The 144,179-nt window shown below is 35.0% G+C and overlaps 1 long non-coding RNA gene across 1 annotated transcript; it reads left to right on the forward strand.

Moving 5' to 3' along the window:
• The first annotated feature begins 31,651 nt into the window (after positions 1–31,651).
• Positions 31,652–63,760, forward strand: LOC117064452. The gene is made up of 5 exons (XR_004429467.1): positions 31,652–31,850; positions 36,353–36,513; positions 49,170–49,273; positions 53,500–53,604; positions 63,677–63,760. It is a non-coding gene; the product is annotated as an uncharacterized LOC117064452 (long non-coding RNA).
• The last annotated feature ends 80,419 nt before the right edge of the window (positions 63,761–144,179 follow it).

The following is a 144,179-nucleotide window of genomic DNA, read 5'->3' on the forward strand; positions in this document are numbered from 1 at the left end:
TTGAAGTTCCTTTATAGTCCGTGACATCTCCTTCTTTAACAACTTCAAACCTTCAGCAGGATGTTCAGCTCTGTAGAGAAGGGATCCAGTAGGTCACCTATACCAAAGAAATTAGAAGTCAGGAGACAAATGAAGGTTAAATTTGTCCTCACTCGTTGCAGTTTGTTTTTATACCTCTCTTTTCCAGGTGTAACATAAGATTAAAATATAACAATTTACATAAACTGCTGAACTACTTCTCAAAAACGTGTGGCCTATCGCCTGTTATAAACCATTTATGTACTCTACAATCACAGGTGACTTTAGACTGTCTCTTTATTAGATGTCAGCTATGTCTCAAAACACTACTGCAAAGTGCATCTTTCTATATTTCAGGAAATACACACACACACACACACACACACACGCACGCGCGCGCGCGCGCATGCTCCAAATTTCAGGAGGACTGTAATGATTCTTTCTGGTGATTTTCTTTGAAGCCCCATTGACAAAATCTGTAAGATTGGTATATTTTTCTTTATTTTTGAGATTGAGTCTTGCTCTGTTGCCCAGGCTGGAGTGCAGTGGCGCGATCTCCGTTCACTGTAACCTCTGCTTCCCAGGTTGAAGCAATTCTCCTGCTTCAGCCTCCTGAGTAGCTGGGATTACAGGTGCATGCCACCACATCCAGTTAATTTTTGTATTTTTAGTAGAGATGATGTTTTACCATGTTGGTCACGCTGGTCTTAAACTCCTGACCTCAAGTGATCCACCCATCTCGGTCTCCCAAAGTGCTGTGATCACAGGCAGGAGCCACCACACCTGGCTGGTGGTATCTTATTAGGGATGGTCAAATACATATATATATTTTTAATTTGAAGCTGCTAATGTCTACTTTGAAATTTCTGATAATTCACTCGGAGAATTTTTTTCTGAAAACTCACTTGGAGATTTTTTCTCATCTTGATGCCATTTTCAAAGCTAATATTTCAGCATCTCTTAGTGTAAAAGAAATTGTTCAACATTTTGGATAAATTAACTCCATTAATCAACTCTGATCCTTCCATTAAGCAAAAATTGACATTTCAGTTTACACAGAACATAAGTGTTATTCTTGTTTGCTTCTCAGACCACGTGACTACATACCTATATTCTGTTGTAATTTGCTACACTGCTTTCATGAAATTGGTAAAGCATAGGGGAAGTGTATTTTCCTGAATCCCGAAGTAAATCTATGGTAAAAATACAGAAAGTCGTTTTTTCTTTCTTGTCTAAGATTATTCAGGAACTAATATTGGAGTCAGGATGGAAATGTCTCCCTCACTGATGTTCAATTTCATGTTCGTGTTATCATGGACTAGTTCCTTCAAAGGACCACAGAGGGATTCAGTCAGGCTCTGATCAGAATTCAAAAACAGGGCCTAGCCTTTAAATTGTGGAGGAACATTTGATCCAGCCGTGTAGCCTGTTATAACTAAATAGTTTTGACCTCCAAACTGTTAAAACACATGTCTATTTATTTTGCATTAATTGCTCAAACAAAGCATGACTTATTCTTCCCACCTTCACCTCAAAGTATAGTGTAACATAGTTACTAAGTATGTCAAAATTTCTCCTAGCTTATGATTCTTCCAAAACAGAACACCTCGAACACAGTAGGTATCCTACATCACACTGGCTCTCTACATTAGCATCGACTTGGGCCTCGGTCACTTACCTCAGAAACTGCATGAATAAACAGAAACAAGGCTAACTATTTTTATATATTTTTGCTTCTCAGACAAATACTACATATTACCCAGACAAGTTATCTCTAAAATGGAATAGTTTATCATCCCAGGCAGGAAATTGAGGAGCCAGGTTATTAAATTTATATTAAAGTAAAACTGTAAGCTAATAACTCTGATTAAATTTGATGCAAAAATTCTAGCAGCTACTAAATCATTATTGCTATTGTTAAATAAATTGCTATTTATTTATTTATTTATTGGATGGAGTCTCTCTCTCTTGCCCAGGCTGGAGTGAAGTGGTGTGATCTTGGCTCACCACAACCTCCGCCTACCGGGTTCAAGCAATTCACCTGCCTCAGCCTCCCAAGTAGCTGGGAATAAGGTGCAGGCCACCATACCCTGCCAACTTTTGTATTTTTAGTAGAGCCAGGGTTTCACTGTGTTGTTCAGGCTGGTTTCAAACTCCTGACCTTGTGATCCGCCTACCTCGACCTCCCAAAGTGCTGGGATGACAGGCATGAGCCTCTGCGCCTGGCAATTGCTATTATTGTTAATAAAATATGAACAAATCAAATTCAACAACATTTAAAAGAATTATACAACCTAATCCAGTGGGATTTATTTCTGGAATAGAGGGTTGGTTTAAAATATGGAAATAAATAAATGAAATACAAGACAATAACAGAAAGAGAAAAATACATTATGATCTCAGATTCAAAAAACTATGACAAATTTCAACAACATTTTCTGATTAAAAATTCTCAACAAAATGGGCATAGAAGGAAGTTTCCTAAACACAGTAAAGGCCAATTATGTGTTTCACTATTTTGGTCAGGCTGGTCTTGAACTTCTGACCTCGTGATCTGGGTGCCTTGGCCTCCCAAAGTGCTGGGATTATAGATATGAGCCACCTAGCCTGGCAATTACTATTGTTATTAATAAAATACAAGCAAACCAAATTCAATAACATTTACAAGAATTACGTAACCTAGTCAAGTGGGATTTATTACTGGAATGCAGGGTTGGTTTTAAAATATGCAAATAAATAAATGAGATATATGACATTAACCGAAAGAGAAAAATACATTGTGTTCTCAGATTCAGAGAAACATCGACAAATTTCAGCAACACTTTCTGATTAAAAATTCTCAACAAAATGGGCATACAAGGACATTTCCTAAAAAAATGAAGGCCGATTATAGAAAGCTCACAGATAACATCTTAATAAATGGGGAAAAGCTACAGTTTTTCCTCTTAGATCCAGTAAAAAGCAAAAATGCCTACTCTTCATCACTTCTGCCTAACATAGTACTGGAAGTACTAGCAAAAGCAATCAAACAATTTTAAAAAATCAATGCCATCCAAATCAGAAAAGAAGCAAAATTATCCTTGTTGCAGATAACGTGAACTTATATGTAGAGACTACTAAGTCCCCATAAAAAAATAGAGCTATTGGGCAGATCACCTGAGGTCAAGAGTTCAAGACTAGTCTGGCCAACATGGTGAAACCCCATCTCTACTAAAAATACAAAAAATTAGCTGAGTGTGGTGGCACGCATCTATGATCCCATCTACTCAGGAGGCTGAAGCAGGAGAATCACTTGAACCCAGGAGGCAGAGATTGCAGTGAGCAGAGATCAAGCCACTGTACTCCAGCTTAGGTAACAAGAGCAAAACTCCATCTCAAAAAAAAAAAAAAAAAAAAAAAAGCTAATAAATGAACTCAGCAGAGTAGCATAATCCAAAGTCAACATACAAAAATCAGTTGCATTTCTTTAAACCAATATGATCTATCTAAAAGAGAACTCAAGAAAACACTCCTGTTTATAATAGCATCAAAAATAAACAGTACTTATAATTTTTTAACATTTGAAATTGATACATAAAACTATTCATATTTATGAGGTACATGTGATATTTGATACATGCCCACACTATATAATGATAAAATCATGGTGTTTGGGATATCCATCACCTGAAGAGTTTATTATTTCTTTTGCTTAGGAATATTTCAAATCTTCTTCTATGAAATATAGTAAATTATGATTAACTATAGTCACTCTATTGTACTATCAAACACTATAACTTATTTCTTCAATTTAACTGTATTTTTGTACCCATTATTCAATCTCTCTTCCTCTTTCTGCTTCCCAGTCTCTGGTAACTATCATTCTATCTCCTCCTTTATAAGATCAACTTTGTTAACACCTTCATATAAGTGAGAATATGCAATATGTTTCTTTCTGTAACTGTCTTATTTTACTTAATATAATGAGCTCCAGATTTATCCGTTGCTACAAGTGACAGGATTTTTTTTTCTTTCTTTACAACTGAGTAGTATTTCATTGTATATATATACACCACATTTTCTTTATTTATTCACTGGTGGACATTTAGGTTTATTCTATAGCTTGGATATTGTGAAAAGTGCTGCAATAAACATGGAGGTACAAGTATACCTCTGATATATTGATTTTCTTTCCTTTGGGTAAATACCCAGTAGCAAAATTGATGGATTGAATGATGGTTCTGCTTTCAGTTTTTGAGAAGCTTTCATGGTGTTTTCTATCATGGCTGTACTAATTTACACTCTCCCTAACAATGCTTGAAGTCTCTTTCTGTCCTCATCTCCACCAGCATTCATTATTTTCTGCCTTTTTGATAGCCATTCTAACTGTAGTAAGATGATATCTCATTGTGGTTTGACAGTCATTTCCATGATGATTTGTTATGTTGAGTATTTTTATATACCTTTTAGACATTTGTATTTTTTCTTTTGAGAAATGTTTATTCAGATTTCTTGCCCACTTTTTAGCAGAAACGTTTGATTTTTTGCAACTGAGTAGTTTGAGTTCCTTATATGTTCTGGATTTTAGTACTTTGACAGATAGTTTGCAAATATGTTCTCCAGTCCTCCAGGCTGTATCTTCATTCTGTCTGTTTCCTTTGCTGTGAAGAATTTTTAGTCTAATATTGTTCCATTTATCTATTTTTGTTTTTGTTGCTTGTTCTTTTGAAGTCACAGCCATAAAATTATTGCCTAGACTAATGTCCTGAAGTATTCTCTCTCTCTTTTCTTTCAGTAGGTATATAGTCTCTGGTCTTTTGATTAAATATTTAATTCATTTTGAGTTTGTATTTGTATATATTGAGAGATAGATGTCTAGTTTTATTATTCTGCATATGAATATTCAGTTTCACTGAAACAATTTAGTGAAGAGGGGGACTTTGCCCCAATGTATGTTCTTGGCATCTTTGTCAAAAATCATTTGGCCGTAAACATGTGGATTTATTTCTGGATTTTCTATTCTGTTCAATTAGTGTATATGTCTGTTTATATGCCAATATCATATTTTAGTTATTATAGCTTTATAGTATAATTTAAAGTCAGGTAATATGATGCCTCCAGATTTGTTCTTTTTTAATTATTTATTTGGCTATTTGAGGACTTCTCTGGTTTCATATAAATTTTGGGATTCAAGAATTATACCTTTGAAGAATAGGATTGGTGTTTTGATAGGGATTTCATTGATTCTGCAGATTATTTGGGGCCCTATGATTATTATAACAATATTAATTCTTCCAATCCATGAACATGGAATATCTTTCCATTTGTTTTTGTCCTCTTCAGTTTCTTTTGTCCGTGTTTTGTAGCTTTTCCTGTAGAGAACTTTCACATTCTTGGTTAAGTTTATTTCTAGATATTTTATTTCATTTGCATCTTTGCAGTTAGGATTGTATTTTTTTCTTTGTTTTTTGTTTTGTTTTTGCTTTTGAGACAGGATCTTGCTCTATCACTCAGGCTAGAGTTCAGTGGTGCAATTACAACTCACTGTAGCCTCAGCCTCCTGGGCTCAAGCAATCCTACCACTTCAGTCTCCCAAGTAGCTGGGTCCACAGGCATGCATCACCACACCTCACTATTTTTAAAATTTTTTTGTAGAAATAGGGTCTCAGTATGTAGCCCAGGCTAGGATTGCTTTCCTGATTTCTCTTTCAGCTAGTTCTTAATTGCTGTATAGAAGTGCTGCTGATTTTTGTATGTTAATTTTGTATCCTACTACGTTACTGAATTTTTCATCAGATCTGAGAGTTTTTCAGTAGAGCCTTTAGGTTTTCCTATATATAAGATCATGCTATCTACAAAGAGAAACAATTTGACTTCCACATTTCAAATTTGGATATACTTTCTTTCTCCTGCCTGATTGCTCTGGCTAGGATTGCCATTATGTTAAATAAGAGTGATGAAAGTGGGCGATATTGTCAGATGTTCCAGTTTTAGAAGAAAGGCTTTGAGCATTTCCCTATTCAGTATCCTATTAGCTGTAGGTTTGTCATGTATAGCCTTTATCATGTTGAAGTGTGTTCCTTCTGTGCCTAATTTGTTGAGAGTTTCTATAATGAAAAAATGTTATTTTGACCGGGTGCAGTGGCTCACGCCTATAATCCCAACATTTGGGAGGCCGAGGGGGCGGATCACTTGAGATCAGGAGTTCGAGACCAGCCTGGACAACATGGTGAAACCCAGTCTCTGCTGAAAATAAATACAAAACTTAGCCATGTTTGGTGGTGAGCACCTGTAATCCCAGCTACTTGGGAAGCTGAAAGAAGAATTGCTTGAACCTGGGAGGCAGAGGTTGCAGTGAGCCGTGATGGCGCCACTGCGCTCCAGCCTAGGAGACAGAGCAAGAGTCTGTCTCAAAAATAAATAAATGAACAAATAAAAGTTATTTTGGATCAAATGCTTTTTATGCAGTGAGATATCATTTAGTTTTTGTTCCTCATTCAGCAGATGGTATGTATCATATTTATTAATTTTCATATGTTGAACCTTTTCTTGCATCCCTGGGATAAATCACACTTATTCATGGTGTATTATCATTTTGATATATTGTATTTGGTTTGCTACTATTTGATTGGGAATTTTTGCATCTCTGTTCATCAGGGATATAGGTCCACAGTGTTTTTTTGTTGTTGTTGTGTTTTTGTCTGGTCTTGGAGAATTAGTTAGAAAAAAATTTTCTTCTCATCAATTATTTGGAATAGTTTGAGATGAATTGGTATTAGTTTTCCTTTGTAAGTTTGTAGAATTCAGAAGTAAAGCCATCTGATCCTGGGCTTTTCTTTTTGGAAGAATTATTATTGCTGATTCAATCTCATTACTGGTTATTGATCTGTTCAGAATTTTATCTTCTCCTGGGTTAATCTTGGTTGACTCACTCTAGAAACTTACCTGTTACCTCAAAGTGTTACAATTTTTAGCATGTATTTTTCATCCTTTGTGTTTCTGTGTTATAAGATGGAATGTCTCCTTTCTCATTTCTAATTTTATCTATTTAAGTTTTCTCTATTTTTTCTTGTTATATAGCTGGTATTTATTTATTTACCATTTCGCAGAGTCAACTTTTATTTCATTTTTGGGGGGAGTATTTTTATAGTATCTATTTTGCTTAGGTCTGCTCTGTTCTTTTTCTTTTACTAATTTTGGGCATATTTTGTTCTTGTTTTTCTAGTTCCACTAGGTGCAACCTTACGTTGTTGATTTTAAATCCTCCTACTATTTTGATACAGACATTTATTGCTTGATATGGTTTGGCTATGTGTCCCCATCCAAATCTCATCTCAAATAGTAATTCCCATGTCAATCCCCACGTGTTGAGGGAGGGATCTGATGGGAGGTGACTGGATCATGGCGGCAGTTTCCCCCACGCTCTTCTCATGATGATGAGCGAGTTCTAACAAGATCTGATGGTTTTATAAGGGTTTTTTCATCCTTTTGCATGTTGTCTTTGACTTTTGAGAGTTTGACTATAATGTGCCTTGAAGAAGAACTTTTTGGACTTAATCTCTTTGAGATTATTTCAGATTCCTTTATATGGAAGCCTATATCTCTTGCAAGACTTGGAAAATTTTCTATTATGTTGTTAAATAGATTTTTCTCTGCTTTTTCCCATATCTTTTATTTCTGGTGAGGTCATTTTAAATGATTCAAATATTTGGTCATTTTTTGGTTTCCCACATATCACACAGGCTTGCTTTCTTTCTCTCTCTCTCTCTCTCCTTCCCTCTCTCTCCCTTCCTTCCTTCCTTCCTTCCTTCCTTCCTTCCTTCCTTCCTTCCTTCCTTCCTTCCTTTCTTTCTTTCTCTCTCTCTCTCTCTCTCTCCTCTCTCTCTCTCTCTCTCTCTCTCTCTCTCTCTCTTTCTTTCTTTCTTCCTTTCATGGAGTTTTGCTCTTTTGCCCAGGCTGGAGTACAATGTCACAATCTTGGCTCACCACAATCTCTGCCTCCTAGGTTCAAGCATTTCTCCTGCCTTCAAGCGATTATCCTGCCTTCAAGTGATTCTCCTGCCTCAGCCTCCCAAGTAGCTGGGATTACGGGCATGCATCACCACGCCCGGCTAATTTTGTATTTTGTATTTTTTTTTTTTTTTTTGAGACAGAGTCTCACTCTGTTGCCCAGACTGGAGTGCAGTGGCACAATCTCGGCTGACTTCAACCTCTGCCTCCCAGGTTCACACCATTCTCCTGTCACAGCCTCCCAAGTAGCTGAGACTACAGGCACCCGCCATCATGCCTGGATAATTTTTTGCATTTTTGGTAGAGATGTGGTTTCTCCCTATTGGCCAGGCTTGTCTCAAACTCCTGACCTCAGGAGATCCACCCACCTCAGCCTCCCAAAGTGCTGGGATTACAGGCATGAACCACTATGCCCGGCCTTTCATTTTTATTTATCTTTTTCCACTTCGTCTTACTAGGTTGTATTAAAAGACCTATCATCAATTTTAAAACTCTTTCCTCCCCTTAATTTACTCTATTATTGAAGCTCTTGATTTAGTTTTTTACTTCATTCATTAAATTTTTCTGTTCTAGGGTTTTCTATTTGGTTCTTTGTTATATCTATCTTTTTGTTGAATTTATCTTTCAGATCATGAATTGTTTTCCTGATTTCTTTGCATTGTTTGTCTGTGTCCTCTTATATTTTACTAAGTTTCTTCACTATCATTATTTTGTATTCTTTTTCAAGCATAGCATAAATTTCTTTATTGTCAAAATCTGTTACTGGATAATAATTTTGTTCCTTGGAGGTGTTGTGTTTCCTTACTTTCGTTGTTTCTGTGTCCTAATGATTATTTCTGCATATCTGGTGTGATAGTTTTTTGTTACAATTGTATGGATTGGCTTTCACAGGGAAATACTTTTTCTATAGACATATCTATAGTGTTGCTTGAGTAGGGCACTTTGGCTTTTGTTCTGGGTGAGTACAGTAGTGTAATCTCTATATGATTTCTTTGGCTATATTCAGCATCAGTCATCCCTGTAAATTCCTCATTCGCTTAAGCTGCAGTTGTTAGTGGAAGCTATGAGAAGGCTTTGCTGGAGATGAGAATGTCAGGTGGGCCAGACCTCAGGTACTTGTGTTGGAGGTAGCAGGCCAGATGTGTCAGTCCTTGGGCCCCTAGAGTGCATGTGTGTGCATCAGCGGTGGCAGGAAAGGCTGGTAAATCTCCAGGCCCCTTAATGACACATGTGGGCATTACCAGTGGAGGCTATATGTGAGACAGAATGATTTTCTGGTTTCTCAATTGTATTTATAGGTACTTGCTGTGGTGAGTGGAGTCCATTGATCCCCAGGCCCCAGAACAGCATGTTCAGACACTGGCAATGGTGGCAACAAGTGTGGTGGGCCTGTTGTTGAGCCTTCCATGGAGCACACAGGCACTAGTGGCATTGCCCAAGAATGGTCACTCCTCAGGTTGCTGGATGACACATGAAGGAGCTGGCATTGGCGTGGTGGAGAAACTGGTCTTTCCTCAGGCCCTTCAATGGTGTGAACTTGCTGTGGCAGACAAAGTGGATTGATCCCCAGGGCCCCAGATGTTGCACCTAGGCACTAGTGACAGTGCTGGTGAGTGGGATCACCAGCAGGCCAGAGTCTGGGATGGTACCCCAGCAGGCCAGAGTCAAGGTCCCCTGAAAGCCTGTTCAAATGTATGGTGGCCCTCTTTCTGGAGGATGTGGGATTACTATCAATTGAAGCAGCTCCAGATGGGTGGCTCTCAGGTTTTGGGGAGTGCATGCTTTACACATATTTTTCCTGCACTGCACTACCAGCTCCCCAGTGTATAGAACACTACGTGGACTAGAGCATTAGGGACCCAGCCATACTACTGGGTCCAACTGGCATCATGATGCTGTAGCCCTCTGGGTGATTATGGAGGTGTATTAGTGGGGCTCCAGAGATGTGGAGATACAGGGACTGTCAGGCCCCACGGCATGATGTAGTCTTGTGAGAACTGGACTCTCAAATGGCAGCTGCTTGGGTCTTGGGGGTGTATGGGACTCTAACTCTGGAACAATATCATTGCATGGACTCCAGTCAGCTTCCTATACTAGTGTCAGAGCTGGCAAAAATCATGGGGCTCTCTTGTCAGTAGAATTACAGAAGTCTTTTATCATAATATGGACTTCCAGGGATCTCTCACTTACGTTTTCCCCACAACGAGGAGTTTCTCATCTCCAAACCCATTCCAGCTAGGCTAGCTGCTTTGTGTCCCTCTCTATCCGTACCTCAGAGTTTACTTGTCACTTCCCTGCTGCATTTCAGTGTTGTCTCTTACATGTTATATTGATATGTGATTATGTATTTGCTGTTTCGGTCCTTCTTTATGCAGGAGGAAAGTCGCAGATACTTCTATGTGGCCATCTTGAAACCCCATATTAGGACTATGTTTAACCGAAGAGGTGAAATATCTGCATACTGAAAGTAATACAAATTAATGGAATTGACATTGTAAATAAATGGGAAGTTTCTAGCATTCACAGATAGGAAAAATTAATGTTATCAAAATTTCCATAACTCTAAGGAATATACAAATTCAGTGTGATATGGCTTGGTTCTGCGTCCCCACCCAACTCTTACCATGAATTGTAATCCCCATAATTCCCACATGCCAAGGGTGGGAACAGATGGAGAAAATTGAATCAGGGGAGTGGTTTCCCCTATGTTGTTTTCATGATAATGAGTGACTTTCATGAGATCTGATGGTTTTATAAGCATCTGGTCTATCCCCTACTTGCACTCATTCCCTCTCCTGCCACCCTGTGAAGAGGTGCTTTCTGCCATTATTGCAAGTTTCCTGAGGCTTCCTCGGCCATATGGAACTGTGAGTTGATTAAACTTCTTTTCTTTATAACTTACCCAGTCTCAGGTATTTATTTATAGCAGTGTGAGAACAGACTCATACACAATGCAATCTCTATTTAAATTCCAAGAGCATTTTTTATTAGAAAGAGAAAAAAAATCTTAAAATTTGTTTGGAACCACAAAATACCCTGAATACAAAAAGCAGTCTTAAGCAAGAAAAACAATGTCAAGTGGGCCAGACCTCAGGTACTTGTGTTGGTGGTAGCAGGCCAGATGTGTCAGCCCTTTGGCCCCCAGAGTGCATATGTGTGCATCAGCCATGGCAGGAAAGGCTGGTAAATCCCCAGGCCCCTTAATGATACATGTAGGGATTGCTGGTGGAGGCTATGTGTGAGACAGAATGGTTTTCAGGCTTCTCAATTGTGTTTATAGGCACTGGCTGTAGTGAGTGGAGTCCATTGATCCCCAGGCCCCAGAACAGCATGTTCAAACACTGACAATGGTGGCAACAAGGGTGGTGGGCCCGTTGTCGAGCCTTCCATCTTAGGCTCGGAGGTAACATACTTCATGATATCAAACTGTATTACAAAGGTAGAGTTTTCAAAACAATATAGTACTGACACAAAAACAGACATGTAGACCAATGGAACAGGATGGAGAGCCCAGCAATAAACACAAACACATATAATCAACTAATTTTCAACAAGACTATCAAGAGGACACAATGGAGAAAGGGCAGCCTCTTCAATGAATGGTGCTGGGAAAACTGGATCCACATGCAAAAGAATAAAATGAGGTTCTAACACCACACACAGCAACAGAGAATGGATTAAGAAACTATACATAAAAGCTGGAAACATTAATCTTCCAGAAGAAAATACGAAGAGAAAGGTCCTTCATAAATATTAGCCCTGAAATTGATTTTCTGAATATCACACTAAAAGCTCAGGCAATAAATGCAAAAATAAACGAGTGGGAGTACATCAAACTTAAACACCTCTGCACAACAAAGGAAACAGTTAACAAAGTGAAAGTCAGCCTACAGACTGAAATGAAATATTTGCAAACAATATATCTGATAAGATGTTTTAATAAATAAGAAACTAACACATATGAATAGCAAAAAAAAAACAAAAAAAAACAAACAAACAGGTAATACATTAGCAAATTACCTACATAGACTTCTTTTTCAAAGAACACATAATGGTGGCCAATATATGTGTCAATTTTTTTGACCTCACTAATTTTCAGAAAAATGCAAATCAAAACCACAATGTGATACTATCCTATACTTGTTAGGATAGCTATTATCAAAAGGATGAGAGGTGATAAGTGTTGGTAAGGGTGTGAAGAAAAGGGAGACCCTGCACATAGGAACTTTTGAGGGGAATGTAAATTGATATAACCAGTAAAGAAAACAATACAGAAGTTACTGAAGAAATTAAAAATATAAATACCATATAACTGAGCAATTCCATTTCTAAGTATATATCCAAAGGAAATAAAATCCCTGTCAACGAGATACATGCACTCCCATATTTATCGCAACATTATTCACAAGAGCCAAGATATGAATGCAACCTAAGTGTCCATCAATGAATGAATAGACAAATAAACTAAGGAACACACGTGCACGCACGCACACACACACACACACACACACAGGCTTAGAAATGAAGGAGGAGATATTGACATTTGTGGAAACATGGATGAAGCTGGAGCACATAATCCAGACACAGAAAGGAAAATACTGCATGATCTCATTGATATGTGGAAGCTGAATACATAGAAACAGAGAGTAGAGCAGTGGTTACTAAGGGTGAGATGGGGATGAAATGGAGAGAAGTAAGTCAAAGGTACAAAGTTGCAGTTATGCAGGATGAATAAGTCTACAGAAATAATGTCACAATGAAGACTATACAGCAGTTAATACTACTGTACATGGGAAATTTGCTAAGAGAATAAATTTTAGGTGCTCTTACTGAAAAAATGGGTAACTACGAAAGGTGATATACCATGTCTTTAGTTTCAGCATTGTACTAAAGATTGCATGGTAATTTCTTATGTTTTTTTTTTTTTTTTTTTTTTTTTTGCTTTTTTTCTCTTGTCTGTCTCCTCAGCTTGATCATAAGTTTGAAGAGAAGAAGAAACGTGTATATTTTTCTCAATATTCTTTCTCTGTGCTTTGAATTATGTCTCAAAGGTGAAGTGTATACAAGAAAACATCTGTGAAGTTAATGCACGACACCTTACCTTCCGATTTCTGGTTTTACTTTACGAATAGATTTTTCATGAAGTCGTGAATACATTTAACATGGAATTCCAGTTTGTTTCACCAGAAAAAATTGCAAACGCTTTAATTTTGCTTTATACTTTCACTTACCACAGAACCTTTGGGATCTGTGTATATTTTTTGACCAGGGGAACTTTGGAATCATTTTCTGGATACAACTTTTTAAGGACTGAATTATACCGGATTACTAATATGTACCAGTTGTACTTTTTTTTTTTTTTTTTTTGGCAGAGTCTTGCTCTGTCCCGCAGGCTGGAGTGCAGTGGAGCAATCTCGGCTCACTGCAAGCTCTGCCTCCTGGGTTCACACAATTCTCCTGCCTCAGCCTCCTGAATAGCTGGGACTGCAGGAGCCCGCCAACATGCCCGGCTAATTTTTTTTTTGTATTTTTAGTAGAGGCGGGGTTTCACCATGTTCGCCAGGATGGTTTTGATCTTCTGACCTCGTGATCCACCCGTCTTGGCCTCCCAAAGTGCTGGGATTACAGGCGTGAGCCACCATGCCTGGCCAGTTGTATTCTTATAAGAAAGAGAAAGATAATGATTTACATCAATTACAGAAGAAGACATAAAACATTCAGTGAGTCTTTTCTAGATCAAGCAATGCTTCCAAAGACTGTTCTATTTCATGTCAGAAGTAGTGACATTTTGACTCAAGCAGTCTTTTAGCATTGGCCATGCCTCAAAACCAAAAAGAGCAGTAATCTCTGTTATCCAAGGAGAATATCTGAGGTTTACAATTAGTGCATAGAGACATAACAAAATTACATAATATTTAAAATTGATTTGGAAAAAATTCTTTTGGTAAACATGTGATCTCTAGAATTCATAATAAAAGTTGAAGATTGAAGAAGGAGGTATTGAAATAAATAACACACAGATCTCCTACCTATCAAGTTTTAGTTTACTAAATAAGAAAATGGAATAAAGTAGTCTCTATGAATAGGTTAAGAAAATAAGTTGGCCAGGTGTGGTGGATCATGCTATAAAATCATAAATTTGGGAGGCTGAAGCAGGGGCATCACTTGAAGTCAGGAGTTCCAGACAAGCCTGGTAACATAACAAGGCCCCAGTCATTCATATATCTATATAAATATATTAAGTATATATAAAACTAGACAGACATGGGGTTCATGCTTGCAGTCCCAACTACTCGGGGGGCTGAAACAGGGAAATTGCTTGAACCCAGGATTTCTAGGTGGTAGTGAGCTATCATCATTCCACTGCACTCTAGTCTGTGCAAAAGAGGAAGACTTTGTCTCTATTAAAAAAAGAAAAAAAAACTATTTGGTAATACCAAATTACTAAATTGGGGGAAATAACCTAATTAAAAGACCAAAGAAGGGTCTCTTCTCCAAATCTTAATGTCTTTGCCTTTAATTTTATGCTTGCTTAGCATTCTGTTCAGTCAAACGGACTATCAAAGGCTGTGTCATCTACTAAATCTTTCTTTTTCTTATCCAACACATTATGGTTATCCACAGTGTCCCAGGTACCTAACAAGGTGATGGTAATAAAGTGATGAAATAAAAAAAGAAATACACATACACACACACACACACACACAAACACTTAGTGTCTACCCTTAGAAACTTACATTTCCCTGGGGGAGGTATCATAAAGCAAATAAATAGAAAAGAACAAAGAATTACCATATTGAAGATAGTAAAGTAAGATCAATGAGGCCATAAGGTTATGGGGCAGCATGAGTGTTCTGAATTCAAGTTCGGTAAGTAAGCTGGGTTTAAGATGTTTTTGTTTTTTAAATTTGCACTGGGATTATTTTATAAAATATTTGAAAGGCATATTAGAAGAAGCAATGTTTTCAATAAAAATTTACTTTCATACCAAATCATAATTTCTGAAAATGTTTATAATATATAGTAAGCTTTTTAAAATATATATTATCACCTTCCTGAATTAAATAGATTCAAGTATCAATAGAATATAATTTTTATACAATGATTCAATAGATACAATTAGAAATTACTTATGAAATTATATACACGAATCTACTGAGAAGAATTAATTTATCAGGTCATAGAGGAATTCACTTTCTGAGTGTAAAGAAACAAAAGACTATTTCATTCTTATCTGAATGGAGCCATCAAAATGTATTATAGTCAAATTATTAATCTCCTACATCTATAAATATTTATATGTTGAATAAACATTTCAACGTATAAATTGGCAAGTAAATAATTAGAAAAAAATTCTGTTTAGAAAAGATAAAAGTTTTGTTTCCCCAAGAAGGAAAATATATACCCTAAAAACTTTTGCAGCAAATCTGTCCATTTTCACTTTTTCACCTCATTTTCATCTTATCAAGTCATATTTGTAAAACACAAATTCCAGTATTCATCTAAAAAGACTTTGCTAATATGTCAGACCTAAATATCTAAGAGTTCTGATTATTTTCCTTGTGCCAGCCAGCTTTCTCTTTTGTAAGCATTTGTGGGAATTATTTAAAAAGACAAAATTTCATGTATATGTCATTTCAAATATCCATCAGTATAAAATATTTAACTAGCATTTTGAAAAATATTAAGATGATATAATTAATTATTATTGTTTTATTTGATGAAGCAGAAAAATGAAGAAGATTAAGGAAACATTCCATAAATAAGTTGAAACTATTATAAAGGGGAAACATGCATGCTTAATCAACCATTATAAGTAGTTTGGAAGCAGATAGTAGAGATATGTAAACAAAAGCTAAAGAAAAACATTCTATAAAAATTTATAGAACATTCAGTATACCTTTAATACCAACAAAATATTTAAATTTTTAAAATATGTAATTATTCAAATAACATGATATTTGGACATTCACTATTTATTAAATTCCAAAATACCATTTTAAAAAACATACTCCGAGACTGAACTACTCATTACTTCAGAAGATATGAAAGTGTGAAAAGTAAGAACGTTCCAATATAATCAGTTCCAAAGTATTTTAAACTAGTTTAGACAAAAAAAAAAAGCAATATTGTGATATAAATATAGAAACACAGTTGACACACAAGTGAAATCAAATTTCACATTATTTTATTTTCAATAACAGCAATGCCACTCACAATTTTCAGCACAGAGTTATTCTCTGCCAAAACGTTTATTTGCTTTTATGGACAGCCTAAATGTGATCGTGTTCACATTACCTCAAAACAACTTCTGCTGAGAAAGACAGGTGAAATGTTTTTCTGGTCAGAGTTGGAATTTTTAGACCACTAGTAATAACAGAAATCAGAGAAGCAAACCTCTAACTTAATGTTTTGAATATATGATTAATTTTGAAAAATAAGCTGCTTTAACTTATGTTATTCTTATATCAGACAAGTCAGTGTATAGCTCAATAGAACATGGAAAAGATATTTGAATTCATTTAAAAACAGTTATTTTGTATCTTCTAATAGCTTGTACAAAATCAAAAGTGCTTCAACACATCTAAATGAGGACATATAGAAAAATTTAGCAATCATTGAGAGCAATTGTTTCTTTTTATTTTGTGTGTGTACAAATGGAAACGAAGTATTTTTACATGGGAATCTATTTTCTATTAAAATGTACTAGATTTATTATATCATTATTCCTACAGTAGAATCATATGATTTCATCTGAATCAGCTCGTATGGCATTGTACAACTGTATATGATAATCAATTTGATTTTTGGTGTTGGGAGGACAAGAACATAGCAATTCAACGCAGATTGCACATGATAAATTTAGCAATCTGACAATTTGTGTACTAGGTAGTACAAATAGTTCGGCCAATTTTCAAGGCTATGTCCAATTTGCAGTTGGTATACAGACATGATATAAAGCTTATTGACTGCATGCTTCTCTTACGGCTTTGCATGTAAGCAGAGTGAGATGCTGTGCCTGTGGAGAGATGTGAGAAGCTTTGCTGTATCATTTCTAATGAGAACACAATTGCAGCAATGGTTCATCGTCATGACAACAACCTGATGCTTCCTTCCAAGAATCAATACTAATTCATTGAGTCTATTTCTTTTCTGTTGGAGTTTTACAGTAGTGTAGGGAAAGGTCATGTGGCACTAAGTGATATCATGTTATTTCTATTGCAACTACTGAAAGTTCCTCTGTAATATTTCTCCTTTTTACACAACTAATAGCTAATGTGAGAAATATGAGAAAAAAAAAACTAGAGAATTCTGATAAACTCCAAATATCATCAATATGAATCTATCAGTGCCATGAGAAACATTAGGCAACTGGCTATAGAATTATACCCTTGGAGTCAAGCTAGGATGATTTAGACTAGTTCCAAGGTTTGTTTTCTCTGAAGCTCATTAGATACCAATTTGTCATTTTTCGCATGCCTCTGAAAAAGAGGTGCTTACTAGCAAATAACATTGTTATGTCTTTTGACAAAATTAAAAGAGATTTGTATTGTGTGACAGATTTTTCCAAAATTGTGAAATTATCAACCATGAATTGCTTATTTTATCTCTAGTTATGAACATAATTTTAGATATCATAAAAATGATCTAGTCTAATGTAGGCACATCTTTTCCTTTCCTGAGCACGTACTCTCTCTAGTGTAAAAATCTACAGAAATAATAAAAAAATGTTTTTCATACCATCATACATAGATTATAGTTGAAAAGCATCGGTTCATATATGACATTACAAAAAATATGAAAAATAAAATCTTGACATCACAGGTGATAAAACCAGAGACAACAGGCATTAGAAATTTTAGTGTTGTTTTTATTTACATAGAAATGTTAAAACTGATACAAATATAACTTCAATGTAAAATCAATCAAGTTTTTTTCAACCTAATGCATTGATGCCTGAATATAATAAGAAAAATTAATCCTTTTAAACTCTAATCTCTACAATAAAACTGTAAGATAGGTTTTACTTTTATGATTTTTTTATATCCTAAAACGAAATTTATTGTTTGTTTCAGATTTATTTCTTTGTGAAAGAAATGGTAAAAGAGAGTAAGAAATTTAAAAAGTATATTGGAAAGTAATACTGAAGGAAATTGGCAAGACACAGGAATGTCCCCCAATGTAGACTTGATGGTTTCTGCCAGTCCCCTAAAATTTCTGAAGCAAAGTCTTTCCTTGGGTAAAATGATTAAACGATTGAACATGTGACTTGTGCAGTCATTGTCTGAGGACCCCTCAAGAATGCTGGACAGATGTTAACACTATTAACAGTTACAGTGCCTTTGGTCAAGGTCTGTCCCTAGAAAACATGTCAACTAGCCAAACTTCTTACAGCTATCCAGCAAATATGTTTTTGAAAGAAGTTCTGTCTCTATATGGGTTATTTTATTTCATTATATTTTATTTTGTATCACAGCCAGTTCTAAGCACTAATCACATTTTCTTGTTTCTCTGTTTCACTTTTACTTGATTTCATTTGAAGGAAAAACTGGACACTTGCTATTAATGTCACTTTGTCTTTTCAAGCAAAATCTACTTTGTTAAATCATCCAATAAAAAAAAAAATCTTCCACAATAAAGAAAACTAAAAGCTACTTCACAAAGGTTGTGCATTGAACATTAATGTGTAAATTATGATTATTTTATTCTATTTACTTCAGTATGCATTTTTAATAATTGATACATTATTTAGAGAAAGTCAGACATAGAAACTCTACATTTAAACTCAAAATTCAGAAGTTTAATATTTTGGAAAATTTACCTGAAAAAGTAATACTTTATCAGAAAACCCACTAGTTCTAGGCATTTAGAGATGGAATTTAAGATACAAAATTACAAAAGATGGCCTTTTTATTAGGCTTTTTTGATGAAAATCTGAATCCTGATTTTTTTAGTTCAATAAGGACCTTCTCAGAAAACAAATCAAAGAAAAGAGGTACTTGAGTTTAGACAATGAATATGGTAATCTCAGAGAGAAGAGACATACTATCACAGCATTTTTAATGTCTTCTCATACTGAAAATAACCAAAAGAAGACAGGACATTTAAGTTTTGTCAAATAATATATTGAAAGTAATTGATACTTAAAAAAAAAAAAAACTTTTTACTTGAGTGTTATTCTATTTTGAAATAGATAACTTTAAAAATATTTAATTCCTTTAAACCAATTATTTATAGCGTTTATATTTGTTTCTAAGTTAGCGAATATTTTCTAATATCTAGGACTCTCAAAGTCCATTTTGATTCTATGTATCTAAGTAAAACAGTATTTCCTCAACTAATAGATAATTTCCAGCATGACAGAAATTTGTATTTTACCATTCTAAATCCCTAGTTATTTGAATAGCATCCATGATATAATAGACATTTAATAAACATTTAAGTTTATTAATACATTTATGAATTTAACTTTATATTTTAACACAATGCTATTTTTCTCAGAATGATTGTAGGGACTGGCTAACAACTCAGAATAAATATAAATAGTATGGAAATCTATATAAGTTGGATTAAAATATTCAGTCTTTATCATTTAATTAGTGAATAGTGAGACTGTGCTAAGTTGTAACAAAGTACTCCTAAGTGTCAGTACCTTAACCCAGTAAAGGTTTATTGCTTACTTGTTATATTCCAATACAGGACAAATAATTCCTCTCCAATTAATGATGTAAAGTCCATGCTCCTTATTGTGCTGCCATTATTGTCACCACTTGGACTCCAAGTTCCCTATCACATGAATGACAATAGAGAATGTATGTGAATACTATTTAGTGACCAAGTCTGCAAAATGTAGGTATCCATCTGCCCATATCCTTTTGGCTAAAATTCACTGATGTTGTTCTACCTAACTGCAAGAAAGATGGAAAATCTAATTAAAGTGTGTGTTCAAAAAAAGGATAAAAAAAAAAAAACTTTTTGAAGATTAGTAGTCATTGCCACAGATGTATGCTTCTCCTGGGTATTGCAGAGTTTTTACTGTTTAAATTATGGATAAATGTACTTTGTTGATTATCTTTTCAATATCCCTGGCAAACTTAACTAGAAAAATCAAATACTACTCCAGAAGTTTTAGTTACATTTTTATTTTGTTGTGTTTCTTTTTCCTAACAAGAGTCATTATCCTAACAGACCAAAAATATAATAGCCACATCCATAGAGTTCAGTAGAATACAATTGCATTACTTTATTTTGAAGGATTTAAGAAGCAGTGGTTGCCTCTGGAAGACAAGAATTGCTAGAGGAAAACATAAAGGGAACTTTCTAGGGTGATGAAAATGCTAAAAATAAAAAGATAAAAGAAAAAAAGAAAGGAATCATAGCCTTAAATGTTTACAAAAGTGAATAAAATAATTGATTAAAAACTACAACAAAACTTTCATTTCTGACTACTATAGATTAGATTTAGAAGACAGATATTTCCACTGAGGACAACTATGAAAGCTGAATACAATTTTAAAAATAAACACTATTTTCTTTAAAAAAAAAAAAAAAAAGGCATTGAAGAGACACTACGGCAGCTAAAACTTGAGACACCGAGAACCCAGGGTGGAAAAAATTTGAGAGGAGAGAAGGCTATATATCACACTGAAAGCAGCAGCTGAGACACTAAAATCCTAAGCAGAAACACTGGCAGACTCACTATGCTGATGACACGAAAATTGCAACTTGGGTGAAGGCAAAGAGGAGATGCCTTAATAAACACTGGGTTTCAGTTGAGTCTTCTGAAATGTTATATCTGAGAGTAAAGCAAAGAGGAGATAGATCAGTCCTCATGAAGCTGAAACTCAGACTCGAAATATCACATATTCTAACTGGATATAGATGACTTTCACCTAATCAACTACTTCAGCTCTTTAATTTTTTCCTTCTTAATGTTTTAGTTCATTTTTGTGTCGCTCTAAAGAATATCTGAGGATGGGCAATTTACAAAGCAAAGAGGCTTATTTGGCTCACAATTCAGCAGGCTATACCAGAAGCATGACACAGGCATCTACTCAGCTTTTGATGATGGCTTCCTGCTGCTTCTACTCATGGCAGAAGGTGATGGGGAGCCAGCTTGTAAACATGACAGGGCAAGAGCGAGGAATAGAGGAGGAGGCATCAAGCTCCTTCCAACAAACAGTTCTCACAGAAACTAAAAATGAAAACTCACTCTCAAAAATGCCACTAAGATATTCATGTAGCATCTCCCCCCAGACTCAAATGCCTCCTACGAGAGCCCACCTCCAACACTAGGAATAAAATATCAACATGAGACTTGATGGGACCAAACAAACCATCTTCAAACCACGGCATTTAACATAAAGTCCAGTTTAAAAATAAAATAAAATGTCAGTAAGATGGGACAGAAAGACAAAACAAACACAAAAGACACCTACAAAATTAACTGACGATATAAACAGAGTATCAATGAATCCCTATTTTGGAGCTGAAGACAGACAAGCTACAATAGCTCATTAATAGATGAAAGAAAATAGAAGATAAAAAATTTTCCCAGAAAAATTGATTATACAAATAAGTATCAAATTAAAATTCTGGGAACATTGAATCTTAAAACACTAAAATGGTTTTAATAGGTGAATAGTTGCCTAAAAGTTGGATTGATCATGTGAAAATTAAATATCAATAGGTATTAGTCAATTAGAAGTAGAGAGAAAAGACACATGAACGACAAGTGGATTACATGTGAACCACACTTGAAGTACATGTGAACAACATAAGAAACATGAGACATGGTGTATTGTTCTGATAAATGTATACCTGGAATCACAGAAGGAAAGCAGAGAGAGGAGAGGGGTGTAACAATATTTGATCAGAGTTATAATAATACAAAACTCAAGTGGGACAAACACACATAACACCACAGCTTTTTACATGAGCTGTCACACAAGACCAGATTGTGAAATAATATGTGAATTAGAGATTTTACATATAATTGAGTATAAACTTTGGTCAGATAGCTCTTTCCCATGTTGGATATGAACTTTCTACTCAGAATAATACAGGATGTCTGTGAGTGCAGCTTCTGGGATCATCTCATCTGATACGGAGGACATTTATGTAATAAAGCATTTATATTCTAATCAGCAGAATTTTTTTAATATCTTATGTGATACCATGAAGGAAACCATGTCTCATATATCCTGGACTTATATAATTCATTTTATATCCCTGATGCTCTTAAAGTCATTCATCGCCCATTTATCTAAAAATACAGTTGATGTGTGTGTGTGTGTGTGTGAGTGTGTATGTATGCATGTACCCTGACAGTTATTTTAGGATTCCACTTTATTATTCTTTCTTACTGAAATGTCTGTTTTGTTAATAAGTTTTAAAATTATTTTAAGTAGACATTTTCAAAAATTATGCTCTGATATTGATAATGTTAAAAACAATAAAATATAGAAGGATGAAATACTTTATTGTTTCTTATTGGAAGCAAAATATAAATAAATACAGAGGTTAATTGACATATTGATCAATAGACAAACAAATGACCAAGTTATAAAGCTTTTTAATTAAATGTAACATTGAGAAGTTGAAATGTTTTCATGATTTCAAAGAAACAATGACTTTTAAAAAATAATGCAAAATTTGTCCTTTTTTGGTCAATGTTTACTAGTAAATTATGGCTTAGTTCATTACATAAAGTTTTATCTTTTTACTTCTGAAATGAACTTGTTGGGGTCTGCGTGTTTCCTAAACAAAGGAATGAGCACACAAGACAACACAAGACAAGACAAACATGGCGGCCGCCCCGAATGGCATGCTCTGCTTTATTTTATACAGTCTTTTGTGGAATGTTGCCAAGTCACAAGACACATTATTGTTTTTCTGACCTTTCCCTGACTTTCTGGATTTTCAAGATGTTTACACATAAACAAGCCCCCAGGGTCCCCTGTTTGCAGCTGGCTCCTATCTGGAATGCCCTGCTTCGTTTGCAAGAGCAGGACTTATCAGGAATGCCCTGCTTCATTTGCAAGAGCAGGACTTATCGGGAATGTCTCGTTTGCGAGCACGTAGTCCTCCACATGAACTTTATTTTATAAAACCACACAATTGAATTTTTTACTGAAAATTATATATATTTTGCCTGGGATATTGATCTGTAATTTTCACTTGTGTGTGTGTGTGCCTGTGTGTTGTGTGTATGTACCACCTTTGGTTTAGTTGACACTACTCTTCCTTTAAAACAAATTCCTTTGTAACTTCCATTTATTGGAGGTTTAAGATAATTCACTTGCTAAACTCTGTTTTTTGAATTTTTAAAAAGTTGAGTATGATGATATTATTTTTTCAATACACTATTTTACTTGTTTTATCTACCCTTTTTTTATACATTAATTTGAAAATTTCCATCACAAGAAAACAGTAAGATTTTACAATGCATTGGCATAAAATAGGGCACAATGATCTTTTAGAATGCCTTAGTTTTTAAAAGCTTTTTTTTGGACAATAAGATTTTTGAAATATGCATATAACTAAAAATTGTGCTTATAAGCACAATTCAGAAAAAATCTCCTTTCATGTTTTCTTTCTGACCTATAATGTGAATTAATTCCTGAAATAAATATATGTCATTCTTAAAATTTAAAAATAGATAAAATATAAAAATGACATATAATGATATGTATACATACATCATTGCGTGTGTGTGTATGTGTGTGTGTGTGTGTGTGTGTGTGCGTGTGTGTGTAAAATCCCTGGCCAGATAGCACAATATCTCAAGAAAAAGAATTTAATTATCAAGTGGAAGAAAAATGTTGTCATTTGTAGATTGATGATATAGTTTTCCACAAAAACCCAAAACAAATTAGTACTTAAAATGTCATAATGTTGCTAGAGATATACACAAATCATGTCTTATATTTACTAAACAACCAATTGGAAATTGCAATTTTGTTTATAAGTTTTAATAGAGTAATAAAAAGTTTAAGGAACATATAAATATATCTAATACATATTATAAAAGCCATTTGTTAAAAACTATAAAATTTATTGAGGATAAATAGCAATTATTTCAGAGGTAAAGTGTTTATGTAAATTGTAACATACCATAACAATTTCAGTACACCTAATTATATCTATGTATTCAATACAATTTTAATAAATGCCTTTAATGTATTTTTACTCTTGAAACTTACAAGTTGATTGAAGCATTTATACAGAATATTAAAGGAGCTGCCCTTATCAAGATATATTGATAGAATAAGGTAGATGGGGACTTAATCTATAAGATTTATGATTTAGTTTTACAATAAAGCTAGAATAATTAAAATAATGTGATATTGGCACAGTGATAGACCTGCCAATCAATCATAACTGAGAGTCTATGGGTTCACATATTTAGAGAAACTTAGTAATAGCAAGTAACTGAAATAGCAGAACAAATCAATGAGGACAGGAAGGTTTTGTAAAAGTAAGTTCTGTCATAACTGCTTATTGTAGATTCAACACTTCTCAGAGCAGGATGATTCCATGGAAAGCATTTTTGTATGTCCAAAATTTGTCATGACACATCTAACAAGGCTTATCATTACTTTGTACAACATGCTTTTGTACATCTGAGTTTATCTGTTTATCATCAGAGCTTTTCACTAACTGAGAGCAAAGCAATGCTTGTGCCTGAAGCATATCATCCTTTCTTGTAACGTGTCCTCAGGCTTTATATACAATGTTTCAACATTATTTGAGTAATGTATTTCTTTCAAGGAGACATCAGAGAGAATAGTTTAGTGGTTTGTAGTGTGATACTTGACTTTCTCTCATTCAACTTTATAAGTGTTTTTGTACTGTGACTTGCTGTTACACTTTGTGAAATATGTATATATTTCAAAGCTTGTCAACAGAGCAGCAAGATTTGGCTTTCAGAGAGCTAACACGATATAGTAGAATTATTATTATATAGTTATAATTATTTTGAAATTAATACAAATCTAGTTTTAAATTTCAGCTGTCCTTATTTTATGATGTAGGCATGCCACTTGATGTTTTTCAGTCTCAGCTTCTTGTTAGTAAAATGCAATAATAATATTATATTAGAGGGAACAATTTTAAAGAGACAAATTTTAAATAAATGGCTAACGTAGACCTTCACAATAAATTACCTTCTCTAAATTCTTCACGATATGAGGAAGAAAAGAACATTGTTTGATATAAAGGTTAATACTGTAATTTTTCTTTATCCATTCATTCTCTAACATAATTTTTGACTTTTTCAGTCAATAGCTAATCAAGACCAAACAACAACCAATCATAATTAACAACCAGTTACATTATCTATACCAATATTTTTTAAGTTAATATTATCATTTTTTTCTTACTAATCTTCCAAAATAACTAATATAGACTCATTAATTTCAGAGGATTTGGCACTGAGAAGTCAAGCCAGCTGGGATTCTGGGTGGGGTGGGGACTCGGAGAACTTTGCTGTCTAGCTAGAGGATTGTAAATGCACCAATCAGCATTCTGTAAAAATGAACCAATCAGCACTCTGTAAAATGAACCAATCAGCAGGACATGGGCCGGACCAAATAAGGGAATAAAAGCTGGTCACCCAAGTCAGTAGCAGCAACCCGCTGAGGTCCCTTTCCATGCTCTGGAAGCTCTGTTCTTTTGCTCTTAACAGTAAATCTTGGTGTTGGTCACTCTTTCGGTCTATGCCACCTTTAAGAGCTGTAACACTCACTGTGAAGCTCCGCAGATTCATTCTTGAAGTCAGCAAGACCAAGAACTCACCAGGAGGAAAAAACAACCCCAGACACTTCTTGGCGATCACAAAGGGACTATTACCAAGCATTGAGTACCACTGTACCCGTTTCGCTTGCTATTCTGTCCTATTTTTCCTTAGAATTTGGGGGCTAAATAGCAGGCACCTGTCAGCAAATTAAAAGCAACTATTGTGGCCACCAGACTAAAGACATTAGTGTCAGGCTTTCTGGGAAAGGGCTCTCTAACAACTCATGACTCTTTGGAGTTGGGAGCTTTGGTTTGCCTGGAACCAGCTTCCACTTTTCCTATACTTCTGGTCTGAGCCAAGGGTCGACAGAGAAATATCAATCCCTTGACATTGAAGTGGTTGCAGAGCTTACTCTGGTGGGTTGAGATTGGGTATTTTCATTTTTTCTTACTTTCCTCTTTAATTTTTTTCATAAGCCTCCTCATTTCAGTCTGACCTATTTTTTCCTTACTTTCTTATTGCCTATAAATAAACAAAAAACAATTACTTTTTCTGGGGATAATTTTATTATTGTCAAAGTTCTTTCAGCACAGTTTCCTTGCCTTAGTTCCAAACCTAATCTTGTGTCATTTTTCTCTACACTCTTCCTTTTATATTATTGTCTATGAGATTTTGTTTATTTACTCTCACCCCTTGATACTTTTCTATTTTTTATTATTATTCTTTCAAAATACTGACTTTACTAAAATGGAAAGAGGTTAAACTGTGTAAATAGCAATGTAAGAGTCAAGTCTCGTCATATTCACAATTTGACAATTAGGTTTGAGGTTCCTCAAATAATTTATTATGTTAGGAAGAAATTGTTTATAGATACCAGTGTTTTTCAAACTATGCACTCAGTGACAATCAGATTGAGTGTCTTTTTCATTAAGATGTAGCAAGGGTAATGTTTTTGCTTGCAAGCTAAAGTAAATATTTAATTTCATAAGCCACTTATTTTTCACTTCCATCACTCCTACTTCTACCTGACAACTATTTCTCAAAAATCAAGTCTAAAAGTATTTATTTGTTTTTCCCTAAAACAATTCTATGATATTGAGTTGGATTTCTAATATTAGGTATACGAGTGTTTTAAAAATATATTGTAACTAAGTGTCTTCTAATACTGCTCTATCAAATTAACATATTCATAAAGTGTTAAGTGAGACAGTCCACCAGAAATCAAAATTAAAATCATTTTTGATGTCTCCAAACAACGTGAGAGGTACTTGCATCTTCCGAATTTCGTCAAAGCATTTAAACTATGATTGCTTAACATGTTCAAATAAGCTATTAAATACTATTTTCCAGATAGATCACATTTTTAGTGTTTTCACTTGCGATATACATGGATTTGACTCTCCTGCTACTTTATTGCAAGGACTCTGTAGTGAATGTCTTGAAGGCATAGACAATTTAGGTTGAATCTCTTCTTATAAAAAAAGAAGCTGCGAATGGACAATTCTCAATGTCATTTCAGAGTCACTAGCAATGAAAGGGACTCTATTTAATTTTCTCTGCCTTTCAGTAGTGAAGAAAGCTTTAGGTTGGTTTACACCCACACTACTTTATTTGCAATTTACTTAGAATGAATGTCACTGGAGGCAAATACTGTGTGCAGCATTTCTAAATTCATTTATAAAGATGCCTACTAGATAATGCAGATTCAGTTTCAGGAGTTTAGTTCCTATAGAATTGTAGGTAGGCTAGAGAGAATTATATATATGTCCCTTCTAATCATTAAATGTATGCATGACGTACTTCAGGCCAGCTTATTCATCACTCCTGAAATGTTGACAAAATGCTTAAGGGCCTACTTCTTCTGAAGTAAAATGAGAAATCTCCCATTCTTTAAGGTTCAGGAGAATATTGTGCACAGGTAGATCTCTTTTTAAATGACACTTCTTATAATGTGCAGACAAAACCATGGTTTAGTTACTGCTGTTCCTCAGCATGTTACTTTGTACATAAACTTGAAGCTGTATCAGGGAGAGAAACCCACTGCTAAAAGGTTGTAAGGCATGAGATAGAATGCCTTTAATATTCACTTATTCAAACATCATCATCCTGAAGACTGTATCTCTCACTGAAAATTCTATTCATGCGTGAGGCTACCAATTCTTAATGTAAGAGACATTCAAATTTGCAAAATAATTTGTATATATTTAAATATTTTTATTTAACTTAGTAAAATAATGGATTTAATTATAATGGTGCATATTGTATTGAAATTGGATTGTTTTCACAATAAGGTACTTTCTTGTAGTAGCATATAATGATATTGTATATAATAGATATAATGAAACCATTTGGTGGCACTATTTTAATAGAATCAGAATTTATCTGCACTTAGGTCTGAATTTTTCAAATTATAATCAGTGGAGCTTCACTAATTTCCCTGAAATGAATTGTAAAAAGACTGAAAAATAAGATCATTACAAAAATATTTTAAAATATATTTTTGTATTTTAAAGATCATGTTATGAATATTTGAAGAGTTAAATAATATCAAATAAATGTATTTATCAGAAAACTTAACATTTTCTGAATTAGAATTGAAGATAGAGTGATTCTAGTACTTCCAAATGTTTCTATATCATTCCACACTAAAGCTTGGATCACCTTTAAATGAAGTGCATATAAAAATTGCTTAAGTGCTCTTCGTAATTTTCAAGTAATATGTACAACATTGCCCAGAATTTGAACTCTTCCAGATTTCGTTTCCAATAAATTTAAATTGCTTTGTGTAGTGAAGAGTGATTTAAAATTATCAAAGTGCTCTAAATTCCACAGTAGAGTACCCATAAAATGTAAAGCCTTTCAATGATTTTAAATCACTATGCACATTTTAGAGTAATTTCAGCACATCAAATGCTTTGATTTTTAGTTTTCATTGCCTTAATTTGAAAGAATGAAAAAATGCCAAACCAAAATAACATTTATTATCAGTGAGAGTTGTAACTAACGTGATTTTCAAATTGACTCAGACTTTAACATGTGAAACATATCGGTGTTACTAATGAGTCAAAAAAAAAAAAAAAAACTGTAGCCACCATTATAGCAAATATTTATAATACTAATTAAAATTTGTCAGATTGAATGTATTATTCTAGTATATATTCACAGTGGGCGCATAGTATAGTTTTCTATTTTACACATCCCATGTGAGTGTGAAAGTTGGCTACTTGCAACTTCTCAGAGATATTTACATATAATTTATAAAATTCTGAATTGATTCAAAGTTAGGAAAATGGAATCACTCAATTACATTGGCAAATGTTCAAAGAATAACCAGTAAAGGCAATAAAAATGCTTCAAAATTTAAAGTAACAAAAAATTTATATTTTGATTCTAAGAAAACACAACAAAATTTGCTGACAATTACTAAAAATATTAGAATATCTCATATATGATTAAGTAAAACTCACTTGATTGATAGTATACCCAATTAAATTAAGAGCAATAAAATGCTGGTGTACCAAGGGGGTTGATAAATAACACTACTCTTGTATGCCCAAGTTCTTAATCAAATGAGCAATTGGATAACAAACCAGTAAAGTTAAACTAAATTCAGGAAGGGAGCTTATAACGCTAGATTCCAGAATTGTTCAAGTGTCTTCTGTCTAAACATATTCTTCCTCAATAAAAAGCTGTTTTACTATAGGCCAGAGGAAACAGCTGTGCATATGGCTTTTGAGAATCTCTTAGTTCCAAAGAAAAATGAAAAAGAGAGTTATAGTCTTTATAAATAATTTGTCTTCCTCAACTTATCAATTAACATTAACTCATCTACACATCATGAATAGAATGAAATCAGGAATGGATAGATAATAAAGCGTTACACTGAGGAAGCATCAGTAATAGAGAGAGAGCATTCTGTCTTCATGTGAAAGAGTGCATCAATGAAGAGAAATCTCTTGTATAAATATTACCTCCAAAAAACGTTAAGATAATGTCGTTAATTATTTCAACAGATGCTACAAAGCTCAGTATAATATTTAAAGATAAAATAAAATTGTATGAAATGTCCCAATTTTATTAACTTAGTCATGAAATTATATGAAATAAAAGCAACTAAGTTGTAAAAATTTGGAACACCTGATACAAATTAATTTAAATGACATAATTCTATGTCTTAAAAAAATAAAATTTAAGAAATCACTAAGTATTTATACAAAGTTTATAACCTTTCCTTATACCAGCAAAGTACTTAGAGAGTAAATAATAGATAACAATCTGTTTCATTATTGCAACAAAATAGAAGGAAGAAAACAATAAATAGAAGTGTATAATAGGACAAGAAGACTAAATAAAATCTATATTTGTTTATATGAACACTAAATAACAAATATTCTAAACCTGTCTATTCAAATTAATATAGTTTTTGAATAAAATTCTTATTTATAGTAAGTGGAATATCAGAAAGAAGACCTAACAAAGTTATTTTAAAGTTACTCTTAAAAAATAAAAACAAAAGTAAAAATATAACCCTGAATTTCTGGTTAATATTTGGCAGCGAAAGATCCCCATAGTCCATCCATCCTACTCATTGCAACTATAAACTTTGGATACCATTTTTTTTTTTTTTTTTTTTTTGAGATGGAGTCTCACTCTGTCGCCCAGGCTGGAGTGCAGTGGCATGATCTCAGCTCACTGCAACCTCTGCTGCCTGGGTTCAAGCAATTCTCCTCCTTCAGCTTGCTGAGTAGCTGGGATTACAGGGGCCTGTTACGATGCCTGGCTAATTTTTGTAGTTTTGCTTTAAAAGAGGTGGGGAACTTTGGATACATTTTTTAGAGTAAGAAAAAAGTAACTTAAAAATACCCTAATTGAAAATTCTGAAAATAAACACGTCATATTTTTTTTTAAGAGAAGTCAAAATTTGAAATAGGAACTGTCATTAAAGTGATTTTCATTATTTCTTTTTTCCTTGGGATATCTTTTCCCATTCACACAGTGGAAAAGCACAGGTGACTACAAGTCTCACTAGACACTCTGCTGTCAATTTGGCTAGGAGAAAAACAAAAACAACAATAATTAATGGACATTCTGTGGGCTAGAGAGAGACATGAGATTCAGGAGGAGAGTTAGGGATAAAGAGCCCTACAGGTAGTAAATATCAGCAGAGACAAAGGAATGTTACAAAGGAAACAAATGGAAATTTTTTCAATGAAAATTAAAATATCTGAAATTAAAAATTTATTAAGTTCAAGAGCAAAAAAAAAAAAAGAAAAAGATAGTAGGAAAATATGTTGAACATAAAATAGTATGTCCAAGAAGCCAGATCTAACTTCTTATTGCCTACAAGGAATCCACTTTGAATATAAAGAAAATGGTCATAACATAAACAAATTAATAGATCAGTAGAAATTCCCCAACATAAAAAACATAGAACAACGAATGAGATTAAAGAGATACTTTGAAATAGAAAAATAAGAAAACCTCAAAACGTGAAGGACAATATTCAAAGGTCTAACATATGTGCAATTTCAGTAACCAAATGTAAAATCGGGGAATACTTCCAAATACCCAAAGACTTTCAAAATCTGCAGTACAGTCAATGACATACTTTTACAAATTAAAGCAGCTCAGCAAATTCCAAATAGTATAAGTGAGACATCATAATGTCTAGGCAGATAAAAAGGGACCCCTAGAGAATTTCCAGCATGGCCCACAAATGTTTACATTAGATGTGTTTGTGCAGATGAGGGAACCTACCCAGGGCTTGTCTGGGCATGCCCACAGTGGATTGCAGCCTGACATGCTCACTGGGGCAAGGTGGCGGGGAGCCATGAGGAATTCATGCCTTGCACAGGAGAGGAGTCTGCATTCTTCAGCCTCTATGGTGACCTGGGAATCAATATGTGAGGTGGTACTTTTTAGCAGGAACCCCTCTCGCTTTGCTAATAGTTTTTTGTTGGTGTTTGTTTTCCTTTTTGCCCAATAGAACCCTGCTCTACTCACCCTTCAGTGGGCCCATGTGACTAAATGTTCCTGGTCATGTGAAAAGGACCCAAGTATTAGTTGAACTATTTTGGCACCCAAACAAGGGGCTTGAGAAATGGTGAGTAAGATGTGAACCCAGCGCCCCTTTTTTTCTTTTTACTTCTAATCCTTTGTGTCCTTGGGCTTTTTCTGAGGGTAGGGGAAACTATGCCTCCCCCCTCTCCACTCCCGTCACTTCCAGGGGTGGGGAATGTCAGCCTTTTACTGTTTTTAAGGGATAGACAGGTGAATCAGAGGCTCCCTGCTCCCCTCTTAAGTTCCTCACCCTGTTGGAGGAACCCATTTCCATAAGAATAAGATGTTCTTCCTGCAGGCATCTTTCCAACCCTGCACTTTAAATTTTTCTGCCTTTCTCTACTCTGCCAGCAGTTAGCTTTTCAGTGAGAGTTTTTATTTTTTTCCTTTTAGAAGACATTTTACTAGGTCAGGAATTATAAGGATCACTGTTTATATTATCTGTAAAGTTTTAATTATTAAAAATTATTCGTGAGGTTGGTTTTAATCTGTAGCCAATCTAGTGTGCTTTGCATTCTGTATGATCAGTAGCAAACTTTGCTGCAGGTCTCCATCTTGTTTTATGTCTTTGAAAGGGTGACTGGTAACCTCACGGTGAGAGGTAACAATGTATCAGCAGCCCTCACTCTTGGCCCCTCCTTGGCCTGGGCATTCACTCTGGCGGTGCTTGAGGAGCCTTTCAGCCTACCACTGCACGGTGGGAGCCCCTCTCTGGGCTGGCGGAAGCCAGAGCCAGCTCCCTCTGCTTGTGGGGATGTGTGGAGGGAGAGGCGCTGGCAGGAACTGGGGCCGCTGGCCTCCAGGCCAGCGCGAGTTCCAGCTGGTGTGGGCGAGGGCTCAGCACTCGGAGTGGCCCAGGGCAGTGAGGGGCTTAGCACCCGGACCAGCAGCTGTGATGGGTGTACTGGGTCCCCCAGTAATGCCAGCCTGCCAGCACTGTGCTCAAGTTCTGGCCAGTCCTCAGCTGCTTCCCAGAGGATGAGGAGTGTGGGTGCACAGTGCGGGACTGGTGGACAGCTCCACCTGCAGCCCTGGTGCAGGATCCACTGGGTGAAGCCAGCTGGGCTCCTGAGTCTAACAGGGACTTGGAGAATCTTTAAGTCTAGCTAAGGGATTGTAAACACACCAATCAGCACTCTGTGTCTAGCTCAGGGTTTGTAAATACACCAATGAGTACTCTGATTAGTTCATATGTAGCTAAACTAGTGGGGACTTGGAGAACCTTTATGTCTAGCTAAGGGATTGTAAATACACCAATCAGCACTCTATGTCTAGCTCAAGGTTTGTAAATTCACCAATCAGTGCTCTGGGTCTAGCTAATCTAGTGGGGACTTGGAGAACTTTTCTGTCTAGCTAAGGGATTGTAAATGCACCAATCAGCACTCTGTGCCTAGCTCAGGGTTTGTAAATACACCAATCAGTACTCTGGGTCTAGCTCAAGGTTTGTAAATACACCAATCAGTACTCTGTATCTAGCTAACCTAGTGGGGACTTGGAAAACTTTCTGTCTAGCACTGTCTAGCTCAGGCATTGTAAACACACCAATCAGCACTCTGTCAAAGTGGACCAATCAGCTGTCTGTGAAATGGACCAATCAGCTCTCTGTAAAGTGGACCAATCAGCAGGATGTGGGTGGGGCCAGATAAGGGAATAAAAGCAGGCTGCCCGAGCCAGCCAGTGGCAATCCACTTCATGTCCTTTGACGGTGTGGAAGCTTTGTTGTTTTGCTCTTTGTAATAAATCTTGCTTCTGCTCACTGTTTGGGTCCATGCTGCCATTATGAGCTGTAACCCTCACTAGAAAGGTTTGTAGCTTCACTCTTGAAGCCAGCAAGACTACGAACCCACCGGGAAGAACGAGCAACTCCAGACGCACTGCATCTCCAGACGCACTGCGTGTAAGAGTTGTAACACTCACCACAGGGGTCTGCAACTTCAGTCCTGTCAACAAGACCATGAACCCACCAGAAGGAAGTTCCAGACACATCTGAACATCTGAAGGAACAAACTCCAGACATACTGTCTTTAAGAACTGTAACACTCACCGTGAGAGTCCGTGGCTTCATTCTGGAAGTCAGTGAGACCAAGAACCCACCAATTCCGGACACAATGACAATGTTTTGTTAGCTTCTACCATTTTACAATGGCAACTGAGTTCAAATCCTGGCTTAGGCAATAAACCTTTTCTGGTTTGTTATCTGGATGACCTTTGCAATTTATTTATTCTTTTCCCCTCAACAGCCTTGGATTTCTCTTTCCCTTAGCCTGTAGGAAAGTTTGAAAGGCAAGAAAGATTGACTGCTTGGCATGGCATAACTAAAATCAGATAATAAGGGATTTTTAAAAATTCAGGAGCACTCAGCTTAATTAAAAGTGTACATCCAAGTTATAGTCATATTTAAAAGGCCTCTATTTATTTATTTCCCATCCCCACCCCCTCCGTTGGATTTTGTTTTGCTGGAAAAGGGGTGTTTTTCTCAATTGGCTGAATTATTTTCCCCATTTTGTCTGGCCAGTGGATGCATGCATGAGACTAAGATAACTCTGGGAGGCATGGGACTCCTTGGGAAAAACAGAAGGCACTACTGACCCCATTTTGGGAAGAAATCTGTTTTCATCATGGAACCTCAAGAACTAAAAGCAGATAGATCCCTCCCAAAATCTGCTTTTGCATCCCAGTTATGCCTGTTTATTGTGCCTTAGAAGCAGCATGTTTTCGTCCCCTAAAAAGACCCACCTATAAGACTATAATCCAATTCAGAGACTGGCAAATGAAAAATTTTGTGGCTGCTGAGTTTTCTTCTGCCTGGCTATGTAGTTATATATGTGTTGTGTTTGTGATGTTTATAAAAATAGTACTAATTCGTTGGCCTAAAGAAAAATAAGCACTTGGATCAAATATTTGTTAATGGAAAGATAAAAGCTGTGGTAGCTTTTAGTTCTCGTGACTTTAATCCTTGAGAAATAAAAACAGCCTAAAAGATTATTTGGTAAAATGCAGATGCCATCAAAATGTAAATAGGTGGACTAAATTATGCTGGTCAGATACTAGGTTTGCTAAACGTTTTAAGGTTACAAAATGCATTTTGAAAGTGATTGAATTTGCTGGCTTCACAACTGGTAATGCCTGGGGAATATATTACTAACTATGCCCTTAATTGTGCTGGAAGAAGTCAAACCTTGACTGCACCTAGCACATAATTTTAAAAAAACTTACTAGGTTTTACTTTAAAGGTAACAAGTGCTAGGAGTTACCATTATAAGATGTAATTGAGACTACTAAAAATATATTTACATTTCAGTTAGGGAAGGACAGTAAAATGTGTTTTTAGTACAAGATTATAAGAAAGCATAGAAATGTAAAATTTTGCCTCAGGTTAAATGGTTATTTTGAATTAAGTAAGATAACAGTAAAAGTTCAAACAAGTTGTGAAGGATTGTAAAAGCTAAAATTTAACCTTGCAAAAGAAATTCCATGTGTAAAAATATTGACTAAATTCAAAGGATGTTGTATGGTTTTTCTGTAAATTCAGCTTTGAAATAAAAGCACAACAAGGTACTCTTAAAGTACTAAGCTACTCTTCAGCAAAATTTGTAAAGAGCTATAACAGGTTTTTGCTTTTAAAATTTCTGAGTCATCATTTTGGCAAAGTAAATAACTTATGGTAATCTGGAATTCTATTTCATAACATCAAGTATTTTAAATCACTAACATACTTAACAGGTTTCCCAAAATCAAACTTCAGTTTCAAAATTGTCTTTCTTGACACCAGACTTTTGAATGCTACAGAAGACACATGCAGAATCCAAAAAAAAAAAAAAGAGGTTAAACAGGATTATGTGATATGTTTTAGGTACATGGGATTGACAAAATATTGTTCAATCTTTTTTAGGTTGTATTTTTGTGAATAATACTAATATATGTTCCAAAATTTATGGGATTTATAAAATTCTAATGTTTGAGCATATGCTATCAATCATAATTATAGCTATTATGTTGTTATTGTAAACCATGGAGATAACTAAATATATTTGTCAATCATGTTTCTGAATGCAACTACCCTAGACATTTTGTACTCACAAACCATTGTTGTCTTGTTTTGATCTCTTCAAACAATGGTTTATAATCAGTTATGGAACTTTGACAGGTGTTCTCAAATGCAAGTTTCTGATGACTTTGGAGATTGTGACATTGGAATAAAGGAAAAACATACAGGACTCATGAAAATTGAAATGTTCATGGATATAAAGCAAGAGTTAACTGAATGGACTGAACTAATAGAAAACTTAAATAATCTTTTTAACTTTTGCTTGGAATATTGCTGATCATTGTTTTGTTTTTCAGAGTACAGGAAACTTAAATTTTGAACTATTTATGGCCTTTAACAGTTGAGTAAGTTGTACTCCTGCGAACAAAATTTGGAGCATATTTGTCTCTCTCTGCCTGGCTTCTCCAGAATTTGGAAACTAGTATTGCATATTCTTAACTTATGGCAGTATAATCATTTGCATCAGTGCAATAAGAATCCTTTTTCTTTTGCAACAGAATGCAATTGGAGCAACTGGTTGTTTTATCAGGCTTTGATTGGAAATGTGTGCTTCTCTTTAAGGAGTCAAGCTCAACCTGCAGAGCTGATGAGAACCCCTTGGGAAAACTGGCCTCAAATGTTTGTCTACACAGTCCACATACAGGATTCTTAACCTTCAGTGAGTAAAGAATGTCACTTTCCTGCATCTATTGAGATAATTATGTGGTTCTTGTCTTTGGTTCTGTTTATATGCTGGATTACGTTTATTGATTTGCGAATGTTGAACCAGCCTTGCATCCAGGGATGAGGCTTTTGACAAAATTCAACAGCCCTTTATGCTAAAAACGCTCAATAAATTTGGTATTGATGGAACGTACCTCAAAATAATAAGAGCTATTTATGACAAAACCACAGCTAATATCATACTGAATGGGCAAAAACTGGAAAAATTCCCTTTGAAAACTGGCACAAGACAGGGATGCCCTCTCTCACCACTCCTATTCAACATAGTGTTGGAAGTTCTGGCTAGGGCAATCAGGCAAGAGAAAGAAATCAAGGGTATCCAGTTAGGAAAAGAAGAAGTCAAATTGTCCCTGTTTGCAGATGACATGATTGTATATTTAGAAAACCCCATCGTCTCAGCCCAAAATCTCCTTAAGCTGATAAGCAACTTCAGCAAAGTCTCAGGATACAAAATTAATGTGCAAAAATCACAAGCATTCTTATACACCAGTAACAGACAAGCAGAGAGCCAAATCAGGAATGAACTTCCGTTGACAATTGCTTCAAAGAGAATAAAATACCTAGGAATCCAGCTTACAAGGGATGTCAAGGACCTCTTCAAGGAGAACTACAAACCACTGCTCAGTGAAATCAAAGAGGACACAAACAAATGGAAGAACATACCATGCTCATGGATAGGAAGAATCAATATCGTGAAAATGGCCATACTGCCCAAGGTTATTTATAGATTCAATGCCATCCCCATCAAGCTACCAATGAGTTTCTTCACAGAATTGGAAAAAACGGCTTTAAAGTTCATATGGAACCAAAAAAGAGCCCGCATTGCCAAGACAATCCTAAGTCAAAAGGACAAAGCTGGAGGCGTCACGCTACCTGACTTCAAACTATACTACAAGGCTACAGTAACCAAAACAGCATGGTACTGGTACCACAACAGAGATATAGACCAATGGAACAGAACAGAGTCCTCAGAAATAATACCACACATCTACAGCCATCTGATCTTTGACAAACCTGAGAGAAACAAGAAATGGGGAAAGGATTCCCTATTTAATAAATGGTGCTGGGAAAATTGGCTAGCCATAAGTAGAAAGCTGAAACTGGATCCTTTCCTTACCCCTTATACGAAAATTAATTCAAGATGGATTAGAGACTTAAATGTTAGACCTAATACCATAAAAACCCTAGAAGAAAATCTAGGTAGTACCATTCAGGACATAGGCATGGGCAGGGACTTCATGTCTAAAACACCAAAAGCAACGGCAGCAAAAGCAAAAATTGACACATGGAATCTAATTAAACTAAAGAGCTTTTGCACAGCTAAAGAAACTACCATCAGAGTGAACAGGCAACCTACAGAATGGGAAAAAATTTTTGCAACCTACTCATCTGACAAAGGGCTAATATCCAGAATCTACAAAGAACTCAAACAAATATACAAGAAAAAACAAACAACCCCATCAAAAAGTGGGGAAAGGATATGAACAGACATTTCTCAAAAGAAGACATCCATACAGCCAACAGACACATGAAAAAATGCTCATCATCACTGGCCATCAGAGAAATGCAAATCAAAACCACAATGAGATACCATCTCACACCAGTTAGAATGGCAATCATTAAGAAGTCAGGAAACAACAGGTGTTGGAGAGGATGTGGAGAAATAGGAACACTTTTACACTGTGGTGGGATTGTAAACTAGTTCAACCATTATGGAAAACAGTATGGCGATTCCTCAAGGATCTAGAACTAGATGTACCATATGACCCAGCCATCCCACTACTGGTATATACCCAAAGGATTATAAATTACTCTACTACAAAGACACATGCACACGTATGTTTATTGCGGCACTATTCACAGTAGCAAAGACTTGGAATCAACCCAAATGTCCATCTGTGACAGACTGGATTAAGAAAATGTGGCACATATACACCATGGAATACTATGCAGCCATAAAAAAGGATGAGTTTGCATCCTTTGTAGGGACATGGATGCAGCTCGAAACCATCATTCTTAGCAAACTATCACAAGAAGAGAAAACCAAACACCGCATGTTCTCACTCATAGGTGGGAACTGAACAATGAGATCACTTGGACTCGGAAGGGGAACATCACACACTGGGGCCTATCATGGGGAGGGGGGAGGAGGGAGGGATTGCATTGGGGAGTTATACATGATATAAACGTCATGCACATGTACCCTAGAACTTAAAGTATAATTAAAAAAAAAAAAAAAAAATTCAAAAAAAAAAAAAAAAAAAAAAAAAAAAAAGAATGTCACTTTCCAACAGGCCCAGACATCACATGCTCTTGGGACCTCAAGAAGAGATGAGTTTACCCAATTCACAGTTATATAAGGATAAAAACCTAGGCTGGGCTCAGCTTTAAATGATCTTATCTGAGATTCTTTGTGAAACAGATTTTCATGAAAGCCAATCTAAAGGGCCTAGGTAGAAATAATTGTTTTTGCTGCACTTTATGCAAGTAATCAAGCCAAGTATAAGATTAAAGTCTATTTTGCAAGCAACACACTCTTATTATGATTTGTTTTTAACAGAAATGAGGACAAGACAGAGATAAATTATGATTCAAAACTTACCATCATTAGTTTCTAGACTTATTACTTGTTTTTAAGTTTTTGCCTACATTTTACACTAACCTTGCTTATTCCTGTGAACCAGCCAACCGTCTCTGGTTGCAGCTCAGAAAGGACAAAAGGGGATGAGTAATGTAGAAATCTGGATCAATATTTTAGTTCTGAACAATTATCCTGCAAATCCTGCCAGCTGATGGGACTAAATAGGATGCCCATCACCCGGAGGTTTCCTTTTTGGGAAAGTAAAACCAAGGGAGCTAACCAAAGCAACACCCCATGCACCCAAATCTTAGCAAGCATAGCTACAGCCACCAGTTATCTGGGTGTGTCACAAGACATCCTTTTCTTTCCTTTGTTGGAGGAGAACTCACTTCCACAGCTTCACTTTAGCATTACAGCTTGTGATAAGGAGTCTATGCAACTTCCATGCTGAGACACAATTTTGGTCGCAAAGTCATTTCCAAGTTTATGTCAAAGGCCTAAGAAAACTGGATCTTAGGGATCCAGAAGACAGACAATAGTGAAAGTCAAAAGCACAGCACAGGTGAGCATGACTGATTCCTGCTGATTAAGCCAAGCTTCCTGTTTCATGGATAAAGGTCATGCTAGTATCCATGGCATAAATGAAGTCTAGAGAATTCAAAGGCTATTGCCAGCAGGGGAGATAGGGAGTACATACGAAAGAGCAGTTATTCCCATCCCCTAGGCCTCATGTTAACATAGATGAAAGCCACTTTGACACCCATGGGTGGCACCCTGTCACAGTTGCTGGGACTCAGTAATAAAAAGACAGAGGAAAGAAAGAGGAACAACTCACTTTCTCTCCCTCACACACCCTGGGTATTTGCTAGTAAAAGAAAGGAACCAGGCACACATGCTCCCCTATTTCTAGATGAGTAGCCATTCATCTTTAGTCTGCAGCCTTTTAGAACACATTCTGACCCCCGGGACCCTTCTGAAAAAAATGCCTTCTTTTTTCCTTTTTCTTCCTCTGTCCTCTATTCACTGATAGGTAGGTAATGGTGTCACATATCACGGGACACTTCCCTCAGATGCATCCTTCAAACTGGAAGGAGTTAATTTCTCAAACTGTAGACTAATTGACTTAGGATTAGGTTCAGGGGAAGGGAATGCAGAAACCTGACACGCCAGCAAAAGGGTAAAAAAAAAAATTTTTTTTAACCCATTGGGTTTTTAGCCTCTCTCTCCCTGTGCAAACTGGTAAAAGGTCTCTGGACTTTCAAGTTGTCCTTACCCACTCTTGTTTCATTTTGATACATATTTTCTAATAACCTGTTTGTCTCTTCTCACTTTTAGGCCATCAAACTCCAAACAAACTGCAACTGGAGCCTTGGATGATGGCCTTTTTTTTACTGGGAACCCTGAGATAGGCCTCTGAGGGAAATCTGACTACCATTTTCCCAAAACAGCTTCCCTGTCAGCAGGAAGCAATTAAGATTGGTCTTCATCCTTATCTTTATCCTTATTCTAATGGCAGTTAGAGGTATTTCTTTAGAGGGGGGAATGGGACAGTCAAATGCCTAGGCAGATAAAAAGGTGTCCCCAGAGAATTTCTGACCTGCCACACAAGTGTTTACATCAGATGCTTTTGTACAGATGAAAGGAAACTTCCTAGGGCTTGTCTGGGCATGCCCACAGCGGACTGGAGCCCAACACTCACTGGAGGAAGTGAGTGGAGCCATGAGGAAGTCATGCCTTATGCAGGGGAGGAGCCTGCTCTCTTGAGCTCCTGTGGTAACCTGGGAATAAATCTGTGAGGTGAGGACCGGTTAGCAGGAACCCTTCTAGCTTTGCTGAAAGTTTTATTTTTTCTTTTTGCCCTATAAAGCCCTGCTCTACTCACCCTTCAATGTGTCTGCATTCATAAATTTTCCTAGTCATGTGACAAGAACCTAGGTTTTAGCTGAACTAAGGAGCAAAATTCTGCAACATAAGATCTGAGAAACTATGCCTAGATCCATTAAATCAAATTGTTAAAAAGCAAATAGAAAAAGTCTTCACAGCAGTAGACAAAAATGAAACATTATACATAAATAAGTTATAGTTTGAATGGATTGTCAGAAACCATGACTAGAAGACAGTGGAGCAACATTTTCAAATTTCAGAGAGAGAAAGAAAAAAAAAAAAAGAAGAAAAAAGAAAAGAAGACATAATAAAACACCTGTCAGTTTAGTATTCTATACTCATTGAACATAACCTTCATTGGAATGTGAAGTAGACATATGCAGGTGAACAAAAAATCAAGAGATCAATAGTTATGTTCTACATGAAATTATAAAGGAAATTTCTCAGGCTGGGTGGAAATTATACTAGTGAGAAACAGATTCGAAGGACTAAAGGAAGAGATGTTAGACTGACAAAGTGAATTTTTAAAAGCCAGATCTAATTTCTTATCGTCTACAAGGATCCACTTTGAATATTTAAAAAAGGTAATAATTAAATTGCTAGAAAATGTACTTCAAATAAAAAATGAGTACATGTAGCTTGGAGAAGACATATTAACATAAAAAGGACTTCAGTAAAAAGAGTATTATGCATAGTGATAGAAAAATTTATCAGAAAAATAATATCAATTATAATGTATATACCTAATAAGAGAGCCTCAAGATATTTGAAGCAAATCTGACAGAATTAAAAAGAAGAATGGATAAATAAATTCACAATTATAGAAAAACATCATACACCAGTTTCTTGGTAATTGATACAACCACTGGGGAAATAATAAGAAAACAAAAATAAAGACATAGATCCAAATAACACTTTGGACTAATCAATATTTCTAGAAAACTGCAGAGTCAACATTGTTTTCCAGTGTTCATGTATATTCACCATGGTAGACACTTTACTGTACATAAACATAATGTTGACAAGTTTGAATAGATTAACAATTTATACAGTATATTCTCTATAGAGTGTATATCTCTAATTAGGTTACAATGAAACCTAATTAGAAATTAGTGACTGTACTCTAGGAAAACAAAGTTCTTTTAAATGATCCATTAGTCAAAGAGGAAAACTGTAAACTGTAAATTATATGAAAAAAGAGTTTAATTTTACACATTGTTTTGTTCCGAGCGTCTAGAAGAGTGACTGACAATTAATAAATGGTTAACAATTATTAATGTAAGAAATGCCCAGGGGACAGAGAAATAAATGATAAGGAAATATACCATGACTTTTCATGAGAAATAAATGATGAACAGGTTTTTCATGAAAGATGTAACAGAGACCCAGCATGGGGCAGGATGGCAATAAACATTGGTCTATTTCCTAGGAAACACACAGATTAATGGCTAAAAACACATGCCTACGAAAGACAATACTTAGAGTTTCCAATCAAGACTCTATTACAGACTCAATAAACTAGAGCAATATTCTAAAATTATTGATTCTTTAGTTTCCTAATAGAAAAAAACTTAAGAAATAATAAAGTTTTTTTGTTGCTGCTGTTGTTTTTATACCAAACTTAATTGAAGTGATTTGTGTTAAAGTGTTCACTACAGTAACTGTTTCAAAACAAAGAAATCAATTAATAACACTATTATCACAACTATATGCTGTTAATGCTAGGAATACTAAACATCTGATTCCTAACATCAAGGTCTGTAAGACTGTGTGAACTTTGTAACCTCACTTAATCTCTTAGACATATGTTTCCTTTAAAGAAAACATGGGGGGAAAGCGTATTTGTATGCTCTGGAGCAATTTAGAAATCACTTCTTGGGGGAAAATGGCTAATATAATATTAATATTAATATCATTGTGATTAAATGTTTTAGGAAGTTCTACAAAGAAAATAAATCAATTTAGAGAGTAAATGTAATCAACAAATACAGTAACTCATTTTATCAAAGTATTTTGGTGTTATTATGGATTTTTACACAGTGAACAAAACACACTTGATTTTCTTTAGGAAATGCAATACTATTATTAAGAAATGAGTAGATAGAGGCTTAGCCCTATTTTTGAAATGACTCTCTAAGGTCTTACAAATTGAAAAAGCAAAACCCAAGACAAAACAATTAATTTGCAAAAGTCAGTATTATCGGTAGGAATTAACAAAGAAAAAGACTCAAAACTCTGAATATTTAATATGCGAGTTTGTGAGGTTTTTGTTGTTGTTGTTGTTGTTTGTTTTGCTTTGTTTTGTTTTTTTGAGATGGAGTCTCACCCTGTCACCCAGACTGGAGTGCAGTGGCACGATCTCAGCTCACTGCAACCTCTGCCTCCCGGGTTCAAGTGATTCTCCTGCCTCAGCCTCCTAAGTAACTGGGACTACAGGCGTCCACCACCATGCACGGCTAATTTTTGTATTTTTAGTAGATACAGGGTTTCACCATATTGGCCAGGCTGGTCTTTAATTATTGATCTTGTGGTCCACCCACTTTAGTCTCCCAAAGTGCTGGGATTACAGTTGTGAGCCACCATGCCCAGCCAAGTTTTTTAATATTTTGTTATTTTTGTTACTTTCCTTTGTCTCCACTTCCCCTCTCTGAATTAAAATCCACGCCTTGATTTGTCAAGAAAATATGTAATGAGTACCCACTATGTATAAATCTTTGCACCATTTGCCACAAGAAAGGCTGATATCAATTATATAAAGCCTTAGAATGTACTAGAAGCAATAAGGACAAAAGAGTGACAAATAAAACAGAAATATATCTAATATTGCTTTAAAGTTATAATTTGTAATTTTAATTCAACCTGTAACAGTCTGGTTAGTCTTGAGTATTTATTGAAATTCTATGGACTGTATTTGTAAACTGAGGATTAAAACAAATAGCCTGCAGATTTTCTGTATGGACTTACTAGAATGGTATATATAAAGTACCTGCCTGATATAAAGTAAGTCACTTCATATATAGTAGTTACTGTAATTATGTTTGGGGAAAACCATGAAAGTTTTATGAGAAAAATGTGTCCTTTGAGCTTTTACAAACAACTTAGTAGGTAGAGTCTGAAAGTTAAATGTGTGTGTGTGTGCACATGCGTGTGCCATGGCCCACTTGTACAATGTTCAATTCCACAAACTACCCATCAAAGTATGTGTTTAAATGCATAAATTACATAGAAATACCTATTACAATAAACATGAAATATATTGACAATTATTACAGTATTTTATAAATTATACCATATATGTGCTTCTTGTGACACAATAAATAAGCAAGCATTTAAATCCAGGCAAGTTAAGTTTTGTGTTTCAAGAAGGATTAGTGTAACAAATGTAATGGCTGAACATTAAACTCTAGGCTGGTTGTTAACTGTCTTTTACATATTGATCAGCAAATGACTGTGAATGACAATGATGGAAAGTAACTTCTTGTCTGGGTCAGAAGTGGAGAACTCTGAATTTGAGTGTTTTGTGGCCTAATGACTATTGCCAGGCCCAATATAGCTCAATAGATGGCCAGTTTTATGGCATAGCCATCTGTACAGAGGAAGGTGGTAATCACTAATGTTTTGTTAATCAAAATAATTATTGTAATTTTACAGTAAAGATAACTATAAATGGCATTTTGAGGTATCTGCACAAGATATATCAAATGAAAATAATCTGAAATTTCAAAGATGTGTTGTTTCCACGCAAGATCTCAAAATCCCTGAATTTCACACACAGATTCCATGAACGCGAAGTTAAGAACCCATGATCTGGATGTCTGACAAAATACCTTCAGCAGGAATAATGAAAGCCCTGACATTTCTGTGTGCATCAAAACTGGAAAACTGGCCGGGCACGGTGGCTCACGCCTGTAATCCCAGCACTTTGGGAGGCTGAGGCGGGCGGATCACGAGGTCAGGAGATCAAGACCATCCTGGCTAACACAGTGAAACCCCGCGTCTACTAAAAATACAAAAAAATTAGCCGAGCGTGGTGACAGGCGCCTGTAGTCCCAGCTACTCAGGAGGCTGAAGCAGGAGAATGGCGTGAACCCGGGAGGCAGAGCTTACAGTGAGCGGAGATTGTGCCATGCACTCCAGTCTGGGCCACAGAGCGAGACTCCGTCTCAAAAAAAAAAAAAAAAAAAACTGGAAGACTTTAAAAATAAGAAATCACTAAATCTTTATAAAAATCAATGAGTTAGGCGTGTATTAGCTTATATCGCAGATGAGGAAACTGCGACATGGGATGAATAAATAATTTGCTAAAGTCACATAGATTGTGAGTGGGAAACTGGAAGTGGTTAATGCTTCAATAACTACACTCAAAGGCTTATTTAAAAGGCTTTTTCACAGATACGTTTATTCTCTTCTACATACTTAGTAATGAAATGTTAGTAATATCTGTAGCAAAAAGAATCAAGTTTAGGTTGTTGTACAAAATGACAAATGCATGGAGGGTCAGTTATACCACAAAAAGTTTTATGAATACTCAAACTCACCTACTAATGGCAACAGTGAGAGAGAATGTGGAGGTCATCCTAAAGAGACAACATCATCTCACCAAGCTCTATCAAATCTAATCTCTCCTATATTACTTTCTCATTTTTAATTTAGTGTTTTTCATATGCTGCTATATATATGCCATTTTTCACTCTATATGATTTGGGAAGATTTTCTTTAAACAATAAAACAAAATTAGTGACCACATCCTCGACACTGAGTGATCATATAATTTAGGTTAAATAATTTATCCTTATATAAATGAAATAATATTCTCCCTGAAAATATAGAAGACTAATTGGTGTGTGTGTATATAACATATATATATATATATATTAACCAATATGTATATTCAACCTGAGAATGACTTTTTGATAACACAATATCCTTGAATGTCAGGTTGTTGAAAGGATCTCAGATTTCTACAAATCCAATCTGAAAATGTAATCTTTGGAAACACAGGTAGCAACAGGTTTTCAAAATATTTGAGTGTAAAACAGAGTTATTTACTAATAAGTTATTAATATTTTTATATAACATACAGCCATTTGGGATATTAAATATTTTTATTTTATCTTTTGTGGCACTATGAAAGATTGGAGTCTTTTATGTCTATCACATTGTCATTTTAAAAGGCACCAAATAAATCTAAAAATAGTAATTATAATAACTAGTCATCAGAAGCTATAGGTTTTCAAATGTTAAAAATTATGACTTAATCACCTTCATGGAAGCATTTAATTGAGCAAGACACTCAAAGTGAAATTCATATGTCGTTACCAAAAACTGTCATAAATCAACGTGCTTCATTACATTACTGCCACAAATAAGTGACTTAGGTGAGAAAAAAATCTGTTTTGTGATATTATTCAGTAACCCATTTTAACATTTGAATGTTCTTTTTTTTTATTATTATATTTTAAGTTCTAGGGTACATGTGCATAACGTGCAGGTTTGTTACATATGTATACTTATGCCATGTTGGTGTGCTGCACCCATCAATTCGTTAGCACCCATCAAGTCATCATTTATATCATGTATAACTCCCCAATGCAATCCCTCCCTCCTCCCCCCTCCCCATGATAGGCCCTAGTGTGTGATGTTCCCCTTCCCGAGTCCAAGTGATCTCATTGTTCAGTTCCCACCTATGAGTGAGAACATGCGGTGTTTGGTTTTCTGTTCTTGTGATAGTTTGCTAAGAATGATGGTTTCCAGCTGCATCCATGTCCCTACAAAGGACGCAAACTCATCCTTTTTTATGGCTGCATAGTATTCCATGGTGTATATGTGCCACATTTTCTTAATCCAGTCTGTCACAGATGGACATTTGGGTTGATTCCAAGTCTTTGCTATTGTGAATAGTGCCGCAATAAACATACGTGTGCATGTGTCTTTGTAGTAGAGTAATTTATAATCCTTTGAGTATATACCCAGTAGTGGGATGGCTGGGTCATATGGTACATCTAGTTCTAGATCCTTGAGGAATCGCCATACTGTTTTCCATAATGGTTGAACTAGTTTACAATCCCATCAACAGTGTAAAAGTGTTCCTATTTCTCCACATCCTCTCCAGCACCTGTTGTTTCCTGACTTCTTAATGATTGCCATTCTAACTGGTGTGAGATGGTATCTCATTGTGGTTTTGATTTGCATTTCTCTGATGGCGAGTGATGGTGAGCATTTTTTCATGTGTCTGTTGGCTGTATGAATGTCTTCTTTTGAGAAATGTCTGTTCATATCCTTTCCCCACTTTTTGATGGGGTTGTTTGTTTTTTTCTTGTATATTTGTTTGAGTTCTTTGTAGATTCTGGATATTAGCCCTTTGTCAGATGAGTAGGTTGCAAAAATGTTCTCCCATTCTGTAGGTTGCCTGTTCACTCTGATGGTAGTTTCTTTTGCTGTGCAAAAGCTCTTTAGTTTAACTGCTTTAAAGTTCATATGGAACCAAAAAAGAGCCCGCATTGCCAAGACAATCCTAAGTCAAAAGGACAAAGCTGGAGGCATCACGCTACCTGACTTCAAACTATACTACAAGGCTACAGTAACTAAAACAGCATGGTACTGGTACCAAAACAGAGATATAGACCAATGGAACAGAACAGAGTCCTCAGAAATAATACCACACATCTACAGCCATCTGATCTTTGACAAACCTGAGAGAAACAAGAAATGGGGAAAGGATTCCCTATTTAATAAATGGTGCTGGGAAAATTGGCTAGCCATAAGTAGAAAGCTGAAACTGGATCCTTTCCTTACCCCTTATATGAAGATTAATTCAAGATGGATTAGAGACTTAAATGTTAGACCTAATACCATAAAAACCCTAGAAGAAAATCTAGGTAGTACCATTCAGGACATAGGCATGGGCAAGGACTTCATGTCTAAAACACCAAAAGCAACGGCAGCAAAAGGCAAAATCGACAAATGGGATCTAATTAAACTAACATTTGAATGTTCTAAAAAAAACAAATCCAGTTGATCATGTGTATCTCATAGATTGCAGGTCTTTTCCATTGTAGACTGACTGCAATTTGGAAAAGTGGATTTGTCAACCATGAAATGAATGAGAGATGAAGATACTGTCTGAGATAGTTGTTCCTTCAGAAATCTAACAGAGCAACAGTCTAGATATGCTGAGGAATACTAGCTATATGTTAATAAATTCCATATTTGTTCTCATAGCCTAGTGTGATTCAGCATAGGAAACTCATAAAACATTGCTATGGCCTTTAGAAGACTGAAATGCAAGTCTCCTTGAGCAACAGGCTACTGAAGAGATCTCAGACTCTTACAAGTCCTGTCCAATAGTGTAACACATTTGTGTATATCCTATATCTAATAACGTAACTAAACTTAAACTACCCAACAACTAAAATTATTTGGTAAAGCTCTTATACTTCATCCACCCTAAGATAAAATAATGCTTGTTAAATTTTCATTTTAAATAATAGTTTGGTTATTGACTAAATTTTAATGAGTCATGATCTTTGTTTAGTAATTTTTTAACATAAAATTATGCTAAACAAGGCATGATATACAAACAAAAATACTTTAATTTCTTAGGCTTCTTTTTATGATGCACTTTGCAATTTAAAGATTAAATGTTTATGCTATAAATTCAATAAGGTCATACATATGTAAAACTTTCTATAATAGTCTCAGGATTTTGAGGTGGCTTGTGAGTCAGATGTAACGAAATTTTATATAGATTAGACTGTGATTAGTAGACTGGATTTTTTTTTTTTTTTTTTTTTTTGAGATGGAGTTTTGCTCTTGTTGCCCAAGCTGGAGTGCAATGGCATTATCTCGGCTCACTGCAACATCCGCCTCCTGGGTTCAAGCAGTTCTCCTGCTTCAGCCTCCTGAGTAGCTGGGATTACAATAGATTGAGTTTTATTAAGCAATGTATTTCTTCTAGAAAAAGTAGATACACTTTCAAAGATACATTAATGTACATGAGAGCTTGCCTGTGTGCTCAATAGAAAGCTAAAAATAAAGAGGTTATCATCTAATGGCACAAAGTTTTCATCTTTCATAAGCTTGCATTTTCTTTTCTTATTAAACACCATCTCACCTTTCTTTTTCAGGAAACACTTTCTGAAAATGTCAGAACTCTTAAAAACATGGATGAGGAAAGGACTAAGGACTGCTTTATGCTTGTCTTATGAATTTTAAAAGATGTAATTTAAAGGTACTTTAAAGTGATATTTGTGCCCTTGTAACTGATTCAAAGTAGACTGCTAAGGACAATAAGTAATAAGAGTCTACAAATATCAATAAATTATGAGAAAAAATGGTCCAATGGTACTTAAAATTGCATTGTGATTTATTAAATAACACATCGAATAGCTCCACCTGTAACATTAAGATTCCATTTGAACATATAGAAAATATATTTATTGCAACCTGAAGTGATTTGGAAAGTATGCTGGGAAGAAAATATATTTACAAGTTAGTCTCAGAGGGTAGGTATCCTGTAGTCAGATGGAATAAAAAGAGAGGGAAAGGAGATTTTGGTCAAAGGGGGAGCACAAGCTAAGGAATAAAGCCACAGACAATGATTAAATTAGGTAAAGTGCAATTAGCTGAATATTGCATAAGCGTACATATGGGAAGGAATGGAAAAAGGAGTGACAATATGAAGCTAAAGGGTTTGGAGTGTTCCAGATAATACTAGGCTTCCTAGCCTATTACGAGAAATCTTAATTTAGAGTGCAATAGATAAGAACTCTAAGGATGTAGACAGGAGACATCTATGTTTTGGTTAATGGACTGAAAGTGAAAGATGCACTGAAATTGGCAGATGGAATAAAAATTTGATAGAATTGAAATTAGAAAAATCAATTAGCCTAATTTCATTGATACTTATAGAACATATGAAAAATATTAAATTAGTGATATAAATCTTTTCTAATTCACCAGGGTGAGTGAACAAAGGAAACTGGATTTCAAAGTATTCATGACATAGATGCAATAAGTTTTCTCAGTCAGACATAGCCAATTGACGGAAGGGAAAATTTTGAGGATTGTAAAATGTCTTGCTTGTAGACTAATAGGATATCAATAAACCATATGAGCAATAATTTGAAATTGCTTTTGTAAGGTATCATGAAGGTAAACCCTGTTTAGAACAAATTAGATTTCAAGTACTTGTGACAAATGCAGTTAAAAATGCCTTTATGCAGCTGGAAAATTGTTGCTTAGCAGAAAAGCTTGTGCTGGACAAATAGATGTCCAAATTTCTTAAGCTGAACTAATTGAGACAAATATCCTTATTAAATAAAAAAAAATAAAAATTGAAATAACTTACCTATGACAGGGTAAATAATTTTAATATACACAATAAATATGTGATGTATATGTGTATATACATATGTATATGTAGTAATAATAGTGTTATTTTTAAATGATATTTTACATAGTGCTCTTTTTAAATGATTTTTCAATTATTGTTGCTGGTCTGTGTTATTTTAATCATCAAAGCTGTTTGATTTCTGTTTTTGTGTTTTTTGATTTTTTTAGGTGAAGTCTCACTCTGTCTGTCGCCCAGGGTGGAATGCGGTCTTAGCTCACTACAACCTCCACCTCCCGGATTCAAGTAATTCTTGTGCCTCAGCCTCTCGAGGAGCTGGGATTGCAGGCATGTGCCACCACACGCTGCTAAATTTCTTGTACAGTTTGTAGAGATGGGTTTTGCCATATTGGCTAGGCTGGTCTCAAACTCTTGACCTCAAGTGATCTGCCCTGGCTTCCCAAGTCCAGTTGATTACTGTTTAAATAAAAACTTACAAAGATGTTCCCACAAATACTTTATCTTACAATTTACTGAACAATAGAGGCAGTGAAAATGTTTTTCAGAAAGCAATTTGATCCTGACATTTTCTTCTTATAATCCTGTGCTTTCCTCATGTTTTTTCATATTAAAAGTAATAGTTCTTGTGATGGCACCTAGGATTTGTAACAACCTGTTCCCTCATTTCCTGCATGACCTTCTTTATGTCACTTCTCCAAATGCAAAGTATACTCCCTCAGTGTCATTACATTGTTTGATTTCTGCCCTGTTCCCTCACCTTTCTATGTGTTTGTTTGCATATGCCCATCTCCTAGTCACATTTTCTCTGGTTAATGCCAACTTGACTTTCAATGCTGTTCAAGATTTACCTCAATCTCAATGTTTTCTCTTTATATTCCATGCACGCTTGACTTGGCTGCCAATCCTCGTGGTTGCCAAAGAATCCCAAATTATCTCTTTCAAAAATGCAAGGCAGGAAGGAGGGCAGTCAGGAAAGAACAAAGAAAGGAGGGGAGAGAAAAGAAGAGAGAAAGAGAGAAAGATAATTAAAATTAAGGAGGAAGAACTTCACACTGAATTAAAATTGGTAATATTCAGGGATGATTTCATACTAGTCATACAGTGATAAATATTAGTCAAATTAATGAATTATTCCAAAAGATCGTGAATTGTAAAAATTACTCTGAAGCATTTTAGGAATATTACATTGAAGTAGGTATGCAATTTCAAAAGAAACTGGACTGTAAATATAGCCATCGTGTGTACCTATGGACCAGAATATGATATTTTGCTTAAGTTTGAAGTGTTAGCATGACCAACTTGCTCTTATTTTAACCTAGCAAATTTTCTGCAGAACTTAAGATTATATAATATCTGAGTTTTCCATTTCTCACAACAGTTGGAATTCTATTTTATTGAAAATTACACAATAAAATGTTAAAAATATTTGTTCTTGTGGTTGTGTAATCTTATGCCAAAGTCGATAAATTATTAAATTAAAATCAAACCCACTAGGCACAACAATTTGAGAAAAATGGTTATTACAACATATACCATTTAAAGGGTCAATGCCTTTTTAATATTATAGTGAAGAAAACTAACCATACCAATTATTTAATATACCAAGAATACAAAGATATAAAATCTTTTTCTCTCGTATATCACACTATCTGATGTATTTAGCTGTGATGACATTCCAGAAAACATCACTTTTTAAAATTTCTAAGATTTTGTTATGCTGCTAAGAAATCAATTTTTTCAAGCACTGTAACAAAATCCCTAAATGGGCTTTATGAGAACTATTTTCAATGTGATCATTAATCATATTTTATTTATCATCCATACATAGAAGGTAGCTTATCTGGTATTCCTAGTGCCTGAGGTGAAGAGTAACACACACACACACACATACACACACCCCAATACCAATTTAATTTATAAATATATAATCATTTGTTTTCAAATATTTATACTGATACTTGCTTGTGTACTTATTTGTAATGTGGGTCTATAAAAGAGACTATTTGCTTTCTGTTAAATGGAAGCATAAAGCAGTGCTTGTCAAAAATTCAAAATCAACTTGCTTTGTCAATATTTTCAGATGTTTTTGGCTCAATCTGATGACAGCATCACTGCAGTAAAGGGATCCTATTAAAAGGTTTTAAGTAAAGATAAAAAGTCACCAATGGGAAAAAAATAAAATCAAGGAAATAAACTGAAAATCAATGAACATGTGAAATGTAATGTCAATTTATATAATAATAACGTAGTATGCTGTAAACATCACAGAATGTAAAATTAACAAGAATTCATTGAGGCAGAACAATTTCTATGTGTTCAGAAGTCAAGTCTTTGATGGCTAATTTTTATATTACTTCATTAAAATATCTCTACTGAAGCAAAATAATTGCAAATCTTTTTGAATGAAATCAGTTTATCTTTCATTTTAAATAATATTTGGAATAGATGGCATAGTTTTGTCACAAAACATAGCTAACATCAATGTAGCATCACAACTTCAAATATCTTTGGAATTATAGATCTTTTTTGAAATTGCAAAATTTTACTTTGAAATTATTGTTAATATTTATGTTGCACAACCACAAATGTAGAAATAAAATTATAAAATCTACAGATAATGTTTTATTTTAACCACATATATGTTGCGATAGTTCCAAATAAATGAAAGGTTTACTGATTTATCATTTTCAACATTATTACATTATTTAAGTAATATTAATCATATTTAAGTAAAAATGCCTGAAGTCATAAAATTAATTTAATAATAATGTATAATATATTGTTAATATCTTCTATTTTTATAAAAACACATACCAAGGAAGCAGCAGTGTGTATTTTTTATTTATTTTAAAAATTAACTTTTCAATAAATTATTTAGGAAATGTGCTGAGACAAAGAAGCAGTCGTCACTGCACACAAACAAGAAATCAATTGTTTTTTGGAGAGTTTATGATGTGTGAGAGCTAGTGAAGTTACATTAAAGAAAAGCATATAAAAAAATCCAGCTCTTTATATATTGTAGTACAGTTTCACTATAAATCTCTAAGATTACACTTTAGACTAAGCCACATAGTCAAACTGTTGTCTATTTATTCCTTTTGAAGATTGGAACTCCCACAACTTTGACAGACTAACTCCTCAGAAAACATTATTCTTTGACATCTATATGTTTTGCATAGAATTGAATGGCAAGTGAAAGGCATCAAACAGTGAGAATCTAGAAAACAGTGCATGCAGAGGAAAGATTTGCTCAATACAAATCACTTGCATGGGACATTATTCTATGGTGACTTTATTATATACGGGAACAGAGAGGTAATATGAAATGGAACATGGCACAAGCAAGCACAAATATTCAAATACGTGCAGGAACAACTGGATGTGATAAAACATTAAAAATTATAAAAATGACAGTAGGAAAAAGACTATATATATAATATGGTTTTTTTTTTTGAGAATAAAAGATAGTTTCATTTCATTGGTGGACACGAGATGGGTTGATGCAGTATGCAGGTGGATACCACTCTTTTCAAAGAAAACATGAACAATGTCTCAAATAGATACCAAATATTTAAATTCTTTCTATGTGAGTTTCAAGGATAGAGAATAATAAAACAACCAAATATACATAATATTCCAGTAAAATGATTCGTTGGGGCTTACAGAAAGTGTAACTAGAGAGAGACATTAATTTATAGATGATTTGTTTCTGGCTAATGTTGTGACAGGAGTGTAGCATTTCCATTCTTCTCAGTTTCCTATCTCACTTACCTTTTGGAAGGACATGATTTCATATTATAATTACTCTGTCTCTTTCTTTCTTTACTCATTTACCCTACTTTACTGAAAAATCTCAAACATCATAGAAACATGCATGTCTTCCTTCTCCAAGTTTGAAAAGAAAATAATGTAAAAAGCTTTTTTTTTTTTTTTTTTTTTTGCCCTGGCATTTATATAATCTCCCATCTCATTACTCCCATATCAGTATTCTACCCATCTTAGAGCAAAAATGCCTCTTAAATAAAAGGACATTGCACTCAGTATGGTGGCTCATGCCTGTAATCCCACAACTTTGGGAAATTGCACCACTGCACTCCAGCCTGGGCGACAGAGCAAGACTCCATCTAAAAAGAAAAAAAGAAAGAAAAAAAAAAAAAAAGAAAAAAAAAAGGTACATTGCTGATTCCATTTCAGGACCACTCAATTACCATTCTCTGTCTCTTATTTGTCTTTACCAAATGCCACATCTAGCATATTTGGCAAAATACTTTTTTTTTTTTTTCCCACCATTCCAATGAACACAAAAATGACATTCTCAATATCAAATCAAATGACTACATTTTATTAATATTTTACTCCACCAGAAACTATGAAGGATGTAACTAATTTGTCCATTTTGCTTTAAGCACATATCTGTATTCATTTTGCTAACTCACCACTCTTGATTGTTCCCTTACTGAATGTTTGTCTCTTCTTAGTATCCTTTGCCCATTCTACTCGTTTAAAAATACTGTTGCAGTAACTGAGGAGTTGTTTTTGATTCCACTTCTTTGTCAGACTAAAGTCAGTTCTTTCAGGCTTCTTGATTTTGATATCAAATATGTGTTTAGCAGTTCAAATTGTATATATGTATATTCCAGCTCAGATCCAGAAATCTATTTCCTTCTTTTCATTCTCACTTGGATTCCTCAAGCAATTTAACATGTTCTAAATATTTCTTTAAAAGTCTTCCATGTTTATTTAGGTTTCAACTCTACCCACAGAATAGACTAATTTAATAATTTTATACTATCCTTGGTCTTTTGCTTTATATGGTCTTCTACATCCAATAGAAGGTTGTTCAGTTCAACCTTAAAAACCTATTGCACACTTTTTAATTATCTGAATTTTCATCAACACCATGATAGAAACCTCCCCAATACGGAGCTTTGCAATAATTGATCTTTAAATTCCCACCATGATGTGTTATTATATATTCTCCTCAAAATGAAAAAATAAAAAGGTTTACTGTAAAACATGGTTTAAAAAAACATTGATTTCTCTGCTTCAGGAGTTTCCTTTTCTATAGGAGATGAAACTAGGTACAATAATTTGTTATTTTCTTTGGAGAGATGTCAAGGCATACTCCACACCTTCTGAAACTAGGTAGATTGTATCACATACACTCTGGACCAACATACTTGCTACTTTCTGATTTGATCTGATTGACATGATGTCAACAATAGAGTGGAACAATGTGATATTCTTGTCATGTACAGTCTCTTTGGACTATGTCAGACAAATGGCATGAGAGTTAACATAGTCCTTGAGCTAATTCATAAATGTATATTGTTACCATTTTACATAAATGTAATCGTTGAAGCCCTTATTTTCTCATAGGGGTGGGAGAAAATTGCTATTCCCAGATTAATGTCTGTATGTTATGAATCTGAGTGAGTGCCAATCTACTTGAGCAAATAAACATCTGGAAGAGAAGCTGTAATTGGATCTATGATTTTCTTGAATTTGCATTCATTTACTTTTATTCTCCAGGGTGCTTTTGTAAGGGTCACACCGGTAAATCAAAAAGAGGATGTAATAAGGGAATATCACCTGTGTCATTTATTCAAGAATATCCAGTCTCATATTTCCCCCTGCCACAAAATACTATATTACTTTTGACACAATAAGTTGAGTAGGAAGCAGCACTTATTGATAATTCTACTTGCTCTTCTTCACTACTGCAGATCTCACCCTACTAATCAAGGAACAAATATGAACTTTTTTTTCAGCTACCAGAATATAATGTTTATTCCAATTACACATTTGTGAAAAAATGAAGTGAAAATAAGTCTTTGGAGCCACTGAGACCACTGTAAGCCCAAACTATGCTAGGACATTATTTATTACTTGAAGTCCCATTAGCTGCATTCTTAAAGGTGGATCTCTTTGTATCAATGTCAATTGGATTCCAAATCGAACAATTCTTGAAACGTTTGAACATTACCCTATCTCAGTGTTGGTTACCTGAATAAGGACGATAGTTTTTGCGTTTCAGAAAGGACTACTATAATCATCACCATATATACACACTTGTCATGGTAGTGCAAGACCCTTTCTCTGGACAATCTGGGCTCTCTTTCATTTAATAGATTCTGAGTCTACAATGGTTGGAGAACAGGGTAAGGGAACATGACTTTTCATAGGCATGACTGCTTTTAACTCCCGATCTTCCATTTTTAATTTTATATTTAATAAAACATTCTCGTAGATTGAACATTTCTATTATTGATTGAGACCATATGTTTAGCCCCTAGGATCTTGTCGTCTGTTAACTATCTCTGTAGTTCTCTATGAATCACTTCTTTTCCCAACCATCCTCCCTTCCTCATTGTGATAATTGCACCCACCTTTCTTCTGATGGTTAAGTGCTGCCATCTGGTCTCTGAGACATCAGAGTTCTATCATTCTCATTTCTATCATGGAAAAAAGTTACGCATCAATATTTTCTACTCTCAGTCCTAATCTGCAAAGCAGGTTGCCTACGTGTTTCTCAGAAATACTCTTGCTTCACTCGCGATCGCATTTCTAATGGCTTTGGTAGATGGAATGTCCTTTGGAACTTTCCCATGAAACATACTCCTCTTGTTGATTTGTTAGACTTGCACAGCGTGCCATATTTACATGCTCACTTTCTCTGTCTTTTAAATTGTACTGACCTTATCTGTCATAACAGTTCTGGAACTCCTACTTGTCCTGCTTTCTCCACATTATTAAGATAAATACTAGTAATGATTCAGTGTTGCATCCCAAAGCACTAGCCAAAATACGAACGAACTACTACTTTCTGGGAGAGTGCTCACAAAATGACAACTTTTTTTCTTATCCAACTTTTTTTTTGCTCCTCTTGATCAAGTACTTACAGGATATAATCCTAATCATGTTTATTTATTTCCAAAAGGTATATATTGACTTGTTATTGCTCCTATTTGGAAAGATAACGCCTTCTCTTGGAATACTTCGCATCTTCCAAATAGGGTATATTAGTCCGTTTTCACACTGCTATAAAGATACTACCTGAGACCAGGTAATTTATAAAGTATGAGGTTTAATTGCCTCACAGTTCTGCACGAATGGGGAGGCCTCAGGAAACTTACAATCGTGGTGGAAGGCAAAGGAGAAACAAGTGTCTTCTTCACAAGGTGGCAGGAGAGAGAACACTTTTAAAACTATCAGATCTCATGAGAACTCTCTAATCTTCATAAGAACAATATGGGAGAAACAGTCCGCATAATCCAATCATCTCCCACCAGGTCCCTCCATTGACACGTGGGGATTACAGTTTGAGGTGAGATTTAGATGGGGACACAGAGCCATATAATAGAATTATATTGTGCGTTTACCCTAGCTTTGTTCTAATGGTAAGATTGGAGGTAGGGGAAGGCAGTGAGTGATAAGAATGTACTCTTATAAGGAATTCTCTTCATACAAGTTAAACTCTATTTTCTAGCTCTAAAATTATAGGATTGGGTCACCACTACAGAAGGATCAGATGTACCATTCAGTTTTGTAATTTGAAACTCTTCAACATAAATTGTCATCCGATTTCTCAATTCCCCATACTGTTCCAATTAATGTCATGAACTCTTGGTAACAGACATATTGGAGTAAAACTTTAACCTCAGAAGTTTGCTAAAGCCTTGGACTAGAGGCCTAGCTTCTTCTGTATTATTGATTAATAAGAGTCTATTTATATGCCACCAGGACTTCCTCTGATACTTGCACTTTGTATTTAATTGCTGATCAATTACTCTCAGTCTTTGATTATCCCCAGCATTAGTTATCTAATTGTTTTGCCATGATTACAATTTTTCCTATACTTCAAGACATGCCATTTTACACTTGTCAGTGCATTTTTATTCCACTGGTGAATCATCTTAGTTAACCACCAATGGAGCTTTCAACAACTGCACATTTGTAACACTACTACTGTCAAGGCTATTCATGGTCCCCTACCACAGTGAAAGAGAACTCTTTGTCAATTAGTCTGTGAGTAATTCAAGAATTCCACTTAACATCTGCTTATTTGGACCACTTCTGTTCCCAACTATTGGTAGTTGAATTCCCCATGAAACAGATTCTGAAACAGAGATATTCACACGTAAAAATATTAGTGAGGAGTTTTTCAGGCCTAACAATGTGAGGAGTTAAGGAAGCAGAATTGGGCAGAGGAGGAAGTTGGTTGCTGATAATGTAGTCATGCAAAAGTAGCTGGTTGCCGATTCATGGGTATGGAGGCCTCAGTCAGTTTCATGGGGAGCTCTGAAGCTGGAATGGTCACACAGAGTTGCCTTGAATTGAGACAAGAAGTCTAGAGCCCTTTAAACACTCATTGACCTGTAGTTAGATATACGCTGCCAACAATGAAGAAAGACAAAGCACTTCAGCTAAGGTCAGTGTTTGGAGTGAGATTTAAATGCAAAAAGGCAGTTCTTAGCATTTCCAGTAGCTAAGGAAGTATTGTTTCATTACTGAAAGCAGAGAATTAGAAATGTGTGGAGCAAATCAAAGTGCTGATTTCAAAAGGCAAATCATCACCACCTTATATAAAAAATTTCCTTTCTTCATAATTACTTTTTTACATTGTCTAATTTTCCTTTATTTTTTATCTGCCATAAAATATTGATCTTTCTTACTTGTTTATTTTGTCTCCCTACACTACATTATAATCTCCAAAAGAACAAAGAATATTTTTTATTTGTTAAAAGCTGCTAAATATAGCAAATAAAATGTATTTCCCACACAGTATACAATAAATAACTATTAGTACTGACTGTGACTAACAGAAACACTTACACTAGACTATAATAATTTCTCTGATAATATTATGCTAAGTGAGCAATAAAGCAGTTAGGAAGAACACTCCTCAGAGGGAGCTGGTGTCTTAGTCTGCTTAGGCTTTCATAGAAAACTCCAAAGATCTGGTGGTTTAAATAATAGAAATGTATTTCTCACAGTTCTGGGGCTGGAAAGTCCAAAGTCAAAGTAACAGTTGGTGAAATTTCTGCTGAGGGCTTTCTTCATGGTTTGTAGACAGCTGCCTTCTCACTGTGTCCTCACATGGTGGATAGAATAAGATTGCTATTTCCTCTTTTTCATCTTACAAGGACACCAGCCCTATCATATTAAGGACCCACCCTTATAACTGCATTTTACTTTTATTACCTTCTGCTTATATTTCAACATACAAATTTTGGGAAATAACAAACATTAAGTTCATAAAAGTTGGGTTAATGTATAAAACTTCCTGAAAGAAGATTGTAAAAATAAACTTTCTGAATGAAGTAACTTTTTTGCAGCCATTTGCTGGTACATGTTTAATAACTGACACTTGGGGACAATGAATGTTGGTTGATAATTTATGCTTACGAGTAAAATAAAGTAAAACAATAAAAATGTATGTCAGACACAGTAGCTCATGCCTGTAATCCCGGCACTTTGAGAGGCAGAGGTGAGTAGATCATCTGAGGTAAGGAGTTCGAGACCAGCCTGACCAATATGGTGAAAACCCATCTCTATTAAAATACAGAATTGGCCAGTTGTGGTGGTGCATGCCTGTAATCACAGCCACTGGGGAGGCTGAGGCAGCAGAATCGCTTGAACTCAGGAGGCAGAGATTGCAGTGAGCCCAGATCATGCCATTGCACTCCAGCCTGGGCAACAAGAGTGAAACTCCATCTCAAAAAAAAAAAAAAAAAAGAAAAGTATGTCAAAACTGCACTTGCTTATTAATGATGTGAGCAACTGCTTTGTTGAACCAGATATTTGTTTTGGGAGACTGGAAGACTATTTCCTCAATATTTTTGTATGTATTGGCAGTTGTAAAGACTACAAACACACTTTCCATTTAAGTTTAATCTGCTTTGTAAACATTCACTTCATACTTTCCTAAATCTAGACAGTCAAGAAACTGAATTAATCCAACCCTGCTTTGATATTTGCTGATTTCCATGGTAAAAATAATATCACTATGATCAATGTCAAACTACCAAATAGATGACATTGATTTTGAAGGTAGAAAGAGTACAATAGTACAACACAGCATATTATTTTCAACATGTGTATGTAATAAACATAAATAATAGTAAAATGAGGAAAATCATCACAAAGTCATTCACTTTAAGTATACGTTTTGTTTTAAAGTAATGTTTGCTTATAAATTATCTAATTTAATACTTAGGCTTTTTAAAAAACTGGGTTGCACAACCCCATCAAAAAGTGGGTGAAGGATATGAACAGACACTTCCCAAAAGAAGACATTTATGTAACCAACAAACATGTGAAAAAAAGTTAATCATCACTGGTCATTAGAGAAATGCAAATCAAAACCACAATGAAATACCATCTCACTCCAGTTAGAATGGTGATCATTAAAGAGTCTGGAAACAACAGATCCTGGAGAGGATGCAGAGAAATAGGAATGCTTTTACACTCTGGGTGGTAAATTACTTCAACCATTGTGGAAGATAGTTTGGTGATTCCTCAAGGATCTAGAACCAGAAATACCATTTGACACAACAATCCCGTCACTGGGTATATACCCAAAGGATTACAAATTATTCTACTATGAAGACACATGAAATACATGTTTATTGCAGCACTATTTACAATAGCAAAGACTTGGAACCAACCCAAATGCTTATTAATGATAGACTGGATAAAGAAAATGTGGCACATACACATCATGGAATACAATGCAGCCATATAAAAAGTATGAGTTCATGTCCTTTGCAGGGACATGGATGAAACTAGAAACCATCATCCTCAGCAAACCAACACAGGAACAGAAAACCAAACATCGCATGTTCTTGCTGATAAGTGGGGGTTGAACAGTGAGAACACATGGACACAGGGAGGGGGATATCACATACCAGGGCCTGTCAGGGGATTGGGGGAAAAGGGGAGGCCTAACATTAGGACAAATACTTAATGAACGTGGGGCTTAAAACCTAGATGATGGGTTCATAGGTGCAGCAAACCACCATGGCACATGTATACTTATGTAACAAACCTTCACATTCAATACATGTATTCTATAACTTAAAGTAAAATAAAATAAAATATAAAAAATGAAATACTGTATTGCAAAATTACTGAATATTGAACAATTGGCTCTCATGGACTTGGCTCCAGCACAACGCTGCTTTTTTTATGAATAAGGTAACCTGCTGGGGATACTAACACTAGGTAAGGTGAAAAATGGCAAGAAATGCATTTTCATGGATGCATCATGCACGGATATGAAAATTCTTCAAGACATAACACGGAATATTTGATGTACTTAAAGCAGTTCTGTATGTATAAAGAGTCACTTTTTTGCAGAATATGATAAACAGGAAGTGGGCAATCAATAAGGGCCTCATATGTAATATTAAGAAGTATAGTCTTGGCTAATTTATGTTGTGGTAAGAAACAATCCTCAAAATATCAGGATAATAAAACAATAAAAGTTAATTCTTATTCTTTGTATATTTCTGCTGCTGGTCCTCAAGGGGCTCTGCTCGTTGTAATCAAATAGGCACTAAAGCTGCAGCAGTCCCAGCATCTTTTCCTGTAGCCTCTGTGGTATTGGGCCTCAGTGTTCACCACGATGAAGGAGGACATCTTAGAGAACTGTAACCCTGCTGTTAGACAGAGTCTGACAAAATCCAGACACATAACTGTTTTATGAGTAAATTACCAATGCCAATCACATGATCTAAAATTAATGTGGTGGGTGCCAAAGGAGAAGTAGACTATGTGTGTTAGTGAGATCTGATAGTGTCTGCCATAACACTTAATAATTTTTGGAGAATTTTACCACGGGCTTGACATTTGAATACTCAATTTAAACTACTTATTTATGAAGCAGTTATAGGAATAATTAGGAACTTTATGCAAACTATGTTTTAATTAACTTTCTAAGTGGTGAAAGAGTGAATTATTCATAAATTACTTCTGGAAACAGGACTCTGCTAAAACGCATATAAGTGAACTTGAAGCAGCATCTCAATTTGTGCAATATGATAAAGAAAAAAACTATTGGATCCAGAAAAAAATACACCATCACTTTTATTTATGGCTAATCCAGAGCTTCAGGAAACTGACTACTATTTGGGCACATAATGTTTTTATTATGGATCTATCTGGGGCATATGGAACTTACAGTCCACTCAAAAATGGTCAGTTTCACTCATGCCCAATCCCATATATATTTTAGGGTAACTTTCCTGGTCCAGTTAAGTTAGACCTAGACATTTTCACCTGACAAATCTGAGTAAACTTCTGTGGAAAAACCTGACCATTTGCCTAGAATGAATCTCTGGGTAAGGAAGATGCATATAGTCCTATAATTTACTGTACTTATTTTAACACCTTGTCTTAAAGACACACCACAGGTTTGTAACTGGATTTTTTTTCCTTCCTGAGCCACTTGCTATATAGCTTACTCTTCTCTAGCTCTAAGGAGACTTCCCCATACAGACTAGGTCAACAGATTCCTTTCCACTGGCTCGTGGATGGGTTTGGCTACTGAGAATCAGTAGGACAAGATCAAAATTATAGGGAGTAAGGAGTAGGTAAAGGTGAAGTATTTATTTCCCTACTGATTCCCTTCCAAGCTTCCACATGTTGGTCACATTTCTCTACCAAATGGTAGCTATTGTGGGGTTCATTTAACTTCACTTTCCTCCTACCATAGACACAAAAGTTCCCTGCTTTCATTCACCTTCGGGTATTGCAAACATTTAAACATAAACGTTCCTCAAAGATAATCTTTCCTTCCAGGATAACGACTGATACACCTTCTTGAGCTTGCAACGGCAAATATGACTCTGCCTAACATAGTATCCCTGCTGTACTCCTACTCAATGGGATGGTTACACAATGAAATGAATGAGTGACTGCACTTATAAAATGCACATTGCAGTATGAGCTACGTCTTCCTGATGGTGGCCTTTTAATGTCAAATGAGATAATATATGTAAAAATGTTTTATAAATTTTTAAACGTGATAAATATTATTTTGTGTGAATGATAAATGTAGCTATGGGGTCTATTGACTAAAAGATAAGTACTGCTCCTTCATGAATCAAACCATTAATTCTTGATGGTGTTTAATTATTATTGAACATATTTTTCTTCACAGGAGCTGTCATTTAAATGTGCTTGCCAACGAGCTTGTTTATCAAAACATTCCAGACCCTTTCAAATTCTCATTTACTTTGCTTCTTGTTTACCACACCCATAAATTTGTATTACCAGCGTATTTAACTATCAGGCTATTTTGGAGATTGGAAAAAGAAGACCTGATTCATCATGTGCAATACCTCACACATCTGCCATTTCTATTCTACTGAAATTTGGTGAGTTCAGCCTCTTTTTACTTCATGTTTGAATAATTGTAATAGATTTTATACTGTTCTCACTGCTAAACTTGCTACCCCTATTACCATATAGACACTCATATTCATCTTGCATAATACCACCAGATTATTCTTTTTCCATCTATTTTCCTGGATATTTGTCTTCCACTTTCCTGTCTTTTTTTCTGTACTTCATTCTACCCATCTTAGTGAATAAACGTCTCTTCAACTCTCTCAGGCTATATATACATCAATTTGTCAAAATCCAAGTAAAACTTCACCTCCTTGAGAGTATTTTAGAGAGCCTGTAATACCTACATTTTTTTTTTACCATTTGTTAGGAATATATTTCAGCCCCAGTTACATGATTATTACATATTATAGTATATTGATGTTTGCAAACTCCTTGAAACATCGTACACACCCAGACTGCTATATTCATTTCAACAACAAAAGTTTGTTTTCAATTTTGTAATAAATATATTAAGAGCCTGTTCTCCTCCAGGCCAATTTTCTCCCCATATATTTAAAGTGCTCTGATGGAGATAACTTATTAATAATTTGAGACGAAAACAACTTTTCAAATATGCATTTCTTTTGTGCACACCAAGCTGGTGTATGCCTGCAGTCACTATTTCTATTAAGTGAACAGCTGGATATTGTGTAGTGGATTGACCAGGTGTTTGAGTGAACACATTAGTCTCCATACAGAAGCAACTTAAAAGAATGAATCACTATGATAGTCATCTCACTCTGGGAAAAGGAAAATAAATAAATAAAAATGTTTCATATCTATCCGATAGCCATAAAGCACAGTTCCTATCAACAGAAACAAATTGAAATAAAAATGGCCCCACCATACATATTTTATTCGATTTACATCTAGCACTGAAGATACACTTTATGAATTTTTCCTTTATTCTGATAGTCATAAAATAAATGAAGGTGAATCATATAACTTTTGAATATCTAAATAGCCAGAGATAAGCTCTGCATATTAAATATCTTTTAATATTAAATCTACCAAAAAACATAGCAGGGGTTATATTTATGTTACAACTGAGAAAACCTATTTAACACTCTTTCAAATTATCTAAACAGAAATTTTAAATACTTGACTAAAATTCACATTGAATTCTGAACTTTACATGACTTTATGTGGTTCTACCATTCATGCTATTGAACTTCTGAGCTATTAATATTTACAAATAACCCATGTTCTTTCAAATGATTTCAGTGCTTACAGAAACACATATCAAAGTACATACAATGAAATAAAACTGTGGCAATACAGAAAAATAAAAACTATCATATGACAACACGATGAAGCCAGAGTTAACATGAGCACATTAAATGAAATCCTAACATTTTCTTTTCAACTTTGTGCCTGTGTCTTACTATGCTAATGTAGGTAATAAGCAGTATTTATAGATGGAAGAAATATGAAAAGAAGCTTGATTATTATTTGTGCAATTTCGAGAGTCCACTGACACTTACCAACTCTTAACGCTTAGATATCCAAACACTGCTTCCTTTCCAAGAAGGAATCATACAAAAAATTTAAGGCAGCATACTCTAATGTTTGTTTTGTTTTGTTTTGTTTTGTTTTTTTGAGACGGAGTCTCGCTCTGTTGCCCAGGCTGGAGTGCAGTGGCCAGATCTCAGCTCACTGCAAGCTCCGCCTCCCGGGTTTATGCCATTCTCCTGCCTCAGCCTCCCGAGTAGTTGGGACTACAGGCGCCGGCCACCTCGCCCGGCTAATTTTTTGTATTTTTTTTAGTAGAGACGGGGTTTCACCGTGTTAGCCAGGATGGTCTCGATCTCCTGATCTCGTGATCCGCCCTTCTCGGCCTCCCAAAGTGCTGGGATTACAGGCGTGAGCCACCGCGCCCGGCCTATTTTTTTTTTTTAAGATGGAGTCTCACTCCGTCGCCCAGGCTATAGTGCAGTGGTGCAAGATCTTGGCTCACTGCAAGCTCCATCTCCTGGGTTCATGCCATTCTCCTGCCTCAGCCTCCCGAGTAGCTGGGACTACAGGCGCCCGCCACAATGTGTGGCTAATTTTTTTGTATTTTTAGTAAAGACTGGGTTTCCTCATGTTAGCCAGTATGGTCTGGATCTTCTGACCTCGTGATCCGCCGGTCTCGGCCTCCCAAAGTGCTGGGATTGCGGGCGTGAGCCACCGTGTCTGGCCAGCATACTCTCTTATTCATAGATTTTGAATTTAGGCCTACATGAATAATAATATATTTACTATGATGTTACTATCTATCAACCTTATTTTTCTTTTCTATGAAATAGGAGCCAAAATAATATTTATTTCATATCTTATGAAGTTAAAATAAAATATAACTAATAAGGGGCTTAACAATGAGTGTCATTTTGTAATTACTTTGTACCATTATTCATTGCCGAGATAGAATATGGTATCGCTTGTCATCCGTATCTATTGCCCAACTTCATTTTGATTCCTTCTTACTAGTTTGCATAGATAGGCCTAAATTTTTGATCCACTGCTCAACTCCTATCTCTAAACCATTGGTTCTCAAATAGAGGTGATTTTGACACCTAGGGAACATTTGACAACATATGGAGATATTGTTGATTACACAGGGCCATGCTTCATAAGCACAGAATTATCTGGCCCCAAATGTCGACAGTGTCAAATTTGAGAAACTCTGCACTAGGCTTTTCTATCTAGTTACCCACCTCTCTGCTTTGCCCTGCCCCCAATTTTATGGATATTGAATTCCTTATTTCGCACTGCATTACTCGCACTTATAGATATTCTAAATTGATTTGTATATATCTTCCTAGTTTGACCCATTGCTTTTAACTGAATTTTACTGGGCTTTTATAAAGGCCATGTGCGTGGAGTTCAGTCATTATCTTCACCAAATTTTTATTTGCTTCAGTCTGGGGAGGAACTCTATATGAAAAAATAAAAACAAAACCCAAAAACTAATTTATGAAAGATATTTTATAATGTAATTACTTAAACTTTTTTTTCTTCTCTCTTATACGAGCTTTTAAATTCAATGAGTGACATGTGGTTTTCAGGCTGGGTCAGGAAGTTTGCTTGGAGGGGGAAATTTTGTCTGCTGAGACACTAGGGAGCAAATGCCCATGTGGGTGCAGGCTGATCACTGACCTCCTAGGGTTCCCTGACAATAAGTTAGTTGTAGTTGAAGTCGCCATCATCAGAACTTAATTGGCCCCTGGTACGGGTGAATCTCTGCACCACAGAGACTATTCAGTTACAGAACTCAGCTTCTGTGCATAGGCAATCTTTTTGTTTTTTTCAATTTCTTGGCAGCAAAGTTGAGAAAGTGAACACACAAACAGCCCATTTCTTAGCTTATCAATATCTGTACCAATTTCTTTCCCTCATCAACATACATTTTCCATATTTTGTTGGTATTAGCCTCTGACACTCATCCACACAAGAAAGTCTACAAAACCTAAACTAACTTTTAAACATTATTTAAGGTAATAACTTTGTCTTCCACCAGAAACCTGGAGACATTTTTAAAAGGATTTGCAGAGCTATATACCCTAGGGACAGAGAAAAAAATTAGTGCTGACCAGTCTGGGCCCACTTGACTAAAACAAGCTAGATTAAATTAATAAAAGCAAGATGTTCTGCATTTATAAAGATGTTAACTCTTTTTAATGTGTATGACTCATTAATGAGTTTATAATTAGATTTTGAAGGATTTCATTCTGGATCTTGCAGATTGGGAGTATTTTTCTGGTAAATTCGGAAGCATGATTTTTCAATATAAAAGCTCACTGGAAACCCCTGCAACAATGAATAAATATTAAAAATTTACAGAATTGTTTACTCATTCAATAAATAATGACTCCACATTTAGAAATGCTAGAGATAAAGCATTTCTAAAGGCAAATTCTACTGTTTCCTGGTTTTACATTCTAGATTTTAAGACAAAGATGGCTTCCTTGAAATTTTAGTTATGTGAAAGAAATTTCTTAGTGATATAATTTTTTCTTACTCTGACTCTGTGAGACTTTTGTTTATATTTTATGAAACTATTACTATATAGTACATTATAGAAATATATTTGAGAAATCATTTTTAGCTTTTAGAAATTAATTTGCATAATACATTTTAATTTTAATAAAGCTCCATTCCTCTATTCCTTTCATATTTGGAAGATATTTCCTATACAATGTCTTCTATATTATTTAATACTGCTGTATTTTAAAAAAGAAATTGAAACCTTTTACTCATATATACCAGACTTCCAAATCTGTCTTAGCTTGAAAATCAGTTCTCCAAAATGCTTTCTCTAACTTGTTTATATTTTAGGTGCAAGTATAATCCGGATAAATACTATAGTCAGGCATTTTTAAAACTTTATGTTTTCCATATATGCAGCAGAGTATCATCTTCTTGCCCTTTCCCTCACTATGGTATCCTTCAAGAACATTATTAGCTCGAATTCCAAATTTCAATGAAACAATCATCTATCCACTTTGTAATTCACTGTTTTATTCAATAAATATTTACTGAATGATTTCTGTGTGTCAGGAGTGTATTGGGAGCTTGGGGACAAAGTGGTGGGCTAAATAGGCATGTTTCTTCCTTCACAGAGTGTATATTTTAACTACACTAGTCACAATAATGACTTGGTAAAATCTAAATACTATGATAAAAGGAAAGATATTTCTGGATACAAATAGTCAAGAACTAATGCACAGTTCATTGACTTTGTCCAGTTTGGGGGATCATCATTTCTTTTTTTTTTTTTTTTTTTTTTTTTTTTTTTTTTTTTGAGGCGGAGTCTCGCTCTGTCGCCCGGACTGGAGTGCAGTGGCCAGATCTCAGCTCACTGCAAGCTCCGCCTCCTGGGTTTCCGCCATTCTCCTGCCTCAGCCTCCCGAGTAGCTGGGACTACAGGCGCCCGCCACCTCGCCCGGCTAGTTTTTGTATTTTTAGTAGAGACGGGGTTTCACCGTATTAGCCAGGATGGTCTCGATCTCCTGACCTCGTGATCCGCCCGTCTCGGCCTCCCAAAGTGCTGGGATTACAGGCTTGAGCCACCGCGCCCGGCCAGGGATCATCATTTCTATAGAGCACTTTATTTTGTTAACTTAGGTATGAAAGACTGTTACATTGTTTTAATAAGAAATCCATCTAAATCATACTTTTATGCATGAAGGGAGAGAATGGTAAATCTACTTTCTTCTCTGCCTTAACAAAAGGCCCTATAGGTATTATTAAAGTGTTTGTAAAATGTAAAATATACTTTAAATGTTAACATGGCAACTACTTAGTTAGGAAAAAGAATAAAATAGATGGGAAAACTGTTAGGGATTAAAGATTATATTTTAGAGGACATAGTAACAATATTTGTAGAGCATTTGCCTTAAAATATGTGTTCATTAAACACTAACTTGAACAGGATTATACATTTTCATAAGTCTTCACATTTAAAAGGCAAATAAGATTGATGCTTTTGTTAATGTTCTCAATTCACCACTTTATCAAGATTAGTTTCTTGACACAGAATAGTGTCTGCATTTCCATAGCCATAAGAGAGAATAAAACATTTTCTCCTTTTTTAACTTTCTCTTTCTCTCTTCTTTTCCCCTTTGGCTTTAGAAAGCCAAAGGCCTAGAGTTGTATTTGTTTGCTATGAAAGAAAACCCTGACCATAAGAGCTTAACACTAACAATACAAAACCAGGAAAGGGCAGAGAGGAATTTCTAACAAATGAGATATGAAGCACACAGTGGTTTGCTTCTATGACTTAGACACATTTCCACATATTTTCCAAGGTAATTTTGTGCTATTTATATTTTGGTCATAAAGCCAAATGTTAACAAACATAAATTATGGACATTAGAAGTTATTTACTCACATGTTCATTTAGTTAAGCAATTTTGAAAATTCATTTTTGTTTTGTGTAGAAATGGAACACAAGCTTTTACTTCTCTGACTTGCCTATTCCTGTTGATAAGCAGAGTTCTATAATGTTCATAATTACTGTTTGCCACTATGTTTGCTATTTTACAGTAGTTGTCCTGAAAGTCCACAATGAAACAATATTTCACATAGTTACATACCCTATAATATCATCTTATGTTATTAAGGTGAAAGTTATAGACAATAAAGTTTTTTGTAAATATAATATTATAAAATTTATAGTGAATGCATGAAGTGCTCATTTTATAAAATGCAATATGACCTGAATTTCTGATATAATGGTAGAAGACAAAAATGTTTAAATAAGCTAAATCCCCTTTGAATATATTTCTACATTTGAAATATTACTTGGCTCTTAATACAATAGTAAAATTCAAGTCCTGCTATTTTATATCTCAGGTTTCAAATGTACTTCCATCTTTTAACCATATTCTGTATTCATTACCCTTTAATTTTATAATCAGAGTATTTTTATTTTTAATCATAAAAATAAAATATATATTTTCCTTAAAATGAGGTAATTAATAAATAGTTCAACTTAATGTAATTGTAGAATTCGTATTTTCTTTCTTTTTTTAATTATACTTTAAGTTCTAGGATACATGTGCACAGCATACAGGTTTGTTACATATGTATACTTGTGCCATGTTGTTGTGCGGCACCCATCAACTCCTCAGCACCCATCAACTCGTCATTTACATCAAGTATAACTCCCAATGCAATCCCTCCCCCCTCCTCCCTCCCCATAAGAGGCCCCGTGAGTGATGTTGCCCTTCCAGAGTCCAAGTGATCTCATTGTTCAATTCCCACCTATGACTGAGAAGATCCGGTGTTTGATTTTCTGTTCTTGCGATGGTTTGCTGAGAATGATGATTTCCAGCTGCATCCATGTCCCTACAAAGGACACAAACTCATCATTTTTTATGGATGCATAGTATTCCATGGTGTATATGTGCCACATTTTCTTAATCCAGTTTGTCACTGATGGACATTTGGGTTGATTCCAAGTCTTTGCTATTGTGAATAGTGCTACAATAAACATACGTGTGCATGTATGTCTTTATAGCAGCATGATTTATGATTTATAATGCTTTGGGTATATACCCAGTAATGGGATGGCTGAGTCATGTGGTATTTCTAGTTCTAGATCCTTGAGGAATCACCATACTGTTTTCCACAATGGTTGAACTAGTTTACAATCCCGCCAATAGTGTAAAAGTGTTCCTATTTCTCCACATCCTCTCCAGCACCTGTTGTTTCCTGACTTTTTAATGATCGCCATTCTAACTGGTGTGAGATCGTATCTCATTGTGGTTTTGATTTGCATTTCTCTGATGGCCAGTGATGATGAGCATTTTTTCATGTGTCTGTTGGCTGCATAAATGTCTTCTTTTGAGAAATGTCTGTTCATATCCTTTGCCCACTTTTTGATGGGGTTGGTTGCTTTTTTCTTGTAAATTTGTTTGAGTTCTTTATAGGTTATGGATATCAGCCCTTTGTCAGATGAGTAGATTGCAAAAGTTTTCTGCCATTCTGTAGGTTGCCTGTTCACTCTGATGGTAGTTTCTTTTGCTGTGCAGAAGCTCTTTAGTTTAATTAGGTCCCATTGTCAGTTTTGGCTTTTGTTGCTGTTGCTTTTGGTGTTTTAGACATGAAATCCTTGCCCATGCCTATGTCCTGAATGGTATTCCCTAGGTTTTCTTCTAGGATTTTTATGGTGTTAGGTCTACCATTTAAGTCTCTAATCCATCTTGAATTAATTTCCATATGAGGAGTAAGGAAAGGATCCAGTTTTAGCTTTCTACCTATAGCTAGCCAGTTTTCCCAGCACCATTTATTAAATAGGGAATCCTTTCCCCATTTTTTGTTTTTCTCAGGTTTGTCAAAGATCAGATGACTGTAGACGTGTGGTATTATTTCTGAGGGCTCTGTTCTGTTCCACTGGTCTATATTTCTGTTTTGGTATTAGTACCATGTTGTTTTGGTTACTGTAGCTTTATAGTATTGTTTGAAGTCAGGTAGCGTGATGCCTCTAGCTTTGTTCTTTTGACTTAGGATTGTCTTGGCAATGTGGGCTCTTTTTTGGTTCCATATGAACTTTAAAGCAGATTTTTCCACCTCTGTGAAGAAACTCATTGGTAGCTTGATGGGGATGGCATTGGATCTATAAATTACCTGGGTGACTGAGTGAGACCCCATCTCAAAAAAAAAAAAAAAAAAAAAGATTTGTGTTGTGCATGTTGGGAATTAAGTTAGATACGGCCAGATTGTATTTATAGAAAAAATTTGGGCACTTTGTAACATTAAGCACAATACCATTCTACTTCATTCAATCTTTTTTTTTCATAATTTTCATTACTATGAATCTATGCATCCATCCATTAGTTTCTATGACAGCTCTCTTCTCAACACTAACAATGCTATAATATTTACATTTGCTAGTACAAACTCATTTTTCTGTATATTTTACTTCTTCATTTTTGCAAGGTAAAACGAGTGCAAGTAATTTAAAAGTAATTTTTAGTGTTACTTCCCCAAGGACCATTATTTCATTTACTCTATGAAAATAACATTCCGTGTTGAAATAAATTTGGGACTTGCTGACATAAACAACTTCCTAATCTCAATCCATCACAGAGTCCTTATTCTATACATGGTTTTATGAATTTTCAAATAAGAATGTGTTGCCAAAGTTTTGCAATCATATCAGAACATTTCCTAAAATATCACCCTACAAACTCAGAATAATAAATGAAGGCAAATTATAACATGTTAAATTCAAATTTTGTAAAAGGTTCATCTAACTTTGTTTAGCAGTTGGCCTTAAAGACACCCTTCAAATATTAATTATCTGCTCTTCCACTAACTAACCATGTGATCCTTGGCCAGTGACTTAGTTTCTCTGTGCCTTAGTTTTCTTCTTATGACCTGGGTAACTATAAGAATTCTTATCCAACATATGGAAGCCACATACGTTTTAATAATTTTAATTTACCTTGGATAACTTTGTCTATAAACTGCACTATGCTAAAAGAAAATCACTTTTCATTTGCTGCTTTGTGTCACCTTATAATCTCACCTAGAATTTTTGTTCCAGCTTATGATTTCAGTTTTTCATAGTTCAATTTTTTAACCTTGAATATTATATTTGGATGTATATTTCTTTTACCTAAAATTTATATGCATCTCATATTTATTACTATTATACTCTATGTTAAATATAAGAATTTATCAAATTTGCCTGTCAAGTTACAATAGAAATATGTATATTGTGTGTATTAGTCACAAGAAAAACAGTAATTGTACGTGTCATATTCTTAAAAACAGTAATTGTATGTCTCATACTTATGCAGTAATTGTATGTCTCATTTTATTTTATGAATAAAAGTAGTTGGTAGGGAAATTATGGTGAAATCCACATAGCAGCCCATATGTTTCAATTCTCAGTGTTATTTAAATACAATTTCTAATTAGAATATAGAAATAATATGATTATATAAATATATAATGATCAGAAGAGTTTAAAAGTATTTCAATGTAACACACTTGGAGTGAACATAAATATAGGAGTTCTTGGAAATATTATTTGATTAATATTTTATTTTTGCTAAAATTTCCAATGTTAGAGCATCATACAAATTTACAGAATAACAGAATAAATGTATAAACAGCACAATATGATATTCAAGTCAGTAGAGTATATTTGGATTTAAATAATGACATTTAGTAGTTTTTGCTGTAATTTTGATCATGCTTCTGCAAAGATACGAAATTCCTTAACAATTTATTTTCTAAAATTGCATCCATAATCATCTATAATGCTGAAAATTATAATCCTTTAATTGTCAGGAAGAATTACTTCCCTTTTTATTGATTTCTTATTGTAAAATAGTAAAGTTCCAACATAGCTATTAAGATAGCATGGATTAATGATTTGATACCATTCCATTTCTACAATCAACTGCTTCATCAAAATTTCTAGGATTTAATCCAACAGTAATCTCTTGAATGTGCATTCTCCTGAAGGTGGAAATTATATAGCAAGAAACTAATTAGGCAAGATAAATCTTCAAAACACTTAAAATACCAAAACAATTAAAAAGCAAAAAATAACTTTTTCTAAATACTTCAATTTGCAAACTATATTTGTTTTACTTTTAAAAGAACAAATAAGGGCACAAATATTATATTCTTAAAATAGTTATCCATGCAAGATCTTGTCATCTCTATAGTTGACGTGACAGAAAGGAGTAAGATGAGAAAGATGAGAAAGTCTGGTGGGAAAAAAATGAAATTGTTGTTCAGCGTTAGTACCGTGGGACATGACAGGTTTAGTTCATGGACTTAGTTGTATGCCCAGGTACTCATGCATCCACATACACAAATATTAAATTTGATAATAGTTGTAAGACAGTAACAACACAAATAAGAAATATCATTAATTTGTGTTCCATTATTAAAACCCAGCATTTTGAGATGGAGTCTCACTCTGTCTCCAGGTTGGAGAGCAGTGGCACAATCTCGGCTCACTGCAACCTCTACCTCCCAGGTTCAAAGGATTTTCCTGCCTCAGCACCCCCAGTAGCTGGGATTAGAGGCATGCACCATTATGCACAGCTAATTTTTGTATTTTTACTAGAGACAGGGTTTCACCATGTTGGCCAGGATGGTCTCAATCTCTTGACCTTGTGAGCCCCCAGCCTTGGCCTCCCAAAGTGCTTAGATTACAGACTTGAGCCACTGTGCAATATCTTATATAGTAAATGTACATATCATGTATAAAGACCAGAGAAAAACTTTGAATAATACTTACAAATTGTTACAGCAAGGAAAAACAAGCCAAATTAACCAACCAACAAGCAGTCCTCTTATTTTTGCCTAAAGTCCTTAAAGCAAGTGATATTAGAAATATATGATGATATTACTAAGAATATTTTTGCATGTAAATATTAAATATGTTTTGTATAGATTCATAGCTGGAAAAAAATTATACCTTTCTGTTTCTAAAATATAATTTACCATAAGTTTTAGAAATTCTGGTTTAAATAATTCATTTTTTTAAAAAAGCTTGTATTTAAAACCTGTCTAGTAATTTAACTTTTAATTTTCACTTGAAATGTGTGTATTAAAATGAGTCCCCTATTCATGGTGGTATTTTTATAAATTTGCAGTCAAAAAAAAAATATATATATAAATATATATATATATATATATGTTTTTTTTTTTTTTGGAGATAGGATCTCACTCTTTCTCCCTGGCTGGAGTACAGTGGCACAATCTCGGCTCACTGAAACCTCTGCTTCCAGGGTTCAAGTAATTATTCTGCTTCAGCCTCCCAAGTAGCTAGGATTAAAGGAGTGCACCACCATGCTCAGTTAATTTTGTGGGCTTTTTTTTAGTAGAGATGGGATTTTACCATGTTGGCCAAGCTGGAGTTGAACTCCTGACCTCAACTGATCTGCCTGCATTGGCCTCGCAAAGTGCTGGGATTACAGGCATGAGCTACCACACCTGGTGGCAGTCAAAGTCTTTTCAATGAGAAACTGCCTATCGTGGCAGCCTCCTCTCCCCTAATTAAGGATCATTATTGTGGCTTGACCACAGAAAAGCATTCCATCGATCCCCACTTATTCTAAGAATTGAACAGCCACAGTAAACATTCTGCACTAATACTGAGCAATCCTTTCTCTTTTGAAATGCCTCAAAACTGTTTGCTTGCCCCTTTAAAGCTAATCAAGGATTGCCAAATATATCTGAAGACCAATTTGAATGTGCCTTTTGCTTCTCAACACTACGAGAGTACTTACCAATAAGAGACTGTCTAGATATTTCCTCTCCATACTCTATAAAATTGACTCTTGTTTCTAACACCGTTAAAATATATTGAAACAAAAGTGATGCAGGTGTGTTCTGTTGCTGCAATTTTATGAATAAATATCCTTTCTTAATTTTGTCTCAGACATAATTTTCTCTATGAGACTGTAGACGCTGAAGAAATATGTCACAAGTCAATTGGATTGTAGAAGTAAAAAAGCTGGGAGCATTTTTGTAGAAAACGAGAGACATAGCTAGAATTTAGGAACTGAAATATATTTTTAAGTAATAGTGATATATTTGTATTTATAGATAAAGAACTGATTACCCCATGCGGTAAAACTAGAGGAAAGGAGAGCTGAGATTAAAATCCAGAATTTCTGATTTTCCTTTCCAGGCCAATGAGTCTGTAAATAAGACATAAACTTGTTTTAAAAGAAGTTAAATGGTGAAAAGACAAATCACCACATGAGAGTCTATGTATTTGAATGCTCAATTCTAATTCCAACATATGCTATCGGGGTGGAATTATATAAATTAGTTATACTTCCTGTGCTTTACTTTTTCTCGTCTCTTAAATTAGGGCCCAATAGTTTTCTTTCTTTACAAAACTGTGGCATATAACATCAGATGTTATTACAGCAAAGCATGTATAATTGAACTGGAATAGAAGATATAATAAACATTAGAGTTGCTTCTTCTGTTGATAATGGTAATAACAGTGATGTTAACAATTATATCATTGTTAATAAAAGAGTAGCAGATTGTTTTTGCAATGACAAGGATAATCCTGGAGAACATTTAACCAAATAAAATAAGTCAGGTAAAAAAGATAATATTGCACAATCTCACTTATATGTGGAGTCCAAAAAGTGAAACTCAAACAAGCAAAGACAAGAAAGTGGCTGCCAGGGGCTGGTGATGAAGGAAATGGGGAAATATTGGTCAAAGGATACTAGTTTTAGTTGTGCAAGATAAATGAGCCATGGAGATCTAATGTATAGCAAAATGACTACAGTGAAACTTGACTACAGTGAAACTTCATTTTTTTTAAAATTTTTCTTTTTGTAGAGACAGGGCAATGTTGCCCAGGCTAGTCTGAAACTTCTTGGCTCAAGGAATCCTCCCACCCTGGCCTCCCAAATTGTCGGGATTATAGGCATGAACCACCACATCCGGCCATGACTGTAGTTCATAGTTTTGTATTTTATACTTGAAATTGCTGAGAAGTAGATTTTTAATTGTCCCACCACACACAAAACAATGTTAGCTATGAAATGTGATGGACATGTTAATTAGCTTGATTATAATCATTTCACAATGTGTACATATATAAAAACACCATTTTGTACATTTTAAATATATCCAATTTGATTCAACAATTTTATCTCAATAAAGCTGGATGCCTTTTTAGATAAAAAAAAAGTAGCTTATTATTCATTTATGGTACTGCATTATCATTTGATAAAATAAAATAAAACTAGATTCTATGTAGGTTGAAATGCTTTTAAGTTTCAAACTTACATAGACACTTAAAAGTTATAAATTTACTTAACTTCATTGATGTCCAAATCTTGTATATGTTTGTGCCTTTATATATCATGATAATCGCAAAAAAATTTTATAATTCCTCTATTTCTTTTTTCCAAGAAAAGTGTAAAAAAATTACTTTATCTTTTACTTGATTAAACTTATATTGACTTCTTAATATACACTTTTTAAAAGTGTGCAATTAAATGTTAACTTTTCAAAAAATCTTGACATTCACATTTTCTTATCTTCTCTCATCTTGAAATGCTCCCGATCTAAGTAATGATTTCATCCTTTTTACAGAGTTTATGGCTGACTATAATTCCTTAAGGATAAAAAAAAAGGTTAACATTTCTTATAACCCATATGAAGTATGTTACTTTCACTTTACCATTAATGTAAAAAATACCTCTTTAAGTCAAGAAAGATAATAAATTTTTACTAATCTCCACAGGGGTATCACGTAAGATCAACAAAGAACACTATGTTTTATTTTACACTGGGGACACTTGAAAGGTGCATAGTTAAATGTCATTCTTTTACAAGTAAATCATTCACGGTTTGGGAAGACATCTTAGAGCTTCTTAAACATGATTCACTGCCAAGACCTCTACAGTTGTTAAGAAGTAAAAGCAAATGAATAACGTACATTTCAAAGGTACATTCATAAACTGCAAATTTGCAAAAAGAGTCTTAAAAGTTTTAACTGTGTGTAACTTCACCTCTCCCAGAAATAGATCAATAATTATAAGCCTAGTAATTCTAGATCACCATACATGCCAAATGCTCTAAGTTCATACAGTTTATAAAGGAATGTTTTCAACTTTAAATTCACGTAAAATGCATTATTGTTTAATATATTTAATAAGAGTTTTTCTAAGATACATCTTACATACCAGATTTTCTGCTTTAAAGTATGTCATTCAGTGTTTATTTAAAAATTATATTCACACAATTATACCAGCATTACCAGTATCTAATGCCAGAACTCACTTCCAAAAGGAAGTTGCATCAAGAAGCAGACTACAAAATTACAAAACCAAAACTGACTTAAAGAGAAATAAAAAATCTAGCTGAGTGCTGTGGCTCACGCCTGTAATCCCAGACTTTGGGAGGCTGAGGCGGGTGGATCACAATGTCAAGAGATCGAGACCATCCTGGCCAACATTTTGAAACCCTGTCTCTACTAAAAATACAAAAGGCAGCCAGACGTGGTGGCGTGTGGCTGTAGTACCAGCTACTCGAGAGGTTGAGGCAGGAGAATCACTTGAACCCAGGAGGCGGAGGTTTCAGTGAGCTGAGATCACGCCACTTCACTCCAGACTGGCAACAGAGAGAGAGACTCTGTCTCAAAAAAAAAAAAAAAGAAAGAAAGAAACAAAAAATATGAATACATCTATAAATAGTTAAAATATTTATTTATCAGTTTAAAAACTTCCCATAAAGAAAAATTCATGTCTAGATGGCTTCATTTATGAATTCTCTCCAATGTTTAAGGAAGAGTTAACACCAACCCTTCAAAACATCTTCTAGAAAATATAGAAGGGAATACTGAACTAATTCCATGAAGCCATTGTTACCTTGTGATTCAAACAAAATAAAGCCATTGCAAGAAAACTCCAAATCAATACTTATGACTACAGACCAAAATTCTCAACAAATACTAGCAAACCAAATCCAGCAGCATACAGAAATGATTATACACTATAACCACGTGAGCCTATCCCAGGAATGTTAAATTGTTTTTTAAACAGGAAAATTGGTAAATGTAATATACCATATAAATAAAATAAAGGATAAAATTACATGGTTATCTCAATAGATGTGAAAGCATTTGACAAAGTCCAGTATCTACACATAATTAAAATTCTCGGCCAGGCGTGGTGGCTCACGCCTGTAATCCCAGCACTTTGGGAGGCCGAGGCGTGCAGATCACGAGGTCAGGAGATAGAGACCATCCTGGTGAACACGGTGAAACCCGGTCTCTACTAAAAATGCAAAAAATAAATAAATAAAAAAAATAAAAATAGCCAGGCGTGGTGGCAGGTGCCTGTAGTCCCAGCTTCTCGGGAGGCTGAGGCAGGAGAATGACATGAACTGGGAGGCGGTGGAGCTTGCAGTGAGCAGAGATCACGCCACTGCACTCCAGCCTGGGCGACAGAGCAAGACTCCGTCTCAAAAAAAAAAAACAAGGGGAAAAAAAAAAAAAAAAAACTCTTGCCAAACTAGAAAGAGAAAGGATTTTCCTCAATCTGATAAAACTCATCTACTAAAAACCCACTGCTAACATGATATTTAATAGCAAAAAAAGTAAAGGATTTTCACTAGAGTTGTGATGTTTGCTCTCATCATCTCTCTCCCATCTTGCACTGGAGTTTCTAGCATGGGCAACTGAGTAAGAAAATGAAATAAATCAAAACACACATTGTGGAAAAGAAGAAGTAAAACTATATCTGATTACAGACAACATAAGCTTGTACAGGCATATTTCATTTTATTGCACTTTGTAGATACTGCGTTTTTTACATATTGAAAGTTTGTAGCAACTTTGCATTGAACAAGTATATTAATGCCATTTTTTCAACAACATATGCTCACTTCACGTCTCTGTTTCAGACTTTGGTAATTCTCACAAGACTTCAAACATTTAAAAATTATTATTCTCTCTGTAATTATGAACTCTGATCAGTGATCTTTAATGTTTCTATTGTAATTCTTTTGGGGTACCACAAACTGCACCCTTATAAGAGGGAGAACTTAATTACCAAATGTGTGTGTGTGTTGACTACATATCGGTCACCGCCCCCCCCTTTCTCTTCCTCTCCTCAGGCCTCTTTATTTCTTGAGATAAAATATGTTGAAAGTTGGCCAATGATGAAAAATATAATTGCCTCTAAGTTGAAAGGAAGAGTAATACATCTGTCATTTAAAATCTAAAGTTTTTGTAGAAATTCATAAACTGGGCTTAGTTTCATGTAATAAAGCAAGGGACCCCCAAAAGCCAAACCACTAGTGAAAAATAATAACATAAGAGAACTTACATTTCGTGATTTCAAAACTTAATACAAAGCTACATTATTTGAGTGAGTGTTGTACTGGCATAAGGAAAAGAAATAAAATCAGTGAAATAAAATTGAGGGTCCAGAAATTAACGTTTATGCTTATAGCCTGATTTTGAGCAAGAGAGACATGACAATTTAACGTAGGAAGAATGGTCTTCAAAAAAAATGATGCTGAATAAAACAGATAACTATATGCAAAAGAATGATGCTGGACCCTTACCTCAGACCACATGCAAAAATTAACTCCAAATGCATAACTGATCTACATGTAAGAGCTTAAATAATTACATTTCTAAAACAAAACATAGGAGTGTATTTCTGTGACCTTGTTTTAAGCAAGTTCTTTTATCCTATCTAAAAAAATGCTCTTCGGATCTACTGTTCAGTGTACAAAATGGTTTACTTGCTATAATTTTGTGGCTAATTTGCAATACAGAAAATACTTAACCTGAAAGATAAATAAGAATATAGACACTATCCTTTGGTTTTTGAACAAATGGTATTTCCTAGGTGCCCAGAAAAATACTCGTTATTAACAACAATGTGAAAATAAGATTTACTAGGCAAAATTGCCTATATATACAATATATACATATGTATGTACATCTATCTGGGGAATGTATTAAGTATTAACTTACATGGTCACAAGGTCCCACAATAGGCTGTCTGCAAGCTTGAGAAGCAAGGAGAGCCAGTCCAAGTCTCAAAACTGAAGAACCTGGAGTCTGATGTTTGAGGGCAGGAAGCATTCAGCACGAGAGAAACATGTAGGCTGGGAGGCTAGGCCAGTCTTGCCTTTTCACATTTTTCTGCTTGCTTTATATTCACTTGTGGCAGCTGATTAGATTGTGCCCACCAGATCAAGGGTGGGTCTGCCTTCCCAAGCCCACTGACTCAAATGTTAATCTCCTTTGGCAATACCCTGACACACCCAGGATCAATACTTTTCATCCTCCAATCTGATCAAGTTGACACTCAATATTAACCATCACAGGCCCAAAATGTAATCACATGTGAGTTTATAAAAGTTCAGCACGGGAGATTTGAGAAATGGGAAATGGGTCAAATAGACAAAAACTTGCAGTTTTGTGAAAAACAGATCATGAGTTTAAGGAATGCAGGCAGCCTCTAGAAGGCCAAGGAAAACAATGGAAACAAAGGAAACAGATTCTCCCCCAGAGCCTCCAAGAGGACACATTCCAACTGACATCTTTACATTTTAGCCCACCTAAAATAATTTTGGACTTCTGAACTCCAGACTAGAAGAGATTAATTTGTGATGGAACTTACTAAGGCGGCCATGGGAAACTAATGCATTGCATAACAATATATTCCCATAAACCTCAAAATATAAATGGGTAGAAACCAGCCACCACAGTCTTAAGAATCTCCTTATACAAGAGTTTGAACTAGAAAAAATGAGGAAAGAAACATGTCATAATCTTTGGATCTGAGAAGCCTACATATTACTACACATACTGCAGAAAAATCTAAGAACATCAGCAGGAATTAAACAAGAGTATCACAAGCTAAAATTTACAGTGAGTGTCCAGGGACTATTGGAAGTCCTCAGGAATGGAGCTGTTTTGGAATCTAAATAACTAACCTAAGCACTATTCAAGGACAAAAGTTTGCACTAAAGAGAAACTGCTGAGAGTGAAATCCAAACGGAACAAAATAGGGACAATAAACCCAATGACAGGCTAGATTCAGATAAAAGTAGGAAGATCTCAGAAAGTAAAAATTCATATCCTTATGACTTTGCGAAAGTAAAAAATTAGGAATTGAAAAATTTACATAATATTCAGGTAAATATGAACACTAGCTGTTTAATGATATTAAGGCTTTAAAAGCATTGCATATATGTTTTAAAGGGAATATAATATTGCCTTTAATATATGATATGTTATCGAGACTTTGTGTTAAAATAATCTGGTGCTAAAATGGGGATGGTGGAAAATGGTTGGGATGCCGCATGGAGAAGTTTGGCCATGGGTTGATAACACTTGTGTACATGAAGTTCATTATGCCATTTGTTTTCTTTTCTATATGTCTCACATGTTTCTAATATAATATGTAAAAAGAAAGAAAAGATGAAAAATCCTACCACACTAGTTGGCCAGTGACTATAGAGTAGGCTATACACATGAATGTTTATTTGTAACATATCTAGCTATCCTTTCTTGTTGACTAATATTGTATTATATACAAGAACTTTAAAGCACATTTTCATAAAAAACATACATTTTTACTTGGAATATGTAATTAAATCAATGGAACTTTTTCTATTACAGATAAAAAAATCTTTTCCATACTGTTTTTGTTTTTGCATATCTACTTTATCTAAAAGCAATTTTGTTCTGAATACCTCATTACTATTAAATCAAATGTCACTATAACAAACTAAAATAAAATTGCAATACTCAAGCAGAGAATTAATAACAAAAGGGGTATATTTCTCTACAGAAAAATTATTTTCACCAATTTAAAATCCTCAAATAAAAAATAGAGAAATTTTTTGACATTATGTCAAAACAAGAAATCCAGACAGTTATTCAACTGTTTTTCTCTTTAAAAGATAAAACTCACATATGTTTGGTAGGCATTTTTTTAAAATTTCTGATATCCTGTTATTATATGATCACATCATATGAGAAAACAAAATTTTAAACTGTGATCTATGGTGTCGGGTAGAGGAATTCTAAACAGTCTTATGTGATATAGAACTATTTGTGTGCATGCATTTCTTATGAAAATGAGATTTAGAAATTTTCTGGTTGTACACGACACCAATAAATAGGAATATTTTCATTCTGTTTTTTTGAGTATATGCTAAAATAAGAATTGTTTGGCCTTTCTAAAGTAAACTTTGCTTGATACTTAAGCTATCTGCCTCTAAACTATAAAGGATCATGAATTATGGAAATGAATATCTTACCTTAAAACAAAACAAAAAATGTTTTCCATAATTAAATTGAAATAAAAGCAACATTTAGAAAAATGAAAAAATTGGAAGAATAATTTTGCAAAACAAATCTCTGATACAGGACTGATATATATATTTATTCCTCCCCCAAATATATTTATTCCACACTTTCAAGTTGCACTATGTAAAATGAAGAAAGCTGTTATCAAGTTTTCAATGCCTGTTTTAACATTTCTGTAATATTTTAATCTCTGAGAAAATGATACATAAAAATGTTACTCACACAAAGCCAATCCATAATTTCAGTTAATATCTAGCCTGTAGTTCCTCTCATGCTTTGTGGAGTAAGAGCATTTTGTAGATTGCTAACCTTTGTACTACAATGATAAATAAAATATATGTTAAATTTATGTCTGAGATTAATCAGTATTACTACTTCCCAGTAAAAGTTTGACAAAAATGTAATGAAGACATGCAAATCATGCCTGATTTCATTTTCTTGCACTGAATGTAAACATTCAGTATAAAATTCCAGAAGGCAGGGGTTGTGGCTATTTAAGTTACTTTTTGTGATATCATATGGGATATTCTGTGGACATGGATTTACAATTACATTTTGTTGATAAGTAAATAATGTTTGGTAATGTAACAGGATCCTTGGGATGTTGCTTCGCCAGCCAGAAACCTATGTGGCCGCTTGCACCTTCTGTCTGAGTACTACTCACATCCACTGGGTTTGTTCCACCTCCTCGGCCGGTCCAGCAGGCTGTGATCCGCTCATGCTACTGGCCTGGATACCACACCTGCTAAGGATGAGCCCCGCGTGTGTGGGCGAGCAATCATGGGCTCCGGGCCACAGCCACGCACGCCGGCTAGTGGAGTGGGGCAGGCGGTTCCAGTTGCCTGCACGGATGGCGACTGCGTTTCATGGCTCCTGCTGAACTTGATGTACTGCACGCAGCTACTGCTGCAGGCACCTGGACTAGGGAAAAGCTGTGGTGACCCGAAGCTGCCATGTAAGAGAGTGAGCTACTCTACTAAAAATACAAAAATTAGCTGGGTGTGGTGGCGGGCAACTGTAGTCCCAACTACTAGAGAGGCTGAGGCAGAAGAATGCCGTGAACCCGGGAGGCGGAGCTTGCAGTGCCACGGCACTCCAGCCTGGGCGACAGAGCAAGACTACGTCTCAAAAAAAAAAAAAAAAAAAAAAAAAACAAGTGAGCTAACCTGTGATCACCATGTTGTCGCGCAAATGATAAAGGGGATATCACCACCGACCCCACAGAAATACAAACAACCATCAGAGAATACTATAAATGCCTCTATGCAAATCAACTAGAAAATCTAGAAGAAATGGATAATTTCCTGGACACTTACACTCTCCAAGACTAAACCAGGAAGAAGTTGAATCCCTGAATAGACCAATAGTAGGCTCTGAAATTGAGGCAACAATTAATAGCCTACCCACCAAAAAAAGTCCAGGACCAGATGGATTCACAGCTGAATTCTACCAGAGGTACAAGGAGGAGCTGGTACCATTCCTTCTGAAACTATTCCAATCAACAGAAAAAGAGGGAATCCTCCCTAACTCATTTTATGAGGCCAACATCATCCTGATACCAAAGCCTGGCAGAGACACAACAAAAAAGAGAATTTTAGACCAATATCCCTGAGGAACATCGATGCAAAAATTCTCAATAAAATACTGGCAAACCGGATTCAGCAGCACATCAAAAAGCTTATCCACCATGATCAAGTGGGCTTCATCCCTGGGATGCAAGGCGGGTTCAACATTCACAAATCAATCAACGTAATCCAGCATATAAACAGAACCAAAGACAAGAACCACATGATTATCTCAATAAATGCAGAAAGGCTTTTGACAAAATTCAACAACCCTTTATGCTAAAAACGCTCAAGAAATTCGGTATTGATGGGACGTACCTCAAAATAATAAGAGCTATTTATGACAAACCCACAGCTAATATCATACTGAATGGGCAAAAACTGGAAAAATTCCCTTTGAAAACTGGCACAAGACAGAGATGCCCTCTCTCACCACTCCTATTCAACATAGTGTTGGAAGTTCTGGCTAGGGCAATCAGACAAGCGAAAGAAATCAAGGGTATCCAGTTAGGAAAAGAAGAAGTCAAATTGTCCCTGTTTGTAGATGACATGATTGTATATTTAGAAAACCCCATCATCTCAGCCCAAAATCTCCTTAAGCTGATAAGCAACTTCAGCAAAGTCTCAGGATACAAAATTAATGTGCAAAAATCACAAGCATTCTTATACACCAGTAACAGACAAGCAGAGAGCCAAATCAGGAATCAACTTCCATTCACAATTGCTTCAAAGAGAATCAAATACCTAGGAATCCAGCTTACAAGGGATGTAAAGGACCTCTTCAAGGAGAACTACAAACCACTGCTCAGTGAAATCAAAGAGGACACAAACAAATGGAAGAACATACCATGCTCATGGATAGGAAGAATCAATATCGTGAAAATGGCCATACTGCCCAAGGTTATTTATAGATTCAATGCCATCCCCATCAAGCTACCAATGACTTTCTTCACAGAATTGGAAAAAACTGCTTTAAAGTTCATATGGAACCAAAAAAGAGCCCGCATTGCCAAGACAATCCTAAGGCAAAAGGACAAAGCTGGAGGCGTCACGCTACCTGACTTCAAACTATACTACAAGGCTACAGTAACCAAAACAGCATGGTACTGGTACCACAACAGAGATATAGACCAATGGAACAGAACAGAGTCCTCAGAAATAATACCACACATCTACAGCCATCTGATCTTTGACAAACCTGAGAAAAACAAGACATGGGGAAAGGATTCCCTATTTAATAAATGGTGCTGGGAAAATTGGCTAGCCATAAGTAGAAAGCTGAAACTGGATCCTTTCCTTACCCCTTATACGCAAATTAATTCAAGATGGATTAGAGACTTAAATGTTAGACCTAATACCATAAAAACCCTAGAAGAAAATCTAGGTAGTACCATTCAGGACATAGGCATGGGCAAGGACTTCATGTCTAAAACACCAAAAGCAACGGCAGCAAAAGCCAAAATTGACAAATGGGATCTCATTAAACTAAAGAGCTTTTGCACAGCAAAAGAAACTACCATCAGAGTGAACAGGCAACCTACAGAATGGGAGAACATTTTTGCAACTACTCATCTGACAAAGGGCTAATATCCAGAATCTACAAAGAACTCAAACAAATATACAAGAAAAAAACAAACAACCCCATCAAAAAGTGGGGAAAGGATATGAACAGACATTTCTCAAAAGAAGACATCCATACAGCCAACAGACACATGAAAAAATGCTCATCATCACTGGCCATCAGAGAAATGCAAATCAAAACCACAATGAGATACCATCTCACACCAGTTAGAATGGCAATCATTAAGAAGTCAGGAAACAATAGATGTTGGAGAGGATGTGGAGAAATAGGAACACTTTTACACTGTTGGTGGGATTGTAAACTAGTTCAACAATTATGGAAAACAGTATGGCGATTCCTCAAGGATCTAGAACTAGATGTTCTAGATATGACCCAGCCATCCCACTACTGGGTATATATGACCCAGCCAACCCACTACTGGGTATATACCCAAAGGATTATAAATTACTCTACTACAAAGACACATGCACACGTATGTTTATTGCGGCACTATTCACAATAGCAAAGACTTGGAATCAACCCAAATGTCCATCTGTGACAGACTGGATTAAGAAAATGTGGCACATATACACCATGGAATACTATGCAGCCATAAAAAACGATGAGTTTGCGTCCTTTGTAAGGACATGGATGCAGCTGGAAACCATCATTCTTAGCAAACTATCACAAGAAGAGAAAACCAAACACTGCATGTTCTCACTCATAGGTGGGAACTGAACAATGAGATCACTTGGACTCGGGAAGGGGAACATCACACACTGGGGCCTATCAGGGGGAGGAGGGAGGAGGGAGGGATTGCATTGGGGAGTTATACATGATATAATCGTTATGCACATGTACCCTAGAACTTAAAGTATAATTAAAAAAAAAAAAAAGAAAAAAACAACCACCCCACCCCACACACAAAAAATAAACAAATAAAATAAAATCAGGTCATGAGGAAAGACCCTGGAGGTTGAGACATCTTTGGAAAGGTTTAAAGAGGGTGGTCAAAGGGACTAGTTATGTGTGCAACACCTGTTCTAGAAATTAACTCTTCAGGCCAGGCCAATCCAACTGACCCAACACTGACCAAAGATTATCTGCTCAGCCAAACTATTCTCACATTCCTGACATGCGAAATTGTGAAGACAACAAATTTAGTTTGGTTTCAAGTCATTAAGTTTCAAGGTAATTTCTTACAAAATAATATACAATCGAAATAAATAAGTTGATATTTACAGAAAATTGTAGAAGTTTATCACCTGACTCTAACAAAAGAATAATTTTGCTATTTGAATACCAGTAAAATTATTATTATTATTTTAGTATTTTGTTATATTTTAATAATATAGTATAATTTTATAATTATTATAATAAAACAATAATGTTATTAATAATGTTATAGTTACTAACATTATTATTTTAATATTTAATATTGAAGCTGACACTTCAATATATGAATTTTAGAGGGACATAATGCAACTCTCCAAAATCCATAAATTGAAGTGTCAACTTCTGGTACCTAGAAATGTAACTATATTTGAAGTTAAGCCCTTTAAAGAGGTGATTAAGACTAAATGAACTCTTAAGGGTGACCACTAATCTATGTGACTATTTAGAGATAAGGTCATCAAAGAGATGATTAATATAAACTGTAGACCTTAGCGTGGGTACCTGAATACAGTGTCATCATAAGAAGATAGAGAGAGACACAAGGAATGCACAAAGAAAAGGCACGTGAAGACACAGGGAGAAAGTAGCCATATGTAAGCCAGGGAGAGAAACCTGCCAGAACGGTCCATTGCTCTTGAATGTCCAGCCTGCAGAATTGTGAGAAAACAAATGTCTATTTCTGTAAGTCAACTAGCAAACTAATACAAAAGTTTATATTTATTCCATACTCATCTTGTACCAAAAACTGTACAAAGCATTTAAGAGATAATGTCATTAATTACTTATAATAGCTCAAAAAGTCAGGATCTTTGATATCTCATAAGAATTGTGTTTCAACTATTTTATTGTTTGTTTCAGATGATGATAGACTTGTAGGACAACTAAAGAAATGTTTAACTCTATATACATTCCAAGTAGTATATGCGATATTGGCTAAAAACTATAGTATTTCATGGTAAAGAGGGCAAAGCTGTAAACTGCTTCAGGACCACTTTAAGATCTTTCTCTTAGATTCATCTCAATTATTTCTGAAAGTAGAAAGTAGATTACCAGAGGGCATATACTAAATGTTACACTTCAACGGAATTTTGTCTTTTCTGTTCTCAAGCAGAAATAATGACTATTAAATAGTGAATGTTTTTTCCTTGTGCAATGCATTTTTTTCTTTAGCAAACACTTCTTTTAAACTAATGTGTATATAATTTTAGACATTGAGCATGCATTTTTATACACATATGTGTATATAAATCTTATATGTAATACATAATACATAGTATATAATCATATATGTAATCATATATAATATGTATGATTATATATGATTATATACTATATATTTGTATATATTATATATATTGTATATAGAGTAAACCCTCATCATTTTATTCTCTATGATATAAAATTCAGATTTTCTACTTTGGTACAATTTTAACAGCCTTTAGTCACTGTATACTATTCTTTAACTTTTTAAAACAGTTCTTATAAAAAATTAGAGCAGATAGTACAGTTTTCTTGCACTTCTCCTCAAACATGCATGTGTTTGCATGCACGCACACACGTACACGTTTCTGCTATTATTATCTTCAGATTATAACACAGTACTGATCCATTATTGCTAATAAAAGTCATAGTTTACATTGAAGTTCATACTCCTGTTTTTTATATATACACACACACACACACACACACACACACACATAGAGAGAGAGAGAGAGAAAGAGAGAGAGAAAGACTCTGCACTGAAAAAAAATGAGTAACACCTACTCTTTGCCTTAAGGTAGCATATAATTCAGTAGTGAATACAGGCCTGAAAAGTACACAGAACTATAATACAAAGAATAATCCAGATAAACCATACATGCTTTTAGCTGAGAAGAGATTTAAATCATCAATTCCAATAAACTTTTTATAGCCAAAGGGAATTGGCACTGCCATCCCTACACAAATGTTCACTGATTCATTGCTCTTGGCCTGGAGGAACTTCTAGGCAATTAACTGGACTTATCAAAAATGTGTGCCTCCAGGGCCTACTTTCTCAGAAGTGGTTACCCTTTCTTACTCTTCTACAGGGTTTTTATGTATTTATAAAATACTAGGGTTAGAAAAGAGATTAAGGAAATAGTGTCTTATTGTTGATTTCTCTTTTTTTCCTGCCTAAGAATATCCTTTAATAGCCTTAATGAATATTTTATATTATTCCTCCACCACTCCAATATTATTATCAATTCAGGGAGTCTTTGGAATACAAATGACAAAATGTTTTTAATCATTGCCATGGATCACTGTGACTTAGCTTTAGCACAAAATCATAAGATGCACTTTGATAACACAGTCCTCAAATTTCCCATCCAATACTATCCTAACTCTCCTGTTACCTGAATTTGATTTCTACATCCAGAATTCCTCAATTTTGTGTGACAAGACCCACATGCTCTTTCTTACTTATGTCCACTTTTTCTTCCAATTTCAGAGAACTCTATCTCTGCAAAGTATTGACCCATTGATTATCTCCTGTCATATATTTCCAAATTTGTCAAGTTTGTTTTGCTGTAGCATAAACTCATGTTCTAGGTTTTTTTTCCATCTTAAAACAAACAAATTTACCTCCAACATGGGTCTGTCTTTAACAACTAGCCTGTCTAATTTTATTAAAGCATTGTTCTAGCTGTTTGTCTCTCATTTCGTACCCCAAACTTACTCCTCAACCTACTTCAATCCAGTTACCACTAAAATGACTCTGACCACTAGTAATTTCCTAATTACTGAAATGGATAGGCTCACTTAGTGTTCAAGCTACTTGATCTGTAAAGCATTTGTCACTGTTGATAATTTACTTTGAAAAACTTTACATATTTTTTCTTTGTTGTTTTTCCTACCATATCTTCTGTATTTCATCCCTCTCTGACTGTTTCTTCTATCTTTTTGTAGTCACTATCCTACTGTATACATACTTGGAACATAATTTGGAACAAAAACAGTGAGTGCCTCCTCTTGTAAGATGTAATGGAATGCAAAAGATGCACGCAGACTTGTCTCCCAGGACAGGATAAAGTCACAAATCTCTAGCACAGCATATGAAATTCGGCCTTACCTTTCCATAGCTTACATCTTCTCACACCTCAAGTAATAACACAGTAAGTTCAATTGTAATTAAAATCCTCAGTTAATATTCATTTCTTAAAGTTTAACATTTGTTTTCTTTACATTAATTTGGATTCTTTATTCATCCATTTTAAAAAAAAATATTGGCCCAGTATATTTACATTCTAGTCACCTACTAACCACTGCATCTTCCATGGAAAATCTGATACCCTTTTGATCTGACAAGTTACACATTCTGTCTCATACATATCAATCTCTCCTTAAATACCGGAAAAATCTAATATCCTAAAAATCTGCCCCAAACACAGATGATTATATGCACAATGATTATATGTATACAATGATTAGAGGCTGTTATATAGGGTAAACCCTCATCATTTTATTCTCTATGAAATAAAATCCAGATTTTCTACTTTGGTACAATTTTAACAGCCTTTAGTCATTATATACTATTCTTTAACTTTTTAAAACAATTCTTATGAAAAATTAGAGCAGATAGTACAGTTTTCTTGCACTTCTCCTTAAACATGTGTGTGTGTACACGCATGCACACACACACACACGTTTCTGCTATTAATATCTTCAGATTATGACACAGTACTGATGCGTTATTGCTAATAAAATTCATAGTTTACACTGAAGTTCACACTCTTGTTAAATCTACATTTTTAACAAATACATAATGTTATATATCCATAATTTTAGCATTATACAGAATAGTTTCAACACCCAAAATAGCTCTGGTTAGGCCTTCTAGTACTTTGTTGAATAGCAGTTGTGAGAGTGGGCATCCTTATCTTGTTACAGTTCTCAAGCCGAATGTTTCCATCATTTGTGCATTTAGTGTGATGTTGGCTGTGCGTTTGTCATAGATGGCCCTTATTATTTTTATGGATGTATTATTTTTATGTGTGTTCCTCTGATGCCTCATCTGTCGAAGGTTTTTATTGTGAAGGGATGTTGGATTTATTAAAATCTTTTTCTGTGTCTATTGAGATGATCATATCATTTTTTCTTTTAATTCTGTTTATGGAGTAAATTGCATTTAGTGATTAACATGTATTGAACCAGCCTTGCATCCTAGGAATAAAACCTGCTTGATCATGGTGTATTAACTTTTTGATATGCTGCTGGAGTCAATGTGATATTCATTGAAGATTTTTATGTCTATGTTCTTTAGGATTATTGGCCTGAAGTTTAATTTTTTTCATGATATTTCTGCCAGATTTTGGTATCAGACTGATGCTGGCTTCATAGAATGAGTTCAAGAGCAGCCCCTCCTCCTTGAATTTTTGGAATAGTTGCAGTAAGATTGGCATCCACTCTTTGTATGTTGGTAGAAATTGGTTGTGAATTCGTCTGGTCCAGGGATTTTTATGGTTGACAGGTTTTTATTACCAATTCAATTTCAGAACTTATTGGTCTTTTCAGCGTTTACTTTCTTCTTGATTTAATTCTGAGGAGATGTTTGTTTCCAAGAATGTATCTATTTCCGCTAAATTTTCTAACTTGTATGCATAGAGTTGTTCATAATAGTCTCTTAGGGTCCTTTGTATTTCAGTGAGATTGATTACAATGTCATCGTTGTCTTTTCTAACTGTACTTACTTGGATCTTCTCTTTTTCATTTTCTTTGTTAATCTAGCTAGAGGTTTATCAATCTTGTTTAATATTTTGAACACCCAACTCTTGGTTTTGTTGATCTTTTGATGGATTTTTACACCACAATTTTTTTCAGTTCTCATCTAATTTTAGTTATTTCTTCTCTTCTGCTAGCTTTGGGGTAGAGTTGTTATATTTGTCTAGTTCCTGTAGGTGTAGTATTAGATTGTTAATTTGACATCTTTCTAACTTATTCATGAAGGCATTTAGCACTATAAACTTTTAATAGCTTTAGTTGCATCCCCAAAATATTGGTAAGCTGTGTTCCTGTTTTTATTAATTTATTGATTCTGCCTTAATTTCATAGTTCATCCAGGAGTTATTTGAGAGCAAGTTTCAAATTTCCATACATTTATATAATTTAAAGAGATCTTCTTGATACTAACTTTATTTTTAAGGCAACATGGTCCAAGAAGGTACTTGCCATGATTTTATTTTATTTTTTAATTTACTGAGACTTACATTTATGACCAAGCATGATATTAGAATATGAACAGTGTGAAGATAAGAAGAATGTATATTTTGTGGCTCTTGAGTATAGTATTCTGTAGATGTTAATTAGGTCCAATTGGTTGAGTATCAAGCTTAGTCCATAATTTATTTGTTAGTTTTCTCTATTAATAATCTGTCCAATATTGTCTGGAAGATTTTGAAGCCTTCCACTATTATTGTGAGGCTACATCTCTTTGTAGGTCAAGAATGACTTATTTTATGAATCTGGGTGTTTCAATATTGGATGCATATATATTTAGGATAATTAAGTATTCTTGTTTAATTGAACACTTTGTTATCAGTAATTCTCTTCTTTTCCATCTTAATTGTTGTTGGTTTAAATTCGGTTGCATCTAATGTAAGAATAGTGACACCTGTTCTTTTTTTTTTCTTTTCATTTGCATGTAAATCTTTCTCCATCTTTTTTATTTTGAGGCTATGGTTGTTGTTACATGTGGGATGGGTCTCTTAAAGACAGTGAACAGATGGCTCTTGTATTTTTATCCAGCTTGACACTGTATGCCTTTTAAGTGAGGTGTTTAGAACATTTACATTCAAGGTTAGTATCGGTATGTGTGATTTTTATTGTGTCATTTTGTTGTTACCTGGTTGTTATGTGGAATTGCTTGCTTATAACGCCTGTCTGAAAATAGTCTACAACTATTATTGTGAAGCTACATCTCTGTGTAGGTCAAGAAGGACATATTTTATAAATCTGGTTGTTCTAATATTGGGTACATATATATTTTAATTATAAGTAAGGTGTTTAGCCTATTTACATTCAAGATTAGTATTTGTATATGTGATTTTGATTCTGTCATTGTGTTGTTAACAGGTTGTTATATAGACTTGCTTGCTTATAGTGCCTGTCTGCTATGTGCTTACCTGTGTTTTGGTGGTAGTATCATATTTTTTTTGTGGGGGGGATATGTTTAATACTCCTTTAAGGACCTCATGTAAGGCTAGCCTAGTTGTAACAAATTCCATCAGAATTTGCTTCTCCGAGAAAAATTCTATTTCTCCTTCACTTATGAAGCTTAGATTAATGGGATATGAAAATCTTGGTTGAAATTTATTTTCTTTTTTTTTTTTTTTTTTTTTTTTTTTTTTTTTTTTTTGAGGCGGAGTCTTGCTCTGTCGCCCGGACTGGAGTGCAGTGGCCAGATCTCAGCTCACTGCAAGCTCCGCCTCCTGGGTTTCCGCATTCTCCTGCCTCAGCCTCCCAAGTAGCTGGGACTACAGGCGCCCGCCACCTCGCCCGGCTAGTTTTGTATTTTTGTAGAGACGGGGTTTCACGTATTAGCCAGGATGGTCTCGATTCCTGACTCGTGATCCGCCGTTCGGCCTCCCAAAGTGCTGGATTACAGGCTTGAGCCACCGCGCCCGGCCAAAATTTATTTTCTTTAATGATTCTGAAATTAGGGCCCCAATCTCTTCTGGCTTGCAATGTTTCTACTGAGAGGTCTATTGCAGGTCTGATTGGGTTTCTTTTGTATATGATTTGACCTTTCTTTCCAGCTAGTTTTAAGATGCTTTCTTTAGCACTGAGTTTGGTACATCTAATGACTATGTTTCTCAGGGATAGTTTTCTTGTATAGTATCTTGCCAGAGTTCTCTCTATTTCTTTGAATTTCTATGTCAACCTCTCTAGTGACATTAGGGAAATTTTTATGGGTTATAAAATATATAACATATATAACTTCAAATATGTTTGTTTGTTTGTTTTTTGTTTTTTTTTTTTTTTTTTTTTTATACTTTAAGTTCTAGGGTACATGTGCATGACGTTTATATCATGTATAACTCCCCAATGCAATCCCTCCCTCCTCCCCCCTCCCCATGATAGGCCCCAGTGTGTGATGTTCCCCTTCCCGAGTCCAAGTGATCTCATTGTTCAGTTCCCACCTATGAGTGAGAACATGCGGTGTTTGGTTTTCTCTTCTTGTGATAGTTTGCTAAGAATGATGGTTTCCAGCTGCATCCATGTCCCTACAAAGGACGCAAACTCATCCTTTTTGATGGCTGCATAGTATTCCATGGTGTATATGTGCCACATTTTCTTAATCCAGTCTGTCACAGATGGACATTTGGGTTGATTCCAAGTCTTTGCTATTGTGAATAGTGCCGCAATAAACATACGTGTGCATGTGTCTTTGTAGTAGAGTAATTTATAATCCTTTGGGTATATACCAGTAGTGGGATGGCTGGGTCATATGGTACATCTAGTTCTAGATCCTTGAGGAATCGCCATACTGTTTTCCATAATGGTTGAACTAGTTTACAATCCCACCAACAGTGTAAAAGTGTTCCTATTTCCACATCCTCTCCAACACCTGTTGTTCCTGACTTCTTAATGATTGCCATTCTAACTGGTGTGAGATGGTATCTCATTGTGGTTTTGATTTGCATTTCTCTGATGGCCAGTGATGATGAGCATTTTTTCATGTGTCTGTGGCTGTATGGATGTCTTCTTTTGAGAAATGTCTGTTCATATCCTTTCCCCACTTTTTGATGGGGTTGTTTGTTTTTTCTTGTATATTTGTTTGAGTTCTTTGTAGATTCTGGATATTAGCCCTTTGTCAGATGAGTAGGTTGCAAAAATTTTTTCCCATTCTGTAGGTTGCCTGTTCACTCTGATGGTAGTTTCTTTTGCTGTGCAAAAGCTCTTTAGTTTAATTAGATCCCATGTGTCAATTTTGCTTTTGCTGCCGTTGCTTTTGGTGTTTTAGACATGAAGTCCTTGCCCATGCCTATGTCCTGAATGGTACTACCTAGATTTTCTTCTAGGGTTTTTATGGTATTAGGTCTAACATTTAAGTCTCTAATCCATCTTGAATTAATTTTCGTATAAGGGTAAGGAAAGGATCCAGTTTCAGCTTTCTACTTATGGCTAGCCAATTTTCCCAGCACCATTTATTAAATAGGGAATCCTTTCCCCATTTCTTGTTTTCTCAGGTTGTCAAAGATCAGATGGCTGTAGATGTGTGGTATTATTTCTGAGGACTCTGTTCTGTTCCATTGGTCTATATCTCTGTTGTGGTACCAGTACCATGCTGTTTTGGTTACTGTAGCCTTGTAGTATAGTTTGAAGTCAGGTAGCGTGATGCCTCCAGCTTTGTCCTTTTGACTTAGGATTGTCTTGGCAATGCGGGCTCTTTTTTGGTTCCATATGAACTTTAAAGCCGTTTTTTCCAATTCTGTGAAGAAAGTCATTGGTAGCTTGATGGGGATGGCATTGAATCTATAAATCACCTTGGGCAGTATGGCCATTTTCACGATATTGATTCTTCCTATCCATGAGCATGGTATGTTCTTCCATTTGTTTGTGTCCTCTTTGATTTCACTGAGCAGTGGTTTGTAGTTCTCCTTGAAGAGGTCCTTTACATCCCTTGTAAGCTGGATTCCTAGGTATTTGATTCTCTTTGAAGCAATTGTGAATGGAAGTTCATTCCTGATTTGGCTCTCTGCTTGTCTGTTACTGGTGTATAAGAATGCTTGTGATTTTTGCACATTAATTTGTATCCTGAGACTTTGCTGAAGTTGCTTATCAGCTTAAGGAGATTTTGGGCTGAGACAATGGGGTTTTCTAAATATACAATCATGTCATCTGCAAACAGGGACAATTTGACTTCTTCTTTTCCTAACTGGATACCCTTGATTTCTTTCTCTTGCCTGATTGCCCTAGCCAGAACTTCCAACACTATGTTGAATAGGAGTGGTGAGAGAGGGCATCCCTGTCTTGTGCCAGTTTTCAAAGGGAATTTTTCCAGTTTTTGCCCATTCAGTATGATATTAGCTGTGGGTTTGTCATAAATAGCTCTTATTATTTTGAGGTACGTTCCATCAATACCGAATTTATTGAGCGTTTTAGCATAAAGGGCTGTTGAATTTTGTCAAAAGCCTTTTCTGCATCTATTGAGATAATCATGTGGTTCTTGTCTTTGGTTCTGTTTATATGCTGGATTACGTTTATTGATTTGCGAATGTTGAACCAGCCTTGCATCCCAGGGATGAAGCCCACTTGATCATGGTGGATAAGCTTTTTGATGTGCTGCTGAATCGGTTTGCCAGTATTTTATTGAGGATTTTTGCATCGATGTTCATCAGGGATATTGGTCTAAAATTCTCTTTTTTTGTTGTGTCTCTGCCAGGCTTTGGTATCAGGATGATGTTGGCCTCATAAAAAGAGTTAGGGAGGATTCCCTCTTTTTCTATTGATTGGAATAGTTTCAGAAGGAATGGTACCAGCTCCTCCTTGTACCTCTGGTAGAATTCAGCTGTGAATCCATCTGGTCCTGGACTTTTTTTGGTGGGTAGGCTATTAATTGTTGCCTCAATTTCAGAGCCTGCTATTGGTCTATTCAGGGATTCAACTTCTTCCTGGTTAGTCTTGGGAGAGTGTAAGTGTCCAGGAAATTATCCATTTCTTCTAGATTTTCTAGTTGATTTGCGTAGAGGTGTTTATAGTATTCTCTGATGGTAGTTTGTATTTCTGTGGGGTCGGTGGTGATATCCCCTTTATCATTTTTTATTGCGTCTATTTGATTCCTCTCTCTTTTCTTCTTTATTAGTCTTGCTAGCGGTCTGTCAATTTTGTTGATCTTTTCAAAAAAACAACTCCTGGATTCATTGATTTTTTGGAGGGTTTTTTGTGTCTCTATCTCCTTCAGTTCTGCTCTGATCTTAGTTATTTCTTGCCTTCTGCTAGCTTTTGAATGTGTTTGCTCTTGCCTCTCTAGTTCTTTTAATTGTGATGTTAGAGTGTCAATTTTAGATCTCTCCTGCTTTCTCTTGTGGGCATTTAGTGCTATAAATTTCCCTCTACACACTGCTTTAAATGTGTCCCAGAGATTCTGGTATGTTGTATCTTTGTTCTCATTGGTTTCAAAGAACATCTTTATTTCTGCTTTCATTTGTTATGTACCCAGTAGTCATTCAGGAGCAGGTTGTTCAGTTTCCATGTAGTTGAGCGGTTTTGATTGAGTTTCTTAGTCCTGAGTTCTAGTTTGATTGCACTGTGGTCTGAGAGACAGTTTGTTATAATTTCTGTTCTTGTACATTTGCTGAGGAGTGCTTTACTTCCAATTATGTGGTCAATTTTGGAATAAGTGCGATGTGGTGCTGAGAAGAATGTATATTCTGTTGATTTGGGGTGGAGAGTTCTATAGATGTCTATTAGGTCCGCTTGGTGCAGAGATGAGTTCAATTCCTGGATATCCTTGTTAACTTTCTGTCTGTTGATCTGTCTAATGTTGACAGTGGAGTGTTGAAGTCTCCCATTATTATTGTATGGGAGTCTAAGTCTCTTTGTAGGTCTCTAAGGACTTGCTTTATGAATCTGGGTGCTCCTGTATTGGGTGCATATATATTTAGGAGAGTTAGCTCTTCCTGTTGAATTGATCCCTTTACCATTATGTAATGGCCTTCTTTGTCTCTTTTGATCTTTGATGGTTTAAAGTCTGTTTTATCAGAGACTAGGATTGCAACCCCTGCTTTTTTTTGTTCTCCATTTGCTTGGTAGATCTTCCTCCATCCCTTTATTTTGAGCCTATGTATGTCTCTGCATGTGAGATGGGTCTCCTGAATACAGCAGACTGATGGGTCTTGACTCTTTATCCAGTTTGCCAGTCTGTGTCTTTTAATTGGAGCATTTAGTCCATTGACATTTAAGGTTAATATTGTTATGTGTGAACTTGATCCTGTCATTATGATATTAACTGGTTATTTTGCTCGTTAGTTGATGCAGTTTCTTCCTAGCCTCGATGGTCTTTACATTTTGGCATGTTTTTGCAATGGCTGGTACCGGTTGTTCCTTTCCATGTTTAGGGCTTCCTTCAGGGTCTCTTGTAAGGCAGGCCTGGTGGTGACAAAATCTCTAAGCATTTGCTTATCTGTAAAGGATTTTATTTCTCCTTCACTGATGAAGCTTAGTTTGGCTGGATATGAAATCTGGGTTGAAAATTCTTTTCTTTAAGAACGTTGAATATTGGCCCCCACTCTCTTCTGGCTTGTAGAGTTTCTGCCGAGAGGTCTGCTGTTATTCTGATGGGCTTCCCTTTGTGGGTAACCCGACCTTTCTCTCTGGCTGCCCTTAAGATTTTTTCCTTCATTTCAACTTTGGTGAATCTGGCAATTATGTGTCTTGGAGTTGCTCTTCTGGAGGAGTATCTTTGTGGCGTTCTCTGTATTTCCTGAATTTGAATGTTGGCCTGCCCTACTAGGTGGGGAAGTTCTCCTGGATGATATCCTGAAGAGTGTTTTCCAACTTGGTTCCATTTTCCCCCTCACTTTCAGGCACCCCAATCAGACGTAGATTTGGTCTTTTTACATAATCCCATACTTCTTGCAGGCTTTGTTCATTCTTTTTTCTTCTTTTTTCTTTTGGTTCTCTTCTCGCTTCATTTCATTCATTTGATCCTCAATCGCTGATACTCTTTCTTCCAGTTGATCGAGTCGGTTACTGAAGCTTGTGGATTTGTCACGTATTTCTCGTGTCATGGTTTTCATCTCTGTCATTTCGTTTATGATCTTCTCTGCATTAATTAGTCTAGCTGTCAATTCTTCCACTTTTTTTTCAAGATTTTTAGTTTCTTTGCGCTGGGTACGTAATTCCTCCTTTAGCTCTGAGAGGTTGATGGACTGAAGCCTTCTTCTCTCATCTCGTCAAAGTCATTCTCTGACCAGCTTTGATCCGTTGCTGGCGATGGGCTGCGCTCCTTTGCAGGGGGAGATGCGCTCTTATTTTTTGAATTTCCAGCTTTTCTGCCCTGCTTCTTCCCCATCTTTGTGGTTTTATCTGTCTCTGGTCTTTGATGATGGTGACGTACTGATGGGGTTTTGGTATAGGTGTCCTTCCTGTTTGATAGTTTTCCCTTCTGACAGTCAGAAGGACTGTCTGTTGGTCTGTTGGAGATTGCTTGAGGTCCACTCCAGACCCTGTTTGCCTGGGTATCAGCAGCAGAGGTTGCCGAAGATAGAATATTGCTGAACAGCGAGTGTACCTGTCTGATTCTTTCTTTGGAAGTTTCCTCTCAGGGGTGACGCACCCTGTGAGGTGTGGGGTGTCAGACTGCCCCTAGTGGGGGATGTCTCCCAGCTAGGCTACTCAGGGGTCAGGGACCCACCTGAGCAGGCAGTCTGTCCGTTCTCAGATCTCAACCTCCGCGTTAGGAGATCCACGGCTCTCCCCAAAGCTGTCAGACAGAGTCGTTCGCGTCTGCACCGCCCCCGCTCTTTCCCTAATGGCTGCAGCTGTGCGCTGTCCGCAGAGGTAGAGTCTACAGAGACAGGCAGGCTTCCTTGAGCTGCTGTGAGCTCCACCCAGTTCGAGCTTCCCAGCGGCTTTGTTTACCTACTTAAGCCTCAGCAATGGCGGGGCCCCTCCCCCGCCTCGCTGCTGCCTTGCGGATAGAGCGCCGCAGACGGCTGTGTTAGCAGTGAGGGAGGCTCCGTGGGCGTGGGACCCTCCCGGCCAGGTGTGGGATATATTCTCCTGGTGTGCCTGTTTCCTTAAAGCGCAGTATTGGGGTGGGAGTTACCCGATTTTCCAGGTGTTGTGTGTCTCAGTTCCCCTGGCTAGGAAAAGGGATTCCTTCCCCCTTGCGCTTCCAGGTGAGGCGATGCCTCGCCCTGCTTCAGCTCACGCTGGTCAGGCTGCAGCAGCTGACCAGCACCGATTGTCCGGCACTCCCTAGCGAGATGACCCCAGTACCTCAGTTGAAAACGCAGAAATCACCGGTCTTCTGTGTCGCTCGCGCTGGGAGTTGGAGACTGGAGCTGCTCCTATTCGGCCATCTTGCTCCGCCCCTCCAAATATGTTTTTTTAAGCTTATTGCTCTCTCTCTCCTCTCTCAGGAATATCAATAAATCAGGTTTGATTTTTTTTTTAATATAATCTCTACTTCTAGGAAATTTTATCCATTTAAAAATATATTTTTGAGCTGAAACAGGGCAAGGCATTGCCTCACCTGGGAAGCGCAAGGGGGAAGGAAATCCCTTTTCCTAGCCCGGGGACTGAGACACACAACACCTGGAAAATTGGGTAATTCCCAAGCCAATACTGCACATTAAGCAAATGGGCACACCAGAAGATTATACCCACACCTGGCCGGAAGGGTCCCACGGCCACGTAGCCTCCCTCATTGCTAACACAGCAGTCTGCGATCTAACCGAAACAGCAGCAGCGAGGCTGGGGAAGGGGCGCCCGCCATTGCTGAGGCTTAAGTAGGTAAACAAAGCCACTGGGAAGCTCGAACTGGGTGGAGCTCACAGCAGCTCAAGGAAACCTGCCTGTCTCTGTAGACTCCACCTCTGGGGACAGGGCACAGCTAAACAACAACAGGGGAAGCAGCAGAGGCCTGTGCAGATGCGAACGACTCTGTCTGACAGCTTTGAAGAGAGCAGTGGATCTCCCCACACGGAGGTTGAGACCTGAGAACGGACAGACTGTCTGCTCAAGTGGGTCCCTGACCCCTGAGTAGCCTAACTGGGAGACATCCCCCACTAGGGGCAGTCTGACACCCCACACCTCACAGGGTGGAGTACACCCCTGAGAGGAAGCCTCCAAAGTAAGAATCAGACAGGTACACTTGCTGTTCAGCAATATTCTATCTTCGGCAACCTCTGCTGCTGATACCCAGGCAAACAGGATCTGGAGTGGACATCAAGCAATCTCCAACAGACCTACAGCTGAGGGTCCTGACTATTAGAAGGAAAACTATCAAACAGGAAGAACACCTATACCAAAACCCCATCAGTACATCACCATCATCAAAGACCAGAGGCAGATAAAACCACAAAGATGGGGAAGAAGCAGGGCAGAAAAGCTGGAAATTCAAAAAATAAGAGCGCATCTCCCCCTGCAAAGGAGCGCAGGTCATCGCCAGCAATGGATCAAAGGTGGTCAGAGGATGACTTTGACAAGATGAGAGAAGAAGGCTTCAGTCCATCAAACTTCTCAGAGCTAAAGGAGGAATTACATACTCAGTGCAAAGAAACTAAAAATCTTGAAAAAAGAGTGGAAGAATTGATAGCTAGAATAATTAATGCAGAGAAGGTCATAAATGAAATGACAGAGATGAAAACCATGACATGAGAAATACATGACAAATCCACAAGCTTCAGTAACCGACTCGATCAACTGGAAGAAAGAGTATCAGTGATTGAGGATCAAATGAATGAATGAAGCGAGAAGAGAAACCAAGAGAAAAAAGAAGAAAAAGAAATGAACAAAGCCTGCAAGAAGTATGGGATTATGTAAAAAGACCAAATCTACGTCTGATTGGGGTGCCTGAAAGTGAGGGGGAAAATGGAACCAAGTTGGAAAACACTCTGCAGGATATCATCCAGGAGAACTTCCCCAACCTAGTAGGGCAGGCCAACATTCAAATTCAGGAAATACAGAGAACACCACAAAGATACTCTTCGAGAAGAGCAACTCCAAGACACATAATTGCCAGATTCACCAAAGTTGAAATGAAGGAAAAAATCTTAAGGGCAGCCAGAGAGAAAAGTTGGGTTACCCACAAAGGGAAGCCCATCAGACTAACAGCAGACCTCTCAACAGAAACTATACGAGCCAGAAGAGAGTGGGGGCCAATATTCAATATTCTTGAAGAAAAGAATTTTAAAACCAGAATTTCATATCCAGCCAAGCTAAGTTTCATAAGTGAAGGAGAAATAAAATCCTTTACAGATAAGCAAACCCTTAGAGATTTTGTCACCACCAGGCCTGCCTTACAAGAAACTCTGAAGGACACAATAAACATGGAAAGGAACAACCAGTACCAGCCATTGCAAAAACATGCCAAAATGTAAAGACCATCGAGGCTAGGAAGAAACTGCATCAACTAATGAGCAAAATAACCAGTTAATATCATAATGGCAGGATCAAGTTCACACATAACAATATTAACCTTAAATGTTAATGGACTAAATGCTCCAATTAAAAGACACAGACTGGCAAACTCGATAAAGAGTCAAGACCCATCAGTCTTCTATACTCAGGAGACCCATTTCACATGCAGAGACATACATAGGCTCAAAATAAAGGGATGGAGGAAGATCTACCAAGCAAATGGAGAACAAAAAAAAGCAGGGGTTGCAATCCTAGTCTCTGATAAAACAGACTTTAAACCTTCAAAGATCAAAAGAGACAAAGAAGGACATTACATAATGGTAAAGGAATCAATTCAACAGGAAGAGCTAACTATCCTAAATATATATGCACCCAATACAGGAGCACCCAAATTCATAAAGCAAGTCCTTAGAGACTTACAAAGAGACTTAGACTCCCATACAATAACAATGGGAGACTTCAACACTCCACTGTCAACATTAGACAGATCAACAAGACAGAAAGTTAACAAGGATGTCCAGGAATTGAACTCATCTCTGCACCAAGTGGACCTAATAGACATCTATAGAACTCTCCACCCCAAATCAACAGAATATACATTCTTCTCAGCACCACATCACACATATTCCAAAATTGACCACTTAATTGGAAGTAAAGCACTCCTTAGCAAATGTAAAAGAACAGGAATTATAAGAAACTGTCTCTCAGACCACAGTGCAATCAAACTAGAACTCAGGACTAAGAAACTCAATCAAAACCACTCAACTACATGGAAACTGAACAACCTGCTCCTGAATGACTACTGAGTACATAACGAAATGAAGGCAGAAATAAAGATGTTCTTTGAAACCAATGAGAACAAAGATACAACATACCAGAATCTCTGGGACACATTTAAAGCAGTGTGTAGAGGGAAATTTATAGCACTAAATGCCCACAAGAGAAAGCTGGAAAGATCTAAAATTGACACTCTAACATCACAATTAAAAGAACTGGAGAAGCAAGAGCAAACACATTCAAAAGCTGGCAGAAGGCAAGAAATAACTAAGATCAGAGCAGAACTGAAGGAGATACAGACACAAAAAACCCTCCAAAAAATCAATGAATCCAGGAGTTGGTTTTTTGAAAAAATCAACAAAATTGACAGACCGCTAGCAATACTAATAAAGAAGAAAAGAGAGAAGAATCAAATAGACGCAATAAAAAATGATAAAGGGGATATCACCACTGACCCCACAGAAATACAAACTACCATCAGAGAGTACTTTAAACACCTCTACACAAATCAAGTAGAAAATCTAGAAGAAATGGGTAATTTCCTGGACACTTACACTCTTCCAAGACTAAACCAGGAAGAAGTTGAATCCCTGAATAGACCAATAGTAGGCTCTGAAATTGAGGCAATAATTAATAGCCTACCAACCAAAAACAGCCCAGGACCAGATGGATTCACAGCTGAATTCTACCAGAGGTACAAGGAGGAGCTGGTACCATTCCTTCTGAAACTATTCCAATCAATAGAAAAAGAGGGAATCCTCCCTAACTCATTTTATGAGGCCAACATCATCCTGATACCAAAGCCTGGCAGAGACACAACAAAAAAAGAAAATTTTAGACCAATATCCCTGAGGAACATCGATGCAAAAATCCTCAATAAAATACTGGCAAACCGGATTCAGCAGCACATCAAAAAGCTTATCCACCATGATCAAGTGGGCTTCATCCCTGGGATGCAAGGCTGGTTCAACATTCGCAAATCAATCAACGTAATCCAGCATATAAACAGAACCAAAGACAAGAACCACATGATTATCTCAATAGATGCAGAAAGGCTTTTGACAAAATTCTACAGCCCTTCATGCTAAAAACGCTCAAGAAATTCGGTATTGATGGAACGTACCTCAGAATAATAAGAGCTGTTTATGACAAACCCACGGCCAATATCATACTGAATGAGCAAAAACTGGAAAATTTCCCTTTGAAAACTGGCACAAGACAGGGATGCCCTCTCTCACCACTCCTATTCAACATAGTGTTGGAAGTTCTGGCTAGGGCAATCAGGCAAGCGAAAGAAATCAAGGGTATCCAGTTAGGAAAAGAAGAAGTCAAATTGTCCCTGTTTGCAGGCGACATGATTGTATATTTAGAAAACCCCATCGTCTCAGCCCAAAATCTGCTTAAGCTGATAAGCAACTTCAGCAAAGTCTCAGGATACAAAATTAATGTGCAAAAATCACAAGCATTCTTATACACCAGTAACAGACAAGCAGAGAGCCAAATCAGGAATCAACTTCCATTCACAATTGCTTCAAAGAGAATCAAATACCTAGGAATCCAGCTTACAAGGGATGTAAAGGACCTCTTCAAGGAGAATTACAAACCACTGCTCAGTGAAATCAAAGAGGACACAAACAAATGGAAGAACATACCATGCTCATGGATAGGAAGAATTAATATCGTGAAAATGGCTATACTGCCCAAGGTTAGTTATAGATTCAATGCCACCCCCATCAAGCTACCAATGAGTTTCTTCACAGAATTGGAAAAAACTGCTTTAAAGTTCATATGGAACCAAAAAAGAGCCCGCATTCCCAAGACAATCCTAAGTCAAAAGGACAAAGCTGGAGGCATCACGCTACCTGACTTCAAACTATACTACAAGGCTACAGTAACCAAAACAGCATGGTACTGGTACCAAAACAGAGATATAGACCAATGGAACAGAACAGAGTCCTCAGAAATAATACCACACATCTACAGCCATCTGATCTTTGACAAACCTGAGAGAAACAAGAAATGGGGAAAGGATTCCCTATTTAATAAATGGTGCTGGGAAAATTGGCTAGCCATAAGTAGAAAGCTGAAACTGAATCCTTTCCTTACTCCTTATACAAAGATTAATTCAAGATGGATTAAATACTTAAATGTTAGACCTAATACCATAAAAACCCTAGAAGAAAACCTAGGTAATACCATTCAGGACATAGGCATGGGCAAGGACTTCATGTCTAAAACACCAAAAGCAACAGCAGCAAAAGCCAAAATTGACAAATGGGATCTAATTAAACTAAAGAGCTTTTGCACAGCAAAATAAACTACCATCAGAGTGAACAGGCAACCTACAGAATGGCAGAAAATTTTTGTAATCTACTCATCTGACAAAAGGCTAATATCTAGAATCTACAAAGAACTCAAACAAATTTACAAGAAAAAACAAACAACCCCATCAAAAAGTGGGCAAAGGACATGAACAGACATTTCTCAAACGAAGACATTCATACAGCCAACAGACACATGAAAAAATGCTCATCATCACTGGCCATCAGAGAAATGCAAATCAAAACCACAATGAGATACCATCTCACACCAGTTAGAATGGCAATCATTAAGAAGTCAGGAAACAACAGGTGTTGGAGAGGATGTGGAGAAATAGGAACACTTTTACACTGTTGGTGGGATTGTAAACTAGTTCAACCATTATGGAAAACAGTATGGCGATTCCTCAAGGATCTAGAACTAGATGTACCATATGACCCAGCCATCCCACTACTGGGTATATACCCAAAGGATTATAAATAATGCTGCTATAAAGATACATGCACACGTATGTTTATTGCAGCACTATTCACAATAGCAAAGACTTGGAATCAACCCAAATGTCCATCAGTGACAGACTGGATGAAGAAAATGTGGCGCATATACACCATGGAATATTATGCAGCCATAAAAAGGGATGAGTTTGCATCCTTTGTAGGGACATGATTGCAGCTGGAAACCATCATTCTTAGCAAACCATCACAAGAACAGAAAATCAAACACCGCATGTTCTCACTCATAGGTGGGAACTGAACAATGAGATCACTTGGACTCGGGAAGGGGAGCATCACACATCGGGGCCTATCATGGGGAGTGGGGAGCGGGGAGGGATTGCATTGGGAATTGTACCTGATATAAATGACGAATTGATGGGTAAAAATAAATAAATAAATTATATATATATATATATATATATATATATTTGTATGATTGAGTTGACTTGAAGGATTGATCTTCAAGCTCTGAGATTCATTTTCCAGCTTGGTTTATTCTGATATTAATACTTCCAACTCTTTTATGAATTTCTTCTAGTGCATATTTCAATTCTAGAATTTCAGTTCAGTTCTTTTTTAAAATTGCTATGTCACCCTTCAGCTCCTGCATCATTTTACAGAATTCTTTGTCCTTTTGTAATTGAGTTTTAACTGCCCCCTGAATCTTGAGAATCTTCCTTGCCATCCAGATTGTGCTTTTTTTTTTTCCCCGACAGTCTTGCTCAGTCACCCAGTCTGGAGTGCAGTGGTGGGATCTCAGCTCACTGCAAGCTCCGCCTCCTGGGTTCATGCCATTCTCCTGCCTCAGCCTCCTGAGTAGCTGGGATTACAGGCACCCGCCACCATGTCCGGCTAATTTTTTGTATATTTAGTAGAGACGGGGTTTCATCATGTTAGCCAGGATGGTCTCGATCTCCTGACCTTGTGATGCACCTGCCTCGGCCTCCCAAAGTGTTGGGATTACAGGCGTGAGCCACTGCACCTGGCCCAGATTCTGCATTCTGTATTTGTCATTTCATTAATTTCATTCTGGTTAAGAACCACTGTTGAGAAGCTAGTGGACTTGTTTGGAGGCAAGGGGACACTGGTTTTTTGAATCCCCAGTGTTCTTGCACTGATTTTTTTTTTTTTTTCTCTTCTGAGAGGGCTTGTCTTTAGAGATAGTGTAAATTGAATATAGTCAATTGGCTTCATTTTGGATGCTTTCAGATGGCCAAGGCTATGTACAGGATCTTTATTTGTGACTAATCTCTTGCCATTGGTTTCATAGGGATATATATATTTGTTTGGACTTTAATTCAGTAGACGCTTATTAAGAGTAATGTCTGGCATGTAGGCACTTAACAGGCCATGCACCCTTTTTTTGTATTTCCCCATGTTCACAGCCATGCTCCCTTCCCTCGGAGCTGTTCAGGACCAGGAAGTATTCCTAGCATTTGGCATATATGTGCAGGAGTGCCAGCTTCCTCTTTCTTCAGTCTCAACTTCAGTGCTGCCTCACTGTTGACACTTGGTGTTTTATCTCCAGAGATCTGCTTAAAGTATGTTGGTGTATTCAATATTCTGTTATCTTTCAGTGTAAGTAGAACTTCCTGGCTGGATCTAGTCAGCTACCTTTGCCCTCATTTCCCAATACTCATTTTTAAGTTTCAAAGGAGGCAAAACATTCCCGACTCCAGAGTAACCCAGCATCCTTCCTACAGATATCCCAGTACACCTGTAAGATACAGGATGACAGAGGATGTGATGGAGCCATCTGGGAACTCCTGAAACTGGTGAGACAGAGTAGTAGAGATGGGCCAAAATATTGTTTTTAATTTGTTCATGAGACTTCTGTGATCCATGTGTTATTTAGAAATGTGTTAACTCAGTATCATGAGGTTTTCCTGCTATCTTTCTATGGTTGAGTTCTGGTTTAATTGCATCGCGGTCTGTTAGGTAGATTCACTGTGCACTGGTTACTGTTGTAACCCACTGCATCTTGAGTTGCACTTTTACTACTTGCCCAAGTCCAGTAAGACAGAAGTTGTACAACATGAGTTTATTATTTACACATAGAAAATAAGAGACAACAGAAGTCTAGCATTCAAGAGAAGCCATTCCCTCAAGTTTCAGGAAAGCTGCTTAGGGCAGGTGGAATTGTGTCTGCATATGCTTCACCTGCACTACAACTGAAGTCAACTAGAAAGCAGTGTACCCTGGGTTTTATAACCTGGAGGGCACTGGACACCCTGGGCTAAAACACTGAAGGATATGTTGTTTCTAATGGAACTGGAACACAGCTTGGGCTGTTCTGGCTAGTTCTTTCTCATCTCAAGATGTTGCATTGTCAGCATTATTCCACAGTTATTCTTGAGAACTGCAAATAAGAAGAGGAAAAGATAGAACTAGGTCAGACTCAGGCCACCTAGAAAATTGTCCTGAATTGTCTGTGAGCATACTTTGTATGGTTTTTATTATTTAAATTTGTTTGAGTGTGTTACATGGCCCAGAATTTGGTCTATCTTAGTGAATGTCTCATGTTGCAAAGAATGTGTTCTGCTATTTTGGATAAGTATTTTATAAATGTCAATTAGATTCAGTTGACTGCTCCTGCTGTTCAGTTTACCTATTTTCATACATTTTCTGCCTGCTGAATTTGTCAGTTACTGATAGAGTAACAAGCCTGCAAATACAGTCATAGATTTGTCTATTTTTCCTTGAAGTTCCATCAGGTTTTGCTTTACATATCTTGATGCTCTATTATTAACTAGGTACACAATAATGATGGTTATGTCTTCTTGAAGAATTTACCTATTAATAATTATGCAATGCTCCTTTTGTCCCTTATGATTTGTTGTTTTATGAAGCCTATTTTTTCTGAAAATAATATAGCTTTTCAAGCTTTCTTATTAATATTGGTATGATATATCTCTTTTTATAATTTATGAGATTGGAAAGCTAAATGACACATAATTTTATTACACGCCTCCCTGTAGGTAAAAATTAAGCTCTGGTAAAATAGTTTTCTGTTGGAGAGAAGGCCTTTGTTACATAGAACCCTCTGGAAATATTTCATAATGCTGCTTCTTCCCCCACCATCTATCAGAGCCACACATACACACATACAAATCGTTTTTACTCTTCCTGGTACTATGCTGGTATGCTGGTGGGGTAGCTGAAGATAAAACCAAAAGAAGTACCTCCCCACTAACCCACAAGGCTATGGCCCCTAGAGTTTCTCTAATTGTTGGTTTATATTCATCCTCACTGCTTTCACAATATTAGCATTTAAATATATTTTACAGTTCATGGCCCCAGCAAATTCTGTTTCAAATAAATAGATCTTGGCATAACTTTTATATTCAACTGTCTCTCCAAATTTCAGGATTGTAGTCTGCCATGTAGGTCAATATTCTGATGAGTCTCATAGATTTCTTTTTCTTTTTGTTTTTCTTTTGTTTTAGATTTTTAGGTTGTTGTAAAAATTTGAAGTGATGATTTCTAATCTTATTACACGTTGATAATGAAAGTTGAAATTCAGCACACTAATTTTAACATTACTATTCTTCGGAAACACATCACATTATTCATATTGATGTGCAAGAACTATTAACATGGACTTATGTACCTACTGATTGGTCTGGAGGATACAGTCTCTATTTGGGCAAATACTTCCCAGTGACAATTCTGTAACAAGGAGCACAGATTTTGCTAGGTCTCTCAGTCACTGAATGTATGAAGAAACAGACAAAATCAACATTCAGAAAGCATCTTCTGAGTGTCAAACACTACAGTGGCTATTTCATACATGAAGTCTCATATATTCACGTTTATCATTAAAAGAGATAACATTATTGTCCCAGTGTAAGACACTGGATAAGAAAAATCAGTCAAATGTCCAAGGGTATACAGCTCAATTAGAAAGTGAACTGATATTTTAAACTAAGTATATATAATCACAAAGACCCCTTGCTTTCAAATAAAATGGAACTTGGTTAGTAATTTTATTAGAATTTTAATGTAAATATGATTACATATATAAAATTATTTGAGAAAAATTAAGCATTTGCTCCAATCTCCCAATCTCAGCACACTATATTTTTATTCATTTAGTTAAGTTGCTTCTGATATATTTGTCATTGTCTATGTGCAAAGTATATAACAGGCTCATCCCTGATTTTCTTAAGTATGATCTCATTTGCTAAATCAAGATTATCACTATAAGAGCTCCCATCCTCAACCAGCCTCCATCAGAATTCCAGAGCTCCCTTTTCTTTGTATTGCATTCCTCTTCACTTTGGCAAATAGTATTTTCTAAAAGCAGTGTCTCATTTTATTTATTTTTTTGGTGTTCAGAAAAGCTGCTGAGACAATACTTTATCACCTTACCTGTTACAGTTCTTGTGTGATGCCAGTCTTTTCTTATACAAGGATAGCGTCTGTATCTGTTTATTACATTTTGCCTTACATTTTATTTTTATGTCCTCCTTTAATTTTTTTTCTTTCAAGCCTGTGTCTACTGTAAAGAGTTAGAAATATGACATTAGTGAGCTTAATGAATACTTGGCAGATAAATGAATAAATTAATGAAACTAGATCATATTGCATATATATTTGCATATATTTAATAAATTAACAAATGCATATGTTAATATAAAATCCTGATTTCTCTTGTTATGTTATAACTGAAGCTCATTCAATCCAGTTAGCAGATATGAAATACTACTATTCCAGATTGAAATCATCATGTTTTTTTCAGAATTTAAGGTAATACAGAGTTGAGATAAAAGAAATCTTAGATACGGATCACTATAGACATGGTCATTGATTGAATATGAAAATGAATATACAGTGTATCTCTGTTTAAATTTGTTAGTGGATATCTTTAACTTAGAAGAAGACATTGCAGAATAGTATTATTCCACATCATATATATGTATTATATACAGATGTATGTGGGTGTATGTGTGGGGTCTGTGTGTGTGTGTGTGTCTGTTGTGGCATGGCTACTAAAGACAATAGTGTATTTCAATGTAAATCATTCTGATTTACTGCTAACTAACGGACAGCTTTTAGATGGATAGGGCTATAAATGTTTGTAAACATTAGTTTCCACAGAACACTTTTCTTCAGGGAACTGTTTCATGTTAATAAGCCTTGTATTTTTAAATCTGCAATACCCTAAAGAGACACAAAGTAATAATGCCTTCATCAAAGCATAACGTAGAGCAGTTCATTCAGATAACTTAGTGTAAGGGGCTTTCTCCATACATACAATGCTGGAAAGAGCAAATAAAATAAATTAAATCTGAATGGAACACCAATTGTGCATGTTATGTATGTTGATATAAGTACAGTGATATAATAAAACTGAATTATTATAACAGTGTAATGCATTGGGATACATTCACATATAAGAGTATCATGTACAAAGAGCAGTGGATTTATATTGCAAACATATGCTTTAGCCTTTGCCTTTCTGAATCTGCGCCTTAAGTTACATTACATAAATTCTAAGAGACTCCATTTTCTTTATCTATAACTAATAATAACATATGTTTATGATTTAGTTCTCTTTCTCTAGATAATATTTTAAATGGAAGTATTTTACATATAGAAATAAACCAGCAACTGTTGAAAATGCTGACTCCAGTTAAAGAGAAAAGTTAATGCAGAACTAAGACATACTCATAACTGGGAAAGTTAAAATAATGGTAGTCAATGAGATTTCAACGGAAACATTGTAGAAAGAAAAGAGTAGAGTGCTAAGGGCAAAACTTGAAAATAATTATCTTTCTTGTTCTTTCCTCTCTTGAAATGTTGATTCATATATCCAAATCTTACTGATCATACCAATAAAAATACTAAACAGCCATCAAAAACATTAATTTAAAATATAATCAGAAGAATGAAAGCATATTAAAATTAATGGAAACTTTCTATGAACCATTTAGATATTAAATTCTAGTTGGTTTCTGTGATCATGATTATGTGATTATGACCATTAACAATCTATTATCTCTAATTGTTTGAATAACTTAGCAGTGAAGATCCAAAGATTTTATCTTGATTTTCAGTTTTATTTTATACGTTATTAATATCAAATTCCATTTATTTTTAGGAAAGATAAAAAATGAATAAAACAAAATATACATTTATTTGATATTTGCTTAAATTGCATAGACTATTTTTTCACCATGATATAACTAACATATATTAAATACTTAATAAATTCTATATATTAAAGAATTTTAAACCCATATAAGTTAAGACTCATAAACATGTTTAATGTTAGTATTATTACTTTAAGTTTAGAGATTAATCTCCTTATAAATGATTACACGGTCACTAATTTAGATAGGCTTTAAATTCAGGCAGTTTGACCTCAGAGTCAGTATTCTTTATTTCTATACCATAGACTTCCCTTATGCACAGTTTTTCATGAAAATACTATAAGAATTGTTACATGCACATGCACACATATTTATTTAGAAGTTAATTTCTAGATTTCTATAATATACCTGTGTGTCAAAGTCAAAAATATTTTTGTCAGAATTCAAGAACTTATGCAATTTGTAAACTCAGTTTCTCTTACTCTTTCTCCCTCAATTATTTAAATAAAAAAAACTTTAGATTCAAAGTTAAGATAGTATAGGATGTTCTGTCATAATTAAATTTTATTTTGATTTCATTCTTCTCTTACATTTTTGCAGCTCTTCTTAAAATTTTGTATTTTAGTAATCTTTTTTTTTACTATGCTACAATGGAAGTAGAATACCATTAACTGTTTAATTGCAAGTCATAGTTGCTTTTTTCTATATTTTCCTATTGTATACATTAGATTGTTGTCTTTGATTTGACTAAAGATAAAAGTGCAGAGAAGATAACAATGGAAAATATTTGTAGTTATAATAGCTTCTAGAAATAGCTTAATTGTATACTATTTTGATATAAGCAATGCTAAAAATAGCTTACCAAATTCTAATTCCTTCTGATCTTTCATTCTTGACTTGAAAGAAGACCAGCAAGGAAATCAACTCACCCTTAAAGACTAGGTACAACAATAGGACAATGGGGAAAGAAGGAAATAAACTACAGAAGAAGAAAGAGAAGAGATCAAGGAAGAAAAAGGGAAATGGAGAAGAAGAGAAAGTAGAGGAAGAGGAGAAAATGAAAGAGTGGTACCAATAATATGGTTAAAGTAATTTTTCCTGTTTAATCAGAAATTCACTGATCTTGTTATATATAATAAAATAACTTATAATTATCTATTTTACTTTTTAGTCTCTTGTAAATAAATACTGTAAATACTCCTTCCTCTCTCTAGCTGCTAATTTCATATCTCTCATCAGTAACTTTCATTCACTAAAACTTATTTAAAACCAGAAGTCAAAGGGAATAAGTTGACAAAACCATGCCCCTGCGAGAAAGGGTAGATCAGAGTATGGTGTAAATTACATCGAGAGTGAAAAGTGGAGTCAATGTTGTATCCTTTGTTCCAAAGGTTTTTGTTTTGTTTTAATTAAACCATGTTTTATTATGTATAAATACCATATAACTATATGTATATGCCTAATTATCCTAACTTTAGAGAAACTAGTAAATAATTACAGCTGATTTTTTGTCTGAAATTATACAAGTAAGAAAACAATGGGTTAAAGTGTTCAAAGAAAATAACCAGCAACGTAGAATTTTATAGCCAGTAATATTATTCTTCAAAAATGAGGAGAAAAATATACTTCCTCAGAACAGAGAAAATATAGTATCAGCAGAAATTTCTTTTAAAAATGTTGTAAAATCTTCTTCAGAAAGGAGAAAAATAACATAGGTCAGAAACTTAGATCTACACAAAGAGCATCAGAGAGGGAAACAATAGGGATAAAGTATATTTTAATCTTTATTTTAATTGATCTAACAAATAACTTTGTTCAAAGTAATAAGGATAACAGTGTACTGGATAATTATAATCTATGGATAAGTGAAATGAATTAAAGCAGTGATATATGAGAGGGAGAAATCTATAACACTCAAAGGTACCTACATTATATGTGAAATGGTGTAGTGATATTTGAAGTTAGAGTACATTAGTTAAAAACATATATTGAAGACTGTAGGACAACCATTAAAGATAGTAAAATAAGATATAGTTAATATGCCCATAGATGAGAGAAAAATTCAATTATCTAAAATGCTAAATAAAAACAACAAAAAAAGGCTGAACAAAGGGGAATAAGTAAAAGGAAACAAAGTGCAATAAGTAGGACATGATTACAAACAAAGACTAAGAAATGTTTAACTCAACTATATTAGCAGTAACTGTAAATGGGAACAGTAGTAATACACTAATTCTAAGGTAGAGACAGTCAGAATGTTTATAGAAACAAGTCCTAACTGTATGTTGTCTACAAGAAATAGACCTTAAATATAGAACCAAATAGTTTGAAGGAAAGATGGAAAAGGTATACCATGCTAACTGCAGTGAAAAAAAATACTGCAGTTACTATTTTAATTTCAGACCAAGTGGAATTTCAAATAATTTTTTTTTCAGGACTAATAAAGGGACACCACATAATGATAAACGGGTCATTCCTCAAGAAGATATAACAAATCCTAAACTTCTATGCATCTAACAACACAGTGTCAACCTGCAAGAGGCAGTAACTTACATAAAAAAAATTACTGACTTTAACATTTCTCTTTCAATAATTGATAAATCAAACAGTAGTAAATCAATAAAGATGTAGTGATAGTGAATAGCACTATCAACCAACTTTATCTAATTGATATTGATAGAATACTCCATCCTCAACACCAGCAGAATATTTATTCAACTCGATCTCATATAGAACATTCACCAAGATACTATTATATGATGTAGAAGGTCACAGGATACAAGGCTAATATGTAAAAATCATTTTGCATTTTATATCTTACTAAAAAATGGGAATTTAAAATTTAAAAGTGTTTCCACAGTAGCTGAACTAATTTACACCACGAACTTAAACTCACCAACAGTGTACCAGTGTCCCTTTTGGTCTACAACTTCACCAACACCTGTTTTTTTCTGACTTTTTAACAAGTTATTCTAACTTGTGTGAAATAGTATCTCATTGTGGATTTAATTTGCCTTTATCTGATGATTAGTGATGATGAACAATGTTTCATATGTTTGTTGGCTGCTTGTACGTCTTCTTTACAGAAGTATATATTCAAATCTTTTTGCTTATTTTTTAATGAGGTGATTTGTTTTATGCTTGTTGAGTTGTGTAAGTTCCTTATAGATTCTAGATATTAGACCTTTGTTGGATACATAGTTTGGGAATATTATCTTCCATTCTATAGGTTTTATAGAGATTTCTCAAATAACTAAGATTTGAGCTATAATTTGACCCAGAAATCCCATTACTGGTATATACTCAAAGTAAAATAAATTGTTCTACCAAAAGGACATGTGCACCCATATGTTCATTGCAGCACTACTCACAGTAGCAAAAACTTGGAATCGACCTAGATGAAATAAAGAAAATGTGTTAGATATATACCATGAAATACTATGCAGCCATAAAAAAGAATGAAATTATGTCCTTTACAGCAACATGGATGCAGCTGGAGGCCATTATTATGAACACACTAATCTAGAAACAGAAAACTAAATACCATATGTTCTCATATATAAGTAGGAGATAAACATTGGGTACACTTTGACATAAATATAAAAACATCAGATGCTGAGACTACTAGAGGTGCAAGAGAGGAAGTGGGGCAAATGTTGAAAAACTACCTATTGGGTACTATGTTCATTATCTGGGTGATTTATTCCACTGTATACCCCAAATTTAAGCATCACACCATATACTTTAGTAGTAAACCTGCACATGTACCTCCTGATTATAAAAGCTGAAAAAAATTATTTATAATATTAAAAATGTAAGAAAGATACAAATCTTTCAAAATATATATGGGATCAGTGTGCAGAAAACTATAAAATTATATTGAAGTTAAATCAAAGACCTAAATAAATGGAGATGTATTCCATATTCATACATTGGAAGACTCAGTGTTGTTAAGCTGCCAGTTCTTCCCAGTTTGTTCTACAGAGTCAATGTAGCTCCAATCAAAATTCCATCAAAAAACTATTTAAGCGTCAGTACACAGATTCTAAAATTTATATGGAAAGGTCAAAGACATACAATAGACAACACTGTACTCAAAAAAAAGAAAGTTGAAAAATTAATACTACTCAATTTTAACACAATACAGATTTATACTAATGAAGACAGCCTGGTATTTGCTCAAGAATAGATTCATAGATCAATGAAACGTAACTGAAAACCCAGAAATAGACTGACATTTAAAAAGTCAACATGTTTTATTTTGCACAAATGTGTATAGAAACTATAATCATAACTTCCCCAAATTAGAAGTAAGTTTGTGTGTGAAGAATGCAACCAAGATGTCCTTCAATAGGTAAATAAACAAAGTGTTGGACATACTTCACATATACAATGGGTTTTTATTTAGCTATAAAGAATAAGGAGCTATGAAGACATAAAAAATGGAGGAAACTTAGAATGCACATTTCTAAATGATAAAAAGTTGTATACAAATGCTATATACTGTGTGATTACAATTATATGGCATTCTGGAATGATGAAGCTATAGTGATGGAAATATCAGTGTTTGTGAAGGTTGGAGAGTAGGAGGTGGGTTAAATAGGTGAAACAGACAATTTATTTGTGGGGTGAATTTTCTGTTTCAGCTGCATTTGCTAATCTTAATAGATAGCATTTTTATTCTTTTTCAGGGAAAGAATATTTTCCAATTTAACTTTTGATTTATTCCTTGCTATTTAAAAATATATATATATATATACATACTTTTTAATTTCTCTTCATATTTCTTTTTGAAATGTATCATTAATTCCTGCATATTCAGGGATTCTCCTGTATTCTGTTGTTGTTGTTTCTATTCTATATGCAAATGTAATTGTGGAAATATGACATTATGCATGCCAAAATCAATTGCACTCTACAACACAAATAGTGGACGTTTATGTAGGCAAATTTAAGAGACATTGATGATGGGGATTGCAGAATAAAATGCAGAATGTTACAAAATGATTTAACTGCATGTCAGATGTATAAAACAACTTTATTGAAGGACATTGGGGGAGAAAGCTGTTGATCTAGTAACTTTGAAAATGGTTGAAATTTGTAAGACTAAATGTAAAAGAAAAGGCCAATAAGCACCATAATCTAGTTGATAAATTGTGTCCTGCAAGGTTATTGATTAACATTTTTGACACTGCTATATATGTATACTGGAAATGAGCAATAAAGCAAATATATGGTGAATGGTGGGAGATTTCTCACTGATGGAGTGAGACTCTTTAGAAAAGTAAGGGGGGTGGTGAGGCAAATCCATGTGCTATAGGATTAGAGTGGGACACATTAGTGTAAATTCATGTATAGTTATAGGTACAGATGGATATGTATGCACATATTTATATTTATACATTTAATAGTATATTCATATATTTAATTGCTTTTTCAGCAGAGAGGACCTGGAAGCAAGGGCCCTCTAGTTATCATACATAGATCTTAGCACCCAGATCTTAATTTGTAATACAATTCTCCAATAAAAAGATCAAGGACTCCTTGAAGTAATGGCTGTTTGTAAGGCTGGGGTAGGAAATACACAAGATTATTTTGGAGTATCTTATAGTTCCAGAGAGTGAGGATTTGTTAAAAAAAAAAATACTGCAAGATAATACGTCAAAATCTAGCCATAACTAGGGAAACAGTAACCAAAAGAAATAGCTTTTAATAGCCACAGTCAGAACAATTTGAACAAAAAGCCCACAAATGTGTTATTGAATGTAACCAGAGTTTATTTATTTATGAATAAATAAATGAATAAATAAATTTATTCATTTATTAATGAATATTCATTAATCTGTAATGATATAAATGATTGAAAACATAAATAAATAAGAAAAGGAGACAAATATTGCATGTAGAAGAATTTCAAATAATTTATGTAGATATTCCATCCTCAAAAAAGTGAAAATTAACTGCACTGATGATGCGTTTGGCATAATACGTTTCTCCAAAGAGTACAGTGTGGAAAGGGGGAAATATTACCTTTGGAGTAGAGAAACTTGACAAATACTACCATATCCAGGTGATCAAGGTCAATGTGTCAACATGAAAGTGATGTGACATGAATAGCATGTATCTTTGATATCTTTTGATAAAAATTCACGTATTCTCTGTGGTCTTCTTCCCACAAACCAATAACCTTAGTGTAATAAGAAAACATCATGGATGAGATCTTGGAAATAAAAAAAAAAAAGTAAATTAAATAACGAGGGCAATCTAAATGGAGTACAGATTTTAGTTAGTAATAATGTGTAAATACTGGTTTATCCATAAACCAATAAATAAAATTCAATTCTAATAGAAGATATTAATAATAGAAGAATCTGGATGTGATCTACATAAGAGCTCTGAACAATTTTCACAGTTTTCTGTAAATCTAAAATGTAGTCATGCATTGCCTAATAAAGGGAATATGTTCTCAGATATATGTCATCAAGCAATTTTGTCATGAGAACATCATAGAATGTACTTACACAAACCTAGATGTCATAGTCCACTATGTACCTAGGCTATGTGGGTATAGCCTATTGGTCCTATGCTACAAACCTGTATAGCATGTTCTTGTAGTGAATACTATTGACAATTGTAAAACAATAGTAAGTATTTGTGTATCTAATCTTCTCTAAGCATAGAAAAGGTAACAGGCTGTACTGCAACATTGTAATAGCTATGTCAGTATGTGATACGAATATTGCAGCTCAATTATAATCTTATAGGACCACTTTCATATATGTGGACTGCCATTGACCAAAACATGTCATGCAGCATATGACTAAAAAATGTAGTCAAATACAAAATAAAACTTATTTTGCTAAAATGCAACATACTGTAAAAAGTAATGTTTATTTTTTAACAAACAAGTTTATTAATATGATGTGAGTGAAATGATATCTCACTGTTGTTTCATTAGGTATTGTCTGCATTGTGTATAAAATTCAACCTCTTTTCACATAATTATTTTGAGAGCATTTTGAATTATTTACTTTTGTGTTTGATTATTTTTGTGTTTTTTTAACCTTGTTGCTTTGAAGAAATTCTGCAATATATTTTGGTTAAAAATTCTTGGTTAATTATATGCTTTGAAATATCTTCCCTTAATCGTTTGCTTATATTTTAATATTATTTGTTTTATTTTATTTGTTCAGAAAAAAATATTTAAAGTATGTATAACATTTTAATCTTCATTTTGATCCTTGTACTTACATTTTATTTACAATTTCTATTCTACTCAATATCACAATAATAGTATCTTATTTGCTCGATGTTATTTGAGAGTTTTTCCTTAAATATTTATGTCCTAAATTAATATGGTTTTACTGTATCCCCACCCATGATATGGTTTTGCAGTATCCCCATCCAAATATCATCTTGAACTGTAGTTCCCATAGTCCCTACATGTAACGGGGGGAACCTGGTGGGAGGTAATTGAAACTATGGAGTGGTTATCTTCATGCAGTCCTCATCACAGTGAGTGACTTCTCATGAGGTCTGATGGTTTTAAAAGGGGCTTTTCACCCTTCTGCTCAGTACTTCTCCTTCCTGTTGCCATGTGAAGAAGGATGTGTTTGCTTCCCCTTCCACCATGATTGTAAGTTTCTTGAGGCCTCCCAGCCGTGCTTAACAGTGAGTCCATTAAACCTCTTTCCTTTATAAATTACCCAGTCTCAGGTATTTCTTTATTAACAGCGTAAGAATGAACTAATGCAGTAAATTGGTACGAGGTAGTGGGACACTGTTGTAGAGATACCTGAAAATGCTGAAACAACTTTGGAACTGGGTAACACGCAGAGGTTTCAATGGTTTGGAGGGCTCAGAAGAATACAGGAAGATGTGGACAAGTTTGAAATTTCTGAGAGACTTTTTGAACAGCTTTGATCAAAATGCTGATAGTGATATGGGCAATGAAGTCCAGGCCGAGATGGTCTCAGATGGAGATGAGGAACTTGTTGGAAACTGGAATAAAGGTGACTGTTGTTATGTTTTAGTGAAGAGATTGGTGGCATTTTGCCACTGCCCTAGAGATCTGTGGAATGTTGAACTTGAGAAAGATGATTTATGATATCTACTGGAAGAAATTTCTAAGTGGCAAGGCATTCAAGAGGAAGCATATCATGAAAGTTTGGAAAATTCGCAGCCTGACAATGCGATAGAAAAGGGAAACCAGTTTTCTGGGGAGTAATTCAAGTTGACTGCACAAATTTGCATAAGTAATGAGGAGTCAAATGTTAGTCACCAAGACAATTAGGAAAAATGTCTCCAGGGCATGCCAGAAGTCTTAATGGCAGCCCCTTCCATCACAGGCCTAGAGTCATAGAAGGAAAATATGGTTTTGTGAGCCAGACTCAGGACATCCTGGCTGTGTGCAGCCTAGGGACTTGGTGCCCTGCATCCCCCCTGCTCCAGCTGTGGCTAAAATGAGCCAAGGTACAACTCAGTCTATGGCTTCAGAGGTTGCAAATCCCAAGCCTTGGCAGCTTCCATGTGGTATTGAGCCTGGTGGTGCACATAAGTCAATAATTGAAGTTTGGGAACCGCCACCTAGGTTTCAGAGGATGTATGGAAACACCTGATTGTCCAAGCAGAAGTTTGCTGCAGGGGTGGAGCCATCATGGAGAACTTCTACTAGGACTGTGTGGAAAGGAAATGTGGGGTGGGCACCTCAATACAGAATCCCTGCCGGGGCGCCACTTAGTGGAGCTATGAGAAGAGGGACACTGTTCTCCAGACCCCAGAATGGTAGATTCACCAACAGCTTGCACCATGAACCTGGAAAACCCACAGACACTCAACACCATCCTGTGAAGGTAGTCAAGAGGGAAGCTGTACCCTGCAAAACCACAGGGGTTGAGCTACCCAAGGTCATGCAAGCCCACCTTTTGCATCAGTGTGACCTGGATATGAGACATGGAGACAAACAAGATTATTTCAGAGTTTTAAGATTTGACTGTCCTGCTGGATGTTGGACTTGTATGTGACTTGTAGCCCTTGGTTTGGTCAACTTTCCCCATTTGGAATGCGTGTATTTACCCAATGCCTGTACTCTCATTGTATCTAGGAAGTAACAACTTGCTATTGACTTTACAGGCTCATAGACAGAAGGGACTTGTCTCGTCTCAGATTGGACTTTGGAGGTGGACTTTTGGGTTAATGATGGAGTGAACTGAGACTCTGGGGGACTGCTTGAAAGACATGATCGTGTTTGGAAATGTGAGAACATGAGATTTAGGAGGAGTCAGGGTGGAATGATATGGTTTGGCTCTGTGTCCCTACCCAAATCTCATCTTGAATTGTAGTTCCCATAATTAGTCCCCATGTGTTGTGGGAGGGACCTGTTGGGAAATAAATTAATCATGGGTGCTGTTCCCTCTATGCTGTTCTTGTGAGAGTGAATGAGTTCTCATGAGATCTGATGGTTTCATAAGGGACTTTTACCCCTTTACTCAGCATTTCTCCTTCATGTGGCTATGTGAAAAAGGATGTGTTTGTTTCCTCTTCAGCCATGATTGTAAATTTACTGAATCCTCCTCAACCATGCTGAGTTGTGAGTCAATTAAACTTCCTTCTTTTATAAATTATCCAGGCTTGGGTATGTCTTTATTGACAGCATAACAGCATGAAAGTGGACTAATATGGTTAACTTATTTGGGAATTTTGTCTCACGTAGTGTGATGAATCATATCTTATTTTTTTCTTATGAATAGCTACTTTTTAAAATAAGATTTATTGAATTGATGCATCCCTGGATTTGCAATGTTTTTCTAACAAATAGGAGTTCCATGGTTTAAAATGACTTAGTTTCATACTTTTTATTATCTTTGTTTTGTTGTCCACTATTTTACCAATGTTATAATATAGCATAATCATAGCTCTGTCTTATAGAAACAATTTCTTGCCTTATTTTTAAAAGTATGATTATAATCCCTTTCCTTAACTTATCACTTAACCTTACAAAAGTTTAGGTATTTATAGGCTCACATTCTTGCTATTCTGTTTGAACCACTGGAATAAATAAGAATATTTACCCTTAAATCTCACTTTCATTTTGCAAACTGACCACCTTTAATGACTGTGGATGACTGTGCTTGGTTTAAGATAAACATAGATATGCCATTTTTTTGACATGTATTTCATCATGATATGATTTTGTGATTAGTTCATTTTAAATGTATTCGGTACTGCACCATACTATTTATGTATCTTTGGGAAAATGCTAGTGATGAATTTCAAATAACTAAAGTTTGTCCTTGTGAAATCATCAAAAATCAGCTGCATGAAGGAATTCATCCTGTAACTTTTAAAAGTCATGATGTAGACTTTAAAAATCTTGTCTATAAAGCCAACAAGATTCACAGAAATCAGAGATATACTCTGATTAGACTCATATGTATATGTATATGTTATACTCTGATATATACATATCAAAAACCTAAGTGTGTGTGTGTATATATACATATATGTGTGTGTGTGTGTGTATGTGTGTGTATGTGCATACATTTGGGTTTTTTAGTAGTTTTCTTTGGTCTTTCAGAAAAGTTACAAATGTTATCAACCCAAAATTACATATATAAACATTTTTGCGTGCATATATGTGTGTATGTGTTTGTGTATATGTGCATATACATGCACATACTCTGGGAGACATAAGATGACAGTAAGCTTTTAAATTATAAAGTGAATAATTTGTAAAATTGTATCACATATTCTCTTGGGGGCAGAAATTTTTTCAGCATTATAAAATATTAACGTTTGAGTGTTCTTGATTTTAAAGATACAAATATAATGTGGATATTCATATTTAAAAAGGTTTTAAATATATTATTTTCTTAAAATTCTGAGTGAAAGAAAATGTACTGAGTGCCTCATGTATATATAACTCCGACATTTCTGTGCAGACGTTTTCCCTGTTTTACTAATTATGTTGCAAGCTCTTCCATTGTAAAGCGAATATAATCATAACATCAACATTTAGTAAAATGAAATTCCATTATATTTTAATGCATCAATATTTTATTTTTGTTTCTCACAATTTCTCAAGGCTCTTTGATAAACCTAAACTTCTTTAAAAATTAATATTTTATCTACGTTGACACATTACTTGTTTCTTAAACACATTCACAGTATTCTAATATTTCAAAATAGGCAGATGAGTTGAGGATATGATATCAGCATTTAAACAACATATCTTTGTTTGCTGTATTGATTTACAAAAGAAAGCAGATACATTTTCTGGTACACATATTTGATTCACAAAACAGTTTCTAAAGAAGATGTGATTAATAACAATAAGTAAAACAGTGCTTTCCAGTTTCTTTTATATCTTGAAATATTCTTCATTTACCATGAATAAAGTAAAGATATGCTCTTGGCAAGGCACATATAATCACCTATAGTAGACATCCAAGTTTTCCTCTAAAGAAAACCATTTACATTAAAAATGTAAAGTAAAATTAAGTCAGGGGGTTCTAACTGGGACCCATAAAGGTGCACCAAGTTCTTGGAGGGAACCTAGTGTTGAATTTTAGGAAAATGTGTTAATATTGTGAAATTGCACACAAAATCCTGTGTGACTGTTCCATTTTTAAAATAGCTTTTATTTTAAATTTAGGGGTACATGTGCATGTTTGTTATACAAATAAATTCATGTCACAGGGATTTGTTGTACAGATTATTTTACCACTAAGGTATTCAACCTAGTACCCATTAGTTATTTTTGATAGTCCTCTCCTTCCTCCCACCCTCCACCCTCTCGTAGGCCTCAGTGTTTGTTGTCCCCCTCTATGTTCCCATGTGTTCTCAACATTTAGTTCCCATTTATAAGTGAGAACATGCAGTATTTGGTTTTCTGTTTCTGCCTTAGTTGGCTAAGAATGATGAGCTTCATTTTCATTCATGTTCCTGCAAAGAGCAAAGAGCATGGTATATATGTATCATGTTTTACTTATACAGTCTAACATTGATGGGTATTTAGGTTGATTCCATGTCTTTGCTATTGTGAATAGTGCTGCAGTGAACATATTTGTGCATGTGTCTTTATGATAGAATGATATATATTTCTTTGAGTATATCCTTAGTGATGGTGTTGCTGGGTCAAGTGGTGGGTATGAGTTTAGGTCTTTGAGGAATCACCACACTGCTTTCCGCAGCATATATCACAGAACTAGAAAAATCTATTTTAAAATTCATTTGTAACAAAAACAACAACAACAACAAAAACCAGAATAGCCAAGACAATCCTAAGCAAAAAGAACAAAGCTATAGGCATCATGCTACCTGACTTTATACTACAAAACAGCATATTACTGGTACAAAAACAGATGCATAGACCAATGGAACAAATTAGAGAACCCAGAAATAAGGCTGCACAACTACACTCGTCTGATCTCTGACAAAGCTGACAAAAAGAAGCAATAAAGCAAGGACACCTTATTCTATAAATGGTGGTAGGATAACTGGCTAGTCATATGCACAAGACTGAAACTGGGCCTCTTTCTTATACCATATAAAAAATCAACTCAAGATGGATTAAAGATTTTAATGTCAAACTCCAAACTACAAGAACCCTGGAAGACAACCTAGGCAATACCATTCTGGACATAGCAATGGGCAAATATTTCATGACAAAGATGCCAAAGGTAATTAAAACAAAAGCAAAAATAGACAAACGGGATCTTATCAAACTAAAGAGCGTCTACACAGCAAAATAAATTGTCAACAGAGTAAACAGACAACCTACAGAATGGGAGAACATTTTTCCACACAATGCATCTGACAAAGGGCTAATATTCAGCATCTATAAGAATTTAAACAAATCAATAAGCAAAGAACAAATAACCTCATTAAAAAGTGGGCAAAGGATGTGAACAGACATTTTTCAAAAGAAGACAGACATGCATTCAAGAATCATATGAAAAAATGTTCAACATCATTAATCATTTGGAAAATACAAATAAAAGCCACAATGAGATACCATTTTACATCCCTCAGAATGGCTATTATTAAAAGTAAAAACAAACAAGCAAACAAACGAAACAGATGCTGGCAAGGATATGGAGAAAAGGAAATGCTTATATACTGCAGATGGAAAGGTAAATTAGTGCAGCCATTGCAGAAAGCAGAGTTTGGTGATTCCTCAAAGAACTTAACACAGAATTACAATTTGACCGAGGAATCCCACTACTGGGTATATAGCCAAAAGAATATAAATCATTCTATTTTAAGACATACATTTGTGTGTTCATCACAGCATTATTCACAATAACAAAGACACAAAATCAACTTAGATGCCCATCATGATTAGACTGAATAAAGAAAATCTACGTATTCATCCTGGAATACTACATGGCCATTAAAAAGAATGAGATCATGTCCTTTGCCAGCAACATGGATAAAGCTGGAGGCCAGCATCCTAAGCAAACTAAGCCAGGAACAGAAAACCAACTACTGAATGTTTTCACTTATAAGTGGTAGCAAAACATTAAGTACATATGGACACAAAGAAGGAAACTATTGCCATGAGGATCTACTTGAGTGTGAAGGGTGGAAGGGTGGCAGGGATTAAAAAGCTACCTATCAGGCTCTATGCTAACTACCTAGGCGACAAAATTATCTGTACACCAAACCCCTGTGACATGCAATTTAGTTATATAGCAAACCTGCAAATGAACCTCTAAACCTAAAATAAATGCTTTAAAAGAAACAACTTGTGGTTTCATTTATCTTTTGCATTTTTTTGGCATCTCAGTTTCATTCAGTTTGGCTCTAATTTTGGTTCTTTTCTTCTGCTAGCTTGGAAATTGATTTGTGCTATTTCTTCGAGTTCCTTTAAGGGTGATGTCAGGTTGCTCATTCGAGATCTTTCTAACTTTTTGACGTAAGTGTTTAACATTGTCATCTCTCTTAACATTGCTTTAGCTGTGTACCAGAGATTCTGGTATATTGTGTCTTTGTTTTCATTAGTTTCAAAGAAGTTCTTGATTTCTGCTTTAATTGTATTGGTTACTCAGGAGTTATTCAGGAGCGGGTTGTTCAATTTCCATGTAATTGCATCATTTTAAGAGATCTTTGTACTAGTTTCTATTTTGATTGTAATGTGGTCTGAGAGTGTGGTTGGTCTGATTTTGGTGTTTTTGATTTTGTTGAGAGAATTGCTTTATGGCTGAGTGTGTGCTCAATTTAGTGTGTGTGCCATCTGCAGATATGAAGAATGTATATTCTGTTGTTATTGGTTGGAATGTTCTGTAGATATCCATTAGGTCTATTTGGTCAAAGTTTGAGTTTAGGTCCCAAATACCTTTGTTCATTTTCTGCCTCAATGATCTGTCAAATGCCATCAGTGGGGTATTTAAGTCTGTCACTATTATTGTGTGATTATCTCAGTCTCTTTACAGGTCTTTAGGAACTTCTTTTTTGAATCTGGGTGGTCTAGCGTTGAGTGCATATATATTTATGATAGTTGTCTTCTTGTTGAGTACTTTTCATTGTGTAATATCTTTGTCCTTTTTGACTATTGTTCATTTAAAGTCTGTTTCAGCTGAAATAAGCATAGCAATCCCCTCTCTTTTGTGTTTCCCATTTGCTTGGGAGATTTTTTTCTCCATTCCTTTACTTTGAACCTATGGGTATCACTGCATATGAGAATGGTCTCTGAAAACAGTAGATAGTTGGGTCTTGTTTCTTTATTCAACTTGCCACTGTGCCTTGTACGTGGGACATTAGGTCCATTTATAGTCAAGGTTAATATGGATATGTGTGATTTGATCCTGTCATTGTGTTGTCAGCTGGTTATTATGCAGACTTAATTGTGTAGTTGCTTTATTGTATAAATCTTCTATGTAATTGTGTTTTCTTTTGGTGTCTGGTAACGGTCTTTCATTTCCATGTTCAGTGATTCCTTAAAGACCTCTTGTCAGGTGTACCTGGTGGTAATAAATCCCCTTAGTGTCTGTTCATATACAAAGGGTTTCATTTCTCCTTTGCATATGAAGCTTACTTTGTCTGTATATAAAATCATTGTACAGAATTTATTTTCTTTAAGGATGCTGAATATAGACCCCCAATACCTTTTGGCTTTTAGGGTTTCTGCTGAAAGTTCTGCTGTTAGCCTGATGATTCTATTTTTGTAGGTGACCTGCCCCTTCTTGCTAGCCGCCTTTAATATTTTTTCTTTTATGTTGACCTTGGAGAATCTGATGAATTTGTGTTCTGAAGATTATTGTCTTACCTCATCGCATATGTGTTCTTCAAATATTTTAAATTTGAAAATTGACCTCCCTAGCAAGTTTCAGGAATTTTTTATGGAAAATACTCTCAAATGTATTTTCCATTTTGCTTGTTCTCTCTCCCTCTCAAGGAAGCCAACGTGTCATAGATTTGTTCTCTTTACATAAGCACATATTTCTCAGATGTTTCATTCATTCTTTAATATTCTTTTTTTTAATTTTTGTCTGACTGATTTGATTTGAGGAAACAGTCTTCAAGCTCTGAGATTCTGAGATTATTTCCTCAGCTTGATCACTTTTGCTGTGAATATTTTTGATTATATTATGAAATTCTTATAGATATGAAATTCCTGTACTAAGTTTTTCAGCTGTTGTACTGAGCTAAACTTTTACTAAGTTTATCAAATCGGTTTGATTCCTTCTTAAAATAGCTATTTTATCTTTCAGCTTTTGCATAATTTTATTGGATTCCTTATTTTCCTTAGATTGTGTTTCAACTTTCTCCTGAATCTCAATAATCTTAATTGCCATTCAGATTCTAAATTCTATGTCTGTTATTCCAGACATTTCAGTCTGGTTAAGATTCATTTCTGGGGAGCTATTGCAGTCATTTGGAGGTAAGAAGACACTTTGGCTTTTTGCATTGCTAGAGTTCTTGCACTAGTTCTTTCTGATCTTTGGTTCTTTAAAGTCACTTTCCTTTGGGTGAGGCTTTTTGATTTTACATTCATAGTACCCTTGGAGGTTTGACTGTAGTTTTAGTTGATTTCAGTCAACTGGTTTCGTTTCTGGACAATATCAGGGAAACAAGGCTCAGCTCTGCAGTCCTAGGCTGCTTGCTCTAAGCCTGAGGTATGGGACTAGGCCCACGACATTGTTGTGTGGCCACTCAAGGTTTATCACCTGCTACTGAAAGGGATGAAGTGTTCCCAGTCCACTGGCAACAACACAGTGATGGAGATGCTGGCAAAAGCACTTTGTTTTGGTGGCAGTGGGGTCGGCACTTGCACATAGCAGAGGCAGCAGGATGGTAGGCTCATTGGGTCCACACATGTTTACACACTAACAAAATGGTGGGGGGATGCTGCAGGCAAGTGTGTGCCAACACAGCAGTGGGGGGAGAGAGCAAGCAGGTGCATGCTAGAAGGTACCTGTTGGCAGAAGCTCTCTGATGCTTAGGTGGGATTTGCAGGTGACGGAACTATGGCAGTGGCCACTGAGAAGTGCCCCAGTTGGGCATCTGAGGCTTTGCCATAAGTGGATGTGGCCAGGCAGGAACCCTGGGAGAGGCCAGCAAGCAGAAGTGAAATCAGATCAGACTGATCCCGTTCCACTGGCAAGATTGCCCTGTTCAGTCCCTGTACAGGTACGATAGTTGACAAATCCCAAAACCACCTACAGGAGCATGGAAAGCCTTGAAGGATGGGCATAACTGACCACACTTCATTGCTGCTGTTCCCAGGCCAAACCCTCTAGGCTCCACACAGTCTGGAGTCCTGTCCTTGCCAACTCTCCAAACAGCTCTTCCTGCCAGCTCAAATGTCTATGGGAGTTGTGAGGTCTGTTGAAGCTAGAATTCTGCTGGTCTGTAGTGAGAGTGGGTCACTGTATTTAAATCAGCCCATCCTTAGGAGCCACTTTGGGCCAAGAATGAGTGCTTGTGATCGGTAACACCATGTGGGGATCCCAGCTTCCTCCGCCTTCATCTCAGAGTTTGCATCCCCCCGCTTTCCACTTTCAATGACTTCCTTCCAAGTATTTCTTCAGAGTGTGCTGGTCTTCTTGACAGTCTGGTCTCTTGGTAAGAGATGCTCTTCCTGGCTGAGTCTAGTTAACTGTCTTGGCTCTTCCCTCAATTGTGCACTTCCAAAAGAGTGAATTTTATGGCATATGAATTATATCTTAATTTTTTAAATCCTCAGTCTCCCAGGTACCTTGTGTGATGAGCACAAATACTTAACTTGCTGTGGGTCAGGGCCACTGTAGCGCCATTCCCAAGTTTGCATTCCAAGTCTGGAGCCAAAGTGAGGGTTTCCGAGGTCAGACTGGTCCTTGGATAATGTTTCATTCTTCAGAAGGAGCATATTGAGTGAGGAGCTATGAATTTTTAATTTGTTCATCATGTGTCTCTTCCATATTGTATCCTAAGTTCCCAGAGAAGAATGAATAAATAAATGAACACATTTCATTTGTAAAATATTGGCAATTTAAAGCATCATAAAAATATAACATTTAAAAATAATTTTAAAATAAAAATTTCATTTACCTGGACATTAATATAAATGTGACATATTGATACAAATATTTCTACAACCAGAATCTAAAAGAATGTTATAAGTATAGTTATTCATCCAAAGTTTGCTCAATGAATACATTAATGAATGATCCAGGGAATTTATAATAAATAATTTATATGAATTTATTCTTATTTAATCTATATGTGAAAATTGCTGGCTATTTTAAGAATATAGGAATATTTCTTTAAACAATGTGATCTCTGATTATCCTTTACACCATCTGAAGGAAAAGCAGGTAAGAGCAAGATAACAGTCTCATAGGCCATATTTTATTAATCTTTAAAACCATCTCTCAATGATACCTAGAGGAAACTGCATTTAAGTCCCTAGATTACTAGGAAGTAAATGTGCTTGGCAGTGGAGTTACAAAGTGCACACTAGTCTTGGATATTGGTCTAGTCAAAAAGGAGAGTCGGGAGGAGAGTAGAAAAAAGAGTGATGGTATTAACATTTGTATTCAATGAGGAAAGAAAGGTAAATTTATCCTAAAGAAGTACATGTCCTGGAAAGTTGAATTGCATTGTAATTTATGTTTCCCTCAAAACATATTTAAGGAAATAATTATGTCCATTGGTGCCTATTTGTCTACTGCATAATAACAAAGCTGCTTTCTTAAGCCACTGAACTGTTTCTTTATTATGCTCATCAGGGTGACTTTTTATTAATATAATGCTCACTGACTGCTATGTTCCTAACAAAAATATTGAGATAGTAATGTTTTTAACTTTTGTTACAGAAAAGATTAACTTTTAAGAAACTGACATTACTTTTCATGGTTTCAAAATTATGTACTGCCAGATAAATAAGCAATATTTTACACTTTGATTGCAGATGTCTGTGTAGATCTGTATACAGATATTAAGAGAGAGAAATATTACACAATTAATGTCATAGAAATTATTCTAATCAAGGAAGCAATAATTAATATGTCTATATGGGTTTACTAAATCTTAGACAATTGTCTTTTGCAGCTAATTTACATATCTATAGCAAAATAAGCACATTTAAAAATTTTTAAATATGTAAAGATTCTTTCCTCATATATAATAAAGAATAATTTTGTTGAATAAAATGAATTTTGAGGTCATTAAACAAAATGGTAATTACTAAAGTTGTTATAATATACACACAGTGATTCGTAGTAATTGTGTGAAAGTGATTCTTAAATTATTAATATAGTGATGAACAAGATATAAATGACCAGGAAATCATTCTCATAATAGAGATAACACAATGACAATGTTAAACATTGTTTGGAAAACTTTCTAGTAAAGCTATTTTGTATAAAAGGCTAATTCTCTCTTTGTATAGGGTAAAACCTTATAGTCTTGCAATGAACCATTTTATTTTCATTATCAAGTGCCTTAGTCTGTTAGAGCTGCTATAATATTATTTCATAAACTGGGTGGCTTATGAACAACAGAAATAGATTTCTTACAGTTCTAGAGGCTGGGAAGTCCAAGATCAAGGTGCCAGCAGATCTGCTGTCTGGTGAGGACCTGCACTCTACTTCATATATAATGAGATGTGTGCTGTATGCTCACATGGTGAAAGACGCACACAAGATTCCATGGGTCTCTTGTCTGAACTAATCCCAGTCATGAGGACTCTGCTTGCTTTCATGATCTAATCACCACCTAAAGTCTCCATCTCTTGAGAATATAATTGGATGATGATATTTCAATATATAAATTTTTGGGGGGACACAAACATTCAGAAAATAGCAGCAGGGAAACTCTGTTTCAAATTTGAACCAACAAACTTCCTAATTGATTTTGAAATCCAAGCTATAGACGAATTGTACTCTGCAAACAGATATACACACATTCAGTTATGTATTTTGTGTGAAATAAATTCTAGATCTATGTCATATCAGAGAAATTGGAGGTTCTATTTAAGTGAAATTATTGTGAAATCATAATTTGTTCCATTAATCCTAACAACTTTATTCTAACATATGAGATTAAAAACATTACAATTTTGTGTTCTCACCCAGTATTGTTAATTATAATCATTTTTCTATCAGGATGCATTGCTAAAATTTTCTTCTACTAAAATATAGTGTTTACTTAGGAAATATTAAAATAATATTAAATAGTTCTCGTCTATTTTTACTTTCTGAGCTATAAAATTCTCCTATTATAAATTCCCTGTTTGGTCAAATAAATTTAATTTTGTTGCCTAGACATCCCTTTATTAGGAATGTTCTTGATTTTAAGAAACTACACCTAAAATGTACTTTGTTACTTTTTAAAGGTTATATACTGGAAAAGCTAAGGTACAGATGCTTTAAAATACATCCAAACTGAAGGCGGTAACTGTGAGTAAAGGCTTGAGAGACACTTTATCATTAAAATATTTCTGCTTCATTGTATGAATATTTCTAAATTCCAATTTTTATTTCATCCACCTCTTTGATACTCATGGTTTTCATGGAGTAAAAACAGGATGTGTAGATCAGCAAAACTTTATTTTGTAACAAATATGTATTCAATATAAGAATAATTAGAATAAATTGACTTATCTCTGCTATTTTAGGTTTTGTGTTTTTCTGCTCTGTTTTGTTTTCCAACTTCTCAGTTGTATTATAACTGACTGTAAAATGAATCATCATCTCATAGTCTAATAAATCCTCTGTAGAAATCTTCCTGGAAATTATATTCTGTTTCTAGTGCTAAGTTCAAAAACATAAAGTAGGCAAAATTTTCATGAAGCTAAGTATATAAATTAAAGTATAAGTGATTTTAAATGATTAAAACTAAAAACTAATATTTATGGACATAAAATCTCTGGTTAGAATGCTATATTATTTATAATATTTCGCAAAATAATGAATTAATTCAAACTATATTCTACTAATTTTTAAAATAATTTACATTTGTAAATTTGAGTTTCCTTACCAGAAACAGCATATCAACTGCGAGCCAATGAATTATTTTTCATTCAACCTTCACATTTAAGTTCTAAACAAGATGATTCATTGGCACATTTTTGTTAATTTTATATATTTTTCACCTTTTAATTGTCTAATGCATCCAAATATTATTATGTGTCTGCCCTTCAAACATATTGATTGTATTGGTTGAATCTGACATAAGGAAGAAAAGCTTGAATGAGGGAATAATTTTATAATTAAAGTTTATTATTTAATCTTATTTTTCTAAATAAATTTGTCATTCTGAAGTTTGCAATGTTTCACGAAATAAAGAAGTTTTTAAGAAATCTTTTGATATAATCAAGAATGTATCCAATATAGGTGGAAAAAAATATTTTCAAAATAATATTGCTTTTAGAAATTACAATGTGGGATCTATGTAGCATACAAAACACCAAAATAAATCTCACGTGGATTTAGAATTTAAATTTCACAATAATTATAAAATATTGCACATAGGTGTATGTCCATGTGTATGTGTATGTATTGGGGAGAAAATTAGCCATAGAACTTACATCAATAGGGAATGCCAGAAAACTACCTTGATACCTGACTCCATAAAATTCCAACTGTTTAACAAAAGTAGAACAGTGACATAAACACAATAATTACTTAAAAGGCAAAAGCTGAGATGTTTACATGCTTTCACTTTTAAATTCCTAAACACACACACATAAACACATAAGTTAACATGAAACAAAGATCTTAAAAATACAATATACAAGGTACATGGAAATTACCTACATATTTAAAACTATGGGCATCATTATTGAATAATCACAGTTATAATTTTTTCCAGAAAACTAATGGAATGTGATAAAAAAATAAAATTTTTAGAAATGGTTAAGGTATTGCTTTTTTTTTTTATTTTTTTTATTTTTTTTATTTTTATTTTTTTTTATTATACTTTAAGTTCTAGGGTACATGTGCATGACGTTTATATCATGTATAACTCCCCAATGCAATCCCTCCCTCCTCCCCCCTCCCCATGATAGGCCCCAGTGTGTGATGTTCCCCTTCCCGAGTCCAAGTGATCTCATTGTTCAGTTCCCACCTATGAGCGAGAACATGCGGTGTTTGGTTTTCTCTTCTTGTGATAGTTTGCTAAGAATGATGGTTTCCAGCTGCATCCATGTCCCTACAAAGAAGCTATGTTTCAACTTTAACATTTTGACTTAGATATTTGACAGGGGAGGTTTTTGATATGACATCTTAAACTGTTTTTACAATTGCCAAAAGACATCTTTTTTTTAAATCAAAAAATATATTGACCTCATTTTATTGATTCATATGATTTGAGAGCTTTTTGTCATCAGTCTATTAATAGATGATATCAATTGACTCTGAAATATAAACCAGCCTTACATCTTTGACATAAACCACGCTGGATCATGGAATAAAATTATTTTTATTTATTTATGAATTATAGTTTTGAGCATTTTGCTATGAACTTTTGCATCTATATTTATGACAATTATTGGCATGCATATATGTATTATTTGATTTTAATATCAGAATAATATTAGTTTTATGAAATATGTTGTGATGTATCCTGGAAAACACTACGTGAAATTGGTATAAATTCTTTGTTAAATGTTTTATAAAATTCTCCAGTAAAATTTTCTATGCTGGAGATTTTTGGGAGGAGTTCTTTAATTAGTAATTTAATATTCTTAGTAGAATAGGACTAATCAAATTATCTATTTTATTTGAGTGAATTGTATTTTTGAGAAATTGATTTTTTGTTGTTGTCTAATTTATGTGTGTACTTTCATTCCTATTACTCCCTTTTATATTTTTGATGTCTTCATCAGATCTTTCAAAGTCCTCAGTGATATCTCTTGTTATATCTATGATATTAGTAATTTGCAGCTTCTCTATTTTTTGGACAACATTGCCAAACGCTCATCAATTTTTATTAATCTTTTCAACTAATAAGTTCTTTGTTCATTGATTTCTCTATTTTTTTCTGTTTTCAGTTTCATTGGTTTCTGCTCTTTAATACCACATTATTTCTTGTTTGGGGTTTTTGTTCTAGGTATGCTATGTTCTTGATGAAAGATTTTTGATTATTCATTTTTTTATTTTTATAGAATATTGTTTTAATTGACACATAATGATTGTGCATATTTGTGGGATACAGAGAGATATTTTGATACATGTAAGCGTTGTGGAAAAATTAAATCAGGGTATTTAGGATATCCATCACCTCATACATTTATCACTTCTTTATGGTGAGAACATTTACAATTCTTACTTCTAGCTATTTTGATATATACAATATAATATTCTTAACCACAATAATTCTACTGTGCAATAGAACATCAGAACTTATTCCTCCTATCTGTAATTTTGTACCTTTTGACTAAACTCAAATGCCCATCAATGATAGAATGAATTTCAAAAAATATGTGGTACATATACAACATAGAATACTATGCAGCCATAAAAAAAAAAAAAAAAAAAGAGAGATCATGTCCTTTGCAGGAACATGGATGTAGCTAACACAGGAACAGTTAACCAAACACCGGATGTTCTCACTTATAAGTGGGAGCTGAATTATGAGCATACATGGACACACGGAGGTGAACAACATATACTAGGGTCTGTTGGGAGTAGAAGTGGGAGAGGAAGAGCATCACGAAAAACAGCTAATGGATATTGGGCTTAATACTTAGGTGATGGGATAATCTGTGCAGGAAACCACCGTGGCATACATTTACCCATATAACAAACCAGCACATCTTGCCCGTGTACCCCTGACGTGAAAAGTTAAAGAAAAATAAAATAAAATAAATCAAAATCAAGAATTCACATTTTTTCACACAAAGTAGAAGAGGAAGACATACTTTCCAATAATTCTATAAACTTGTGTTATCTTGATACTCAAACTGATAAAGATATTATAGAAAAAAATTTCCTTGTGAATATAGATGTAAATATTCTCAAAAATGCTAGTAAACCAAATCCAGTTTCATATCAAAAGGATTACATGCTATAACTGATGTGATTTCTCTAAGAAGTTCAAGGTTGTTTTAACATCTGAAAATCACTTAATATAATAAGCCATATTAATAGCATAAGAGTTAAAAAACACATGATCATCTCAATAGACACAGAAAAAACTATTTAAAAAGTCGAATATATTTACATGATAAAGACACTGAACAAACTAGGAATAGAATGGAATGTGCACAATCTGATATAAGGCATCTATAACCCACCCTTTAATTAATATCACACTTATGGTGAAAGACTGGACTCTCATGCACTGTTGGAGAGAGTGTAAAATGGTGCAAACACTTTGGAAAAGAGGTTGGCAGTTCCACAGAGGTTAATCTTAGAATTACCATATGACCATTTCATTTCTACATATATATTCAAGGGAAATGAAAACATGATTAATATAAAAACATGAATGCTTTAACATTGTTTATAATATCCCACAGGTGGAAACAACACAAATGCCCAGCAACCAATGAATGAATAAATAAAATATATAGTCATACAAATTAATGTTAGCAATGCAACTGAATAATATATTAATGTATGCTACAACATCAACGGACCTTGAAAACATTATGCTAAGATAAAGAAGACAGTCACAAAAAACACGTTTTAGTATTTCCTTTACATAAAATGTCTAGAATAAATAATTGACATGACTGCTAATGTATGAGGATTTCTTTTTCTTTTTGAGATAATGAAAACCATCTGGCATAGATGGTCATGATTGCTTTGCAACTCTTAGAATATACCTTTGAATTCTGAAGAAAATAAAAATTTATATTTTTGAGCCCAATCTCAAACATTCTGAAATGGAAACACTGGGGATAGAGCCAAGAAGGCTTTCACGTGATTCAGATAGGTGCATGTTAACATTTGAAAAATATGGAGTAAAACACGAATAAGCCATTTGGGAGCAGGAGGCTCCGTAAGAAGACCGTAAAGAAAAACAGACAGCAACAGAAAATAAGAGAGTCACCTAAATGTGAAAGCACAGGAAAAATATTCGGAACGATCTCCTTCCAAGTTCCTTAGTGCTGTTTTATTTGATAAGTGATCTTCCTTGCTAAGTGACTTAGTGTCTGTAATTATAATTCTTTATGAAAGAAAATTTGACTTTTCCTACTTTAATAATTCTAAATCCTGCCCATATATTGGAATCACATGTATAAGAGCCTTTTAAAAGGTTGATGAACTGAGTCCATGAACCCAGAACATCAGATGAAATTGATTTGGAATACACCTTTGTATATTCCAAGTACACTGAGTATGGAAAATTTTTAAAGCTAACCACATTATTATAATGCATAGCCAATGTTGAGAACGATTTCCACCGGGGAGTGATAGCTGGGATGCTGAGATTCTTTTTTTTTCTCTTCTTCCTTCGTTAACCACAGCCTTACAACATACACCTAATTATGTGGAGTCAAATTATGGCCCAACAACTGACTGTAGAAAGGAATTGCATGTACCCATCCCCAAATATGAGGTATTTTGAATTATTTTGAATATTGTGATTATATGCAAAGATATGATACTCTCCTGCAAATCCTGAGATGGAGTACCATTAGACAATGCTATTAATCTGCCATTTAAGCCTTTGCCAGGTTTCTATTTTATTCACCATAGCATGTTATGTACCAGGCCTTGTTCCAGGAACTGGGAATGCCAGACACAGACTCTGCTCTGCTGGAGCTTAATCTCAAATTGCAATACCTACTAAACTCAAATTGCAATACCTACTAAAGGTCAGATAGGCATCTTGGTGGCAACTAAAATAGAGCAATCATTAGAGAAAAGAAATCATAGTGGGGTTGAATTGTTTTTTCTAACGTCTTATAACTTGTAATAAAAAGAAGACAAAATCTTAACCCAGATTGTCTGGACTGATAAGGAAACACAACTTTCCATCTTTCTTGTTAGACTCCCTTGCAACCTGCAAATTTTGTTCTGTGATGTATGGCAACTAAGTACAATTGAAATGCCCATGGCTAAAATTTAGTAGCAATCAAATTGAATATACTGATTATTAAAGGAGTGTTCAGACCTTGATTAAGAATCACTGAACTCTTAGTGATGCAACAGAGTTAGAACATTGGCCCAGGAACTGCACAGTGGAATCACCCGGGGAGTTTTAAACACTATTTATATCTGAGTGAAACTACGGAACATTGAGGTCTGGGGTAACTGGAGTTTAAAAGTTACCCCAAGTGAAACATATGTGCTGCCATCCATAAAAACCACTGGTCTGAATCCAAATCACTTTGAGATCCCAAATACCATGGACCTCTGTGATTTACTGGGTATTGAGTCCCAATTCCCCATGCTGGAATGAATGAAAAATCCATCGGTCTTTGACATGGTAGTTAGAACAAGTGTTAGAAATTAGCATGCCTATAGAGTGAAGGCATTAAATTAAATTTGAGAAGGTAGAGTTTCCAAGTCTTTGAAACTAGTGCAGAATTCCAGAGCTCAGAAATCTTTGTTATTACAATTAAGGCCCTTAAGAATAGTCCCTGGAGCACTAGGTCTAGAGATAATACAAATCTTTTGATTCAAAATTTTTGTAATAATGCCAGGCTACCTATATGCTACCTATATGATTAGCTGCAATTTGAGAATCATTGCTGGGGTTGGTGGTAAGTTAAATGGGTGCATTGTTAAAAGTGGCCAGGCTGACACAGGTAGTTAAGAAAGGAAGCTCATGAGGTTTGGACACACTAGTGCAGTTATAAACACTAATGAGACTCTCTCAACATAGGTTTATATGGTGCCTAGTCTGTGTCAGGCAAGTTATACAGTTTGAGTTGCAGAAACACAAAGCCCTGTCTTCCCCCTATCTTGCCTATCCCCACCCCTGGAGCTTGTATTCTAGATGGCAGGGTGGAGAGTAAACAAGAGAAAGAAGGAGAAAGAAAATGTATGATATCCGGCAGAGCGCAGTGGCTCATGCCTGTAATCCCAGCACTTTGGGAGGCCGAGGCAGGCGGATCCCCTGAGGTCAGGAGTTCACGACTAGCCTGGCTGACATTGAGAAACCCTGTCTCTACTCAAAAAATACAAAATTAGCTGGCAGTGGTAGTGCATGACTGTAATCACAGCTACTTGGGAGGCTGAGGCAGGAGAATAGCTTGAACCCAGGGGGCGGAGGTTGTGGTGAGCCGAGATCATGCCATTACACTCCAGCCTGGACAACGAGAGCGAAACTCCATCTCAAAATAAATAAATAAATAAATAAATAAAATGTATGATATCCTTTACAAATTTAAATGTACAGGAAAAAAATAAAAGTAAGGAAAGAATAGCATAGGGTTGCGATGTTAAAAATGCTAGCCTAGGCTAGGCGCAGTGATTCAAGCCTGTAATCCCAGCACTTTGGGAGGCCAAGGCAGGCGGTTCACAAGGTTAGGAGACCTAGACCATCCTGGACAACATGGTGAAATCCCGTCTCTACTAAAATACAAAAAATTGCCGGATTGGTGGCGCTCCTGTAGTCCCAGCTACTCGGGAGACTGAGGCAGGGGAATCGCTTGAACCTGAGAGGTAGAGGTTTCAGTGAACTGAGGTTGCACCACTGCACTCCAGCCTGGTGACAGACCAAGACTCTGCTTCAAAGAAAAAGAAAAAAAAAAAAAAAAAAAAAAAAAACTGGCTTATAAAGGCCTTACTAAGAATGTCACATTTTAATAAATACCTCCAAGAGGCCAGAGAAAATTTTTTAACCTATCTAGAGAACATTTTGTTTTCCTTAGTTTTAACTTGAAAAAAGCATGCCATCAATCTTCGTGGGAGAAGATTTTATAATTCATATTCTAATAAATTTGCACTTCAATAAAGGTGAATTTATCCTCACAGAATTATAAAATCTCACTTGCTAATTTATGCCAAAGTCCACATGTAAGTAAACCAAACTTCTGAAATCAGCTTTTATTTCACTGTATTTTAAAGATTAAATGTACATCTGTGTAATGATGGTTAAAGTGTTAAATTGATCTGGTTTAATTTCATTTTATAATGATGTATCTGTGTTTCTTTTAACATTATTATTTGGGAAAACTCTCACCAATCATAACACAGATAGACATGATTTCAACTAATACATCTTTCAAAAGATAATATTTTTCATTCTTAGAAATGCTATTAAAATCGGATATTGATAATGATAACAAATTTAATTTATTATGGGTGTAACATTAACTATAGATTTTGACAATCTTAATTTTATATCATTATCTCAGTATCCACTCAGAACTTACAAGAACTCTTTCATGTTATACAATGGAATAGCATATTGTTTCATGTTACAATGGAAAGTAAATATATAACAGAAAGTAAAGTTAGAATAACTGAGTATTTATGCAGACTAATACTTTCTTAATATTCAGTTTTGCCAGATAAAAACTAAGTAACACAAAAATAAATGATATGTACTTTTTCAGATTTTTGATGTCAGTGATTACACTTTCTAAACAGACAAATTTGAAAACAAAAATAAAGACTCTGCATTCTCTTAAATAGAAGGGTCTGTACCTGGGGTCCACAGACCGACATAAAGCATTCAGTCTGTGATCTTGAATTAGAAAATAAAATCAAGCAAGCAAGCAAACAAACAAATTATTCACACTAAGTTGTAAAATTTAGTATTTTCTTAAATTATGATCACAGGCCACAAGTCATAATACTTTCAGAGTATTATGCTATGAATATAATTAAAAGTAGAAATCTCAGATTTTTTTTCTTGTACTTTACATTTTCATGAATATTTCAAAATATGGTTTAAACTCATATGCTTCAAAATTAGAATAGCAATTAGAACTATTACTAGATCTTATTTTTAATGTATTAATTCAAAAGTATACATATAAATATATCTCACTTTTTAAACTTTTTAGTAAGTGTGTTTTCTAGCATAAAATAGGCCACCTTGAATTTTACAAATAGTTATTTTTTTCTACATAAAATGGTCTCCAAGACCTACTTCACAACAGTAACATAAAATAAAAAGTTTGGAATGGTGTGTACATTATGTTAAATTTTGTGTAAAAAGGGAAGTGTCTAAATGAATATAAAAGCAAATATATGTACTTTGTATGTAAGAAGTATCCCTGAAAGACTACTAAATAAACTCATAACACCTGGCAATTCCAAATAATTAACTAGGACTATGGGTCAGAGGCAACCAAGAAAAATCCCTTTGTAACTGTTGAATTGTGGGCCTGATGTTTACATAACTTTAAAATAATACTTATAAACTTATAATTATTTAAAAAATAAAATGAGATTTTACATAGAAATAATAAAAATACAAATGGTTATGGACTGATTAAAATAAAGTCTGATCTTTATGTTTATTACATTATTATAACTTAATTTTTGGGCTAAGGATATATTTCATGAAAGTGTTCAATCAATGTATGAGTCATGAAATCATAAATTATAAGACAAATTAGCTCATCTTGGGATGTTCTCTTTATGTACTGTAGTGAAATCTTCAGAGAGAGTAATAAATTCTTATAAGATTTATATTCTGCTCAAATTTGCCAGACTTCTATTAATGTAAAACAATTTTAGAACACTACTAACAACCTTGACTTAATTTTAACACATCAACTACACATGAACTGTTCTAAATAGTATTATCCATTCTCTTTGCCATCACACAGTTTTACTGCAGCAGAATTAAATGACTGTAATGACTTGTCATGATTTATCATCCAGAGAATGAATAAATCTATACTTTCTATTATTAATCTCATTACTCTAATGCATGACTTGACATTATAAATTTTCTTGAAAAAAATGTTTTGCTCAGTTTTCCTTTAACATAATGTATTAAAATATCATTCTCATACTGAAGGAAAATGTACCCATGATTAGCAATAAGCATGTATTTTTTACATTCAGGATTATTTAAATTTTTCTTAAAAATACATTTATTTTGTGTGTTACTTTTCAATCGAACAGGAGTTCACTTTATGCATATATTTAGGTGATTTAGGTTAGTGGAATAGTATTTTTGTGTGCTAGAGGTAATTGATACATAAATGAAGAATCAGTGTACTGATTTTCATAGTTAATAATTTAGTAACAGTGTAGAAGTTTAGAAAAACTAATCAATAAAAATATTGTAATTTACATTCACCATCTGAAAGAGCACAAAAAATTCTGATATTAAAATATTGTATAATTTAGATCTACTTGCTTGGGTTATGTAGTTAAAGCAATCTTAGCATGAGGTTTGCTTTAATAATTATTTTTCCAACTTGTTTACTACCCTAACACCAATATTTACTATAAACACAGTGCTTTGTCATCTTTCATTCATATTTATTAAATTATTTTCAGTAAGGACACTATGAATCTCAAAGGCGAAAGCTTGAATTGTTAACTTGGGTTTGGGTTATTACCTAAGGCAGAATGATACATATCTTTTTTGTGTGTACGTTGGTGTTAATTACTTTAATTAAATCATTCATTTATAAATTATAATTGAATGAATGTACAATAGAGACAGAAAAAATGTATGAAAAAACCCACTGAGACCTTCCTTGTCATTGGGCATCCTAGTCACAGTCCTACCCTATATCCCTCAGTCATCACAGAAAACTAGTTAAGACCTACAGTGGTCATTTTTCTCTTCAACAAATTAAGAGCATTCTAAATATATAGGAATCCATGTAACTGAACAATTTTACACCATACAAATTACTTAGATTAATTATACCTCATGCTTATTAGTCCTTAATGATTTAAAATTAATGCTTAACATAGATCTTTTTTTTTTCTTCCAAACTTTTCTAGCCTTCTCTAGGTACAAATAAAGCATTATTTCTCAGTCACTGTAACTTTTAACTGTCAGATTTTTTTCAGATAGTAGACTGGGAGAATCAACTAATAGTCACTTAGTATAATTAGGTGACAGCATGGTATTATGGTGAAGAACAGATCCTGGAGCCAGACTCCCTGGGTTTGATCTCAGTTCTACCATCTACTAGCTTCATGACCTTGAGCAAGTGCTTTAATCTCACTATATTTGAATTTATCATGTGTTGAATGCAGATAACTAAATATTTCTATCTCATAGCTTTTAGAGAAGGATTATGTTAGATATAAAATACTTATAATATTGCTTGTCACATATCAAAAATTATAAAATTGTTATTTTTACGATGATGATGATATCATTGTTGTCTTTTTCATCATCATAAAAATTGTAAATTCATTTTATTTACTAATATATTCTGATCACACAGAACAATGATTTGCAGGCAGCAATTACTCAGCAAATTTGTGTGTATTGAGTGAATATATGACATAGTCATTTTTCTCAGGTAGTAACATTCAATTTCCCAAATCCTGTGAGTTCATATTATTTTCTTAGTGTAAAAATTACAGGAGAGTTCAGAAAGAAAAACTCAATCAAAAGATATATTGATGCAATGCTAGGATATAATCTTAGATTTATAATTCATACATTCATTCATTTTATAATAATTGAGTGTCTTCAACCTCTCAGATCCAATGTTTCCCACATTTTCATTCAATTAGGAAAAAGCAGTAGGCATCAAGAGAGTTTAGCATCCAGAGTCTCCAGTTACTTGCTCTACCAGTGATCATCTAGGTGGTTCGTGGAGGAACTGCATTCCCTCATGAGCTATTTCTAAAGTAAATTTCTGCAAATCATACTACTTGAGGTCTTATCCTTTGTCTTCCCAAAAGCTTGGGAAAAGTCGGAATAGTTGTAGAGGGTCTCTGTGATTGAAACACCATAATTATCTTTTCTAAGAGGAAGGAGTTTGTGATTTTTGATTTCTCCAACTCTAGTTACATTCCTGATATCCTGTTGCATGTCCCTTACCAATCATCATTCTCAGAAGTGAATCAAAGTGTGCTTAAAATGCTAACTTTGATAACTAGCCTTAGTAAGTGAATATTTAAATTAAACTAAACATAGCTTAAAAATAAATACATTAATAATGCCATTATATTTACATAGAAATAATATGTCTCCTAAAAGTCATTTTGGGTAGAATAAAATGTTAAATTTTAAATATTAGAGAAATATATATCCTGTGATATCCCTATTAATCTTACATGGGATTTTGAGAAATAAATGCCACAGCTGCTGAAAATGAAAAGATGCATAATTTAGTGAAACATTGGATTAGGTTTCAGCTACTACATAGAAGACAATGGAAAGGTCACTCATTATTTTTTATTCAAAATATATGCTGAAATATCCAAATAATTGAGTCAACAAATTTTAGAGTACAGTTTTTTAAAATGTTGATTCAATTAAAAGTGAAAAACCAAGCTGAACTGAATAAATAATAGGAACGTAATATATTGCACACATGCAAAATATCATAGTTGTGAGTATGCAATTTTATTTAACTATCCAACAGCCTGATAAAGTAGCATAGATATTAAACTTTACTCAATGTGGGGGACTTAGAGAAC

This window comes from Trachypithecus francoisi, unplaced genomic scaffold, assembly GCF_009764315.1.
Source record: "Trachypithecus francoisi isolate TF-2019V2 unplaced genomic scaffold, Tfra_2.0 Lachesis_group2, whole genome shotgun sequence".
Taxonomy (NCBI): Eukaryota; Metazoa; Chordata; class Mammalia; order Primates; family Cercopithecidae; genus Trachypithecus; species Trachypithecus francoisi.